Source organism: Drosophila tropicalis, unplaced genomic scaffold (assembly GCF_018151085.1).
Source record: "Drosophila tropicalis isolate 14030-0801.00 unplaced genomic scaffold, ASM1815108v1 contig_443, whole genome shotgun sequence".
Classification (NCBI taxonomy): Eukaryota; Metazoa; Arthropoda; class Insecta; order Diptera; family Drosophilidae; genus Drosophila; species Drosophila tropicalis.
Genome location: NW_027172907.1, coordinates 4,893,177 through 5,028,539, shown reverse-complemented (window position 1 = coordinate 5,028,539; position 135,363 = coordinate 4,893,177). Strand labels below are relative to the sequence as shown.

General features: G+C 37.3%; 25 protein-coding genes and 1 long non-coding RNA gene across 37 annotated transcripts in view; 15 read left to right on the top strand and 11 right to left on the bottom strand.

Annotated features, from left to right (window-relative positions):
- Positions 1 to 741, top strand: part of LOC137574101 (outer dynein arm-docking complex subunit 4) — a 2,649-nt gene extending 1,908 nt beyond the window's left edge. Inside the window, exons 8-9 of the mRNA XM_068286219.1 lie at positions 52 to 197; positions 258 to 741. Of these exons, the coding sequence (XP_068142320.1) occupies positions 52 to 197; positions 258 to 550 (439 nt within the window). The 3' untranslated portion in view covers positions 551 to 741. The remainder of the gene's footprint in view (positions 1 to 51; positions 198 to 257) is intronic.
- Positions 742 to 9,927: 9,186 nt separating this feature from the next.
- On the top strand, positions 9,928 to 15,298 carry CapaR (Capability receptor). Its single transcript, XM_068286343.1, has 10 exons — positions 9,928 to 10,219; positions 11,414 to 11,564; positions 11,617 to 11,707; positions 11,766 to 11,965; positions 12,036 to 12,209; positions 12,279 to 12,353; positions 12,437 to 12,581; positions 12,639 to 12,825; positions 12,991 to 13,095; positions 14,951 to 15,298. The coding sequence occupies exons 1-10, from the start codon at positions 10,022 to 10,024 to the stop codon at positions 15,080 to 15,082; spliced, it is 1,458 nt and encodes a 485-aa protein (XP_068142444.1). The 5' UTR covers positions 9,928 to 10,021; the 3' UTR covers positions 15,083 to 15,298.
- Positions 15,299 to 18,571: 3,273 nt separating this feature from the next.
- On the top strand, positions 18,572 to 20,671 carry LOC137574175 (ataxin-2 homolog). The gene is made up of 3 exons (XM_068286333.1): positions 18,572 to 20,228; positions 20,294 to 20,471; positions 20,571 to 20,671. Exons 1-3 carry the CDS (start codon positions 18,594 to 18,596, stop codon positions 20,603 to 20,605), a joined length of 1,848 nt encoding a protein of 615 aa, XP_068142434.1. The 5' UTR covers positions 18,572 to 18,593; the 3' UTR covers positions 20,606 to 20,671.
- Positions 20,672 to 22,300: 1,629 nt separating this feature from the next.
- Positions 22,301 to 33,648, bottom strand: Wnk (Wnk kinase). Of its 4 annotated transcripts, none has more exons than XM_068286577.1 (11): positions 32,124 to 33,648; positions 31,892 to 32,064; positions 28,679 to 31,589; positions 28,474 to 28,605; positions 27,583 to 27,645; positions 25,794 to 26,693; positions 24,315 to 24,767; positions 23,120 to 24,146; positions 22,995 to 23,059; positions 22,759 to 22,930; positions 22,301 to 22,684 (listed from the first exon to the last, which is right to left on the bottom strand). In XM_068286577.1, the coding sequence occupies exons 1-11, from the start codon at positions 33,108 to 33,110 to the stop codon at positions 22,548 to 22,550; spliced, it is 7,020 nt and encodes a 2,339-aa protein (XP_068142678.1). In that variant the 5' UTR covers positions 33,111 to 33,648; the 3' UTR covers positions 22,301 to 22,547. The 4 variants fall into 4 exon arrangements, with proteins under 4 accessions (XP_068142678.1, XP_068142681.1, XP_068142679.1 ...); XM_068286580.1 differs by having other exon boundaries at positions 24,468 to 24,767; XM_068286579.1 differs by having other exon boundaries at positions 22,545 to 22,684; positions 22,754 to 22,930.
- Positions 33,649 to 39,083: 5,435 nt separating this feature from the next.
- On the bottom strand, positions 39,084 to 39,965 carry VhaM9.7-b (Vacuolar H[+] ATPase M9.7 subunit b). The gene is made up of 3 exons (XM_068286088.1): positions 39,749 to 39,965; positions 39,623 to 39,670; positions 39,084 to 39,339 (listed from the first exon to the last, which is right to left on the bottom strand). The coding sequence occupies exons 1-3, from the start codon at positions 39,841 to 39,843 to the stop codon at positions 39,213 to 39,215; spliced, it is 270 nt and encodes an 89-aa protein (XP_068142189.1). The 5' UTR covers positions 39,844 to 39,965; the 3' UTR covers positions 39,084 to 39,212.
- Positions 39,966 to 40,313: 348 nt separating this feature from the next.
- Positions 40,314 to 40,783, top strand: COX8 (Cytochrome c oxidase subunit 8). Its single transcript, XM_068286245.1, has 2 exons — positions 40,314 to 40,501; positions 40,602 to 40,783. Exons 1-2 carry the CDS (start codon positions 40,391 to 40,393, stop codon positions 40,695 to 40,697), a joined length of 207 nt encoding a protein of 68 aa, XP_068142346.1. The 5' UTR covers positions 40,314 to 40,390; the 3' UTR covers positions 40,698 to 40,783.
- A 445-nt stretch (positions 40,784 to 41,228) lies between these two features.
- On the bottom strand, positions 41,229 to 42,830 carry Rpn10 (regulatory particle non-ATPase 10). The gene is made up of 3 exons (XM_068286244.1): positions 42,691 to 42,830; positions 42,475 to 42,615; positions 41,229 to 42,382 (listed from the first exon to the last, which is right to left on the bottom strand). The coding sequence occupies exons 1-3, from the start codon at positions 42,714 to 42,716 to the stop codon at positions 41,365 to 41,367; spliced, it is 1,185 nt and encodes a 394-aa protein (XP_068142345.1). The 5' UTR covers positions 42,717 to 42,830; the 3' UTR covers positions 41,229 to 41,364.
- A 439-nt stretch (positions 42,831 to 43,269) lies between these two features.
- Mkrn1 (Makorin 1) lies at positions 43,270 to 46,358 on the top strand. The gene is made up of 4 exons (XM_068286303.1): positions 43,270 to 43,389; positions 43,715 to 44,581; positions 44,656 to 44,929; positions 45,093 to 46,358. Exons 2-4 carry the CDS (start codon positions 43,776 to 43,778, stop codon positions 45,189 to 45,191), a joined length of 1,179 nt encoding a protein of 392 aa, XP_068142404.1. The 5' UTR covers positions 43,270 to 43,389; positions 43,715 to 43,775; the 3' UTR covers positions 45,192 to 46,358.
- Positions 46,359 to 47,939: 1,581 nt separating this feature from the next.
- Positions 47,940 to 50,366, top strand: LOC137574267 (transmembrane protein 104 homolog). The gene is made up of 4 exons (XM_068286481.1): positions 47,940 to 48,093; positions 48,362 to 48,873; positions 49,118 to 49,344; positions 49,408 to 50,366. Exons 1-4 carry the CDS (start codon positions 48,013 to 48,015, stop codon positions 50,169 to 50,171), a joined length of 1,584 nt encoding a protein of 527 aa, XP_068142582.1. The 5' UTR covers positions 47,940 to 48,012; the 3' UTR covers positions 50,172 to 50,366.
- A 243-nt stretch (positions 50,367 to 50,609) lies between these two features.
- Las (lipoyl synthase, mitochondrial) lies at positions 50,610 to 52,247 on the bottom strand. Its single transcript, XM_068286482.1, has 4 exons — positions 51,766 to 52,247; positions 51,536 to 51,692; positions 51,421 to 51,478; positions 50,610 to 51,363 (listed from the first exon to the last, which is right to left on the bottom strand). Exons 1-4 carry the CDS (start codon positions 52,147 to 52,149, stop codon positions 50,844 to 50,846), a joined length of 1,119 nt encoding a protein of 372 aa, XP_068142583.1. The 5' UTR covers positions 52,150 to 52,247; the 3' UTR covers positions 50,610 to 50,843.
- Positions 52,248 to 52,489: 242 nt separating this feature from the next.
- M6 (neuronal membrane glycoprotein M6) lies at positions 52,490 to 59,741 on the top strand. Of its 2 annotated transcripts, none has more exons than XM_068286484.1 (4): positions 52,490 to 52,960; positions 57,813 to 57,972; positions 58,034 to 58,338; positions 58,411 to 59,741. In XM_068286484.1, the coding sequence occupies exons 1-4, from the start codon at positions 52,957 to 52,959 to the stop codon at positions 58,686 to 58,688; spliced, it is 747 nt and encodes a 248-aa protein (XP_068142585.1). In that variant the 5' UTR covers positions 52,490 to 52,956; the 3' UTR covers positions 58,689 to 59,741. The 2 variants fall into 2 exon arrangements, with proteins under 2 accessions (XP_068142585.1, XP_068142584.1); XM_068286483.1 differs by lacking the exon at positions 52,490 to 52,960 and adding an exon at positions 56,501 to 56,981.
- Positions 59,742 to 59,875: 134 nt separating this feature from the next.
- Positions 59,876 to 62,972, bottom strand: SAK (Sak kinase). Its single transcript, XM_068286480.1, has 6 exons — positions 62,729 to 62,972; positions 62,560 to 62,655; positions 61,660 to 62,461; positions 60,640 to 61,607; positions 60,393 to 60,554; positions 59,876 to 60,331 (listed from the first exon to the last, which is right to left on the bottom strand). The coding sequence occupies exons 1-6, from the start codon at positions 62,762 to 62,764 to the stop codon at positions 60,035 to 60,037; spliced, it is 2,361 nt and encodes a 786-aa protein (XP_068142581.1). The 5' UTR covers positions 62,765 to 62,972; the 3' UTR covers positions 59,876 to 60,034.
- A 454-nt stretch (positions 62,973 to 63,426) lies between these two features.
- Positions 63,427 to 69,754, top strand: Cdk12 (Cyclin-dependent kinase 12). Of its 4 annotated transcripts, XM_068286479.1 has the most exons (8): positions 63,427 to 63,569; positions 64,100 to 64,559; positions 64,631 to 65,201; positions 65,268 to 65,451; positions 65,520 to 66,952; positions 67,016 to 67,404; positions 67,550 to 68,023; positions 68,101 to 69,754. In XM_068286479.1, the coding sequence occupies exons 2-8, from the start codon at positions 64,339 to 64,341 to the stop codon at positions 68,264 to 68,266; spliced, it is 3,438 nt and encodes a 1,145-aa protein (XP_068142580.1). In that variant the 5' UTR covers positions 63,427 to 63,569; positions 64,100 to 64,338; the 3' UTR covers positions 68,267 to 69,754. The 4 variants fall into 4 exon arrangements, with proteins under 4 accessions (XP_068142580.1, XP_068142579.1, XP_068142577.1 ...); XM_068286478.1 differs by having other exon boundaries at positions 64,634 to 65,451; XM_068286476.1 differs by having other exon boundaries at positions 64,631 to 65,451.
- Positions 69,755 to 70,379: 625 nt separating this feature from the next.
- On the top strand, positions 70,380 to 76,194 carry LOC137573856 (WD repeat-containing protein 26 homolog). Its single transcript, XM_068285917.1, has 4 exons — positions 70,380 to 70,457; positions 72,530 to 73,810; positions 73,869 to 74,821; positions 74,887 to 76,194. Exons 2-4 carry the CDS (start codon positions 73,274 to 73,276, stop codon positions 75,365 to 75,367), a joined length of 1,971 nt encoding a protein of 656 aa, XP_068142018.1. The 5' UTR covers positions 70,380 to 70,457; positions 72,530 to 73,273; the 3' UTR covers positions 75,368 to 76,194.
- A 30-nt stretch (positions 76,195 to 76,224) lies between these two features.
- On the bottom strand, positions 76,225 to 77,516 carry Arv1 (ACAT-related protein required for viability 1). Of its 2 annotated transcripts, none has more exons than XM_068285918.1 (4): positions 77,374 to 77,516; positions 77,170 to 77,289; positions 76,969 to 77,107; positions 76,225 to 76,910 (listed from the first exon to the last, which is right to left on the bottom strand). In XM_068285918.1, exons 1-4 carry the CDS (start codon positions 77,473 to 77,475, stop codon positions 76,549 to 76,551), a joined length of 723 nt encoding a protein of 240 aa, XP_068142019.1. In that variant the 5' UTR covers positions 77,476 to 77,516; the 3' UTR covers positions 76,225 to 76,548. The 2 variants fall into 2 exon arrangements, with proteins under 2 accessions (XP_068142019.1, XP_068142020.1); XM_068285919.1 differs by having other exon boundaries at positions 76,715 to 76,851.
- Positions 77,517 to 77,804: 288 nt separating this feature from the next.
- LOC137573920 (integrator complex subunit 15) lies at positions 77,805 to 79,368 on the top strand. Its single transcript, XM_068286003.1, has 2 exons — positions 77,805 to 77,921; positions 78,006 to 79,368. Exons 1-2 carry the CDS (start codon positions 77,843 to 77,845, stop codon positions 79,022 to 79,024), a joined length of 1,098 nt encoding a protein of 365 aa, XP_068142104.1. The 5' UTR covers positions 77,805 to 77,842; the 3' UTR covers positions 79,025 to 79,368.
- Positions 79,369 to 79,514: 146 nt separating this feature from the next.
- LOC137574110 (dipeptidase 3) lies at positions 79,515 to 81,169 on the bottom strand. The gene is made up of 3 exons (XM_068286230.1): positions 80,260 to 81,169; positions 80,024 to 80,199; positions 79,515 to 79,968 (listed from the first exon to the last, which is right to left on the bottom strand). The coding sequence occupies exons 1-3, from the start codon at positions 81,091 to 81,093 to the stop codon at positions 79,623 to 79,625; spliced, it is 1,356 nt and encodes a 451-aa protein (XP_068142331.1). The 5' UTR covers positions 81,094 to 81,169; the 3' UTR covers positions 79,515 to 79,622.
- Positions 81,170 to 81,765: 596 nt separating this feature from the next.
- NijA (Ninjurin A) lies at positions 81,766 to 84,170 on the bottom strand. 2 transcript variants are annotated; one of them, XM_068286168.1, is made up of 4 exons: positions 83,802 to 84,170; positions 82,834 to 82,888; positions 82,156 to 82,547; positions 81,766 to 82,076 (listed from the first exon to the last, which is right to left on the bottom strand). In XM_068286168.1, exons 1-4 carry the CDS (start codon positions 83,853 to 83,855, stop codon positions 81,897 to 81,899), a joined length of 681 nt encoding a protein of 226 aa, XP_068142269.1. In that variant the 5' UTR covers positions 83,856 to 84,170; the 3' UTR covers positions 81,766 to 81,896. The 2 variants fall into 2 exon arrangements, with proteins under 2 accessions (XP_068142269.1, XP_068142270.1); XM_068286169.1 differs by having other exon boundaries at positions 82,156 to 82,526.
- A 1,236-nt stretch (positions 84,171 to 85,406) lies between these two features.
- On the top strand, positions 85,407 to 108,855 carry LOC137573693 (pneumococcal serine-rich repeat protein). Its single transcript, XM_068285688.1, has 5 exons — positions 85,407 to 85,788; positions 101,008 to 104,266; positions 104,414 to 106,152; positions 106,220 to 107,009; positions 107,079 to 108,855. The coding sequence occupies exons 2-5, from the start codon at positions 101,716 to 101,718 to the stop codon at positions 108,587 to 108,589; spliced, it is 6,591 nt and encodes a 2,196-aa protein (XP_068141789.1). The 5' UTR covers positions 85,407 to 85,788; positions 101,008 to 101,715; the 3' UTR covers positions 108,590 to 108,855.
- Positions 108,856 to 109,766: 911 nt separating this feature from the next.
- LOC137573787 (TOX high mobility group box family member 4-B) lies at positions 109,767 to 111,898 on the bottom strand. 2 transcript variants are annotated; one of them, XM_068285822.1, is made up of 2 exons: positions 111,680 to 111,898; positions 109,767 to 110,929 (listed from the first exon to the last, which is right to left on the bottom strand). In XM_068285822.1, the coding sequence occupies exons 1-2, from the start codon at positions 111,764 to 111,766 to the stop codon at positions 110,093 to 110,095; spliced, it is 924 nt and encodes a 307-aa protein (XP_068141923.1). In that variant the 5' UTR covers positions 111,767 to 111,898; the 3' UTR covers positions 109,767 to 110,092. The 2 variants fall into 2 exon arrangements, with proteins under 2 accessions (XP_068141923.1, XP_068141924.1); XM_068285823.1 differs by lacking the exon at positions 111,680 to 111,898 and adding an exon at positions 111,028 to 111,151.
- A 236-nt stretch (positions 111,899 to 112,134) lies between these two features.
- Positions 112,135 to 112,763, top strand: LOC137574301 (uncharacterized). Its single transcript, XR_011031971.1, has 2 exons — positions 112,135 to 112,453; positions 112,514 to 112,763. It is a non-coding gene; the product is annotated as an uncharacterized lncRNA (long non-coding RNA).
- A 546-nt stretch (positions 112,764 to 113,309) lies between these two features.
- On the top strand, positions 113,310 to 127,492 carry LOC137573719 (2-oxoglutarate dehydrogenase complex component E1-like). Its single transcript, XM_068285726.1, has 8 exons — positions 113,310 to 113,708; positions 113,781 to 114,204; positions 114,263 to 114,335; positions 114,400 to 115,525; positions 115,584 to 115,738; positions 115,812 to 116,709; positions 116,775 to 116,929; positions 126,938 to 127,492. Exons 1-8 carry the CDS (start codon positions 113,466 to 113,468, stop codon positions 127,392 to 127,394), a joined length of 3,531 nt encoding a protein of 1,176 aa, XP_068141827.1. The 5' UTR covers positions 113,310 to 113,465; the 3' UTR covers positions 127,395 to 127,492.
- LOC137574252 (enolase-phosphatase E1) lies at positions 120,208 to 126,003 on the bottom strand. The gene has a single exon (XM_068286446.1). The coding sequence runs from the start codon at positions 125,542 to 125,544 to the stop codon at positions 121,075 to 121,077; it is 4,470 nt and encodes a 1,489-aa protein (XP_068142547.1). The 5' UTR covers positions 125,545 to 126,003; the 3' UTR covers positions 120,208 to 121,074.
- LOC137573723 (protein OPI10 homolog) lies at positions 127,490 to 128,411 on the bottom strand. Its single transcript, XM_068285730.1, has 3 exons — positions 128,252 to 128,411; positions 127,822 to 128,181; positions 127,490 to 127,757 (listed from the first exon to the last, which is right to left on the bottom strand). The coding sequence occupies exons 1-3, from the start codon at positions 128,279 to 128,281 to the stop codon at positions 127,560 to 127,562; spliced, it is 588 nt and encodes a 195-aa protein (XP_068141831.1). The 5' UTR covers positions 128,282 to 128,411; the 3' UTR covers positions 127,490 to 127,559.
- A 426-nt stretch (positions 128,412 to 128,837) lies between these two features.
- Positions 128,838 to 130,732, top strand: LOC137573722 (SET domain-containing protein 4). Its single transcript, XM_068285729.1, has 2 exons — positions 128,838 to 128,980; positions 129,236 to 130,732. The coding sequence occupies exon 2, from the start codon at positions 129,335 to 129,337 to the stop codon at positions 130,715 to 130,717; it is 1,383 nt and encodes a 460-aa protein (XP_068141830.1). The 5' UTR covers positions 128,838 to 128,980; positions 129,236 to 129,334; the 3' UTR covers positions 130,718 to 130,732.
- ABCB7 (ATP binding cassette subfamily B member 7) lies at positions 128,844 to 134,248 on the top strand. Of its 2 annotated transcripts, none has more exons than XM_068285728.1 (6): positions 128,844 to 128,980; positions 130,816 to 130,939; positions 131,843 to 131,969; positions 132,036 to 132,190; positions 132,256 to 133,604; positions 133,675 to 134,248. In XM_068285728.1, exons 1-6 carry the CDS (start codon positions 128,861 to 128,863, stop codon positions 133,930 to 133,932), a joined length of 2,133 nt encoding a protein of 710 aa, XP_068141829.1. In that variant the 5' UTR covers positions 128,844 to 128,860; the 3' UTR covers positions 133,933 to 134,248. The 2 variants fall into 2 exon arrangements, with proteins under 2 accessions (XP_068141829.1, XP_068141828.1); XM_068285727.1 differs by having other exon boundaries at positions 131,741 to 131,969.
- Positions 134,249 to 135,363: the final 1,115 nt, after the last annotated feature.

Below are 135,363 nucleotides of genomic sequence, written 5' to 3'. Positions count from 1 at the left end.
ACTTTTCTAATTTTCATATTGAATTGATAAATTATTGATTACATTTTATAGACGTTTAATATCAAGATTAGAGAAGCGTATGCTCTTTGCCAAGTATTCGATAGAGAAGTGCTATTTGTTACATCAAATTGGCGACAGCCATTTGCAATCGAACCGCTTTGATGAATGTTGTTTCTCTGCTCGCAAGGCGATAGAAGGTAATTCCTCAATGTGTCCATATGTTCGTTATTACGATTTCGTTCTTTATCCATTTACAGAAACTAAAAATTGCAATAGTAATGTATGGAAATTCTTAAGTACAATGCTAATAGTTAAATCACATGCTGCTCTTCATAAAATTGAACGTACTAAGGAGGCACTGGATAATGCATATCAAATTGCTGGAAGTCTGGGTAATCCTTCGATTATCCGATTCGTTGAAGTTTGCATTCTCTGCAATGAAGAAGAATTTTTACAAAAGAAGACGAGCCTTAGTATAAATGCAAGTCGACGCGAGAGTAAAGTATCTGTCCCCAGTTCAGTCTTCGTTAGTAACGATAATATTCTTTGATCATTCAAAACAAACTCACACCATGGTGTTAATATCAACAATTTAGTAACTTCAAAATTTTTTCTCTGCAAATTCTTAGTTTAATTAAAGAATACTCTACGATTCTTGAACACATTATGTAAAATATGCGAGACAATTGTATATAAACAACAAAATGACATTAAGTAAAAAATATAGATTCTTACAAATTCTTTCATTGGTTCTAACAACTATTATAATCGTGGTAAAACTGTTCCTCTTCCATCCTAACTTTAAAAGTTTGAAATCGCCTTTAAAAGGTGTCTGATATAAAATATTTTAAACTTTTTCCCAATAATTATCCAGTTTTTCAATATTCACAATCATTTAGACCATTCAAATGTTTATATTAAGAGAAGTAAAGTCTATTATTATAAATTTTAAAACATATTTAATGTGATTTTCATTGGTTAAAATGCCGTTAGTTTTGTTGATCAAAAAGGATTATTTACGATCAGAAATGAAAATATTCTTACGAAGACTCGACTTTTAGCAAGAATATTAAGTGTTAACTTAATAACAATTGTACCGATGGCCAAAAAAGTGTTTGTCTTGAAATCCCTTTGGCATGATGGTGTGTGTGTGTGCGTGTGTGCAAGTTAAAAGGGTAAACACGCATGGTGGATGCTGGAATGCACTCGATTCACTCAACAATTGCAATAAATGCCACAAGTATTAACACCCATATGGGAAAGTACAGACCGGCTACAACGCCTGCGCATATGCTTCTCGAGCTCTCGAGTCTCGATTCCTGTCATATGGTAAAATGGTTAAAGCCTTCGAATGTGCCGAAACAGTTGTTTTGCATCGCTCGATGGGTAATCATGTTGCGCGCATCATATAAGGTTCATTCACTACTTTAGTCAAATAGTTTGAAAAAGCAGTTTATTACGAACTTTTGTGAGAGAAAGTAGTCCTGCCAATTATGTAGTGCGTGTTAAACGAATGGGTTGATTGGGCTGCTTGCTGTTGGTATACATTCTCATATGTAAGGATCGAATGTGTAATAATTGTGGCTGTGTATTGACAGTGAAAAGAAACTTTATACCCACTTGAGTACGATAAATGCATATTTCTGTTTACAGATTTCACCATAATTAATATAATTATTATTACATTAAACTATATGCACACATATACATATATATAGAGGTACACTATATTCAAGTATGTATATTCATTCCATTTTCCTCTCCTAATGCTGTATGCGACACATATCATAGGTATATAATGTGTGTACCTATGTATATGGAAGATATTTCTATATATATTCGATTTCTATACTTGCTTTGCCATTGATTCGACATTTTAGAATCCTATTAGAAACGAAAACTCCTTCCGACCTAACTAATAGATTCTGCTTAAACTACAATGTAGCTCAACATTTGAAAACATTCTCTTCCTTCGGGTATTCGAGTCACTAATATTTCTAATTAATTGTTGCTAATTTCCTAAGCCGCAAAGGTAATACATACAAAGGAAACCTCTCTCACACCCACATGAAGAAAAGTGCGTGGAAAATGCGTTCTCTTATTTCGTGACAAATTATTCTTATTGAGTATCCTTAGAGTAAAGTCCTTCAAACATATGTTCTCAAAGGTATTATGTTGCAATTTAACACTGTATAGACACTTGAGACAATCAGCAATGACAATTTAATTCAATTAGTAGTTGGCAATTCACTTTAGGGTAATTAAATGATTATAAACACTTGAGGCTTATTACATTTTTATAATTCAATCTCAGGCAACCAAAAAAATAGGCAATACATTTTTACTCAGATTTGTTATAAGACGCAGCTGAAATTTTTACAGTCATCCTGTTGATGCATTCAAAAATATACGAAATGAGCAAGCATTCAAATAAATATAAGTGAATCATCTCTTTTAAAAGAGATCTAACTAAATATTTCACTAGTTGTGAGAAAATCTACATGGAAATTATTCAAAGAGAAAAGAATTTTGACATCGTTTTTATTAAATCCTTACTGATATATGTCTTTTTCTGTTTTTGTTTATTTATTATTAAATTATTTCGTGATTATTTCAATTTAGCTCATAATATTGGTGGGGAAATCCTTTTAGGGGTAAAATCTAGGTTTACATTTGTATATATTTCAATTCAAAACCATGAGGCTTCCGTTTTGAAATTAGGAATTAATATTGAAACGATTTGATAACAAATAACCTGGACTAATTTATTTGAAACCAAATTTCAATTCCGACCACTTTATTTGCAAACGATTATAAAAGTTTAGAATTTCGGGTTTCATGCTTTCAAATCAGGGTTTAGGTCGGCATACTTACATATATATGTATGTATGTATATAAGTAGCAAAGTGCAGTAAAGCCTGCCCTTAATGGATGCCTCTCTTGGGCAGATACCCCTCTTAGCCTAGATACTTTGCCCTGCAACCATCATTTGATTTGCGGCTTTTTAAGAGAGAGTTTTCGCTTTATGCATGTACTTACATACATACAGATGCATACATACATGTACATACATACATATGTATATTTAGCAGGGACCCCTGACTATGTATGGCAGCTCAAGGTCATTTAATAAACTAAAATTTTCAAACACATCAACTGCTAAACTAATTGAAATTTTGCTGAAAATGGAATGATATTAAAATGTTGACCAACATGGAAGCACAAAAAGCACGCCTCCGCATCTGCCTTTGCGCCTCATTGCCGCACACATACACTCTCGCATCTTTCTGTCATCTATGTAGCTTTTAATTAACAACTACTTATAAATTATTTATTTCGAAAGCTAACAAGCACATCGGACTTATTTTAAATGAATAAATATTTTTGTTTCCCCCAAAAAAGTATGCAATAAAAATAAAATTCGCTAGAAAACTTACCTTATGATGATATGGAGAATGTCTTGTCATTAAAAAAATATATTCTTGTTGGAAGGTAAGTTCTTTGACTGCCAATTGCATACTTTATGGGGCAACTGTCCCCTATGTTGCATCCCTAGACCTTCCACTTTTGGTCTTTATTAAAAACTACCGACTGAAGACTCTAACTCTATGCATATGCTTTTTTTTTATGTAATTCATTCATTTGTGAGAGTTGTAAGTATTTTTGCCTTTTTTTCAAGTGTATCACAACTTATTGCGTGCTGCTGTCGAAGCGTTTTCACCCATTAATTCCACAGGAACTCAAGACAATTTTATTATTTCCGAATCGTTGACCAAAATCTTGTGGACAGTTGATGGCACTCATACATACATATACATGTAAATAATAAAGAAGTCTGTGCACAAAGAGTTCTTCGAAACTTCACTAGGTTATTGCCATTGCCGTTGTTGCTGTTGTTGTTGCTGCTGTTTTTGCTGACCCAATGAGCGGGAACTGATTCTCATGGGAAAACTGAAATGTTACCTTGAACTGCCATTTATTCGAGAACAAAAAGACAAAAAAAGAGCAAACAAGAACAAAAGGAATTAATCAACCTGTAAACCAGGGGACTTTAACAAATAATTTGCCAAATATTTCATGTTACTTTGTGAAAGACAGAAAAAGAATGAAACCATTTACACAAATCACTGCAGCACAACAACAACAAATAACACCTTTTAGAAAAATTGCTCACAAGTTAGTAATTTAGGAGACGTTCTCGAAATAGCTGGATCTGGGGGGAAGGGGGGGGAAACTCAAAGCCCCTTAAAGTATGCTATATGCTGGAAAAGCTTTCATTGTTTTCAACAAATTACTTCATACGAAGATTATTATTTATCCACAGTGCGTTCAAAAATTGTATTAGTGCATTGTTCTCTCTTAAATCTAAAAATATTGGAATGAAACTTGATATATAAGCTTTCCATTGCCAAGGGTAGATTAAGATTATGGGGTTTTCCGAAACGATAGGTCGTAAAACAACTCTTAGTGAGATAAACTTGTTGGTTTCACAGGTACACCAAGTATTGTTACTGACCGCTCAGCTCAAAGTTCTTTTGAAACAAAGTGTCTATATTAATTTTTTTAATTTTTATATTCCCAAGTTTCATGTACATAGATTGAATAAATATTAGTCAATACAAATCGGCAAATAATTACCGCGTAATTGCTGCACACATGAATGAAGCATGACAAACGTTCTATTGTTACACACACCCACACACAGAGACACAAAAGCCACCTTAACTATGATTGCATGCAGGCCAATAATCATTGAACATGAATCAAGGGAATCATAGGCACAAAGGGGAAGGGTCATAACCTAAAGTAAAACAAATTGAGGGCCTAGTGAAATAGAAAGAGATAAACTGATGGGAAATGTCAAAGGATATAGATTCATCAAAAATAATGATTACAAACTGCAAGCCAAAGTTGGCTTTTTTCATTTCAATTAAATTTGGATTAGAAACTGTGTGAAAAAGTTTAGCCAAAAATATGAATTTTAAAAAGGAACCACAGAAAGAAAGTTTTATCATTGGATATGTGAACAGAAAGAAGTCCAAGCATTTTCAATTAGCCATTAAAACTTTTATTTACTTAGTAAGACCATAAATCATTGGATTATTGTGCAGTTGTGATTGAAATTGTGTTTCAATTAACAAGTTTTACATATATACGGTTATTTTTATTCTAAATTAGAGAAATACCTTTTCAAGATGAAAGAGTTCAAGGCATTGTTATCAATTGGCAGACTCTAATCCCTTATTTATATGACATTCCGTGACTGTGATTAAAATTCCGCATCCATGGGGTCACATCAAAGACTTGGAAAATGGCAAAACATCTGATAATTTCTTATGTCGAGTGCTCGACTTGTACATACAATACATACATACATACACACGTACATACATAAACGAACCCACGACGAACCCACAACGTGACGATTCTTGTTTTGTCATAAACGTGGCATAATCTATTAACGCACCAATACACACGGGCGTAGTTGTCATGACAAAAATCTCCGAATTAATCTGCGAGTTTTGTCCCCTGTGACTCTATAATATTTTCTCAAACTTTAATAACTTGCTGGGATAGAGAGAGAGAGCGAAGATTTCATTTGATGCGATGGCATGTCATCTGTCAGACGAATGTCCATGGCTGAGGACATTAAGGGACCAAAACCATTTCACGATGAAGACATCAAAGCAATCGATGACCATTCTAATTCCAACCTTTTACATTTTTCTCCATAGTATTTGCTACTCCCTAGAGTAAAGATTTTCAAAAGATGCACACAAGTTATTATTATTAGTCATTTATGTTATTTATTTACATCATTTATTAAAGAAAGAGTTACTCATGCAAAGTCAGGAAACATTCGCGCCATAAAGTATGCAATGTTTTATTGTTTTCAAGGAATATAGAACTCTTGGTATGATCTATTTCTGTAAAATCGTCTGTGAAGAAAGTCTAGGATCATATTTGATGATTTGTTGCAAAAATCAAATTCTCTAACTGTCTGTTGCATACTTTAGGGATAAAATTTCACAATTTTTGTACATAACATGACTATTTTTGAACTTGATTGAACATTGTACATACTAGCCGAGAGTAGTTCTACATGGCTTTTACACTTGAATATTAAAACTGACCAAGAATATGGGATCGAAAAGCTCTTCCTTCCTTTCTAAACACATCTGTTGGTACTTAAGCTTTCCTTCCCCTTTGTATTCATATGAACGTGTTTTAAGCTCATATGATTTCCGAAACGAAATGGTCTATGCATTATTATTAAATATTAAATACAAGAACAAGTCTAACCAATAATTTGTTTAGCTGCCTATCTATGTGTGTATCTTTATTTTATTTTTATTTTTATTATTATTTTTTTTTTCTTCTTGTTTTTGGGTACACATGTTACTCGTAATTGCAAGTTATGTTGTTCAAGCAACGATAAGTGAATGGGGGGTGGGCAAATTTTTGGAGGCACTCTAATATTAAACAGGTTGCATGCTCATATGCTGCTAGATAATACTTATAACAACTCATATGTTAATAACACCACATGTCTTGCAGGAACATTAAATTAAGCTTCTCTAATGAAAGATACTGTCACGCTAGCCTCAACACGTGCAGATGCTCGAATCTCCATCCCAATACACTTGGAAGTGGGTACATAGATAGATACATACATAGACACACACACACATATGTATAGTATGTGACGTTAAAGGAATTTATGTGTTGAGGACTTGACGATTACCTTCTCCCCACAAAAAAAAAAAAAAAAAAAAAGAATATATATATATATATATATTTTATATACTCTTAAATTGTGCACATGGCCCACATACTTTTGCATATAGTACCCACGAACACAAACACAAACTCACCTTATTTGACAGGGTTTTAGTGTAGGTACTTGTCTAGCACTAATTTCAGTGGTCAAAGGGTATATCAAACTATATACATACACATTTGAATGTTGTATATGTTAGCCAAACATTGTAATACATTTCTAATAGATTTCATTATTCACAATTGGTTTGATGGCTTTACTAAGAAATTCAATTTACAAATGTACTTAAACCTAATATACCTTTTTGGCCCAAATCAAATAGGCAAATGAAGTAACTATGTGGAATATTTCGACGTTTCCAAGGAACATTATTAAGTACGTGACAAATTGGCCACACCACAAGATACCTGTCGACTAAATTAATATCAACATTTATTTATTTGACATGAGTGGTACACACTGACACGCATGCCTTAAATGTGGCCAAGGCAATCGGAGATATTTAAGATTTATTCCCTTAACCACTCTTGCATACCACACATCGATGTAGGTATGTATGTATGTATGTAAGTATGTAAGTCGGTCTGCTTGTCTATATAAATAGCTCAAAGCAATATTTCTGCACATGCTATTTTCATATTAACTAAGTATTTTAGTGTAGATCGTTCCAATTAATCAACTTGAAGCCTTTGTATCGCAATTTAACAGTATTTGACTTGTCGTTAACCAGACTAACTCACGAGTTGCTTTTCTAACTCAAATATTTAAAGTGTGTTTTGACTTTGATTTCGTACATTTCATTTTCTTTTGTTTATACTAGTGGGAACTACTTTCAAAAACTTTGTTTCACGTTTTGGGGAAAGCATTCAGTAGCTTATCCATACATATGTATATGCAAATATACACATACATATCTAACTGTGAGTGTGTGCCTGCGTGTGGGTATAATATATTGTCTGTATTTTGTACATGGCTAATAGTATCAAGCCAGAGTAAAGTCAAACATTTAATGAGATAAGATTTTTCAAATATATGTATACATACCAGCAAAAAGATAAGTAATTTAATTTAATAATAAAAGCAAAAGAATGAAAGAAATAATATCAAGAACACCTTGATGAAGTTTGTATACTCTATATTATGTTTCTAAAGTTTAATACTTAGACATAAAATTAAATATTAAAACAAAAAGTTTCCCACAAACTAAATCCATCCGATGGCAACGACATTTCACTTGAAAAATCTCTTTATACGACAGCTATATAATACATATAGTCATCAGATCTGTTAATAAACACAATTTCTTTAACCAAAATGTTTATAAAATAGGTAGTATTATCTTTCTTAAACTTACAGTCACTTAAATTAAATGGATGTTATTGATCTAATTAGTTTCGAACGATTGTTCTTACAGGAGCTAAATGATATATTAGTCCAAACTTGATGATACTAGGCATGAAGACAGAAGAACACAAGGGCAATATAAGAAGGAGTTCTACATAGTTAAAGATAATATCTTTTAGCAGGTATACCAAATTGAATATACCCTTTTGGCTAGGGTATACTGCTGTACCATAGTCTTTATGCCTGTGTGAACTTTAAGCCAACTTTAAGATACCCTCTACCACATGAATTCTTAATTAAATTAAAATCTGACACTCTCATGGGATAACTTTTCATTTGTATACGTTTTCGCAGCTGACTTTTTGTTTTGCATCCATGGAATTCAATGGCACAAGGGGCGGGGTCGTGATAATAATAAATGAAAACCAACTACATTTGTGTACAAACTTTTTACATACATACATATGTATGCTCATATGTATGTATGTATATATGTTCTATCACAACTAATTATATATACTAAAAAGAATTTCTGGGTATCCATTTGTCGTGTAAGTACAGGGTATATATGTATGTACATCCAAAGAGAGTAAAACAATTGTCTTGTAAGCCTTTGAATATGTACTTTTAACGAATTAATATTCTATTGGTTTACCCAAAAGAACTCAACTCTTTGATGCTTTTGGGGTTTTCCAGGTGCCTGTCTAGATCATCGCATGAGATATCAGATACGCGAATTTTAATAAACTCTAGATAAACATTGCTCATCACACATATCATTAGCTTTTATCGCATTTTGAATACTCTAGTGGACTCATTAGTGGGTCTACTGTATATATTTTTAACATTTTTCAAGAGCCAAGTCTTTATTTGCGAATTGAGATTGTATCTCTTAATGATCATATATTTACTACACATTTAATTTGGTTATAGGAAAAAACAGTTGAACAAGAACCTATTTAATATGTACATGAATTCAAAAGAATATTGAGTTCTTGTTTAGTTTTCGATATCAAAATTCTTCGAAATCGATCTGATTGATATCTGCTCGAGGATTCAAACCACACAAGACCTAAAGTGAAGAAAAATCTTGAAGGAAACTTTCCTTTTTGAAAGAAATCTTTACAAATCGATTTTTGAAAAAGAAAGCAAGTATATTAAATATTATAAATGTTAATAAGGATGAAAACGCAGAAACAATGTTTGGTTTGGGCTAATAGAATTTGTGCGTTTTCCGAACAAACTAAATCTAAATCGATATTAGACACAATTAATGAGAAGTGAAGAGTAAATTGGCAGTTGAACAATTAAGCGTGTCGATTAGTTCTTTTGGATTAGAGTTTGCTAATTTTTCCCATTTTGTTTGTTACCTTTTATTTTCTTTGTGTTTTTTTTTTTTTAATTTATTGTTTTTGTATCTTCTGACGTAAAATAATTACTCACGCTGCGGCAGAAACTTTTCATATATGAGTACATAGATACAAACATATAGTAGGTGGATATACATACATATACATACATACTATCCAACACACACACACACACCTGAGTAAGTATATGTACATTAGCAAATTAGCTGAACTGATTTGATACTTTTTTTTTTTTTATCTGTATATGGTTTTGGCTTCGTTGCGCAGTAATCTACGGACATCTCAAAGATTCAGTTGCGGTATAATTAAGTTAGCCATAACCGCATCCGATAACAACTGATCCAACGTTTCAGGTTATCCACAAAATAAATGAAACTACAAATAATATGTGCATTAAACATCAATGTTTTAGTTAAATTTGCATAATTGCAGTGCATAGTGTCAAAAGGAATGTGTAATTTAAGTAAATAACTTAAATTCTTCTAGATTGTGTAAAGTGTAAGACAAAAAGGGAAAAAATATCAGAATGATGGCATCATGGACAAACGATAGCATCATTCATAATGAAACATTATACATGAATATCACATTCGAATCGACATCCGATGCGACCATATCACAGATTCTGGATTTCGATGACTGCGCCCATTATAATTGTTCAACAACTGGCTATACGGAATATATTCTTGGACCACAGACCTTGCCACTCTATAAGGCAATATTGGTATGTAAACTTTAATATATATACAACTGCACATTGTCTTTGTTGACGTTAAAATGTATAGCAGATTGTTTTGATTAACGATAAAGTGATTTGCTCTAAATGAACTATCATGCCAACCAGATTATCTCTCCGCGCCTTATCATCTATGTATGTGCCAAAATGACCTAGATTTCCAGCTCTATATGCCCTCTGGGGAAAGTTTGACAGTATTAATTGACAAAGGCAATGTAATAAATGTCAAATTTCTTCTAATATGAATTAAACATTTTTGCACGACTTTAACTTTCATTTTCATACACCTTCAGACAACTGATTAGGGCATCCTATTTACTCCTTTATCTTAATGCTGAATATCTTATCATAAATATCAATATTATTAGAAACAAATTTAGTCATTTCCATATTTGACAATTGTCTAGGCCAAGAAGAACATTTTGTTTGTTTGCAGAGATAACTCAACCAGCATTTTGTCGGCAAAGAGTAAAGAATTTGTTTAATCTTAAGAATTTGGCCCTTTAATGTTCCAAAATGTCTGTTTGCTGACCAGTTTCATATACAACTAAACTAAAGTAAGGGCTTAAGTGCTTGAATCCCTTTTTCCTTTCTTTGCCTTTTGAATGAAACTTTTTGTATATACGCTTCTTGTGAATATAAACCAGATAACTCACAATAAAAACATATACAAATACATATACCCACAAGTGGCATGAGCGTGAGAAAGATGGATTTCGTTTGCTACAAACTGAAAGAAGAGCTCCATGGGTATGATATATATTCAAATGAAAGCTTCTTCGAAATTACGGTCTATAATTGGATCGACTAGTTACATACAGTTAGTGGTATAAAAGATCCTGCCAATGCTGTCAGTTTAAACTCTTTTCACGTCAAGAGCCATAGGACTAGATTCAGAAAGTCAAATTAATTTAATAGTCAGCTACTTCTGTAAAAATTTATATAATTTTCGATCTTCAAGGAAATGAACTTCACTCAAAAATCAAAGGACATTTAGACTGGTAGGAAAACCCAAAACAAACTTTTCCCCATAACAAAGAGATTAACCCATCTCCCCATAAAAAGGAACGAAAGTGAACATCTTTGACAATTCTTTTGTTATCGTATCATTTTTGTACATAAATATTTCATTTCCATTTAAGATTTGAATAACTGACCATGCAATTGAAATTTTTTTCCCAGATCAGCATCATATTTGGTGGAATTTTCATAACCGGAGTCATAGGTAATTTGCTTGTGTGCATAGTGATAATCCGACACTCGACAATGCACACGGCAACTAATTACTATCTCTTCAGTCTGGCTGTTTCTGATTTACTCTACCTGCTGTTCGGTTGGTATTTGAAACAAATTTACCATTCCCATGACTCAAATATTATCTGCAGGTCTACCAGCCGAAGTTTTCTTGTATTGGCATCAGTATCCATATCTTTTTGGTCTACCATTTTGCAAGATACGAGCATTTATATCCGAGGCGTTAGTATTTCGATTTATTATTATTTTCATTGATAGTAAGTGAAGTTTTCCATTGTAGATGTACATATGTATCAGTGTTGACGATAGTGGCATTCTCTATGGAACGATTTTTGGCCATTTGCCATCCTCTACACCTGTACACAATGGTTGGCTTTAAGCGAGCCTTGCGGATTATAACGATGCTATGGATTGCAAGTTTCCTAAGTGCCATACCATTTGGCATATACTCGAACATGCAGTATTTATATTATCCGCCAGGTACTGATACTGACAATACTGGAACAGACGATCTTTAAATACAATGTGAAACACCTTTCTCCATGTCCAGATAACACTTCCATAATGGAATCCGCATTTTGCTCAATGTCACCAGAGATAACCAAAGAAATTCCATTATTCGAAGCATCGTTCTGTATATTCTTTGTCATTCCGATGTTTCTAATCATATTGCTATATGGACGCATGGGATTCAAGATCCGTTCGAGAACCACACAAAAATTGGGTAAGCAATTGATCAACAAATAAAAATCTTTCAGTGTAATTCAAATTCCTTTGTGATTTCTCTCTCAAGGGGTTCAGCATGGTTCCCTCCATCGCGAATCTCGAAATTCTCAGATGAAAAAGAAAGCTGTTATACGAATGTTGGGTAAATATATCTATCTAATTGTAAGATCTATCATATAAAATCAAATAATATACTTTTTGTCTTCTGCATTTTGTTTTTCTTAGCCGCTGTGGTTATTACATTTTTTGTCTGCTGGTTTCCATTTCATATGCAAAGGCTATGGATACTTTATGCCACGAATAATGCAAATTTTCAGGATATCAATGAATGGCTCTTTTCTATTGCAGGATTTGCTTACTATGTTTCATGGTATTAAACATAAAAAATAGATTTTCCAACAAATGTATATCTATGTCTATTCCATAGTACTATAAATCCAATTGTATACAGTGTAATGTCACATCGATATCGTGTTGCATTCAAAGAAATCCTCTGTGGAAGGCGTATGGGTGCATATTATAACAATGGATTCCTGCGAGATCATTCAAGTTTTCGAGAAACGACAATTGCCACCAGTTTGGGTGCCCATATTAATTATGATCGAGTGCATTCAGTAAGTAATTAATTAAATACTCAATTACATGCATTCGATACGATTTCCAAACATTTTCTAAGATCTTTCATATAGAACTTCAAAGTGTTGTAATGTTGAATACAATTTAGTATATTTGGCAATCGATAAAGTCTATATAAAATGTATTTATTATATATTTTGTAGGTTCATATTCGATCAAGTCGTCAATTGAACAATTGCAAGGAAACTGAATCCATTACTTCAAATAAGGTGTCCATTAAAAATACTTATAGTCTTCCCTCAAGAAAGGTAAGTAGAACTATTCAAATTTCTTTAGGGTCCCTCAATTCATCTTAAATAACGATACTTAAGATTTACCTTATGGAAATCTTCAAAAATTAAACACATGGAAAATGTTTCCATCAAAGAGGGGGAGAGTTCACTATTATCCTGTTGAATTTATCATTTTTGCAGATTTCCAAGAATACGGAACGTGAAACTAAAGTTTCTGTTGATTTAACAAAGTCTCAAAAGTCTCATTTACATAAATAAAAATATGCAAATTTTAGTTCAACGTGAAAAATCCATACCTGAATGTATATACATATATACCTATTTGTATGTATGTATGTAGGTACTCTCTTTACATGGCGTATGAAAATATCTTAAATTCTCACCTGCAAATTTTCTAACAACTCTCAATGGTATTTGCAAATGCTTTGAACTTTCCTTTTCTTTTCCTTTTTTTTCTTTTTGTTTGGCTTTAAGTGGCGGATTAAAAAGGTGGAAAAAGGGAAACAAGCTGTAAAATACTTAAGAGCAAATGTTTACATGACGTTGACGCATTTTATTGATTAAGCTGTTGGCAGGCAATATCTTCAAGCGTATTCAACCGAACATCCGTGATACAGCACATTTCGAACTGTTCTTGCAATTAATTGTTTCATTCGTTTTGTACATACATAGGTACATACATATGTACATACATATGTACTTATGTAAGTTCAATCAGTGTGCATTAGAGAGGACAAAGTATTTCTAGAAATTATTTCTGATCAACATGTTTAGTCTCTGGATCTGCCATTTCTTACGGAAATATTTAAGCTACTTCAAAGAGAACGAAACGAACTCACTCACATAAGATACTCAGCATTAATCAGTATTAACTAAATCACAAGGTCTTTTGGCTTATTGGATTTCCCTTTTAGCTGGTAAATTAGAAGTGAAAATACTTTACAATCAACCAACAATGCATACTAACATACAAACAGGAAAAGGCGAAAATAAGTGAAATTCAAATTTGTTTTTCCTATACCGTGTATGTAAATGTATAAATGGGGTATATCTGCACTCTTTTAAATGCATGTAACAGGTGGATGAGTTGTAAAAATGTAGAACCCTGTCGGAAAAATCTCAAATATTTTTCCATCCATCTTTGGTTTGGCATCCATTTGTAAATAGTCCTGTTCGTATTTAAAGAATAAAAATTTTAAAAGGAGTTAAGTCGATTCGTTCGATTTAAATCTAGTTAAACACTTCAACCCCTAGGAAATATACATATATTCTCCGTCCACATATTTAAAACAGATTCATGATAGATGATAAAATTTATAAATTTATGAATTAATTTGTTTCGCAAACCTCAGAAAAGGTATGGTACATTTTGAAAAAGTCAAAATCTAGCTAGATATATGAGTAGACATAACTGTGCCACTTCTTTTTCCGCCTTTGTAATTCAGAATAAGTAATTACCTAACTAATACATCACACTCTAGTTAGTAAGTACAGGATATCTGAAAGTCGTAGACTCCAAGAACTGTTGCTAACGAAATTCAATTCATTTTGTTTTGTTCATACACAAAGTGAATGACTCGTTACAGAAAAGTAGGAATACACGCATACATATGTAAGTAGGTATACATATACATATATATTTTATGGTATTGGAAATGCTTTCTTCTGCCTCACTCTCTCTCTCTCTCGTTCTACTGTTACATAAGTTTGCCAAAGTGTCAAGAAAAATGACGAGTACATAACTTAACAACAAACTGACTAAGCATCATCCACACAACCAAACAACGAACCACTAATGGAATAAGAGATTCAATTTATTTACATACATACATTAATTTAATTTATATTTATCATATCTCCATTCATATAGAATACGGATTCCCCAGTTGTCAGCACCACTGACATAGTCATTGTCCTGGAGAATAATTCAAATGATCATCGTAGTCCAGAGAACAAAGTTAAAGAAGATTTTTGGATTAAGAACGATGAAACCTGCATATAAGTCCTCGTATTAAGTATGACTAGTTGATCAATCTAATTGATTATAAATACATCACTATAATGCACTAACTTTTCGGATCTCTTTCCCAAAAATGGAGCAAAAATTGTGTCGAAATTATGTATACATATATAGAATCATATCAAATACATATACTATTGCAAAATGACACCGAAAACACACACACACCAAATAAATATACAATTAATATTACAAAACTCTAAATTTGTTTGGTGTTCTTTTTTGTATACAATTAAATTGGTTTAAAAATATTGTACTTGGCATATCTATCGAAACACTCTCTTAATATTGGAATATTTTCTAAAGTATTTGAAAAATAGTTTTCCAATTTGTTACCAATAAGTTTCCTTTCATTCTGTGTGAAATATATATGGGCAGTCCTCGGTAGATAAGTTGTCTAAGTGGCCAAGTCATTAAGGCAACTGAACAAAGAGGATCCGGGTTCGAATCCCAGGCTAGTGTTGGGATGCGGTTTTCATCTAAACCGAAGGCCATGGTTGCCAGTGCTTCTAAAATATAGTTATGTTTAATACTTCACAACCATATCCTATAGTTATGATTACAATAACAATACATCAATGGTAAGTACATACAAGTACATAAGGTGATCAAAAAGCGTCTTTTTTCATACGCTTATCTAAAAGTGTAATGTAAGCATTAGTAATGGAAAATTTGCTAATCCTCTTGTTTATAGAACTTCGTCGAGAATAAACACAGACCGTTTGTCCAAACCAATTGTTTACTTAAATATACTTTATTCTGTGTATATCCATTTGCAATTATTTACCTTTTGCATCTCACATATCTGACTCTGTTAGTTTCAGATTCAATAAAGACTAGAATGTCCAATAAAGTGATGATTCAGAAGAAAAAAAAATTCAAAGAAAAGCTCATATGTATGTATACATATATAAATCAATGATGCTTAGTTTACATAACAATGAATAAATGAAATGTTTGCTTTCGGGGCTTGTTCTTTTTCAAAATCAAATAATAATATCAACAGCAACAACAAATACAAAAAAGTTACAAACCTCAGCGAAAGTTGTCCCCATTATGGCCACTTTTCTGAATGTAATAAAACCAAAAATTTCACTTTAAAACATAAGGCCTGTTAACTTTGTGATTGGGGCGAATCAATCAGATTATTTTAGACCCTCTAATCAATACCGTGTAAAACTGACAAAATATCAAAAATAACTAAACAGAAAGCATTAACTATTTATATATTCAAAATCGTCAGCTTTAAACACCTTCTGAGCTAGGAAATTGTTTAAGTGTATCATCCAATTGCAGTGCATTCCATTGCAGGGTATTTTCATATTCGGCACTCTAATCTTGCCTAACGGAAATACTTTTCTATGAACTGAAATTGATCCTTTTCAATCAACTGTTAGAAATCATTAATTATGCAGATAAGCTTTATGACATTAATTAAGCAATTGACTGGCATTTAAAAATTTTTGTTTTTTAATTTATATTCACCATCTTCTGCATCTCCATAAAATCAGTCAAATTAGTCGCATAGTCTAAAAAACGAAGATACATAAGTTTCACTATCGTTTTCATCAAGGTTTTTGTTTTGTTTTTGTTTTTCTTTTTGCTGATGTTTAAGAACTCATTTTTTTTTTTAACTCAAAACTTTCCTTTTCTATAAGAGCTTGAGTAGCGATTTTTGATTTCACATTAACAAGGTTAGAAAAACTCATTTTCGATTGCAGCTTTCAATAATTTTGAACTCGGCACTTGCACTTCTTTTTACAGAGCCTCTTTTTAATGGCAATTATAGCGCACATTTGAAAAATAAATTTCGCAAAGATCTAAAAAAAAAAAAGAAAAAAGTACGCTCTAAAATAAACAACACGCATTAAACAACTTTTGTATAAAATATTAGATACATTTGCACTAGGATCAGATCAAAGGGCTCAAGGCGATGAACTAGTTCTGGTTGTCATTTTTAAGGAAGTGAACAAGTTCACGAGTAAGTAAACTCATGCAAATAGTGGCTTGTGCAGTTGCTCTAACGGTGAATCCTTTAAATTTCACGATTTTGTTGTTATAATTTTTCCTCTGTGATTACTGTTAATTTTGAAAATGAAAACAAAGTCATGTGAAGAATGAATACATTGATGCAAATGAAGTAACAGGTTATAGATCTTTAATCTTTAATAATCTTGCCATTTAACAACCAATTTTTGACTAGACTTATTCAAATCAGTTTGCATAAAACATTAATAATCTAGACCTAGATTCTAGAATCAAAGGGTTCAAGTGTAATAACCATTCTTTGACCAATAAAACAAGTCTAAATATATTGAAATCGGGTTAACACAATTATGATTTTGATTATTAAAAGTTGAAAATGTTTGATTCTTAAAATTGGCTCAGACTATGTGTATGTAAGCTGTTAAGAGCGAGAAAGAGAAAGAGAGATAGAGAGACAAACTAGTCCAGACTAACCAACGAGCCCCGATTGTCAGCATCTTTAACATAGCGATGCATCTTTAACTACTGATGGTATGTACATATGTACATACATACGTCTAAATACATATAAGTGTTGGGGGATCAAAACCCCCAACATGCTGACACACTGTGCTGGTGAAATTTTTGTAAACCGGTTCAAATACATAAATGGGATATTGGCTGCCACTGCCACTGCCACTGCCATTGCCACAGATGCTATTGCGGCTATTGCGGCTGCTGCTGTTGGCAAGAAAAAGTGCGACTGGTTCAGAAGTGTTCCAAGTGGAAACTTAGTAACGTCCACAACGTTCACGCAGACGCCAAGCAGAAGAAAAAAAAAGAGAGAGAAGAAAGTGATCAGTCTGTGATGATTAGATTGGAATGATTAACTTTTTATTTTTCGGCCATTCGGCTAGCTAGTCAGAGCTCGTCTGTCTGTTGCGGTCGAATCGATTAGCGGTTGTTTTGTTTTTTTTTGAATAACGAGCCCCGCGAATTGCATTTACTTTTTGTGCTCATGGGTGAGGAGACTATATAGACGCCGCCAGAAGCCACTTTTTGGGCTCCACATCTTCACATCGCAAGTAGCGGCATTTTCTTTAGAGACAATTTGGTTTATAAATAATGATAAAAAAGAAAAAGAGAGATCAACCGCACTGAACACAACCGGTTCGAAACAAAAGAAGCTTAGCCGAAAGTTGTATGCATGTATATTTGAAAGAAATACAAAGTTTTTTTTTTTGTTGTATATTGGTTTATAATCACGAAGAAATTTGGCAGAACGGCCGACTGTTAAATCGCTTAAGACAGCCGTGGAATTCAGACACGCGTGCTGCAACAAAAAAAATTAAATAAAAAATAAATAAAGAAAAAAATAATTTTCACGCAATAAATTCAAACTAGAAAAATCCCGACGAAAATGTTGAAAAGTGCCATTCTTTTAAATGTTATGTTCCTAGTTGGTTATGCGCGCTATCAGGTGCAATGTGAGCATGAAGATGTCGATACGAATCGTGTGGCACGGTTAATGCAGCTTTTGGGTGAGCCAAAAGTTCATCAATTTGGCCAGCATAAAACGAGAATCGGACCGAATCCTGTCCACCTGCCGCCTGGGCTACGCGCTCGTAATGACAATTCGCCATTGCCACATTTAATTGCCCACAAGGAATACGGACATGAGGCAGGTTTGAGACCTCCACCACCCCCACAAGGAGTAGGAGCAGTAGCAGGAGCAGGCCCTAATCCAGGAGCTGGACCACATATTATGCGACGAGAGTTTAATACAGCACCGCTACAGCATCAAGCAAATGGTTATCATTATGATTTTAGTAAGCTAACAAGATTTGCCCATGCCAAGGATACACCAGTATTGGATGTGGCCAAAAATCAATTCTTTCGACCCGAAAGTAATCAACATCAACATCAGCAGCATAATAATGTCTATAAATATCCATCTGAGCAGTATATACAGAATTTCAAGGCATCTCCACAATTCAATGGCAATGTTATACACAAGGATCAACAGTTTCCAGTTGGAGGTTCTGCACCTCCACATTATACCCCAATCCAACAGCATGCAATTCCTGTGCAGGCCTCACAGTATACACAAGTTCCTAAATTCTATGGCGAGGGCAATAGCTACAGTATAGTTCCATCCAAGCAGACACAAAAGGGTTCAGATAGTTTTGGTTATTCTGTTCATGAATCGGAATCGGATAATGCATCGAAAGAGAATGGTCTGTTGCAGACGAAAAATTATCATCAACAGCAACAACAACAACAACAACATGTACAACAACATCCACCACAACAGCAGCAACAACAACAACATCATCATCATCAAATACCACCACCAAATTCAGTTCCAGTCTCTAAAGAAGCTCAGGATTATTTACATTTCATGAGTACAAATGAATATTTCCTACCAAAACATGAACCCAATTATAAACAATTGGATGCTGAGCAAAATCAGCAAAAGCTATATCAACAACAAAAACAAACCGTTACCCACAGCGTGGAGCACTATAAACAATTGGATGCTGAGCAGACAAAGCAAAAATTTTATCAACCACAGAAACAGCAAACTATTCATGGTCTGGAACAACAAAGGCCAACCCATCATTTTCCAGGCACTGCAACAAATCTGAGACTTCAGTTGGACAATAGTGTCTCATCGACATATAATAAACCGATTCAAGTTCAAGATCTATTCTATCAACAAGATCCGAATCCATCATCAAATGCTGCCGTAGTTCGTGGCAGCTATCAGACAGGTCAGGATGTATTTGTAGTAAAATCAGATGGCAATAAGGCAGTAAAACATGTGGTTTCCACACCATTGGCCAGCAAACCTTCAACACAGACAGCAGCAGCAGCAGTTACAGCAGCCTCCTACAATCAAGATCGTCGCAATAGATATCAAACGAATACACCAGAGCCTTTGAGATTTGAATTTACCGAAAAGGATGCCATTAGCGGTGGTGGTGCCTCAACAAGCTATACTCATTCACCGCAAGGACAAAAATTCTATTATGAAACATCGACCATAACGTCAACCCCACGTCCAACAACATTAAGTGATGCTACCATTGCAGAGGTAGCCAAGCCCATTAAGGAATACACCGATGAGGCTGATGCCGAGGACAGTGCGGACATTAGTCAGGTATTATCCATTAGATAAATAATTGAACTATTCTTTGTCAGTACTTTCAACTTGCATTTCTGCAGCGGCCCAATGAGGATTCATCATCATTATCGAATGGCAATGCAAAAGACACAGAAAGCTATTGTGAGAAAATCTGCGCCAATGTGTATGATGAGAATGACGAAATAGTCTGTGGCTCCGATGGTTATATGTACACTGGAGAACCTCAACTTGAGTGCTATTCATCATGCTTAAACATAAGTGAGTAGCATGCATTTGTATAATCTACATACTACATAGTCAACTGGCCTAAGAAAACTTAAATCTAAACCATTTTATTTTGTTTTTTTTTTTTTTTAGGTGTGACCATCAAGAGCAAGGGCTCATGTGTATAAGTCCTACACAAGTTGAAAGGAAATAATCCTTTGAAAAATATATATATACATATATATATCCTTGTGCTTTAAAATAGACTAACTTCTCCTTAAGTTATAAATTATAAATGTGTTATTTGCAATGACTTGACTGGTTGCAAAAGGATTAATTATTACTCTAATTCTGCAAGCATATAAAATTTAATTTGGGGTTTTTTTTTTAGCATTACCTTCTGAACAAAATAGTTTCAGTTTGTAAACAAAGCTAAAATTTTTATATATATATATATATATATTTTTTTTTTTTTTTGCTATAGTATTTAATTAAGTTTAAGAATTATTTATTATGCAAGCAAACTGTTTGAATATATTTATTTATTTATTTATTTATGATTTATAGCTAAATGCAACTAGCCAAACAAATTGGCACAGGTAATGGTGAGCAAATAATCCTTTTGATGAATCGATGTACATATGAAATTCATATTCAAGGTGTGTTAAGATGGAAATTATATTAAAATTAATATGAATTATCACTTGGGCAAATGTTTTTTTTTTTTAAATGTGTTGTTTTTTAAAAACTAAATAAAAAAATATAAAGATTTGGATAAATATTAAATGAATAGCATTTTATTATTCCCCAATACTCAAGACACACATTTTGCATATAATACATGCAATAGACCATTTATATTTATGAATATTTTTACTATTTGATTTTTTTTTTTGCTGATAATCATCTTTATTTTTAATTACACTATTTATCCAACAATATGGCTCAAATTATCCATTATAGTAGTGACACATAAATCATATATAATGTCGAGTGTATAGTGCCGAGTCTTTTGTAGAAATATATTTCAAATTTTTCACCTATGGTGGCACAATTTGTATATCCAAAAGGTTAAATTTGATAGATGTAGTTTTTAACGCACAGAGGAAGACATCTTGGACTTACAGTTATGAAATTTGAATATTTTGCATCGCAAGATGATTTGAGAAAAGAAATTTAATTGCTATTCTCAGTAATGAGAGAAGCTTTATGTATATTTTAAATTGGTAGAAAACTTCAGATCATTGTATCATTAATTCGAATAGGAAAAGTGGTTTTTGTTGAATCGCAAAAAGAAAATTGATAAAAAAGGAGTAGCCTTTGATGTTATTATTCTTCTGTGCGTTAGAAACATATTTGTAGAAATTATAATATCCTATTGCCAGGATTGAAAGCTCTATTCGGTTAATGCAATGCCTCCAAATTAGAAAATTTGCCAACAATTCTAATTAATAGTTTGTTTTTTTTTTTTTTTTTTTTTTTTACACAAAAGTTCAATAATAAGTTATTTATTTAGTAACTACGCATTTTGCATAAATCACTTCAATTAAATAATGAATATTAATACATTAGAAGCATTATGCATTGTTATATTATTACATTATTGAAATGTTTTTTTTTTTTTTTTGTTTTATTTACATTTTAAGACTAACAAAATGTACAATTTTCTTATGTAAAATTCAAAAATGTTTTTTTTTTCTTGCTGTTTTTTTTTTTTGTTTTTTGATTTGACTTGATTTTAAACAAATCAACGAAAGCCCATATATATTCAAGGAAAAAGAATAAATTAATGAAAACAAAAGCAAAACAAAAAAAAAATTATATATATATATATATATATCCTTGTATATATATATATATATATATATTTAAATATATATATATATGTATGTATAAATAGGATAGGATGGGGGCGTTGGGAAACAAACCATGGCAAATCATATAGAACCGTGTGACTAATATTTACAGGCACTCCCCCTAACACTCGACAACTTAGCTTAAGAACTAACTCTCCAGGATCGAACCCACAAAACAACTCAGGCCAATTATATTGCCGACGCAAACACTTGCTTTTTAAATGTCTATTAATATGGGTTGTCAAGATTATGAGGGTCGAATGTTAGAACAGAGCTATGTGTTTGCAGAGCTTGTGGATGTTGGATTTGATGACGGCTGTGGTGCTGCTGCTACTGGTGCTGTCAAAGTAGTCGGAAGCTGGGCAGCAGTAGGATAATATGCGGTAGGCGCTGGAACGTTTGTGCTTATTGCTGCAAAAGTTAGTTTAAAAAAAACACATTTTAGCTAAATTCTCACACACATCATGTAGTGAATGCAACCTTACATTGGCGTAGAGCTTTTTGAAACTTTTCGTATTCAACGTAATGTTTCAAGCGCAGCTCATCCTCTTCAATGAGCTGTCTTTGACGCAAAAGAAGCAGACGCTGATGTTGATTTGTACCCAAGCGAGTATTGCACAATTGATTCACCAACGAGTCTAGATTATGTTTTATATCCTGTGAATGGCAAATGAGATGGATAGAATCAACACATTGTTGTCAAGTGAAGCCTTTTACTTACAGATTGAATATCGCTGGGTAGCAAGTGCGGATGTGTAGCTGCCAAAGATACAGGTTCCTCTGCAACTGCAATTAATATTCATTATTGAATTACATAGTTTTGCGTCATAATATTAGTTAGATTACCTTCATTACCGCCTGTATTGAAAAGCGGTTGGAGGACATGCTGCATTTGCTGCGGCTGCTGCTGTTGCTGCTGTGTACCAATCAATGGCGCCTGTTGCAATAGCTGAGTCGGTACAGCGCTCTGGAAGGTTTGGGGTGTGGGTATTGGCTGCTGATTATATATGGCAGTTACTGTTTGCTGAGGTTGCATATGCAATTGCTGTTGTTGCTGCTGCTGTTGTTGTTGTTGCTGTTGTTGTTGTTGTGCGACCATCTGATGGGTAGCCGTCATTTGAGTTTGCATTGGAGCTAATTGCGGCTGTTGTTGCATTCCTTGGGATACGCTTACAACCTGCGGCGGTAGCTGATGCATTTGACTAGGCTGTGGTCCTGCCATATATTGTTGTTGTGATGTTGGTAACGTGAATTGTTGTGTGGCCTGTTGTTGCATAATAATTTGCTGCTGCTGTTGTTGTTGTTGTTGTTGAGGTATAAGCGACGGATTAGACTGTAGTGGAATTTGTTGTTGCTGCTGCTGATGTTGCTGTTGCTGCTGCTGCTGTTGCTGAAGTGCATTAACTAATTGTGGATGACCATTCAAAGGCGGCTGCTGTTGCTGCTGGATGTTTGGATTTATCACTTGCTGCTGCTGAGGATGACACTGCGTCTGTAGATTGGACAACGTTGCTTGAGTTCCATTTGGCATCATTTGTGTCGGCTGCTGCTGCTGCTGTTGATACATCAATTGTATGCCATTAATGGCCAACGGAACACCTTGGATGGGAGAGTTGATTGGATCAGTGGGAGTGCTGATCAGACTGCCGTTTTGCACATTGGTATTCGCAGTATTATTCTGCACATGCCCAGCATAACCTGTCGCATGCAAATCGATTTTAAGCTGATGTTGCAAACCGTCATCTGTCCCAGTGGAAATTTTTTGTTCCTGTACGCGACTCACACTGAATCGTGAAATTTTACGAGCGCTCGGATTTGTCGCAGGATGCTCATCAGGTGCTCTAGCCAATGCAGGCAAAGCAACTGCCGGTGGCTAAAACAAATTAACGAACATGTGTCTTAGTCAAACAATCCATATAAAATACTTAAGCAAAATGGAGACACATAAAATATGAAATCCACATCAATTATTTTTACAACATCAATGGGTGCATATTCTATCCTTTTTTTTTGCATTTAATTTCAATTAATAATTTATTACCTCTTCATAATTATCTGTATTACGTAATGCTGCCAATTTTTTCTCCAAATCTGCTATAGAACTTTGATTTATCGACCCATTACTGGGTGCTTTCTGTGCATTATCAGAGCTATTGCCAATAACCGATGTGGTCGAAGATTTATCGAGACTCGCCTGTTTCGAGAGATGTTTCTCTTTGGCCGCTGTTGCCGCCCCAGATGAACTAATGCCAGTTGCCATCTCGGTTGGTGTATTCTCAGTACTTGCGACAGGATGTCCACCCTCAAAATTCGGTGGCATAGCATGATGCAAGTGCATATCAGAGCCCAAACTATTGTCGATGGAAGTGCGCCGAGAATTGTAAACAGATGAGCCCGAGCCACGTGCCGATGTCAACATTGCAGTTGGTGTATTTTGTCCCAATGAGGCAACTGTGCCAGTGCCTGCCACCACATAGTTGCCTGACTTGTTTATCTAAACATATAAAAAAAAATAAAAAAAAAAAAAAAAACAAAACAAAAACGAAAAACAACAAATTACATCAATAAATTTAAGATTACATTGAGAGAGACAAAAAATATACACAATTCTAAAGAAAATTATAATAATTAGAGAAAGAGATGAAAACGTTATTCGCACAAGCACAACATAAATGCATTTAAGTTAACAGAAAAAAAAAAAACAAACAATGAAAAATTAAAAGCGTTAGTATATAACACGTAAAAAAGATGGTAAAAACAACAAAACAAAAAACTTCCATAACCTAAGAAACTTTACATTCCCGTTTTACGTAGAAGCTATTGATTCGTTTTTTTTTTTTTTTTTTTTGTTAGTTAGCACAAATGTGTCTTCGGGAAGCGATTAAGATTAACAACAGAATATGATAAGCAACAACATTTAAAAAACAAAATTACTGGATTAATACTAAAATACCAAAAACCAAAGTGAACTAAAGGCAAATCAACTCTAAATTACAAAATTAAACACACCCACACACTCAAACACACACACCCACACATCAATGGCATCTATGAGAAAATTTGGTGGTAGTCGATTGTGATCAAAAGGTGATCTTGACGTATGTAAGCGATTACGAGGCGTTGTCTACTTATATTTGCGGGCCTCGATAATCTTCGTTTAATGAAAAACTATTTAGAATTATTATGGCGTTTAACACAACAGCCATTATATTTAGTTAACTACTTTATTTAAGGCGCAAATATCAAGTAGCAATCCTCGAGCTTACTTCTTTTATAGAGTGTTATTTAATTTGCCATTTCATCTACAAAAACATACAATTTAACAGTTAAAGTATTAGCCAACACAATTAAAAATGTAGTAAAGTGTGTATAATTTAAAAAGTAAGCGAACACATAAGCAAAATAATATAAAAGCCCAGCTAAATGAGACTGTAAGCGCCTTTTTGGCAGCTACCATTACATATGCAAAAAAAAAAAAAAATATACAAATATAGGCGAAGAGTTGTCTATCAATCACTACCTCTTGGGGATGCTGCTGACCAAGACCAGGACCAGGACCAGGCGTCGACGAGGACTTTATCGATGTAATTGACGGCGATGCCTGATGGGGAATACGACTATTAATGGAAGCCACCACTGCAGTGGCAAATGCATGGGCATGCGTTATATTTTCCAGCTCAATTTTCAATTGTTCGAGCGTATTGGCCGAATTGGTTGCCGCCTGCGCCACGTCTTTGGGTTTCTCTGCCACTGTTCCTGCAGCTATGCCAACTGTCGTTTGATCGCGATCATTGACTTGCTTAGCCGTCTTGCTGGTAGGCATTTCAAATGTGATCTTCACTTCACTCAAATCATCAAGGCTTCTGGTGTGCTTTAGATCCTCTTCAATTTTCAGATGACGATTCAATGGTAAGTTCAGGCTACGAGGAGTGGCACCCCGTACCGACGATTCAAGGAGCATTTGAACCCGGCTTATAACGTGGCCACTGGACAGGGGCGCCTTCTCCATTGTGCCGCCATCCAGAGTGGGAAGTTGTTCATTGCCACCTGTCGGTGTTATATTGCTATCGGGCATACAGTCAATCGATAACGATGTGTATTCAGATGCTGTGCTCGTCTTGCGTGAAACGGAACCTGATCCAATGGTCACATCATTACTATTATTGGCCGCATCCCTCGATGCTGTTGAAGATGACGACATTGTTGAATTGGTTGTTGGTGGCGTGGCAACATTTTTGTGTTCCGGAAGAGACGACTGCGATCTGGCGGCATCCGGACAACGGGATTGGGTTTCCGAATTGGTGGCGGCGGCAGCGGCAGCGGCAACGGCTGCAGATTCTGTGCCGCCTGAGGCTAAAGCTTCCACGCTATGTATGGTGGGCTCAAACATCTTAGTGATATCGCTGGCGGTTTCATCCCGCTAAAAGAATTGGTTCGTCGAAAATATATATATATATATATATATATATTTATATATATGTATGTATGCAGAGAAATTAATCAAAATATGGTTGGAGTTAAAATGCACGGCTAAAATTAACACAAGTTTTAAACAATTTTTCCAAATTTAATACGAAAAATTAAACGAATCCAGTCCACACATCGTTGAAAACATAATAAATATAAAAGTCGGGGTTACTATATATATATATATATATTTGTAACTAACTGATACTCTACTATCAATCATTCTACTAAATGCCCAAAATGTGTTATGTTAAGTCATTCGATGTAACATGTAAGTATAAATAGTAGTTGAGTGAGTAGTAAAAAGGGTTCCTAAAAAGTTCCTTAATTTGTATGCATACCGAATTTTTTTAATAAGAGTTGACCAGCCAAAATTGAAACTAGTTATACAAGGAGATGTTCTGTAGTCAAAAGATTGTCAATATACAATATCTGGATGAGAGCTGTTTCAAGGACACGGACAGCGACACTTTAGGAAAGACTTTACCAGTTATTTGAAGATTTATGTATTTGTTTCGTTTCATCTATTTACGATTCATGATCATGATTAGCTATAGTATATATGTATATATCGGATTTGTTATTGAGTAAAAGACCGTGTATATGTCCGTCGTTCAGTGTCGTATGTATAAGTCGTGCATTAAACTATATTGAACACAATATGGAAATGTATTCATATTAAAAATCATAATCATGTTTGTACTATCAATTTGTTTTTTCTCGAGTCTTCTTAATGTATATATATTTTGTTGTATATATGGTAGATAAACTTAAACCCTATTATATTTAGGTAGGTAAAGAAACAAGCAATTTTACATAAGCCCAGTGCACTTAACACTTACAGATCTATGTCTTTGATGTGTTCTAAATGTGGAACGCTGTCGAGTTAGAGACGCGTGACGAACCTGTTTTATTATGGTAAGGAGATAAACAATTATAGAGTTAGGTGTTGAGCAAGATTTACGTGAAATTTGAAATTTAGAAACTTATTCTTTACTTAAATTCCGGAAAAAAGAATACGAAAACTAAAAACAATAATAGAATAGATAGTTGCAAACATATTTAGGTTACACAAAGAAAGAAGAGAACAACAGATAAACCCCCGAGAAGATGATGGTTGTATAATTGAAATTTATATATGTATGTATATAACTTATAGTGAGTACTTTTAAATCCGGAACAATAATCGAAAAGAATTATAAGAAGCAACACCTCATATAATCTCTTGATGAAGGTTTTGGTGAGCTGCTTTCTGTAATCGTAAATATTGATATTTAGAATTTTTTTTGATATTTTTGAAAAGGAATAATTGGAATGCCATAATTTTTGAAAGTCCGTGCCTTCTTAGATTTTACGTAAGAACTGACAGATCCAACAATACTCTACGAGTATCTTGTTTATGTATGCCATAAAATTGGGAGTGCGCAAGTAAGTAAGTAAAGTAAGAATAATATGACTGACAAAAATTACCTGATAAGAAGGGAAATATCTTTGTATAGGTATATATGAGAGCACAATCAACAGGATGAAGACTAAATCGTATAATCTGGCTTTGTGTATACTGTGTTAGAATTATTCATATATGTATGTATTTTTAATCATATAAATTATAGACCCCGAAGAGAGGCTATGTCTGTCTGACAGACCTTACCCTATATATATATATGTACATATCGACGTAGTTACAAAAATTAAGCGTAAACAAAAAATGAGACAGGGTAATAAAATAGTACCTTTTCAATATTGCGGCGATAGCTGCTTGGAATTGGAATTTGGTTAGGATTCTGTTTGACCTGTTCGACAATTTCGTTAATCATTTCCACAAACACCGTGCTTTGGCAATTTGAAAGCAGATCCTGAGCGATCTAAAATACAAAGTTCAAAAGATTAATTGTTTGCATCAAATGTACACGTATATATATGGTATTAAACACTTACCAATTTATTGGCAATCTCAACGGGATTAACATCACCGATGTCAAATTTAAATGTTATTGTTTTCAATTTGTTTTCCATGTGACAGTTGATAACGCTTCCCTCGTCGACGCTAGTAACACTCAATTTGGGAATGCGTTCGTTGCCGCTACGATTGGAGCGACGTGGCTTTTGGGAACGTGAAGTTGTTGCACCACCAGCACCACTTTGCTTATGTTGTTTTTCCGCATCAATTGTTGCTGCTGCGGCCGGCTGTTGATCTACAACTGAAGGAGCAGCAGCAGCATCAATATTCTTCGGAATGGAATTGATCGGAACAGTTGAAGAGGAAATGGCAAGCGTGGCAGTTGGTTCTTGTCCAATTGCCGTAGGTGGTTGTTGGTGATTTACTGCCGATTGAATGGAAATTTTATGCTGCTGCTGATGGTGCTGCTCTAGTTGTTGTTTTTGTTGTGGTTGTTGCTGTTGAACGATCGGAAGACCAATATGTGTCTGTGGCTGACTATGGAGTAACTGCTGCAACTGTTGTTCTAATGGCAAAGTCATTTGCTGTTGTTGTTGTAACGTTTGCAACGGTTGCTGCTGCTGCTGTTGTTGTTGTTGTTGTTGCAAAAACTGTTGCTGCTGCTGCAGGGCCGTATAATTTGCATGTTGTTGCTCAACAGCTCCCATTGGCGGTGCCATTTGCTGAACTGTTGTTGGTGGGTTAGAAGTATAAGATTGCTGCTGCTGTACAGATGATGGTGGCATTTGCATCTGTATATGCATTTGAACTGGTGTTGCTTGTGGCGGCTGTTGCTGCTGCTGCTGCGGTGCAGCAATCACTTGACCACCAGCTACGAGTGGTTGCATATTCAATTGTGGATTGTGCGACGATATAGATAGTTGATGTTGCTGCTGTGCCAATTGATGTTGATGATATTGCTGCTGCACGTATTGTTGTTGTTGCTGCTGCTGTAGTTGTTGCTGCTGTTGCAGCTGCTGTAAATGATGTTGCTGAACGATTTGTTGTTGAATCAACGCTGCCGTAGGTTGTTGCTGTTGTTGATATTGCGGCTGTTGATGACTTTGGATTTGTTGCTGAATTTGCTGTTGTTGTTGCTGCTGCTGCTGCTGTTGAATTTGTTGTTGTTGTTGAATTTGTTGTTGTTGTTGAATTTGTTGCTGCTGCTGCTGAATTTGTTGTTGTTGCTGTTGAATTTGCTGCTGTTGTTGCTGCTGAATTTGTTGTTGTTGTTGTTGCTGCTGCTGAGCTTGTTGCTGGACTGGATATAATTGCTGTGGCATCATAGGCAACTGTTGCGCCTGTGTATAATATTGTTGTTGTTGCTGCTGACCCAAGTCCGACGTCTGCGCATTCGTTTGCATCAGTTGCTGCAGTTGCTGCTGCAAAGGTATTTGCTGCTGACTCTTTTGCTGATCCATCAATTGTTGCTCGAGGGGCTGGGTTGACATTACCGCATGAATCGAAGGTACAAGATGTTGTTGCTGCTGCTGCTGGGCTACTACTGTTGGTAGTATCTGTTGAGGTGGCGGACCAGATTGCTGCTGTTGATTCACCTGCTGCTGTTGTTGTGGCTGCGGTTGCTGCTGTTGGTGGTGCTGCTGTTGTTGACTACCCGTAGGTGAGATCACTTGGCTATTCGATATATCCTGCATTGGGTTGGGCGAATTTTGATAGGACGCCATCTGAGGATTCTGTATGTAATGGACTGTGGACTGCTGTTGCATCGATATGGCAGGTGATGCAATCACTTGTGGTTGCACTGAGATTAACTGGGGAATGGCAACACCAACTGGTCCTCCTTGAACTGTCTGTGGTTGTTGTTGTTGCTGCTGGTGTGTTCCACCATTTTGCATAGATGTTGTTGATCTTGTTGCCAAAGTTTGGGGATCAGCGCTATTTGTTGATAGTGCCAGACTTGTCTCCGAGTCTGTATTCAATAAATCATACTTTAACTGTAGACGTTGATTCCATTTAACACCATCCTCTTCATCCTCCGATTCATCGTCTTCCTCCTCCTCCTCCTCAACATTTGCTGGTAAGCATTCTCTTTGCTTCTGCAGAGCCAATTTCTCTAAGCGTGATTTTTCATTTTGCAACTTCATTTGGGTTTGCCTTTGGGCACGCTCCTTTAGCAGTGAAACCACCTGCACCTTCAATAGACGCGCCACTGCTCGAGAATCATCTTCCGAGATGATATTCTCTTTCATCATTTCCTGTGCAATTATCTCATATTCGTCATGCTTGATATTATATTCAAATTGTATAGCTTCATTTTCCTTATGCCTGGATGAACGTTTCTTTGGATCCATGAAACGTAATCTAAACTCAATGATACTGATATTTGGATCGGAAAGGAACTGTTCTGATGCCGTCGGCTCCACACGTATGCCAATGTCTTCGTCAAAGAATTCAGATTCCAACAGCTCATTACAACTGGGGCGATCCTCTTTTTTGAGTTCGATACATCGTTCGATAATATCACGTACATTGGGGTCTTCGACCTTTGATAATGCAGCGGGTTTTATACCCGATATTACCTTTTTATATATTTGCGCTGGCCCTTTACATTCACTGTATGGATATTCAGATATTGCCATCTCCAACATACACATTCCAAATGCATAAACATCGACTGACTCATCATAATGCTCCTCGTACATTTCGGGGGCCATAAATTCAGGTGTACCAATCACAGATTTTGCATGGGAGCGATTTTTTAGAGTTGCCAGTCCCAAGTCACCGATTTTAACACTACCAGTGGTGCCAGTTATAAAAATATTATCACATTTCAAATCACGATGAATTATAGGAAATTGACGAGTATGCAGAAAATTGAGGCCCTTTAAAATTTGACGACACCATGACTTCAATACCTTTGGGTGTATCTTCTTGAATCGTTTTAAATACCTAATAATAAAAATTATATTATTAAAAATTTATTGCCATCAAAGGAGACTTCATTATTATTATTTATTTTTTTTTTTGTTTGCTCTACAAGTAAGTTTTTACGTGCAATTAAATATAATTCCGCATATTTCGAAGAGAAGTAATAGCGGACCAACTTGCAACTGGACATTTTCGACTCTAATAATAAGGAAATGACAACACAATTCTTATTTAAGTAACGGTAGGACAATAAAAAAGCACTATGAAAACATACTTGTAATACAAAAAATGAATAAAAAAGAAAACGGGAAATCATTGCTTACGATTTTAAAGTTCCAGATAACATTAGCTCTGTGACTAGTACAATATTCTTTTTACGGCCAATCGGAAACTCCCAATATGTATAAAAACGTACAATATTAGGATGTTGTAATTTCTTTAACATATCTGCCTCCTCGCGGAATCTAGTGCGCTCGCTCTTTTTGACTTGCTTATCCTTGAATTGAATATAATAAATAATTAGTTTCAATTCAATTATTTCGTATTGTTACTTACCAATAATTCGCACCACGCCACTGGAACACCTGTTAGGGTGTCCAGACCACGATAAACAGTTTTAAATGAACCCCGTCCGACTTCTTTATCGTATTTGAAAAAGCGTCCACACGGTGACATAGCCACGGGATCATCATCTTCATCGCTCTTGCTCTTTGTTATGGATGTGACCGATGATGTTGCCGATACGGCTGACGTTGCAGGCAACAGAGTTACGGATGTCTCCGTAGATGTTCCAACAGTGTGTGCATCACTTGAGCTAACCTCGACAGTCTCTGATTTCTTTGAGAGGTCGTCAATGCTTTTGGGTTGTTTCTCATGCTGCTCGTCCTCGGGTAGTTCTTTTTCCTCGACCTGAAAGCCAACACGCTTAACGCCACTATTTTGCTTATTTAAAGTTCTTAATGGCACATCATCGTCAACCGTTTCAATTGTTAGACTTCGCGAGGCCTCTGAAATTATGTTCTCAATAATTCCAGCTACTTGATGGGAATTAGAGTCCGTTGTGTTGGAGCGAGTTGGTGTACGAAATTGTTCCTCCAAATGCTCTGCCTCACGTGATAACATCTCAATGTTGACATCGTAGTCGCGTGGAAATTCCGTTTCAAGTTCCACAAATTGCAACGGGTTGGCATTTCGGGTCGATTGCTCAACATTTTTACGCACAAAACGCATATTTTGTACAAAATTTGCCGTCACTTTATTTTGTGGCGCCTTCATGTTGGGTGGTGTTGCATTTTTGGACGACTGAGATGAAGCATGCTGGTGGTGGTGCTGCTGCTGTTGGTGCTGCTGCTTAAGCAGAGGCTCTATCACCGTATCAGATGATGATTTTTTGGCTTCCATTTTCTTTGATTTGGAGGACATCGCTGCAGCAGCTTGTTCCTTATTATCCTTTGATGCTGGCTGATGGTCTTTTCTGCATTTATCTTTTGTTACTCCAACTTTTTGGTTAACGTCTGAAGATGGCTCCATTTTACCATCCATTTTTCCTTCATTGTTGTGTTTTGTGACCTCAGTAGACTGAGGGCACAGTAGTTCTACTGCACTTGTGTCTTCGATCGGCCGCCGTTTGTCTAGATTGCAATTATTATTTTCCCCTTCGTTCTGGATTGCTGCTGCCGCTGCTGCTGGTGGTGTTGGATTGTGTCCGCTGCCGCCACCGTTCTTTGTGTTAAGCGAGGCTCGTGAGATTAATGCGTTATTTGAAAATTGACGCAGAACCCGAGTTAATAAATTATTTTTACTGCTTGAAGCTGGTGCATGAATTGTTGGCAATTGATCAATAGATGATGCTTCTTTTGGTGCCAATTGAGGTGGTGAGTTACTGCGCTGTATATTGTGCTCCGGTGATAATTCTTTCTTTCGATGCGATTTTCTAGGTGATGTTGTAAGTTTCAGTTTTGTTGATGGACTAGTGATGTTGTGCCGTGCGGTGGCAGATTTATTAAGCGAACGCTGTCCCGACTTTTGTGTTTTAGCTCCTTGAACAGTTTGTTCCTCACTAGAAATATCTGAGTTATTCCTGTAAAGTACAAATAATAAGAGATTGTTTATAGTATTTCACTTGAAATGGTTCACTTTTTAGAAGTTTCAGTTATCATATTCTTGAAAACTTTAGCCCAGACACATTAATGCCATGCGAGTATGGCTAAAGCCACTTCATAATTCATGGAAAAGTAAATAGTAAATTACATATAAACTTCGATAAGGTGTGATGTGAAATTCTAGAAACTTACTTGTGTTTCAAACGAGAAAAAAAAATAGAGAGAGAAAAAAACTTAGAACCAACAAAATCCTGGCCTTCATGAATGATATTAAGTTACTAGAGCAGTTATTTGAGTGCCTATTAGTTTTTTTCTATCGCGGTCTACGTTCGTTGCTAATCATAACAAAACTGTAATAAAAAACTAATGCTCATTTTATACATATATAAGTGTATATAAGTGTATATACATACATATGTACATACATATGTATATACATACATACAAGTTATGTATACTTATAGTGTTCGTTTTGTATGATATTTCTCGGTAATGATAAATGATTAATAAATAATACCTTTGAGGCTGCGTGGTGCAAGAAATAATACCATCTTCGCTGATGGTGCTTTCCTTCCGAGCCCTGTTTGTCGGTACGACCTCTCGTTGTCGTACAAAGTCGCAAAGGGTTTGTCCAATTTTGCAAACTTTTTAGAAACCAAAAACCACGTTTAATCTGCAAGTGATGCAAAAATAAATTATTAGTAAAAATCAAATCGAAACGATACCTAGGAATATTTCAACATTCGACAATATATTATCAGAGATAGTCAGAAAGAAAGAGGAGTGTGCCAGCGGGCGGTGCGACCAATGAATTTTTGCAATTACATAAGGGTTTCTTTTTGTTGTTGTTGCCGTTGAGCTATTTTAACCTAAAAGTGCACTAAAAGGCCAAGATTCAATTTTTAGCAGAGCAAATTTTGATTTAATTGATTAATTAGTTGACCGTTTTAGAAGCTGCTGTCAAAAGAATCTCTATTTACTTTATGTATTCATCGAAGAATCGAAAAGTAGTAGTAGGTAGTGGGGCGAGAATTCAAACGAAGGGGAAAATTGGGGAAAAATCATTTGACTGCAAATGCCAAATGCCTATTTTATTTTGAGTCATACTTAAAAGCATCTTTGGCGACTGCTTCCACATCTCTCATTGAACTGCTTCTTCTCCACGTCCTGTTGGTGTCGTCCTAAAATATACATATACATATATATATATAAACATATGAAAATTGTAAATCATACCACTAATACATTTCATTCTAATAAAACTTTCATTCTAATACTACGTACAAGTCTGTCTATGAAAATAAAAAGAAAAAACCTGTTAATGGGGACCCCGGGTTGTAAAACAGCTGTGAGGCAAGTGTTTCCGCTGTTTTTTAGTTGTTTTGTCTCCTTCGTGACTCATAAATTTCAATTTTACAGCGGCTTCTGCAATTCCTACTTGGCATTAATTTTATTGGACTTACAAAAAAAACACTATACACTTATGTATGTATACAAAACCATACTGACACTTACACACACACATACACACATTTGTATTTATTTCTACACAACAGAGTCCTCCAATTATTTATGTTTACAATTGAATACAATAGTTTTTGGGGGGTCTTTAAATGTTAATCTTGCAAAAATATGTTTACTCTGCTAAAGACATTCATTCATATGTATATATGTATGTGTGTGTGTGTATGTGCATATGTGCATTTCGGTACACAAGGTTTTAAATTAACAATACGTATGTATGTATGTATATATGTATAAACATTGACGTACATACATATGCATATATGTATGTACATACTTATGCCTGTGTATGAATCAATACAAAAGCACACAACATGGTATATATGTACATACATACATATATATACGTATGTACCTGTATATACGGATATATATGTATATATAAATATATGTACATATATGTATATGCAACGCAATGGTTATGATGTCATGCCTATTGTATGGATGTACATGCATACATACATAAATACATATGTACATATGTCTGTGGGTGATCACCACCACCCAACCCCAAGCCTCGCGACTGTTGACAACTCATTTAAAATAGTTACTCTCCACTGTTTTCATTAAACATATGTACGTACATACATACATAAAAGCACTTGGTTCACACACTATCATGCACACAAATCGATTTGCCTTGTTGTATTTATATGTTATCTTTATTTGCAGTGGGCGGACGTCGGTGATAACCGATGGAAAATGAAATCAAGCAATTTAATAATACATCTCTTCACGAAGTTTTTGCAAGTGCCAATTGTCCCGTCCCCGTCCCGATACATCGATGTTTTTCATTTAATTTCAGACATCGATGGTTTCATTTTTGATGCGAAAGTTATCGGTTTTTCTCGTCACCATGAACGGTGTTGGGAAATGCGTTATTGTTTTCATATGTTTGTACCATCTACGGGCGGGAATTTAAAAGTGTTTATCAATTGTTTTGTTGATTATGATTGAGGTGCGTTTAAGTTCAAACTCTATCGGGATGATGACCATCAAACGTTTCTTCCGCAATAAGTATTTTGGCGGTGATATTAATCGTATTGATGGTGGTTTTTATTTTAGCCAAACGGCGCATGGTTTATACTTTATGTATGTATGTACATACATATGTACATATTCACATTGCTTTGTATGTATGCGTAGATTTGCATTTTACTCACGAATCACATTTGTTTGCCGTTAGGCTTAGCACATGTAATAGTAGGTTTGCCGATTATATATATATATATATATATATATATATATGTATATATATATAAATATACAATTTTTTTCTCTCTTTGTTACACAATTGTCAGGTCAGACTGCCACAAACAGCTGTTCGAATTTCGTTTAAAAAGTGTTGATAAACATTGTACTTGAGCGAATGTGTGCTGAAAAACGAGAAAAGAATTACAAAAACGAACAAATGAATCGGCCATTTAAACAGCGTCCACACACCAATTTATTTTGCAATATTATGTACGCTTTTATCAATGAAATAAAGAAGTATTCGAAATAATGAAGTATTCGAATAATATTCAAAGCTCTTTGCGTCCAATAGAAAGTATCTTACCTGACCAATTTCGAGTCAAGTTCTATAAGCATTTTTATATACATACATACATATGCATAAAAAGGAGTTATGAATGCAAAAATGTCGCAAGAAACCGAGCTCAATACTCCTGCATCCAGTTCATTTATTAGATTTGGTATAGTTTGACCTTAATGTCCATGTTTTTAATTAAAAAACACTCAAGACTCCTAAGCAAAAGACGTGCATGTCTAATGTCCTTAAGGTCAATTAATTCATGTCTCCCTTAATTCATTTGTAATTACATATGTAACGTTCATTTAATTCTGTTTTTAATCGAAATAAAATATACTACCTCTTAGTTAGTTAAGAAGCCTCAAGAAAATGACACTTCTCCATTGGTTAAAAGTTAAATTTTGGAATAATGGAAAGACTGTCAAAGAATTTCTACAAAATACCTCTTTGCAAGGTACTTACAACATTTCATTTGTTTTCCCAAAGTTATTTTTGTTATCTCATTCTTCACAAGGTCTTAAATATGTTTGGCAAACCGATTTACCCAGTTGGATAAGATTATTTTTTGGACTTATATTTCTTGTGGTTGTGAATGTGGCCATTAATTTGTCTGTAAACATTTTTAAAAAATGGCAAAATACTCCAGTCATAATTGGCATTAGTTCGGCTATGATACCAATAAGTGAAATTCCATTTCCAGCCATCACCGTATGTAATATGAATCAGGGAAAACACTCAAAAGTAAATAACTTTCAACCGTAAGTTAAATTTTTCCCAAAAGATTTCAATATTTCAAGATGTTTATTGTTTTTTAAGAGGATCTTTGGACCATGCCATGTTACAGAAAAGTTGCTTTATGGAAATGAACTATACAAGTTTTAAAAACTCTAAACGACGTTTTAAGAATGATACTTTTCCCAATTTCATAATAAATATATCGGAGAAATGCTCAGAAATGATTGTATCATGCACTTTTCAAAGAAAAAAACTACCATGCAGTGACATTTTTCGTGAAATTTTCATAGATGAGGGCTTGTGCTGTGTATTTAATCTCTTACATCCATATTATCTATACAAGTTCAAGTGAGTGTTTTATTCAACTAAATTATTTCCAAAGTAAAAGAATTATTTTATAGATCGCCTTTCGTTCGTGATTATACGTCAACGAATAACTTTGCTGATATAGCAGTCGATTGGAATCCAATGACGGGTTATCCAAAAACTATGCCAACAGGATTTTATCCAAGAGCAGCGGTTGATGTTGGCATAACTATGGGACTGCAAATAGTATTAGATGGTCATATAAATGATTATTACTGTTCCTCTACCAACGGAGAAGGATTTAAGGTTTAAATATCCGATATTTTAGCTGATCGTGCAAATTAGTAAATGCTGGAAAATCATTTTTAGGTTCTTTTGTATAATCCAATTGACCAGCCAAATATTAAGGAATCGGGACTACCTGTGATGCTTGGTCGCCAGACATCGTTTCGCATTATTGCAAGAAGTTTTGAAGCTGTACCCAATATTCGGGGCATACATCGAACAAAGCGTCAATGTATATTCAGTGATGAACAGGAATTATTATTTTATCGTTACTATACACGTCGTAATTGTGAATCTGAATGCGATGCTCTATATTATCTAAGGCACTGCGAATGTATTCCATATCATTTACCATTCATTTACACAAATGCTACATTATGCAATGTATCGCATTTTGATTGCTTAAATAGAGCGGAAATGACTATTTTTGATTCGAAGAGTGTTAAATGCAAAGAGTCCTGTCTTACCAGCTGTCATGATTTACAATTTTTCCCCGATACATTTTCAGCTCCGTTTAGTCAAGCCGAAATAAGAGCTCAAAATGAATATTTGAAAAACTTGTCACCCGAATACATGCGTGAGAATTTGGCAGTAGTGAATTTTTATCACTCAGAAAACCATTTTCGAAGTAATGTGAAGACATCGTATACTGGTACGACTGAATACATGTGTAAGTATTTCATTAATGAAATATATTCTAATTTCTAAAAAAAGAAAATGTCGATTTTATTCTACAGCTTTAACTGGTGGAATTATGAGTTTAATGGTCGGCTTTAGCGTTGTGTTTTTAGCCGAAGTATTGTATTATTCATTTTTACGAATTTTTCTGGAGCACATAAGAGTGTATAATTAATTAATAAATGTAAACCAAGATAAAAAAAAAATGTATTTGCAGTTTTTGGCAAAGCTTCTCCCAAAGAATCATGTGAGGAGAAACAATAAAATTAATTAGAAATCACCGGATGACTCAGATAAACTGTAAAAATAAAGATACAAACTTTTACTTTTAAATAACCCAAAGTGAAATATATATTTCCTTTATAAAGGCGCTTTTAATTAGTTCCAGGTGTGGGCATTTAAGTATGCAAATTGAAAAGAATATATGTATATTTTACAGTTTAAAAACAAAAAACAATAATTAGATAACAAAACAAATTTGCATTACACAGTTACATCCATTGTGTCTTTGATTTCGTTTCCCCATTCACGGGCCATGATCATTATTTCGTTCATGGATAGTGTGGGTCCAATCAGTGGGTTCATTTGTGTCATGTAGCAACACAACCAACTGCAAAGAGAGATGAAATTTATTGATCACATGCAGTAAACACTTATGCTTCTGATCGCATGAAATTAATTAACAAATAAGTCTGAAGAATTTAATATACTTGGATCAAAATTATAATTTATATAAGTATTTCTGTATGTGTATGCATACTTGTATATTTGTGTCTTTTACATACAAGTACAAAATGTTTATGTACATATCAGCAAGGGTCACGCGGACCCTGAAAATATTCCTACATACAAAACGTATGCAAGTGTCGGTGCGTTATTTATTTTATACTCACAATAGCCAACAGGTGGATGCAGTTAGCATCAGGCAGCATTGGGTTACACTGTAAAAGGAGAAGATGTGTTTTTAAATCTCAATGTTTGGTTTATCTCTACGATTTTAAGAAAACAACACAACATACCCTTTGTTTGGGCCACGGGCAAAGAACGGGCAAATAATGCCAATGAATGCCCAAATGCAGGTAATAATCAGAGGAGGTACATATGCTTCAACCATTTTGACAAAGTAATACTGAAAGATGGACTGAAAATTAAAAACACGTCCAACTGAGAATACTAAAAAAAAATGATCACGAAAGTTTTCTCGCCCAATGAAATGAATATCAATCACATGACAGCCCCAACATGAGACATTCGATATTCGAGCGTATCGACTATGAACAATATCGATACAGGGTCAAATTAATCGACTACTTGGCGGACAGTCGATCTATTTTGATTAATTAAACACAAAATTCAACTTAATGTATATATTTAAATGCATTTAACAACATTTAATTTAAAACATTTGTTTTCGGCTTTTGACAAGCATTTGGCAATAAAAACAATTAAAACAATACAACAAAGCATTATTTAAATCACAATAGGTGTGCCCACATAAGGGTTAAGCTAAATAAACCGTTGAGCAAATTTTATCGAGCATTAAATTTATCGATATTCGAATACGATAAGTAAAGGTGCAACTGTGAGTGGCAGCAAGAAGAAGAAGCATTATAACCTTACAGCGTTAACATTGATTTTCTCCCGAAATTAAGATTGTAAAGATGTTCCAAAATAGCGCTGCTCGCCTCTTGGTTCCAGCCATCCGCAATGCGATGCAAAGTCGGTGCCAATCCGTTGTTTCCGGACCACCAACAAAGCATGTTTCCACCGCCGTACGTATTTTTCAACTATAGCAAATTACATAACAAATCTAACTTTGTATGTCTCATCCAGAGGGTAAACTTAATATTTTATATATTTTATCATTTTCAGGAGAAAGTAATTCTTGGTGGCGGTATGTGCGCTGCATCCTTGTTTATTCCGGCCTGGGTATTGTACCATATCCGTGACTACAAGGGAGACAAGTAAATGGAAATGAGTGAATGTAGTTAATGTTGCTTATAAATGTAAAAATATAGTAACGATTATACATTAAACTAAGCCACAAAACTGTATTAATACATTCATTGTATAACTCTTAAACGCGGAATTGCTGCAATGCACATACCTTCCTGCTATCAATTTAAATTGTTCAATTATGTCACCAAAGAGATTAACATACATACATATGTGTTCGTGCAACTGAGTTTTAGTTAGTCTGTTTATAAACCTAAGGGGCTTAAGGCATCGACATGTCACACTTTTTCTGATGTTTGTTTCAACTTAAAGTGATCTTGCGGAGAGTTCTACTCATAAACTAGCATCCTAAAGTAGGTTGAAATGGAAGGCGGACAGTATATTTGTATGTAGGTAATTTTATGCCGAATTCAATCAAGGATAAAATATATTGTTTCATTTCTACCGAATAGGTGAAAACCGACTTCAAGACAACCATATTGTTGACTATTTGAGGACATATCTTATTTAATCTCATTAGAAGTATTATTTAGAACACAAAAATTTAATCTTCGCTTTCATTTGAGTTGGACAATTTTCCAAACGTTCACAAATGATTTTTAATGAATATAATGCGGATACAATGATTTAATCAAGCTTATTAGATATAGTAAGAGATGAATTTTTTTTTTTATTATTATTATTTCTTTTGGCTGTCCTTATCATCGTTCTTTTTGTCCTTATCTTTGTTGAGCGATCCTACAGCATCCCGCACAGCTTCAGACTGTGGATCAACACCAGGAAGATTTTCTAGAACGCTCTGCAAAAATGCTGGGTCACCAATCACCTCTGAGTAATCCTCATCTACATCCATTGGAGCATTAGCATCGTCAGTCTTTGGACGCTTAGCCTGCTGGGTAACGTTATCATCGGCAGCATCTTGCATGGACATCTGCATAGCAAAAGCGATTTGTTCCTCTTCGGTCATGTTGGCAAAATCTGGCAAATTATCTTCGGGAATTTCAGTGGACAGTGCTAGGGCCCTTTGTAGCATAGCTTCCTCCGAGTTTGACTCTGGAATAGCGATTCCTGTTGTGCCGCCTCGTTCCCCTGCGCTTGCTGCTGGTGGTGCAACATCGGCACTGGCTGACCCGGAGTTATCCGCACCTGCGCGGCGTTGTTCGCTTTCTTGACGATGGCGTTGTTCTTCCATTGAGACTCGCAAAGCGAGTGCAAGCTCCGGATCTTCGTTGGGGTCGACACCAAACTCAAACACATTACCACCTAGACCAGCGCCACCCAGGCCATCCTCACCCTGGATAATTGGCGAAGACAGCAAAGCCTCGCATAATACAGATCCACGGGGAACGCTAACCAGATGGGAGCCGGTCCCATCTTTACCGTTAAGAGCGTTGATAAATGCAGTCAGTGTCTCGTTGTTATTAACATGATCGCCAAAGCTGACAATATCTACATTGACCTTCTCCTTTTTAAGACGTTTTGCTTGCTTAACCAATTCCCCTTCCTCGTTTTTCAAAGGCGAGCCTACAAAAACAACAATGCGCATTTTATGGTTCTTGCCTTGACGATGCTTTAACACTAAATGGGCAATCCGTATTCCAGTTAGAAGGTTTATATCTCCTTTTGGTTGAATTAGATGCAGCTTGGAAAATATGCGACCCACATCAGTTGTCAGGGTAGCCAGCACTTCTACGGTACTAGGGACAGGGTAGAATACAAATTTGCAACAAGATAAACGGGAAAACTTAGAATGAATCGCATATATGTATGTCGATTTACATATACTTACTTGGACAGAGTCATAAGTCCAACATTGTTTTCTGGATTCGCCCTTAACTTGGTAAGACAGAGAAGATTAATGCCGTCTTTCTGGACGCTAAGACGAGTTGGAAAGTAATCTCCATTTCTTTGGAAATCGCTGTTGTCAAAACTGCAGAAGATGTCAAGCCGAAGCCCAAGTCACATAAAACAAAAGCTATTCACATTTTTTTTTAAGAATATTTACCATATCATTGTACTTTCGAGGACCATTTTCGTATTTTTGTATTTTTGCTTGTCACTTTGCCACTGAACTGTAACTATTACACAGGGTTGCTTTTAAGTAATATAAAATCGTTATCGGTGCGTAAAAGCAATAACGATAACATTTCTAAAGATGACTGAAATGTGAAGGGTACTATGATGTTCGGTATTATATGAGCGCTTAACTGAACGATCACTGCACATATGTATACATATCTGTGAGATTAAGACGAAGTTGGGAATAAATGGAAAATGTACTCCATAATATTTAATCAGTCGACTCCAGTTAACTTATTTTCCTATATTAAAATATTATTTAACATCGCAATTGCTTTTCTTTAATTTTATATTAATATTTATTTTAAAATATTAGAAAGCAAATGAGTCTGGATTTTACTTAGGGAATTACTAGCCCAATTTCACTATTGAAGCGCATTTGGTAAACCCCTTCTCAGCATACAAATGTATGTGGATTTATCTAGTAGGCTTATTCATGCTTTTCACTTATTTGTTTTGCTAATTTTTCAGGCCTATTTCATTAGAGTCGCCTCATTCGTTGACAATCGATGTAGGCTATCGGTATCGAGTGGTTGGCTTTGTGGATATTTTGCTTCTGGCAACGCTGTGCTGTCATGAAAATCTGATTGTGATTGAAGTGACGAAATAAGTAAAACAATTCTGAGTAAGTTTGGCAAAAGTTTAATTATTTACGCACATATGTAAATGTGGTTATGCATAGCTTAAGTTGCAAATTAATGATTGCTTATACATGCATACGTGAACAAGCATCAAAGTCATGGTCATGAGTGGATATGAACATGCTTTTACATATGTATGCATGTACTTCTAAGTATTTGTACACACACATGTATATATATTTATATATGTATATGTATGTGTCTAAATGCGTCAGTTACATTTACAAACAAGCACAAGCAGGATAGAACTGAAAGTTTATTATATTTGTTACATATGTACATATATTCACTTTTCATTCTATATTTTAGGTCAGCAACAAGAATTGACAACTATAGCAAAATTCAAACCTTTTGCAATTCTACTAGCAAAATGAGTGCCGAAATCGCCAGTTGCAGCAGCGATCCAGCCATTTCAAATGTTGCTCTTGGTCTTGGTCGAAGCCAGCCACTTTGCCGATACTATTTGCGGGGAATATGTCGTTTTGGGGAGCTGTGCCGCTTCTCCCATGATCTAAGTCGTGGTCGCCCCGAAACTGAATGTGAGCAACAACAACAACGAGCTTCAGCCGATGAAAATGACGCTAATCATGTTAAACCAAGCACAAGCCATGGCCACCGAAACTGGGCAAATGCACCGATATTTGTTCCTGGCCAGAAGAGTTACGACTCCTATCAACAGATCGAGAACGAGGTATCCGAGGTAGATGCAGATACTGCCTCTGCTGGTGTCGCTATTCAAAGTGGGATCTCATGGGCCGAAGTCGTCGGCGGGCCATCATCATCAGATGATGTAGGAACAATTAAATACGGGGAAGCTGGATCTTTAGAAGATATTTGTCCATACGAAAGTCCCTGTGCCTATGGCGAATATTGTCCATATCGCATTCACATGGAGCTATGCGAAATGTGCGATCAGTATTGCCTGCACCCCACAGATCAGGCACAGCGTAAAAAACATAATCGTGAGTGCCTGCAACAACACGAGCAGGCTATGGAGCTCTCTTTTGCAATTGCTCGCTCCAAAGATAAAACATGTGGTATATGCTTTGACACCATCATGGAAAAAGCGGGCAGGGAGAAAAGATTTGGTATATTGCCCAACTGCAATCATATATTTTGCTTGGAGTGCATTCGTACATGGCGCCAGGCCAAACAGTTTGAGCACAAAATTACGCGGTAAATACAAAGTCAAAAACAGCCCTACAGCTCTCAATACCGATTACTTCTATAATGCATATTTCATATTTCAGAGCTTGCCCAGAATGTCGCGTATGCTCGGACTTTGTCTGTCCCAGCGCCTTTTGGGTGGAAACTAAAGAAGAGAAAGACAAGCTCCTTAACGATTACCGTGCCGCGTTGGGTGCCAAGGATTGTAAATACTTCAAAAAGGGCGAAGGAAAATGTCCATTTGGTAATAAATGTTTCTATAAGCACGCTCTTCCCAATGGCGATATTGTCGATGTTGGTTTACCAGTTCGTGCTCGAAAGTTGCATAGAGAAAATGAAATAATCGATTTATTGGATGTAAGTATACATTTTCTGTACAAATTTATTATAGCTATGACGATAATAAGACGTATGCGAATATACATATGTGATTCCCCGAATTTATTTTTAGCAGTTGTATATTTAATAATCATAAACCGAAATACAAACTTTTACATATATTTTTTATTTCATTATTTAGATTTATCTATGGGAATATGTTGATCGACGTGATTATCATTGGCTAGAGCTGTTTTCAAGTGATATAAGCGAAAGTTCCGATTTTTCGGACGAAGAGTAAGTCTTGCAAATGAAGCGGAAACAGAATTGTAGCAACCAAACCCTCAAAGCAAACAGAAGTTGGACACACAACCGCATATATAACGCAAAAAGTATGCTATCGAGATATACATATATATATATATATAAAAAAAAGAAAAGATACAAAACAAACAAACACTAAACCAAATATGAAATGTGAAATTTAAAAACAAAACAAAAAAAACTTGTATTTGGGTACCAAATTTAGGTTTATACATATATATATTTATTCCCAACTTAACGCAACGAAATTTACAGCAACTTTTCCGTACTTGCATTAAATTATATATGATACCGTTAAGTGGTCGAAATTATACTTAAAGAAACATGAATCTTAAAATCATCTATTATCTATGCATATTTAAAGAAAAAAACAAAAACAAAAACATAAAACAAAAAAATGAAAAAACAAAACAAAAAAAAAAAAAAAAAAAAACAAAAAGAAAAGGGAAACAATTAAAAACATCAAATTATTCGAAATAGGTGATATGAAATGTGTATACACAACTATGCCTTTCAGACTGAATTGTAAACATAACAAATACAAACATTCTTAATCTTTATTATGTTCTCTACACACTATCTTTTGAAGTTGAACTACTCTACTTTAATTATACCTATACCTAAAATACCTTAGAGAAAAGCGCACACACGCAAGAAGCACCAATAATAAGCACGTGTTTATATCTTATAAGGCTGCAATTTGCTGCTGCACCTAAATTAATTTGGCGTTTAGTGCAGACTCAAAAAATCTGTATCTGTATCCATATATAATTGCTTAAATTTGTAATCCATGTACCACCATTTGGTCTATCAATTTAAATTTTGTTATTGTTATCAAATTCCTGTTATACATATATATGAAACGTTAATCACATCAAGATAAAAGTAATCCCGACCCGCCCAATGTCCCCCCCGTTTCATCCCCGCTAACCACTAATCCTTAAAATAATATAATATTTACATACATTTATCATTTATTGTGTACATCGTTTTTAAGTTAATACGTTCTACGTTGGTAATGTAACCTTTGTTTGCATTGCAATCATTGGTTTTTAATTTTAATGAATTAATCATATTTTATTGTCAGCAACAAAATGAATCAATTAAAGAACTAATTATATTATATTATTATTATAATGCAAAATTTGTTCATTTACCATTTGGTTGCGTGTATGTGTGTATAATATACATATGAGAAATTAACATTTGTGGCTCCCAACATTAAGCATATGCTAAACATATGAAAAATAAAGTAAAGTTTAAAGTAACAACTATAAAACTATAGGAAAGCATGTAAACAACAGTATATATATGTATATATATATATATATATATATATATATATATATATATATATATATATATATATATATATATATATATATATATATAGATATATACATAATTTAATGGAAATCTGAATAATATTTTAACATAACCCAAGCTGAGATCCTGTGTCACACAAATTAATGCTGAATACGAATACTTTGTACGTCTATTGTAGCGATTCGCAACACATTGATGCATAAAACGTACAGTAAATAATAAAGATATATGTAAATCGTAAGAATAATTTAACTAATATTAAGAAAAACTAAAAACTAAATCAATGAAACGTAATATTTCGCAGGTAATATAAGAATTTGATTATTTTAAAAATATATACTATACATACGTCTCCCTGCATAAAGAGCATAATATATATACACAAATGTATATACTTTATTATTACTTTGTTTTTGTGAAGTAATTTTTTGTAAATTTAATTTCATATGTTGGTTGCTCTACTAATGCATAAACTAACGACTTGCATCGCTGTTTTATTTTTCTTTTTTGGGGTCAATCAATTATTGAATTTAATACAAATACTTTTGATTTGTAGATTATTCAGATTAGATTTCTAATATGAAAAAAATGTGAAACTAGTTTTTATAGTTTGTTGATTTGACGTCAATTAGAAAGAGAAACATATGATTGTCTCCCTTGTTTTTACCAAGCTCAGAGTCTGTGTTCCTTGTCCTTGATATGTAAGTGGATGAACTTAAAATTGACGCCTCCTTTTTTGGGGCTTAGCAGCACTTTATCCACACAACACCCTGCTTTCAAACGAACAAAAAAAAAAAAAAAAAAAATCAAAAGGTTTTTACTCTTTATATAATCAATGTGCAGATGTCGGCTATTGAAAATGTTGCTTTATAGTGATGTTATTCATATATATGTGTGTATATATATAGAAGGCAATAAAACTATACCGATATCCAGAAGCTGTTTAAAAATTTAAAGTGCTTTTATCAATGCAATTCTAAGACCTATTTAAGAACTTAATTAATTCGTGTATAATTGTAAAGATAAAAAGTTACCATCTGGTATTTTGAATAAAAAAAATGAAAATAGTGTCAATAAGCTCTTGTAATTTCAATCCCATTAAAGTCTGCTCTGAAATGGCGTTTTAACGTAATATGTAGATAGGATCTGCTTAATTCTTTGAAAGTTTTTTTTTTTTTTTTTTTTGTTTTTTTGTTTACCTTGATTATGCCATACATAGTTGATTTTACTGTAAATAAATACATATGTTAGAAATTATGGTATGGATCTGGGGGAACTGTTACATTTCGTTTGAATTTTAAACTATACTTGAAATGTTGTTTGCTGGGCTACGGGTGTCTGAGTGAGCCTACATTATGTATACTGGGTAGCCGTTTTCACATTCATTGTTTGTGTTTGTATTTGTATTGTTACTTGAATTCGTGGGATCGGCATTATTGTAATTATTTTGAAAACATTAACTATTGCTAGAAATGCCTGTAAATCGGCACCCGCATAGTCGACGGCTTGTGGATGGTGAAGCCTCTACAACTGCGTCTACTTACTCAAATTTGGTAAGAATTTAAACAAAATAACCTACATTAACAAATCTCTTTGAAAGATACATATGTTTGGTCTTTGTTGTTGTCCATTGTTAACCAAATATATCCGCACATACATATGTACATACATATGTACATATGGATGTGGTACAAATATTTTTTCATAAACCTTGTTGGTGATAAATTAATCAGAGGGGGCAGTGGTATAGACACAATTTCTGCCTATTCCCTTCATAAAAATATTTAAAATAATATGTACATATGTATGTCTTCTATGCAGGTTGGTGTCATCTTCATATTCAATCTGATTGTCGGAACGGGTGCATTAACATTACCAGGCGTTTTCGTAAAGGCAGGATGGCTACTTAGTCTCATAGTTATAGTATTGCTAGCTTCAATGAGCTACATGACAGTGACGTTTGTTATAGAGACTATTGCCTGTACCAATGCCATTAATAACTGGCAGAATCTACAGGTCTTAAGGCAACGTCAAAATTCTGAAGAACACAGCGAAGACGATGAAGAAGCTGCATCGACAGCAACTAGGCAAGAGGAGGAAGTTAGTCTGTTGGGTGGTGTCAGTGGTGAACTAGAACGGATCCCGCTGACCATTCAGAGTGCTGAATTTCACTATTATCAGCTTTCAAAGAAATTCGAACTGGGTGAAATGGCAACATTGTTTTTCAACGATATCGGACGAACATTGTTCTATTTGTGTTTCATTGTTTATCTGTATGGAGACTTGAGCATTTACTCTGCTGCCGTAGCAAGAAGTCTACGTGACGTTGTGTGGTAAGTTTTCGAATAATATAATGATTCTTTTAGGTCGATTTCCGTACAAATCAAAAGGAAATTTGCAGTCAGTTCGACTAGTTGTTCAGTTTCCTTCTGAAAAGAAACCGCCCGTATCATTGACTTTTAATTGATGACAATAAAAAGATATATATAAGATATCCTATTATAAACTCGAATAATTTAAAAGTTAATGAGCATTTTATGTCTCAATCAACTAATTTGACACTAAAAATATTCCTAGCGATGCTGTAAATGTCACCAACATTGGTAATTCAAATTTAATGTTTTGGCCGGGTGATTTTAAGAATAACACAAATAGTCCATGCTGGATGGAACACACCATATCAAGGTTAAGCATGTACCGAGTATTCCTAATCGCATTCACTGTAATATTCGGTCCATTTGCTGCATTTAATGTTCAAAAGACAAAATATTTGCAAGTACTCACAGCTTTCTTTCGTTGGACGGGTAAGCATACATATATATTTGTAAATTATTTATAATTATAAACTAGAAATCTGTCTATTTCAGCATTTAGTTTAATGATCAGCTTAGCTGTTAAGATGCTGATCACAAAAGGAGCAAGAGGTCATCCAGTGAGCATTGATTTTACCGGCATCCCATCGTTATTTGGCGCATGTGTATATTCCTTTATGTGTCATCATTCTTTGCCCAGCCTTTTAGCGCCCATCAGACAAAAGAAGATGATTGCCAAAATAATTTCCTTTGACTACATATTTATATGTTCATTTTACATTTTACTAGCTTTGACTGGTATTTTTGCATTCGAGCACGTTAAAATTCTCTATACGTTAAATTTTTTGCCACAAAAAGTACCCCATACGGATTTTGCGTCAGCTGTGCTTATTGGCATTGATTATTTCCTGTCTCTATTTCCGGTATTTACCTTATCGACTAGCTATCCCATTATTGCCATAACATTGAGAAATAATCTGCAGACATTATTCTTAGATATGTCAAGATATGAATCCTATCACTGGTGTATTCGCATCATTTTTCCTCTGTGTGCGATTATCCCACCATTTTGCGTGACATATTTTACTGAGAGTTTGTCCAGTCTGATTGCGTTTACTGGAAGTTATGCTGGGACTGGCATTCAGTACATTATTCCCGTATGCTTAGTTTACTTTGCCAGACGGACTTGTTCCGAACTGTTGGGCAGTGGCGTTGTCAATCAGTTTAAAAGTCCTTTCAAGTCTAATGCATGGCTTCTGTTGGTAATAGTTTGGTCAGTTGTTTGCGTATTTTTGGTTACCATTAATCTAATTCAATAAGCTTTAAATTTATCGATACCAATTATTTATAAAAAACTAAACAAATAGTTGTTAGACAGGAAGTATCTAATTGGCTGTGAAAAAGAAAAGTTTTTATGAGTCTTCCATTTAAATGATTTCCAAAAATAGCGAAACTGCGTGTTTTTAATAAATATATAATATGTTAATATATGTAATAAAAAAGCGAAAATTTAACTCATACTGTATTTGTTTTTGACTTTAACACCAGAAGTATGCAACACTTTATTGGTAACAATATGAGCTTAATTCATAATCTGTCATAATTTTAATTGAAAATTTTCCAAAATTCGTGTTATCTCTACACGTCAGAGGCATCTGTTTATTTTACAGACAAAACAGAATATCTGGTCCGCATCATCTTATATAGAAAGTATTTAAAAGGGTCGCAGTTTTCCATAATTCAACAACAATAAACTATTTTTTCGTAGTCACTTTTTCTGGTTTTAATTTAAAATTTACAACAATTGAATCGTTTTTTGTTAGCTGGCTGCAAAGTGTACGGTAATGATAAATATCATATTGCATGATGTTTCATGTATACATAAATTATATACAAAAATATATAGATACATAGGGCATTTACTATTCCGCAACAAAAATTTACAAATGTGGTTATATAACGTAAACCTAATTAACGAATTCATTAACTATTTACTTAGGCGGATCAGCATGCTTTTTACGATTTGCTAAAATGCTCGTAATGAAGAATTCACCAGCTTTATATGAGGATCGGACAAGTGGACCACTGGCGGTATATAGGAATCCTAGCTGATTGCCACGCTCCTCCCAGTGCTTGAATTTTTCTGGTGTTACATATTCAATAACCTTCAGATGTTTCTTAGTGGGCTGCATGTATTGACCCAAAGTAAGACACTCCACACCAACTTCTCGTAGATCCAGCATAGTTTGTTCCACCTCCGCATCGGTTTCGCCAAGACCCAGCATTATGGAGCTCTTTGTGATAAGATTGGGATTGTAGCGCTTTGCTTCGCTGAGTACTTTTAGAGTTTGTCTGTAGTGGGCACGTCTGTCTCGAACAAACGGTGTCAATTTCTCAACCGTTTCAATATTGTGTGCATAGACATCAAGGCCGCAGTTGGCGATCGTTTTCACACAGTCCAAATCGCCGCGAAAATCCGGCACCAGACACTCGACGAATATATTTTGATTACTATAAAAATTCAGATATATACGATGATACCGATTTCCTTTCGTCTACATCCCTTACCGTGCTTTGATCTCTTTAACAGTTTGTGCAATATGTTTAGAGCCTCCATCCGACAAATCTGTAAAATAAGAACCACTCTTAAATAACATGTCCTTTCATAATTGAGTGTACATACCATCTCGATCCACTGATGTCAGCACGATGTAGTCCAAACCCCAAGATGCCACCGCTTTGGCTGTATTTACGGGCTCGTTCTCGTCCAGTGGTGGCGGTGCTCGGGCTGTTTTTACCGAGCAAAAGCGACAACCGCGTGTACAAGTATCACCCATGAGCTGTCATCAGAAAAAAACAACAATACGGCGTTTGTATTCATATCAACATAAATGTCACACAGGTCATGCGTACCATAATTGTTGCTGTTTGAGTCCCGTGCTCGCCACCACCCCAACATTCACCTATGTTGGGACAACGTGCCTCTTCGCAAACTGTGGAAAGCTTTAGTTCCCTCAATTGATCCTTTATCTTGGCATAATTCTTTCCCATAGGAATGGTTGTCTTTAGCCATGGAGGAAGACGAAGGCGTTGCTCTTCTCCCTTCTCACGGCGTAATTTACCATCGTAGTTATCCCATTCATTCTTTGTATTATTCGGATTCTGGATGAAATCCTGGAAACTTGGTCCCTTTGCCAACCGTTCCCGAATCTCATCCAGTTTTTCTGCATTTGCAGATGCCGATGCTGAGGCCGGACGCACAATAACTTTGATTGGAGACTTAATTGTTCGCAACATATTGCTTATAAATTTAACATAACAAAAAAAATACACCTACAACGAATTCTTTGGCTAAATAATCTTACGAAATTGATGATAGAGATGTGCAGTATGCGAGATGGTCACACTGTCAAGTAGTCTAATCGATGTATCGATAGTGCAATTGATGTTTTTCCACGATCTAATTCACTCTTTTGTTCGATGTTGGCATCCAATGTTCGATGACGGCATCCAATGTTGGCCTCATCGGTTGCGGTTCGACTCTGATGTTCGAGTTTGACTTCTTTGCTTGATGTTGGTACTCATTGCATGTTGCATCGATAGTGCTGGCGAAAACATCGATGTTATCGTTATCGGTAGTATTTTGTACAAATTTTGTTTGAAGCTCTATGGCAGTGTTTTTTGTTTTCGTCGCATATGTTTTTTTATGGAACAAGAGCTACAACGCGTTAAAGTCGTGCCTCCGTCTGTGTTCGTTTCGGGCTTTTTGTTCTGCAATCCCAGCTTAAAACATTTAAGTTTAATTAAAACGAAAATCATCAAACTAAAATATGTTATTTCGGTTGTCGACAAGTGAATAAGTGAAAAGTTGTAATATGCAAAAGAAAATTTGAGCGCGAGTTTCTTTATTATTATTTTCTTTCATTTCACGTACATACATACATATACATATACTTACTCAAGAAAACTTGTTTTGTTTGTGACGACTTCACTTATACACACAAACAACACAAACACACTCACACACCAACAGTCGCGTTACACGACCGCATAAATGTTGTAAATTGAAAGCTGCATTCAATCTCACGAACAAGAATCTCGAAAATGGGTACGTCTAAAGTGTTGGATTAATCCAAAATTTTTAATACACATACATGTATGTACGTGTATGTATGTTTGTAAATGTAAACGGTTGTATGGTAAATCAGATAGAATTACATACATGTACATATATAAAAGGCTAAATTTTGGTTACATTGGATTTTCTTAAGGCTTCTTTGATTCCTCTAAAAATCCTGTTCAATAAATATAAGTGTTTCCCATTAAACATAATCCCATAGCATGATCCTTCTTTGTTTATAGGAATTTGTGCCAAATATGTATTGTTATTTTGTCGTGTCTAGAATGCAGAAACAGTTTATGAACCATTCACTCCCCCCATATAAGCAGTTCAAGGCTCTGACTTCAATTGAATTGGCCCCCCTAAAAGTAATTTACGGAATTTTTGATTGAGCTACATTTAGACTGTGAATGTGGTTTTGGCTGAATTGTACAAAAACCGTAGTGGGTTTTTCTCATTCTAAAGTTCATGGTTCCTTTTATTAAATTCCTTTGCTCGTATAGCAAAGTTATTTAGAAATACTAATAAATAACCACATACATACATTTTGACTTATACATACATATCTCGTTAAATGAAAAAAGAGAAATTAAATCTCTAACAATTTAGGTAAAATTTAGTTCAAGAAAAGTATAAAAAACTGCTATATATATTTTCACTTTCACTTTTTTATTCATCTCTGCCTGTTTGCCATTGTCATATCTAAGCTGAAAAGTGGCTTAATCGGGTTCAAAAATTACCTGAGTTGCAGGCTCTGGAACGCTTAGATCTCTTAGTCAGAATACTTGATTTTTCCCATAAGATGGGATGCTCCGTTCACCACTTACTAGTTGTATATTTGGACATATAAAGAATTAGATACTTGTAAATGTTGGCCAGAAAATGATCTCTCATTCTTACAAATCTACTTTAAATATGTTTATTAACAGAGGATTTAATTAATTAAGCGTGTGAGAGCATTTTATTTACGGTAGTTAAGTGGGTGTTTCTTCTTAAATGTTTGCTAAAATTCGATTACCGTAGTTGATTATAGTAAGTATTAGATATTCGATATAGATATTATTAAAGACACAAATGGGTGTCATGTTTATAGCCCAACAAGGCTAAACAATACATTCAGCCGGGTTAGCATAGAAGTACAGAAATGCATGAACAACATTTCATTGAAGATTTTCTTTCTGGTTATCTGCCAAACTCTTTATAAACGTGTTTATACGTTCTTTTGGTTTGTTGTTGAATCGTAATTGCATATTTAGAGAGACTTTAAATATCAACAATAGGTTGTGTCTTCTTGGAGCACTTTGGAGTCATTGCACGCTACCGGAATTAATGTTCCACGCTGATTCCGCGCCTGCGATTCATATCTAACTCAACGCGCCTAACGATTCGCCTCCTCCTCCCTATTCTTTCTCCTCTTGTGTGTGGCTAGTCATTGTCATTTATGGCGGTTAGAATCTTAGATGCGGATGCATTTTATTTTTTCTAGTGAGCGCTGCAAATGGGTTTTTCAGAGGTCATTAGTCCTTTCTGTGCATAGACAATTGTAGAATTGTGGCAATAAGGAATTATAGCGAGTAGTATTTAAAAGTTGGGCGGCCTACAAAATAAATAAACTATTCAAGTATGCATATATGTACATATGTGAGTATGTATGTAAATCCTTGATCTAATTTAAGCCAACCTATGCTTCAAAAATTATAAACTATAATGGTTGGCTGTAAAGAAATATTCAAGCCATCTTATAAATAAATATAGTATATAAATTATATTCATAAGTCCTTTCATTTCTTTCTTCGTCTTCAATATCCTTAATTAAACTAAGTTCTTCTAAAGCCGATCAAATATCAGTAACCAATCTAGAGATATGAGATGAAGGAAATGGGGCCCCTAAAGTACATATGCACCATTTCGTCAACGAAATTTCTTTTTTGAACATTTGGGACATTTGGTAGCCAAAAAAAGTCTCCTTACTAAACGTTGCTTATAGAAACTTTTTCTTGAGTCTCAGTAAGTTATTTTTTCTTGTTTCCTAAGCAATTACATACTTTATAAAATTTTTGAAAGATATATAAAGCGAAAGGAGAAATGCAATCCATTTGAAGTTGCCTTCTGCTTTAATTAGTGGTTGCTATTCGCCTTTTGGTTGCGCAACGTTGTAGGTTGCAACGCACAAACCAACCACCCACACACATTTGGCGACTCCAAAGATGATGATGATGATGATGATGGTACTCCAAAGAGAAGGTTTTAAGGAAGGTATAGAAATGGAGGGGCGGAAAAAACTCTTGTGGTTACGGACGACTTACTTTCAAGTGCACAACACCTCTTTAGTTTAGTTAGTTTGTGTAACCGCAACGTCTTGTTTTACCGAAGCGTAACTAAGCATAAGCATCCTGGCCCAAATCTCTATCCCCTGAGCTAGCATTAGATGTGAACTTATGTGTATTTATGATGATTTTTTTAAAACTCTTTGTCCAGAAAGGGTCAGGAATTTGCAACTTATACTTCGAAATCAAATGAAATTAGGTAATGGAGTTATAGATTCAAAATCTTAAATCTCGAAACACAAATTCCTACACAACAAAACTGTCGACAATCTCAGAACCATTAAAAAATTTGAAGATTTTTCGATCCGTCTAAGGCAAAAAATAATTGATTTTGAGGCTACTAAACCGATCCGTATATAGAACATATATCATTTTCGATCAGCATAGATGAGACACCGTTTAATTCATAAAACCCTTAAGGATATTGCTAAAATTCCCCCTCGCAAAGATACCCTCTCTGCAGCACGGTGTAAAACGTGAATGATTTCGACCCGGCTATAATATGCTTCGATGATCAGCAATCATCCTTATTATGCTAAATCATGAATCATGTACCTACATATGTATAAGGGACAGAAGCTGTAAGTGTCTTTCAATTGAAAGTAACTTTGGTGGTCATATGGATAATTAGTGCACTTAATGATTCATTACCATTGTGACCGATTGACCTAAGCAGAGATCCACAACAGACTTGCTTGTGACCGAAACCAACGCCTCGCCAGTGGAGAGCGAGAGAAGGTTCTCCCCATAAGCTCTTGGACACTATCAATGTAAAGAGAACCCAACCCAAACAAGCAGTGTGGGAGAGCGCACGAACAAACAAGTTAAGAGAAGACTGGCTGCTTATTCTTTCTACTGGCTTTTTATACCATGCACCCATAAGGTGAAATGGTGTATTAAAGTCGCCAAAATGTATGTAACAGACAGAAGGAAGCTTTTCCGACCCCATTAAGTATATATATTCTTGATCAGTAACAACAGCAGAGTCGATCTAGCCATGTCCGTCCGTATGAACGCCTAGATCTCGGAGACCATGGGAGATATTTGTTTCACTGGTGCATGGTATACTTAAGTCGGCGAGACGACTTACTTCATTTGTTATCGATTCGAACTCGAGTTCGAAACTGAAGTTCTCTCTTATGGTGGTTAGGTAGACACCACTGTACCACACACACGTTCAGTTTGATTCTGCTCTCTTCCACGAATGTTTCAGTTCATGTTGGAGCCGATACGATAAGCACCCATTTATATATACATATATGTGCGTGGATACCTGTGGAATCGGTTGTCTTCGATGACGTCGCAGTGTGTCATTCACAGTGTGTGTGTGTGAGCGGGGCATCTTTTTTGATTGAGCAGAGAAGCGCTTTAATTTGAGAACGTTTTCTGCCTTTACATTTATTTCAAATCTTTTATCCACAAAAAAGCATTTGACGTTCCATTGTACAATATGTCGGGGAAAAGTAATAAACGTGATCGCATACGAGATCCACGCGAGGAAATCCTTCTCGAGACGAACTTTGAGGATGATGGAGGAGTCTCGACGCGAGCCTACAACAATAATCCCTATAATGGGAATGGAAATGGTGGCGGTAACGGAGGGGGCAGCATACAGAATCGTCGACGCAGCTCGTATCGTTCAGACCACTCCTTGGATAGATACACAGAGCGAGGTGGTGAAGGTATGGACAGTTAACACACAGAGAGCACAAAGCAGCAGCACCTAAGCCCAAAGCGGAAGCTTATAGGCACTTCCTTCCGTTAGATCCAGGCACTATAATTGTTTCCACCCTTTGTCTACTTTCTTTCCTTTTATATACATATGTGAATCACTTGCTTTTTTTCTTGTATCTCTCATTCACCTCACCTTCTCTTTTCCACCGCTTTACATTGCCGAGCAATGTTTAATCATTATCTTATCTGTATCGTTTCGTCACTTTTCATATGTAATACCTACTCTGAGAAAGTCACGATTCCATGTACATATGTACATATGTATGTATGTATGTATCTACGCAATATTTTTAAGAATTTTGTATTTCACTCATTTATACAATTATTTTGTTCTCAATTCTCCTTTTTCTTTCCTCTCACAAATTCACTGAATGATATGCAAAATCTTTTTCCGCTTTTAGTTTCGAATTTGAAAGTCTTTTTGCTTTTCATTTGCAAAATTGTTTTAAATTTCCTATCATCTCAGAAACGACTTGAAAACTAAATTGATTAAAGTTTGAGAAACGTTTCGGAAACGTGAACAGGCTTTGATCAATCTAGTTCTAGTTCCTTCTCTTCTATTAAACTATTAAAGCACCAAACTGAATCATCATTCGAGTCACTAATTATAAAGTTAATAGCTTTAGTTTGGCTTTTTAAAACCTACATAAACTTTGCTAAAAGAGCAAAGATAGGGATAACCTGTTAAGTACATTTCTCTATAGCTTGATAATTAACTAAACTTCTTTATAATAGAATTAAACAATTCATATGGTATTTACAATGTTAACTTCTTTCAGGTGACTGTTGCCAATCATGCATGGCGCGTATTCCATACGCCACACTAATAGCCACATTAATGTGTCTACTTGGTGTGGGCATTTTCTGTTTTACCATGTACCGTGGAGCCTCACTTACAGTCATAATGGTAGATCAAGTCTTTCACTTGCGCCTGATATGGTAAGTAATCCCATTCACATTATACCTTTTCCTTTTACTAATCCCAATCAATACTTTTCAGGATTGAGGCAGTGCAAATGATATTTGTGATAATTGCAGCTGGGATGGCTGCTCTTGGATTTATGATACTTTTCGTTGGCTTTCTGGCAACTGGCTCAACAAGATATAAAGTGTATAGAGCTTGGCGTTCCCGTGTTGGTGGACGCATCTCTTGTGCGGTTCTAATGGGCATTACATATTTACTGAATTTTGTGTGGAGTTTGATTTTATGCTTTTTGGTTGTCATCACCTTCATATACACAATGTTCTGGAATATGTGCTCCAGTGTGGAGCATTCGCTTAGCTGTATCGATTTGACACAATTTCGTAAGTAGAATATATACATACATATGTAGCTAATCGAAAATGAGGATAATAAAATTTGTTGTTCATTTATAGATTTTATGTTCCCACCGAATACCAAACTGGAGGACATGAAAGTATGCGAGAAATATGAAATAAAAGCATTTTGTAAGGATGGTGTTGAGAATGCCGAAGTAATGTTCATCTTGGCTACGTTGTCAACGTTATTGGTTATCCTAAGTTTGGTCCATTATCTGATGTGTTTGTCCGCCAATTATGCGCACATAAGGGATCATGAGAAATTCCAAGAGCTCCAGGAAATACAAAATCTTAACGAAATCGAGTATAGCGCCACATCGAAAGATCGCTTCTAGGATATATTTCAGAAGATTCAATTTGAGCTTAAAGAACAGTGAGGCGCTATTTGACACCCACACGTATACATCTATATACATACATACATGCATTTTGGCACACCGCACACAACGAAACACAATGCAATGAAAAACAACAACAACAACACAATTACAAAAGCTTTTTGATTTTTGTGTGTTTTAGAAACCTATATAGTATATTTTTACTGTGGATTTACAATTTAATTTCATGCATTTTTTTTTATATATTTAATTTAATTTATGGCTAAAACAAACAAAAATATCATTGTAGGCCAGCAGATGCAATTGGCCTCGATTTGCTGTGCACTGTCTCTATTGGCAACGCATCCATTAAGTCTACAAAAGAAGTTAGTAGAAAATTCTCTTCTACTGAGTATTTTCCGTCCATAACTATAACCGTCTAATTGAGATCTAAATCCATTTTTACGATGTGTTTTTTCTTTTTTTGTACTTTTTTTTTTAATTGATATAATCAAAATGGATATATTTTCATTTTTATGTTGAAACACTTAAAAAAAAAAAACGAACAAACAAACACAATAAAAAAACACAATTTTTCAAATAAATTATGCTCAAATTGATTCTTCTGAATTGCTGATAAAAGTTTACATAAATTTATACATGACGAGTACACATTTTTTGATTACGATGCATGCTGTAATATTAATTCATACATATATTATGTATATCGGAAAATTTGTCGCTTGTCTTTCTTATTTCTGTCTATATCTAAACCAAATAGAGAAGCCAGCAATAGGATTTTAATTCAAATGCATATGAGAAACAAAAAAATACAACACTTTTACATGAGTAATTAGTAATTTAATCATTGTAGTTTTATGTTCATATATATATATATATATATTATACATAAATTATATTTTATAATATATAGATTTGCAAAGTTGTAACATACACGTACGTAATCCACCACTATGTATAATCTGACAAAAGAACAACATATACAAACAAATTTTCATATTGACAAGAATTCTAATATAATATTTCATAAATAAAATTTATAAGTTTCCACTTGGCTTTGTCATCAACATTCAAAGATTTTAGGACGAAATCGACAGAATATATCTTAGCTTTCTGCATCTTGTTGATCCTGCAAATATGAACTTATGTATATATAGCCGCTAGAGATCAAGTAATAAGACACATTTCTGTATTTGCCCCAAAAAACAGGACATTTAATTGGGAGTATTTAAACTTACAAAAATATATATTATCCTTAACTTAAAAGAAAAAAAAAAAGAATTTTTCACAAATACTTTCAACTTAATGTTTAGATAATCAGATAAAGTGTTGCCACCTCTACTTTATAATACAATCCGATTGTAGCAGGGCGTTGACGGCGTTGTCGATTTCGGAGTCATTGCGATGTTGTCAACTTTTCGATGATTGCTTAGCAGTGGAGCACACTTCAGTCTCAGCTTTACCTGCGGTATCTGGGCGAGTCGATCTCTAACTGCTAAGGGCAAATCGCCATCGTATTTAGGAAAGTAGGTGGAAACTCCATTACACTGAGTGTAGGTAAGGCCGCCACCCTGAATCTCTGGTATCAATGATATCATTGATCCATCATAGAATTGCACTTGCACAATACCATGGGAGAGCTGAAGGAATCAAGGAAATTTATAGTAAATTGAAGCGAAATTTAAATCTTTTGACACTCACCTCAGTGGCAATGCCTACATCAGGAATATTGATGCGTTTGATAGGCACATTTTGTTGGGAGGCCTGTATCTGGGCCCTCGAAGCATGTGAATGTGTGCTAGGGACACTTTCCGATCCATTCTGTACCGAGGAAATTGTGCTCATGGAGAAGTTAATTGAACCCTGAACAAAACAAAAGCAAATTCTTTATGTTAGATCAACTGGAACAGGGGGCCCCCTATAGGAGTCGACGAAAAATAAAACTCACCTGATGCGACTTGGGTGTGGAGTATGCAATGTTTGTGGTATCCCTCAGACCATCGAAGCGCTGCGAATGTGGAACATCTGTAAGGGGTCTACGGCCAATTGTAACCGGAAAACATGTATTTCGGCTATCGGCTGACTGTTGAGCCAGCTCTAGTGCATTGCAAATATTGATACAATGGGTAAAGCATTCATTCCCGTGATCAATCAATTTTTTGGCCTCTGGGCAGGCCAAATCCGAGAGCAGCATACCATAATTATTGTACAATTTAAGCTCCTCACCAGGTGAAGATTTCACATACTTTGCTCCCGAATAGTAACTCATCTCAAAGTCAATCATATTTTCCATTAAATGACACTTGGCCAATGAACTAAAGTAGGTTATCTTGGGAGTTTTACTTTTCACAAGACCCACAAATCGTGCAGCATAAAGATATTTCTTCCAGTGTTTGCTAGGCAAACTGTCATAGTTATATACACTTTTGTCGCCTGCTATATGGGACTCAGGCGGCGGCGCTTGTTCCCTAATAGGCAATCCTCTTCCAGGATCAGGTTGATAGATTATAATGCGTCGTCCGTCACCCGAAATCCGGCATATATCAGTTACGCGATCTTCATTTAACTTGCTTCGGAATTTAACAAACTCTAAGACGACCTCGCCATGGCGTAAAATACTCATAATGGCATTTTTTGTCTTATATCGCGTTGGCTGTAATCGAATTGTGTTTAAAGGTGGAACCCGTATTTGTTGCTCTTCAGTTAAAACTGAACCTGTGTGCGGCTGTTTTCCTTTGCTTCCGAGTCTCTCCCATTCGGCATTATCGGATGTTAAGGGTATTGGATATTGTTTATGTTCAATCGGTGGCTGCCAATAACCATATTCCTCTTGAATTTGTGGCAATATTTGGGGATTAGATGATAATTGAGCTGACTTTTCTATGGATCGCAAACGTTGTGAATTTCTTGACTCATCTGAAATTTCAAGATATTAACACGCGAAAATAAGATATGAGGTATAACTTACTGCTAGCAAATGTAACGATTCCACTGTCACCGCTGGCTACGCTTTGGCCTTGACCTTCCATATAAAAGTCGCAAGCGCCGGGCTTTGGACTGTTGTATTGTGGTTCATCTGCTGCTACTGATATCTTTGACATAAAAGGATGTCTGAGGACTTGCTCCAACGAAATGCGCTCATGAGGATTCTTTTTCAGCAGTTTCTCGATTAAATCGCACGCCTCAAACGATAAATGTGTTGGCATTATAAATTCCGACATCACCACCTTGTTTAGTGTGGATTGCACGGCGTCTGTATCGAAAGGTGGTCGTCCAACTACAAGTGTATATAATAAGCATCCAACACTCCAGACATCTGCTGCAAGGCCATGGGACAAACGCGAAACAACCTCTGGAGATATGAAATTGGGCGTACCACACATGGTCATATGCTTCTCATCAGGCCGCTTTAGTTGAGTGGCTAGGCCAAAATCAGCAATCTTGACATGCATGTCCTTACTGAGCAGTAGGTTTGACAATGAGATGTCTCGGTGCATAATATTGTGAGAGTGTAAATACAAGAGACCTGCAACCACCTGTTGCAATATGGTTGCAGCATCCGCCTCGGTAAAAGGATGCGACATTTGCTGGTTCATATACCGATGGAGTTCTCCATTGTGAGCCAATTCTAATACCAAATACACATAGTTGGCGTCTTGGAAAAACGTATACAACTGCAGAACAGACGGATGCTTTAGACGAGAATGTATTTCCACCTCCTGTCTAACGCGACTTGATAGCCCAGTGCCATGTATCAGCTTTTTGTCAATCTGATCTCGACAAACGAGATAAAACCAAAAATATAGAAACATTAATATTAAAAAATAGTTCATCCCTATAGAGCACAACGCAATCTGCTGAATCTTACCATTTTGATGGCTACATCTTGGTACGTTCGCCGACATCTGGCTTTGTAGACGCTCGCGAATCCTCCCTTGCCCAGCAAGTGCTGTACTTCATATTCCTTGAGATGGAAAGATCGTATCAGAATAATAAACAAAATAAAATCCAGCACTTGCAGAGAACTAAACACTTACTTCAATTGTTTCGCCATAATTTCGAACAGGTAACATGGTTTCCTTTGTTTATTTCTGATCTTAACTAATGAACAATTTTATTTATTTGATCAACAACATGCCTCCACATAAACAAACAAGCCGATTTTTTTTTTGAATACCAAACGCCATTTAACCAGTGTTGGGAAGTCATACAAAGATAGTGGTACAGCACTATTTTAGATCAGTGCTGTAGTTATTTGTTTAGTGCACATATACATAAATGGACACAATATCATTTAAATTCTCAATTTTGGTAAATTTAAAATTATCATTTGTATATTCCAAATAAAAATATATTAGAAGCCATTGAATTTGACAAAAATCAGTAGGGTACATTTGCATTCCGTTAATATGGATGTGTAATGAAATGTGGATGTGTGTCAAAACAAAATATTTGGGAGGGTCGGAAAAATCATCGGTCATCGGAAAAAATATCGATGGAAAATGTTATCATCGATTTTATTTAGATGTGCTTTCCAGCACTACTGGCCAATAGATGGATGCGGAATGCGATTCCAGAAAGATTCTAATGCCATGAAATGTATAATTTATGCTTGAGCAAATATTTTCATAACATGTAAAACATTTCGCGAGTATTCGGCTAATATCTATATAAATAACAGTAGCAGATTTCAATCGCAATTGAAGGCCGAGAAAACGTGTTACTCAATAATTTGAAAATTAATGGTATGAACCAGCAAGTGAGCTACAGCATTCAATTAAAACAAAAACGTAAACACGTAGCCTATGATGTGCTTATGAAGTATTTTATTAATTGACATTGAAGCGAAGTTTGCATAATTGTTAAACGTGAAATCTGGTAAGTCATGCAAGCAAGAACAATAAAATGACCCATATCCATACATATGTACATATGCACGTACGTATGTGCGTGTGATGGCGCACACACATTAGCAGTAATAAAAATACGTGTGTGGATAGTGCGAAAAGTGTTGGAAAGTGTTTTCAAAATATATTAAATTCAATTTTATGAAAATTATTCTAAATCGGCAATTGAATTTAGATTTTTCAAAGTGAAAAAAAACTATTGCAGTTTGACAAAGAACAGAAACTCTTCAACTGAACGTGGCATTAGTGCGGATTTTCGCTCTTCCCGAAAACTGGCCACACTTGACAGTTATAACCTTAAAAACGATAAGACAAGTGACAAATTTCTTTTTATTTTCGTGACCAAAAAAAAGTAAAATCAATTGCAACTACACAATACCGAAAACTGCCGTGGACCTATTTCGAAAACACTTTCTAGCTTAACGCAATATCCAGAATCTGAAAGCTTACTATGTAAAAATGGGACAAGTTAATTTTCTTCTTTTTGTCTACTTCTCTTAGTACGCGATGTAAATAGCTAAAAACCAACAGCAATAGCGAACGACCAAAAACTGTCGCACGGGCAAGATTTGTCGCAAAAAAAATCCGATGCCGAAACGTTGCCTGTCCAAGAACTAGCCCTGACAATTTCCATAGATCCATGCCATAAAAAATCGAATCAACGAAATTAAAAAATAACATCAACAGCAGCAGTTACGACAACAAAAACAAACAGCACCCGGCGGCTTTTGCTGCTCAGGATGCATGCCTCATCTGCGGCTGCCACCGCTTTAGTGGAGTATTCCGATGTCAGTTCGGAGGATTTCTCCGATCCAGAGGCAGGCGAACTTGATTCGGATGCTAATGCTCTCAACAAAAAACCAAAGCAATCTACAGAATCGTCCATGCGTTTTGCAAAGAACAATTTGGAAAAAGCAAAGGCGTCGGGAGCAGCAGCTAGTGGTTATGATGGCTACAACAGGTAAAATAAAACATAATGAAATTTAAAAAAAAAATAAATCTTAATAATGATCATCAATTCTATTCAAAAAGAAGGCGTGTGGAGGGAACCGGAGAGGAGGATGCGACAAGACATGAAAGCATAAGGCTGGGCATTGAAGCGGAATCGTCGCTATCAAATATTCGGGACAGAGGCGAGATCCACGCTTCGGCATCGAAAAGTAGTTGCTCAAAGGAGGAAATGTGGGGTCGCGAGTTGTACATGTCTAGTGATTCAATTGACACTGACGAACTGGAGGCCGAAATGAAACGGCAGAAGCGGAAGAAGCAGAAAAAGGACAAACACAAACACAAATCGAAGAAGAAATCTAAAAAACGTAAAAAGGAACGAAAACGAGCCAAATCCTATTCAAGCCTAGATTCCATGTTGGAGAACGATATGAATACCTTACGCTACACGCCGCCGACTCCGACGATGGCACGCCTGAATACCACGCGTACGGTTTCCAGTACCCTCAAAGAAAGTAGTCCCATATCGCCGGGCCCAGGTCCGGGCACACCGCCTGCTAGGCGTCCTCCCAATAGTAACAATGCCTCATATTATGCTGAGTCGGCGTCGGTGACACCAAATCCAACGTTGCAGGTAACCGTACCTAATAAGCAGGTAAATAGTCGCCATAGATCGCCGCGTTATGTAGCCACCTCACCGCGCACTCCTCCGCCCACACAGTATAGTGCCGGTAGTGCTCGAGATACGCGAAATTCTCGCTATGTGCAGAGTCCACTCAAGGAGGATCGTCCCAGTCACGTACATGGTCATGGGCATGGTCTAACTCATGGCCATGGCGGCTATCAGCCGCGATATTCAGGACCTGGGCCAGGCGATGCAAGAAAATTAAAACGTCTTTCCCCGGGTGAGTTTTTTTTACACTCAAGGTCTAATTTAATTGTACTAAGCATCGAATTATTTGTGTTTTCTTAGAGTTAGACCGTTATCATCATCAGCCAAGTACACCGCCCCACAAACGGCGAAAGTTCACCGATGGGCGGGATCGTGATCTCTCCGTGTCAGTAAGCTCCTTTGATCATGGCAGCAGTAGTGGGCGACAACATCCAGCTAAATATGATCGCTATAGCCGAGACCGGTATCCGAGGCGTGCGTCAAGGAGCCCCAGTTTACAGCACTCCCGCAATCGACAATCTCCAGTGGGAGGTGGTGCCAATGTATCGGGTAGCAGTAGTTCAAATATGTTCCGGCATAAGCACAAGTATGCTTCCCCATCGCCGCCTTTGCCGTCGAGATCTTCCAAAAGGAGCTCCGGTGGAGGGACTGGTTCTAGTGCGGTTGATTCGCGCTATTCGCGATCTCCTCGAACAAGTTCACGTTCCAGGTACTATGAATCTTCTCCTCCAACGCCACCAGGCGGAGCCCCGGGATCACAGCATCATCATCATCATCGACGTGGTGCTGGTTCTAGTCCCAAGCTGCGTCATCGCACCAATAGCCGTAAACGATCGCCAAGCTCAAGTAGCAGCCGCAGCTCAACCTCACGATCACCTGCTTCACGGGAATTGAAAAATAAACGCGAGGAGTACATTAAAAAGATTAGCGAGACAAGCCTCTTCGCTGAGCTGGTAAAAGATCGACATAAACGACAGAAGGCACTCAAAGAGATCATTGAACGGCAAGAAGAGAATAGCAATAGCAACGGGGCACTTACCATTAATGAAAACAGCTCCTCCGTGGAGGTTGAAGTCGCTAACACGCCGCAAACAACAGATATACGATCGTGCTCCGGTTCGGTTACGACCGCCACACCCAACGGAGTTCTCAGTACCGGCAAATCGGATTTGGATATTAACAACATTCCAATGCCCAATAAAGAGAATGATCCAGGTGCAAATTCTGATGTGCCAGATACTTCAATGATAACGACGACAATAACGCCTATCAAGAATAACCAAAAACCTAAGAGTCTGACGGCGTTGCCCATGCCGCCTGGTATGAATGCTGCCGATCTAGTGAGGGCCACGGCAACGCCATCACCACAGGATATATCCATGACGACCAGCACTATCATCACCAGTAGTAGCAGCATTGGCAAAGCCAAACCCGAACAGGAAAAGACTATTAGCAGCAATGCTAACAAAAGCCTTCTCAATCTACCAATGCCTCCAGTAATACCGGGCAGCGAGGAACTCAGTGGAGACGATGATGTTATCGACAGTCCTGAAGACTTTGACACGCCCAGTGGCAATGTGAATGCATCTGGCACTGCCACAGGCGGTGCAACTCGTCGGCGTCCAGTGATACTCAATAGGCGGGATTCTCGTAACAATGTTCGAGATTGGGGTGAGCGGTGTGTGGATGTATTTGAGGTGATTGCCCAGATTGGCGAGGGTACCTATGGACAGGTATGTTTAATTCACAGTTTCTTTAAACTTTTCCGAATGATGTTTTGGTTTCGTTTTGTTTAGGTATATAAAGCTCGAGATCATCACACAAACGACATGGTCGCTTTGAAAAAGGTGCGACTGGAGCACGAAAAAGAGGGCTTTCCAATTACGGCTGTGCGTGAAATTAAAATCCTGAGGCAATTGAATCATCGCAATATAGTCAACCTGCATGAAATCGTAACGGACAAACAAGACGCTGTCGAGTTTCGCAAAGATAAGGGCTCCTTTTATCTGGTATTCGAATACATGGATCACGATCTAATGGGACTCCTTGAGTCCGGCATGGTCGATTTCAATGAGGAAAATAATGCTAGTATCATGAAGCAGCTATTAGATGGTCTTAATTACTGCCACAAAAAGAACTTTTTACATCGCGACATAAAATGTTCCAATATTTTAATGAACAACAGGTAAGCAACTACCTTCAATTAAAACTACAGCAGTCATCATCATCGAGCAAAGAAAAGAAGAAACAGTTTTATTGGTTTCTTAACTGATAGATTTTGATTATGTGGGCCTAATGCAGAAATTTTTCTTCCTTCTTTTTTCTTATAGGGGCAAAGTGAAACTGGCTGATTTTGGTTTGGCACGTCTTTATAATGCCGACGACCGTGAAAGGCCCTATACGAACAAAGTAATTACACTGTGGTATCGGCCGCCGGAGCTTTTGTTGGGTGAAGAGCGTTACGGTCCGTCAATAGATGTCTGGTCATGCGGCTGCATTTTGGGTGAATTATTCTTGAAACGTCCGCTTTTTCAAGCCAATGCTGAGATGGCTCAATTGGAGACAATTTCAAAAATCTGCGGTTCACCCATTCCGGCGGTGTGGCCAAATGTTATCAAATTGCCGCTCTTTCATACACTCAAACAGAAGAAAACGCATCGTCGGCGCCTTCGTGAGGATTTCGAGTTTATGCCAGCTTCGGCGCTTGACCTGCTTGATAAAATGTTGGACCTGGATCCGGATAAGCGTATCACAGCCGAGGACGCGCTTCGTTCGCCTTGGCTGAAAAAAATCAATCCTGATGAGTGAGTAGTGTAGTATGACAATAATTATTCGGTATCAATGTTAGAGATTCCCCCTATTATTTTGCCCATTTTTCCAGAATGCCAACGCCTCAATTGCCTACGTGGCAAGACTGCCATGAGCTCTGGAGCAAGAAACGACGCCGTCAGCTACGAGAGCAACAGGAATCCTTGCCACCAGCTGTGATAACTTCAACAAAGTATCAACACCAACATCACGGTGCAGCTATGGTGGGAGATGCCTAGCACTTGCTTTATACTTCATTTATCAATGATGTAGAAGAGGAAGAGGAAGTGGGAAAGTGTTCCTGGTGGGATTACTAAAAATGCATGTGGTAAATCTTAACTAGTGGAGTTACTTGCTCAATGGTGTGGCATTGTTGCGTTGTGCACTCTTAATAAGCTTTAACGAAAACCCGTTGGCTATATATAAAACAAAAAAAAACATTAAAAAACTTAAATATTTGAGCTGCCTATATATATAAATATATATATATATATATATATATATCTGTATATATGTATGTATATGTGTGTGGGCATTTCAAATGATCCGCTGTAAAAAAGTGTAACATATATTCACATAAATTAAATCCGAATGATGTGTGGTTATTATTTCCCATTTTCCTTTTTTTTAAACAATTTTTTTCAAGTATCTTCACGAATTAATATATATATATATATATTCGCTTAAAATAATTAAAATGCAATAAACTTATTGATTATTTGTGCTTTGTTTAACACATTGGTCAATAAAATTATACAGCGTTTCTTCGTTTATATAAAACAAGAGCGTACAATTGTAAAGCAGTTAAAGTTTTGCATTTTAACATTAAATAAAATTGTTAAATAGATAAGTTTACGCAATAAGATAGAGTTAATGGTATTAAATAATTTATCTATTCTTATTGTCCGGATAAAGCTATAAAAAATGATTATATTTGTTAAGTAAACTAAAGTAAATTGTAAAGTATAAATGAATTTAACGATTAAAATATCTACTAAATTACCGTAATCCCTACTACCCATCCCCTTGAACCCCAAAGTCCCCCAACCCCGACCTGGCCCCTATCATACAGACATTTTTAAAGTTTATATTTTTTATGCAAGTGTATATATGTATGTATGTATGTATATCTACATATGTATGTATGCATGTATGTGTATATATGTCTGTTTTGTACGTATGCGTCGGATGTTGCATATGTATTTCCACATTATAATATATATACACGCACATATGTGCATATATATTTGTTGCTTGTTGCAATGCAAGGAAATGTGGATGTTGTATGTAACATCTGGATATGTATATAAACTGCATTACAATACAAGAGATGTGCGTGAGACTGAAAACAATAAGACCGAAATTATGTTGTAGATCAGAAAACACATATTTGTAAAATCGTATGAATAACTCAAAAACGATCAACTAAAAAAAAAAAACAAACAAACAAAAACCAATATCTCAAAATGCAAATCAAATTCAGTGTTTGAGTTTCAAAACACATAAGCAGAGCATGTCGAAACTCAAAAACTTTATGCATAAGGTAAATATACGAAGTATGTATTTTCAAAAATATTACACTCTTGTAATACATTTTTATTTAACTTATTGTTTTTGGGTTAAAAGTGGCTCGTCCATATTAAACATGGAGTATATATGCTGTAGTCGTCATTATCAAGAATGGTATTATTATTTTGTCTTATTATTAAAGTATTTATTTGAATGGAGTGGTAATGATTTTATGCTGTTTTGGCCGTTGTTTGGGCAGATGGGAAGCATAAATAACTTTGGTAGCATGTTACAATAACAAATCTGGTTTGAATACAAATTATATGGCCATATGGTAGATAGATATGTATTTGTTTGCAGTATTCTGAACTGTTCACTTACTTTCTCTCCATCCTTGTCGGCGTTTATCTCCCTCACTTTCAAAATAGTCTCCTAACATTCCCATATAAGAATTAAGAACGCAGTCAGAAATGGTAATAATTGTTGTATATAATCAACATTATAAAATAACCAGAATTTATACTTTGGCGTTTGCAAATGAAGTTTTATTAATGTACTGTCCCCACATTGCTTAAAATATTAATAAAATGGAAATTCATAATCTGAATTCCGATAAATTATCGATTATTCAGAGCGCTAAAATTGAGTGAAAATCTATTTTCGATAGGTTTTGCTCCGAAATGTCGATTAATCGATACATTTTGCTCCGATAATGTCGATTAACCGATAGATTTGCTCCGATAAAATCGATAAATAATGGGAAAATAGACAAATGGAATAAAAATTTAAGAATAATGGGATAATGAGAAGAAAGAAAAATGGGAAAAAACACAGAAAGAGAAGAAAAGAAAAACAAAAAAACCTCAGTGTTGCCGTGCTGAGAGGCGTTTTTGCTGCTGCTACTGCTGTGTTGTGTGTAAAGTGAGTGAACAAAAAAACAATACGTCATTTCATTGTTTTATTTAATTGCAAGTAGAAAGACAAGTACACATATTGAAAATACGCACTGTTTTTATTTTAGATTAGACAATTATTAAGTTTTAACAAACTGCAGTTGTGTGGGATTTATCGGAAAGAGTAAATTACAAAAGATTGTATTGGTATATACATATATGCACCCACACACACACACATATCTATATGCACATATATGACGAGTGCATATATATATATACATATATACATTGATAAACGAATATACATACATACATATATGTATGTATTCACATGTTTTAGTGCATTTCGAAGGCCCCTAAAGAGAAATAAAGTGAAAAGCTGAAAAGAAATTTGAAACTGCATTTGTGTGCAATGTGTGTATATGTATGTGTTTCAATGCATACGTACATACATACATATGTATGTATTTATGTAGTATGTAGATTAGTGGCTCAGTTTACACAATTTTTTTTTGCTAGATTTATATTAGCTTACAAAAGATTGAGAGATATTTTTATATGTATTTGTGCTAGTTTTGCATTTGTACATTATATGCCTAAATGTATAAGTGAACAGTTCATTCATATTTTCATCAAACATCTGATCCTTCAAAGCAATCTAAGAAAGTAAATGCAAATAATGTGACTGTTTGTATGTATGTAAATACATTACATGCATAATGCACACACATACAAATAAGTGCACGCACACGCACGTATGTATATGCATACATCTGTATGTATGTATGCATATATGTACCTAGGAAGACAACAAAAGACTTTGTTTTTAACACCCCTTCGCTATTGCAAGGCATATCCACCACAAACACATCTACACACATACATGCATAGATAGATAGATATAGCTATGTATATATGTATGTATGTACATACGAATGTACATGCATATACACTGCAAGTCATACATATGTATATAATTTTTTCGGTTAGTTTTTTCTTTTTGTTTTGTTCCTATACCTGCAATTTATTGAAACAATAATTGGTTCCTATGTGTTGCTCTCTCAAAGCAATTATGATCATACAAAGATCGGAAGTTAAGAATAATGAAATAGCCTTAAAACTGAAAGATAACATTTGATTTAGATAAGCACTTTCCAAAATTAGGTTAATTGAGCTGATCGCTTATTATTTCATACATTTGTATGTACATACATATGTATTTACATATGCTTTTATTCTAAAAAAATTACACTTTTTCTAGTTATTTGCGTGTGTCAAGTATTTACTGCTTTGTTTATCATTTAAAAACAAAAAAAGCTGCAAGTAAATATACGCAGTATTTATAAAAACAATTACCTGTCCTTTATCAGTATTACATAGAGTAAAGCTCTAGTCACGGATAGCTCCCGCAGGCGGCCAACTCTCGTAGCTGGACGAATTACGCACATATGTACACATATTGTTCAAAGAGTATTAGCATGATTTTCGTACAGAATCCGTTCCCGTGTTGGTTCACTTTGAATGGAATATAATGGGAATGCACGTAGATTTTCAATTGTATAACTTTTTTTTTTGTGTCTTATGCTATGTTGGTTTGTTTGTTGCTTTTAATTGTTGAATTGAAATAATTAACGCCAATGAGAAAGAAAAACATTCAGTACGAAAAATAGCAGAAACGTAAAGGATCAAAATTTAAATTCAATTTTAATTTCACAAGCTGAGACAATTTTGGAAAATAAAGAATGGCTTATATTGCAATAGCAATCGGGAAGCAACATGAAAAGAGTTGCCTTACTCCTCAAGGATCACAAGTGGACAAGCAGGAACAATCCCATTTCTGCCCATGGTCAAGGCCAAGTCAATGGAAGTAGCCCGCCAAGTGTGATATACATATGTACATTCAAATATTACGTTTTATTTGAAAATAACAAGATAAAGTATTTAGATGCCCAAAAGATCATAAAGTTAAGAGTTCATGTAGGATCATCTTCTTTTTTATTATATGTATAGGCAATCTAATATTTATTATCTTTGTTTTATGAATTCCCATATTTTATATAATTAACACTATCATTATTATTCGATTTTTACTTGCAGTTATACATTTTTGAAATAACGTGTTATCAACTATTAAAATCGGCTGAGTAAATGCGAATTTTATTGCAATACCAAGCAAAAAAGCTAGGAAAACGAAGCAAAATAGATACCCCTTACCAACTATACCCAAAGTCGCTTTGGCCTGACCATATCAGGCAACGTCGTCAATATACGCCAAAGTTCGTTGGATGCATTGGAAGCGTGCTCTATGTTAGGCCCAATAGTTAGCTGATTGGTGTGTGTTCGGGCGGCTGAAGAGCAAGAGCAAAAGCTAGAGAAACGGCAAAGCAAATCAGCGATTGCCGCGAGTGATAGGAGAGAGAGAGAGGAGAGGGAAGAGGCCTGCTTGTTGCCGTGCGGTTATCAAAAATACTCAAAATTGATAGAAACAACAAAAAGGCTGCTGCAACTGGTGCCTCAGCCGAGGACCAGCCGCCGCGCAAAAAGGGACGTCGTTCAGGTGGACCAACTAGCAGCACCAGTACCGCCAGTACCAGTCAAGAGAGTGATAGTTTCAGCGCCGCAATAGTGGCAATTGAGGCTGCATCAACTTCAAAAGCGGCACAAATAATAAACGAATTACAATTACAGCTAAATAACAATCATTCAAACCCTGCCGCTTCCACAAGTTCATCGTCAAGTAGCAGCGGACAGGACAAATTCTCTACGAACAATAGCAACGCCGGAGGGAAACGGCTTAATTGTAGCAATACTAATAATAATAGCTTTGATACTGGAGTAAATATGCAGAATACTGCCTCCTCGACATCGGCTGGATCGGTTTCCGGTTCTGCAAGTTCCGGGTCCGGATCAAGATCTCTAGAGGTATCCGTCGCAGTGGATTCAGCTGGCAGTGGAGATAGTGCTGCAGTTAGCCATGAAGGCACCGGCAGCGGCAGTGGTGGTGGTGGTGGTGCTGTGTCTGAAATTGGAATCGAAGCAGATCAGCCATCCGGAAGTAGTAGCAACAATAGTAATGCCACAAACGGACACGACTCGAAACACAATGGGTTCATTGTGAATAATAATGGCAGCAGTAGCTGCCCACTTGACAGCGAAAATAATCGAGAGAATAACACCGTATATAGCAATGTCCACTTGGACAAATCGAATCAGGAAATCATTCGACTTATTGGACAATATCTGCACGATGTCGGTCTTGATAAATCGGTGAAGACACTTATGGTTGAATCGGGTTGCTATTTGGAGCATCCATCGGCAACCAAATTTCGGGAACATGTTTTAAAAGGTGATTGGCCTCGTGCGGATGCTGATCTTAAGGTAAGTCCTCTCTTCACTCATCTCGTTTGCAATGCATTCAAACATTTTCATTTTTTAGGAACTGGAGCCACTAATTGATAATGGAAAGACAACAACAATAACTGAAATGAAATTCATATTACTTGAACAAAAGTATTTGGAACATTTGGATGATGGTAATCCTTTGGATGCATTACAAGTGTTGCGCAGTGAACTGACCCCGCTGCAACATAATATATCACGAGTGCATCAGTTGTCTTCATACATGATGTGCTCCACTAATCATGATCTTTATCAGCGAGCCAAATGGGAGGGCAAGGGTATATTGTCGCGTGCCCTTGTGATGGAACGTCTGCAGACATTTATGCCGCCATCGGTGATGATGTCACCACGCCGGCTGCGCACTCTGCTGCAGCAGGCAGTAGAACTGCAAAGCCAACACTGCCCCTGTCACGATATGGCCTGGGAAACCAATTTGCAGACAGTGTCACTGCTCACAGATCACTGTTGCACCACAGATGGTTTTCCCATGCAGACCATACAAATACTCACCGATCATTGCGATGAGGTCTGGTCCTGCAAGTTCTCTCCTGATGGCCTTAAATTAGCCACGGGCAGCAAGGACTCTACTGTGATTATCTGGGATGTTGATCCATATAAGCTGACATTAAAACACCGCCGTGTGCTTGATGGCCCGGCACAGGTTAGTGTTAGCTTTGTCAGTTGGAGCCCAGACTCAAAGCTTATCCTTGTGGGTGGCACCGAGGACTCGCATGAGCTCTATATATGGAATGTGGACGATGGCAAGCTTGTTGTGAAGTTTTCGCAATCATTGGAGGATAGTTTAGCTTGCGGTGCTATCAGTCGTGATGGATCTCGTTTCGTATGTGGTGGACAGAAGGGGCAGCTATATCTGTGCGATCTAAATGGGACTATAGTTGACTCATGGGAGGGTGTACGGGTAAATAGTATAGCTTTTCGGGCGGATAACAAAACGATTCTTGCAGCCGATAATCATTATCGCATAAGAGGGTGAGTAAGCAGTTGAAATTCCCCAGGTTTCATTTTCATCTTATTTCCACTGAATTACATTTTAGCTATAATTTTGATAATCCACGCTCTGACTTTGATATCCTGAGAGAGCCGCATCCCATTATGACGTTCAGCATTAATTCGGCGGATCGCTTAGCCCTGCTTAATGTATCAAATCAGGGCCTTCATTTGTGGGACATCGAGGACAAGTGTTTGGTGCGACGTTTTCAAGGAATACGACAAACTAATTTTGCCATACATTCTTGCTTTGGTGGCGTCAACGAAAGCTTTGTGGCCAGCGGTAGCGAAGATAAGGTTGTCTACATTTGGCATATTAAGCGTGAAGAGCCGTTGGCTAAACTGGCTGGTCACACCAAAACGGTTAACTGTGTGTCCTGGAACCCAGTCTTTCCGTCCTTACTGGCCAGTGCCAGTGATGATGCCACAGTACGCATTTGGGGACCGAAGCCGAATGGGAGTAGCGCAACAACTGAAAGCGATGACTGCTCCTCAAGTTCTTCGTCGTCCTCGTGGAATATGACTTAGATGCCCCCCTCCCCACTCCCCATCCTGATCCCATCATGCCATTAAATCGATGTGCGTGAAAAAACCAAGTAGATCTATATATTAAACGGATTCTGATTTAGTTCTAGTAACTCCCCCCTTAATGTCGATGGACAATGTATGATGATGATAATGATGATGTAAACTGCCATTACAACACAATGTATGAGCAGCATGACTTTACAATTAGCAATTACTTAAGTACATTCACACTATTTTCCGCGGAATGGAGAAAACAAAAACAAAAAAAGAAACGAAAAAAAAAAACATGCATTCATTTGTATATTTAAAACATTTAACTCGTTCGTTCGTTCGTTTGTCCAGTCAGTCCATTTATGTATGCATGTGATAAATACATTATCTTCACACTACTTATACTTACATATGAACATGCCTACTATGTAATGAATCTTTGGACTGCACTTTGATGCTTAGGATCAAAATTTCCCTCTTTCTGCGTCATAACCCTGAAAGTGCATCATAGTGCATATGCATATTGTAGGTGATAGGTGTTTGATCAGCTATATGCAAAAACAATAAAAGCCTAAACATGTATTTTATATGTGCGCACATTAGAATTTATGTGCAGTGAGAGAAACACAACGACGGTGCACCTTCAGAGTTACTCAAATTGTAGAGTTCGCCACAATTTTCTTTTAAATAGGTGTTCATTGCCATTTCAATTTATTTTTTTTATGCGGACCGCAACATTTAGTATACATATATCTATTTTAAATATTTCATAATCAATACATGCAATAAAAATAAAATAAATATGTTTATAAATTTTTTACAAATTTTCTACCCCAGATTTTGGTTGTATACAAAATTTGAGTTACTTTTTGGTTCACAAAAGTTTATTCTTATCAGTCGACTTTATATTTTGTTTGACATAATTTATTATTGGAATGTTCCAGTACATTAAGAGTTTATATTTCAAAAGATTTCGGTACTGGAATACAGATGTTTCTTATTATTAAATTGGACAAAGCTACTAGGACTACGTAGATACTATAGCACAGCCGAATTAGCAGGGGAGCTTTACATTAAGGACATTCTTCCTGTGTTATCATAATCATTTAATTGGACATCATTAATAGTTCTCATCAGCTCCAATTGAATTAAAGGAGCCTATACATAATTAAGACATTTGAAATTCCTATTTATATAAAAAATGACTCTATTTGTAACGCTGTAAAATATCTAAAGTATTCTTTTAAGGCAAATGCACTTATTACGAATATGGTGGAAATCCAACGAAGATTCTTAGCTCTGGTAGCTTCATAGGCCAGCACCAGAGAGCATAAATGATGGCTGGTAACTAGCATATAATGTAGATTCCGGCCAAAATCAGTGGTATTATTGCGCCAAACCAATATTGGTAGAAGGAAGAATTTGGACAAATTGGAAATAGCCACCACTTTGAGTATAATTGAGGTGAAATTTAGCAAGCCAAATTTAAGCATCTGTTTCAGTTCAAGAAACGCAGTAATAAGTAAAAGCATAAGAGAGATCAAGAGGTACTCTGAAAAAGAGTTATTGCAGAGTTATTACATTAAGTTGAAAATTTATATTAGTATTACCTCCTATATTTTGTATGGTGCACATATAGAATCCTCTTTCATGTAAGTGAGACGAAGCTATTCGCCCAGAATCATGCTTATATCGGCAAAGTGCAAACGATTCCAATAGTAATACTACAAAAAACACCTTCCAATGAATCTGAGAGAAAAAAGGCCGATAAATAAATTTAGTTAGTGGACAGTCGTATAGAATCCACCTACCTTGAAGTTGCCATTGTATATAATATGGCGAAAGGCACAAGAATCTAAAAGAAGCGCATCTATCAGTATAATGAACTCTTCGAATTCAATGTATTTATCTGTTATCTGATGGCATTTGTCCTGTTAAAAATATTTTAAATAATAACGTTATCTTTCATATACCATAATGAAATATTCTAAATACATATGTATATATTTACTTACACAATGTGTTGTTTTGAGGGTGTTGCTGTACTTTTTGTACAATTCACGCACACGATGTCCGCAATTAATGCAAACAAATGGTTTAATTGCATTTATACTCATAATAATACCGGAGATATCGGTGTTCCTTGTTTGGTGTTCACCAGTAGTTCTACTCTAATTGTAACAAGTTCATTAACTGGTTCGTTGGAACTATTAAAGGAACTAGTAATTGTACAGGAAGTAAAATAATTTTAAATACATATATTAATAAATATTTTGTTACACAATGAGTTCAATAGCTTAAAGGGAAAATTTCAGAATTAATTTTTGTTTTTTTGTTTAATCTATCAGGATTATTGGTTATGCCAAATGAAGGGTAGTCACATTTGATAACCCTCGCTTGCAATTGTTTCCTAAGGTTAACATAAAGTAACTAGTTCCAAGGGCTACATACATTAATGGCAATGTTTTTGTTTTGTTGTTCAAGATGTCCTCTTCAGTGGAAGGCAGCAATATCAGCATCCGAAATTATCCAACATGTGCGGTCGACGCATTAACAAGACTAGGTTGTTCTATATTAAAAGCGTTTTAGTTATATTTTGATACTAACATGTAAGTGCCCTTTTTTTTTTTATATATGTATATTGCAGAAAGTCTTATAGCCACCAGAAACAAACAGAATTTGGCAATGCAAATTATATCGGAAGTCATATTCCTGGAGCAGAGCGATGGAGACGCGCGAAAATCACAAGGCTTGCCCACCAGCCAGATGAATCTGTTCCAAGAGTTTCAATTGATTATTGCGTTAATTGAATACTTCTCTAGGCCAGGGCGGGATGCCACCCGGAACGCAATATTTCTTTCACTCTTTGGTAGTCACCTGACGCCACAGCGTTCAAAGCTTTTGTCTAGACTTATCAGCACTGCAGTCTCCGGATCAGTTGCACCTCTACTTTCATCGGCGGGCACATGGATGCAGCAAGTGGGATGTAAAACACCACCAAGTCTTGAAGTTGCCCAGAACATTGTCAGCGACTTCATACTCTTCTCAAAGAAAACACCAGAGCAATTGAAACAACTGCCATTGGTGGGACCTCAATTTGCAGCGAATTTCATGGTCGCTGTGGCTGATCTCTATCTGAATGAGCAACGTGACGGCGCATTGATACCTCCACCAGATGCCTTGTTGGACGCTATAACCGAATGGATTACGGAGAATCCCACACTCTGTCAGGCTTCACAGCAGCCACTTGTGCTACCGGCTGGTGCAATTGCCATGCCATTTGCCACACCCATTTCGGGCCTATTGCGATGGGCTGTGCTAGCCCCATTAATCTCACAGAGGTCTGCGTATAGCAATTTGCATCTCTCGCTTTTGCAAACCCTCCAACAGCTGGTCTGCAGTGGCGAGGCTGCTGCCTTGCATGCCCAGGATCTTATGCAAATTGTAAAGTCATTGCAAAATCATTGCTCCCGATTGGCTGAGGCTAATCTCTCACCTGATGCCGATGCTGCATATCAAAAGTGTATGGAACGATTCGCACAAGCTGTCCAGATAGCCCTCAACTCCAATTGCATTACGAATCCAATTCAGTTGCTTTGCATGCTTGAAGCTCTCCCGCCCCATGCGCTTATGAAAATTGTCCTTGCGGCACGCAAAAAGCTTTGATACGATTTCTAAACGTATGTACTTTTAAACATAATATACATATGTAGATAAATAGAGTACAATAATATCTAATTTGTGTGTTTGTAAGTAATGCCAGCAGGGGACAATAGGGAACACTTTGTTTGGACAGATTCTTGTGTATTTCAATGTTTATTTTGTCACAAAAATAAAGTTGTAAAGTATTATACTTAACTAAAGAAAGGGGAAAAAAATGATTAACTTAAAACATGTTAGCCTAATTTTTATACACAGTTGCCCTTGTTCTTCTGACAAAATTTTACTGTGACAGTAGTTAAAAATATTTTTAATCAAAAAAATATAAAGTTTATTGTTTGAATAAATAATTTTATATGGTTTCAACTAAATAATGAAATGAAATTCTACTCACTCTCTTGAGTTCCTTCCTAAAGAGACATTAATCCTAATACTATTTCATAGCCATTTTTAGGTCCTTAAAAAAAATTATTGATTTTTGCAATTAAAGTTTATTTCTTTGTTTTTTTATTTTAACATATTGATTAAATGTGTAATTATAAATCTTAGAACAAAAACCATTTATGCAAGCTACCAAATACTAAAATATTATATGATTGACTACTTAAGACTCTGGATAGCGGCAATACGAATTGGTTTCAATGGACTCGTGTGGTATCCATTCCTCGTACAGGGGCATACGGTTTTTTAAGGTCTCAATTTCGCGTAAGATACGCATTACGTTGCCGCCAACTAGTTTCTTGATGGCCGCATTGCCCCACACCCGATCTCTGGCTAGTTCGGCCAGTAGGAGAGCATAACTTTTTGGCGCTCCACCGAGTCCAATGTGATCCACCCCAGCCACTTTTCGCACATAGTTAATCGTATTGATGGCCTCACGAAGACTCAGCGAACGCTCTCCGCAGCGTTCCAGATTCAGTAAAATAACACCACCATTCTCCGGAAGTAGACTGCAAAATGAATTTGTTAGAAATGGTTTTGCTTATTATGCTGCATTCCATTTACCTGAGCACATGATCTGGTATGGATGCCACACTTGTGCTATTGCACATGGAAAGTGGTGTAGCATTCATTAATAAGACTGGAGCCTTGGCCGAATGTAAGGCGCTCATCATTGCCGGTTCGCTAAGTTGAGAGATTTCCACAAGCATTCCCAAGCGATTCATTTCATGAAGCATTGTCTGCAATCGAGTCCAGGGATGATGACTTTGGGAAAAGAAGGGTATCTTTTTTTTACTTACCTTTCCAAAATCGGTAAGGGAATTCGTCACATTCTCCTCTATGAGGTAATCACGTCTGCGTATAGCTGCAGCAGCCCATGGTGTGGTGCATTCTAGACTTGTTACCGAAACGAAGCGAGCACCAAGTAGATAAACTGAGCGTAAAATGGCCAAACTAGTGCCCAACGCGTGACCACCGCTGATGCCGATCAATACGGCAACTTCACCACGAATGTGGGTTTGCTCCATCTCATCGGCGGACTCGACAATATGCATGGAATCAGTGGTAGCCGTAATTCGTTTAGCCTCATCAATACCCTCGAGGGCCAGCTGGACAGCGTCCAGATATTGTGCCCCACATGCCACAGTGATTGGCCATAAAACGGCACCAATATGATTTTGCCGTATTTCCGTAATGCTGCTCTTGTTAACAACCACTTCGCTTGGTGGCTTCCATGAACCCTCTATAAGAGGTGACTCTGTCAGAAGGCGTCGAATGAACGCTAAGCGCGCCTCGAGCAGCGAAGAGGATCGGAGCTGCAATGCCAACGGTATTCCACCAGCCATGGCAATGCATATTAGAACTAGGCCAGCTCCCAGGAGAATTTTTCGGCCACGCGATTGTCCAGGACGTTCCTCCGATGATTCGCTGCATGAATCCTTTTTACAATTGAACGTTGGAATGCCCCCATTGGAGCAACGTAGTTTCTCGTTTCCGCCACCGAATTTGGTGATTTCCGCGGGCAGCTCGATATCCGCGATTTCTGTGAACACAAAGCATTGCTGCTTGCAATGTGGCTGATGTTGGTGCAGTGGATGCACCTCTAGGAAGTCGCGACTGGGCACTGGATTCATTGCATTATATTCTTAAATTAAATGTTTTTTCCCCCAACAAGTGAGCTGCTCTCTGTGCAGAGTCTATGGTAGTTGATTGCTTGGAGGATTATTGATTATTTTTTTTGGTATTTTCTTGAGTACCCTTTAAGGCCAAAATATAAACGAGTACTTTACATATTTTAATATAATATGTGACAATTATTCGAGTCTTTTCAAATACATCTAAAGGCGCTGATTCGAAAATCTAAGCTGTGTCCCTGGAATATGAATTCCTTCTTAAGTTTCCCACAATAAACGGTTCGGTTGGAAGTAAATTGTTGAAGAAAATATATGCTGTTTATCAATTTAGCAAACGAGTCCTGAATCAAAGGGTATTACAAAGTTGACTGAATGAAATATCACCAGGATATTTTCAAAGGAGCATGCGCCTAATGAACAATTTTAGACATCCGGCAACGTTTCACAAAAACGATTTGCAATCTAAATTTGAATTACAATGACCAACAAAGGATGCTTAAGTTGACAAAAGATTTCCACAGCTTTAATACAAATTGCAAAATGGCACAGAAATCGTTGCATACTTTTAGGGATGAACCGTTAATTTCAAATTCAGTAGATTGAGTTACGCCCATGAGTTGTTCCCCTGCCTCTTAAAAGAAGCTTTTCCATTTAAAAAGGAAATAAAGTAAATTATTTATGGATACTAATTTAATATTCTATCACAATTAAAAATAATACAAGTTTACATGTAAGAAGTAAAGGACTTTTATGTGTATGTGTGATACAATTTGAATGAACTAAACGATAGTGTGTAATGTGTTTTATGTTGTTGTAACCGCCGGACTTGGTGTCACACCAAATGCTGAGATTAATACATTCACAACGGTTACAATGAAAACACCAATAACCGTGTAGTTGTTGATCTTATTTGCCCGACAAATCTCTTGCTCATTCTTGATATTGTACCGACCGTTCCATATAAGGCCAACACCGACTGCAACCTGAATATGAATAAGTAAATGAAATTTCTCCAAAAAAGTTAACAAAGCGCAAATGCCACTCCTTCTATATGGTACTCACTTGAAATATGATGCTTAATGATATGAACAAAAGACTGGGATAAAAGTATGGATTCGTTTGTTGACTTGTCTCCAGCACATAACGCAATTGATTGGCATTTGCCGAGAGCAGGGCCAAATCCATCATGCCCTGTGCCAATGTCTTCTTATGCTGATAGGCGTTCACATCTGGTATGGGTGTCTCTACCCCATTGATATTGACAAAACCGGGACCATTGTATCCGGGAAATGCATAACTGGGACGTCGACCATTGTTCCCAGCAACACCACCGTTGGGTACATTGCCACCGTTGCCTCTAGAATCACCTGTACCCAATAAGCCATCGTCAACGCCAGGATTTCCATTTTTTACCAATGGACGATCGTCGAATTCTTCATCATCCAATTCGGGCACTATTTACGAGAAATGAGCTAACTAAGTTAAAAGTCTTTTAGGCAAATATTCGACTTACATGAATTTGGTTTATTATACATATACATATATGGTGAGATATATAGGCAGTTGATGTTGAAGAAGTCATTGATGGATGCGACAATTGGTTAGTGAAAGAAACACACACACACACACAGAAATTGAAGTTGAAGAATAAAAGTAAGTAGAAGCCAAATATGAGTATATACATATATACATAGATTCCTGAACAGTTAATCATATAAAATTATGTATGAATTTACTAACCTGCACGAGGTATGCGTAGATGATTCCTTACGTCAAGTGCATCATTTTCATTTGCCTAGAAAAAATATTTGAACACAAGGTTTATAATATGTATATGAATACAAAAAATTTGCAATTTATTAACATTTCCCCAACACAATTTCATTTTGATTTCCTCTTTCTCATACCAAACAAACAAAAAAATCGCATGCTAATAAATATGCATATCACTCTATTCACTATCTCACTATACGTAATGCGGAATAGAAATTTTCTATATGCATGTACAGTGGGTCATTCCCCTGAAATCAATCGCAAAAATCTATAACTTTTTGACCGTTCAACAGATGTATGAAGAATTGTGCAAAAAGGTTGGTAAATTAATGGCTTAAAGGCAAAATATTTTTCATAGCTTAAAAACCTGTCTGTTTTTTCTTCTTCTCTATTATTTAAAGCTTTAGAATACATTTATACATACAAAAGAGAAAAAAAAGTAATAAAAATTCCTTTGTGATCCATTTGGCACGAAAATGAGCCATTGTACTAGAAGTTCCAATGTTTATTTAATGAGAAAAGCATCTCTCTCTTTCTATCTCTTTCTCTCTCTCCGTATCTCCTAAACTTTGACAGACATTTTGGGTTTGTGATTTTTGTTTTGTTTACTCGGTAATTATAGAAACTTATTCTATACACATATTCGAGTACCCACAAATGGATAGATGCTTTATTTCAGATTAAAACTCAACCATTTTATTACACAACTTTTAGAAACTCTAACAAGTTAATTTCTAGCTTTCTTTTGGCAAAAAATTAGTTTCCATCTTATGGAAGAAAATCACACAAACTAAATGATTTATGTCAACAAATATTAGACAGAAGCTGAATCACTTTGAAAAAAAAACATTGGCTTCTATGTACACATGTAATTCACGCTAGGCCAGTTGTGTTTGGGGTTTTACCCACCGATTGGGAAAGGCTTTGAAACTCACTTGATTAGGCGGTAGTTTATCCATTTGTAACGTAATATGTTCTAGGTCACTCATCTTTTCTTGCTGAAGATTAATATCGTTCAATTAAGAAAATGCAATTAAAAGCTGCAGAAAGTGTCTTCTCTTGCCGCTGAACGTATTCCTTTGTTTATTATCTGTGCTACGCAGATGAACGCGTATGAGTAATATGCTTCGATATGATTTGGCTTTTCCACTTGATTTGGGAATTAATTATAAATATATGTGTGTATGTATGTATATATGTGGGTATGTTTCTTTACAATCAATTTTTTGAAAAAAAAAAAATGAAGAAATTTTATTTAATACTCGTGCGCAGTTAAACAACCACTCGGCACGCTATTTGTCCACCAACTGAACTGACCAGCAACAAATTCAAAATGTTTTGGCTTTGGCTCTGGTGCTTTGACGTCGACGTTGGCTTCTCTCAACTTGTTTGGCTGAGTGGCCGGCAACGTTGGGAAAATTTTTAGCGAGTTCTCAACTTGATAGGATTGGGTGGATTACAACAAGTTTCTCGGAGTCTAGTAGTGTACTAGAGTTTCCTCTCTCTCTCTTTCTCTTTCCATACATGTTTCCGTATTAGTGAAAGGTTAGCGTGCTAAGGTTCCGCATTTAATTTTGCTCGTTTTCCCTGAGTTCTCATCTAGATTAACGAGGGAGAAAATATGTTTACAATTTACTTGGAAAATGCCCAAAACACAAAATGTCGCAGAAAAATAATCGACTCTCGGTGCATTCGCCTTAAACAGGATTAGTCATCAACATTATCATCATCAACATCATCATCATCAGCAACATCATTTAAAAGTGGGAAAAGTTTGCACTTTCGAGATGGTTATGTTTTTTGGGTATCTATACAATTAATGTGTTCTGTTCTTGTTCTGGGCTTTTTTAAAGTTAAGAAGAAACCGGTTGCTTGTTCCATTCCATGGGCGTAGCAAAAGGGTGCAACAGCAAAATATTGGCCATAACATAAATTTTGATTTATTTAACAGCTTGTAATAGTTACTCGGGTTTGGCGTAGGTTATTTAAATTAGGGTATTCAAATGATGGGGACATGAGGAAAAAAGGTTTTATCCGCACGTAGAATATAACGTTTTGAAAGTGTTTATAAAAATTTTTAAGCATCAAGCTCAATCGGTTGTATTGGTTTCGAAAGTACATGGAGTGTTTGCCAATTTTCACTTTTTTAAATTTTATGATTGGCGGTCATTTAATCTTGCCAGACCATCAAAAATACTAAAAATGCAGAAAATACTGGGAATGTTAGAATACTGGGAGCAGGTGTACTTATGCCGTGAGCAGGTGCCACAATAATAGTGCTGCAAATTGGGCAGTTTTCCATAAATTTGGCTTTTTTAAAGACGCAGCTAAAATTTTAGCATTTATAAAATTTATGTGTTGATGAGAATTTGTTATTTTAAACCAGTGAATCTGTTACAATATTACTGCATTTTTCATATCGTTTTGTATCAGAGATATCGATATTTTAGTTTGCACAACCACATCGATGACAGCAACGTTGTTATCGATATTTTGCGACTCTCGTTTTTGAGTCAAGTTGGCAACGCTGGCAAACAGCAAAGAATTTTGTTTTTGTTTTCTCGTTGAATCTACGTTGTGCTGGTCGCTCGTGCGTCAATATATTTTTTTTCTCTGATTAATTCAAAATTAATACAATAAAAATTCGACTGTGCAAAGTTGATGAATAAGAATGTTGAAAGTGAAAAAAATGCAATAAATTTAAGATTAGCGATTGTTTTTTAGTACAAGTGTCAGTGAAATAAAAAAAAAATACGCCCCAAAATTGTGAAGTTTGATTTCAAACCTGCCCAAATTAATCGAGTTTCTATGATAACCAGCAACATCTTCATATACGTCCCAGATTAATAATAATTTAACGTGAAAATTTTCCATTTGACCGATTCGGCTGCTGCTTTTCTATAAAATTCTTGCAAAACAAAAGTAAGTACATACTTCAAAGTATACACAAAAATGCAGTTGTGTGGGTTTTTGGCGTCTCCTCTCTCTCGCTCTCACTGTGTGTATGCGTGTGGGCTTGTATGTGCAAATATGGAACAATAACAACAACGAAAAGAAGAAAAGAGGCAGGTAGATATAACCAGAGACCGCAGACAGACTACTACTACTCAAGGGCAGCTAGAAATTATTGTTGGATGTCCATTACTAACTGCAGGTGTGTCCCTGCCACTAATTATGTAGCCGCACTTTGATTTCGTCCTTGTCTGCTTCCTACTACTCCTACTTTATGTAATTGCCACAAAAAACCCTTTGTATTTGAATGAGTGAAAAATCGATAAATCAGCGCCGCTGCAGCTGCATGTGTGTGTGTGTTGGCCAAACATATGCATATGTATGTATGCGTAGGGACTCGTAATTTTTTTTTTGTACGCAAAATGAGTGAAGCCGGAGTTTAGCTCTCTCTTGCTTAGCCGCATACAACAAATAACTATGAATACTGTTACGTATTTAATCGGTTCTCTTTCGCACTCTCTCTGCATTGTCCTCTCTCTCTCCCTTGGTCTTTCTGTGTCGTACTCTCTCCTTCGCTCTTATTGTCAGAGACTACACAAATAAGAAAAATCAATAACAGAATGAAGGAAAAACAGCAGCGAAAGCGAAAAGTCAGTCATCTAATGCCAAAAGCAAACATTGAAATATGTTATTAACCCAATTTGCATATGGGTAGATGGAAAAGTATCAAACAAAAAAGTGCATAAATCAACAGCAACAGGAAATTCCCTAGAAGAGTGAAGACTAAGTTAATGAAAGTGTGAGTCATATGTATATTTTTCAAAACGACTGCCAAATTTTTTTTGCTTGTTTTTTTTTTTTATATTTAGTTTTGAAATTTAATCAATTTATCAAACATTTTGCGGCAATGACGCAGCTCGTCTAAGAATAGGAACCTCCATTGGCGAAACCAGTCATTAAGCTTCTAACCCACAAATGGCCAAAATATTAGACAGCTGTAAGAGATTACAGAGAATATACCAAATAAAGCCATTATACACTTTTCTTAGTTCTTGCTTGGCCAATCCAAAATCCTTCTTTGCGGTCAATTTACCTTAAAGTATACACTGACTTTTGCGGGCAACTGTTTAATTCTTATCCTTATCTTTTACGACAATGACGACTGCGACTGGAGGGCAGCAGAGAACCAGTAGCAAAACGAAAAGCCAGCTGGAATCACATAAGACAATTAGACCCTTTGATAGACCGGCCAAAACTGAATTCAACGAATTTTCCTAGATTATCATATACGAAATTTGTTTGGCTAAATGGAAAAAAGGCAGACTAAAATTCGATGTTTTGGTCATTGTTTTAAATAATTGTTTAATGTGAAAATTGTCTTAATGTTAGTTTTTTTTTTTTTTTGTTATCAATACTCATTCTTGTTTTTCGTTGGAAAAATCAATATATGATCAATCACATTTAATGGCATGTGGGATTTTCTTTTAAATCGTGGCCCCCTTATCGAGCTTATAAACATAAAAATTGACCCAAAAAACAAAGAAATGTAAGCAATGTAAATTTAACTCTAAGCAAGTCAAGTAATGACGTCCATTTGACGATTTAAAATGATAGCGGGCAGGGGCATTAGGGCAAACGACGTCTTCTGTCTTGTCTTGGCCAACTTGCCGTGTATGTGAACCCAAAGCTTAAATGCCAAAGACATTAAGAGTAAAATAAAATATATATGTACATAAATATTATAGTGAAGAAGATGAAAATGCGGAAGAGCCACCACCAAACCACCAGCTGACACTTGACTGACTCCGCGAGCAGAAATTTCATTTGTTAACTTTTCCTAACACCCGTTTTGTAAAATTTCACTTGAGTTTGAATGATGAAGATGAATCTGAAAATGCATCAAAGAAAAAAATGGTTTAGGGAATTTTGGGATTATTTTGAAGGAAAATCTGTCTTTTTAGTTAAAATATTATATTTAGGAGGGAATCTAAATGTTATTCTCTGTTTCCTCTCTTTAAGGATGCGCCACTACCAGTTAGTTTCGAAACTCTTTAGCTTTTTTCCCTATTTTTACTCTTCTGGGTAAAAAATAAAAGTCTTCATGATAAAGACGGTGTCGGTGGTGAAAGAAAGAGAGAGAGAAAGGGAGAAAGAGTGAAGTGATCGATCCAAAATCAGATACTACTGCCATAAATAAATAAATAAAAGAAAACAGAAAGATAGATAGAAAGAGATACAATCATGTTGCAAATCAATTATATATACTCTCATATAAAAATATCTATATGTATGTTTATAAATGTATATACATATATTAAAGCGCGCAGTGAAATAAAATTGTTTAGAGATTAGTTCTGGGTGTGGCCCCCCACCCCAAGGCGACTTTGTCGACGTTTCGGTTTGGCGGGTGTGAACAATTAGCCAGGTTTTCATTGCGTTGTCCCCCCGCGAGAAATTGATCTTCTCCACCATCACCACACCGTTTCCAATCTCCTCCTCTACTGCTCTTCTCTAAAATTTGTATACATTTGGCTTTTGGCAAAATTGTCACGCAACGCATCACGTTCCGTTGTTTGTCTCGCCCCTGGCCTCCCTCTTTTGAATGCCAATGAGGCCAGGGCTTACGCTATTTCTGATTACGTTTACATTGTGGCATTTTAAGCACCCTTTACTCTCCCCTTAGACGGGAGGAGCATCTGTATAATTTCCTTGTCAAATGTTTTGTCCCTCATTTCCACATGTGCCCAACGCATCAATCAAAATAGCTACCAATTGACTCGACCAAATAATTCACACTTACATATATCTATGTATTTCGAAATGTTACTTAATAACTTTGATTTTTGTTTAGAATAATTGACCAATTGCCCCACAATCGATCCTTTCTGAATTGCGAAGATTCGAATGTCAGATATAGTTGAGAAACCCATTAAAACATGTTCTTTGAAGTATTCTAATCCGTTTAGTCCCAACAAATGGACAAACATCGTTAAGAAGCTTATATAGGCCGAAAAAAAACCGATTCGATATGATCACAGTCAGCTGTTTCGCATTTAAGAGCAACAAATTTAACGAAACTAATTATATAAATGAATTAATTATTAGAATTAAATAGAATTACCCAAACACAAAACAGAGAAACAGATGCAGTGACAAATAAATGACGCCATCCATCCCATTGCCCATCGCCAAATCTACGAGGGAGGAGTGGAGCAAAATGGGGAAAAAAAACCCTAGCTTAGAAATAGAAATAAATGTAATATTACCCAACGGCAATGTTTAAAACCAACAACAACCACTACAGTCCTACACTCAAAAGTAACAAAAACAAAAGCAAAAGTCAATGAACTCAACTCTACCACTCATTCACTCAATTGCTGGGGCTCTCTGACTGACTGACTGACTGACTATATATTGCGCGGCTCAGTGGCCAATTTTTGTTTTCAGCTGGCTTTCAATTTAATTTCAGTTAAACGAAGCGTTGAATTGAAAGCAAGCCCCAGAGTAGTAGTAGAAGTGGATCGGTATAGACTCCATGTCCATGTTCATGTCCATGTCTATAATTTGCTAATCACATTTGGCAAATTATGTTGTAAGCTGCCTTCGCCGCCGCGTTCACAATTGTACAATAACAATGATGATAATAATAATAAAAAGGCGGCACAAGCAGATACACCGCTTTGGGGCAATTCCCCCTCCCCTATCACACCGAACGCTTAAAGTTGACAAAAAGTTGACAAATTTCCATGTCCAAATGATGCATGATGGGGTAAAATTTAATGAAAAGAAAGCTGACAGAAACTATCACCTGAGCTAAACTGAACTGAACAGACCCAAATCAGTGTGTGTGTGTGTCGTTGTCTGTGGCGAGGAGAGTGAAACTATCAACATACATACATGGGCGGGGCTTCAAAAAGATTGTGGGATAATGCCATCAATTCGCAGACAATTGCAAAAAGAAAATGATACGGCTAACAGTACTTCAAACAAAACGCCAACGCTTCATCAAATGACCAAATCCGAATCGGGGGAGAAGGCAATAATGATTAAATGACCAAGAAAAAAAAAGCCAAACACACACAAAACAGACATTTCTGTGTCGTCGTCGTCGTCCGTTTGGAGAGAAATGTATTAATTGGGAGTATCTTTTTATTGATGACCATACAACCGACCGATCACTCGACCACCCGCCAAAGCAACAACACATAGATTGATTTTGTTTGTTTTTTTGGGACATTGACCAGCATCAGCAGAGTAAAGTCAACTGAAATTTGATTAGCTTGGGATATACATACATATATATAGAAATTTTTTGATCATTAGGTGCGCCTGCTGAAATGTAGATAAGTTGTACCTTAGCCATAACTTGGGTATCATTTTGTATTTTATTTTGAAGAAATATTTGTGTGAAAACTAGTTGTCATTATTTGCTATTTGGAAAGTTAATTACGAACCACTTTGCCAAAATGGCAACTAGATCTGCACCAAGAAACACAAATCATTCATTTTTTCATTCAAAGGCGTCTGACATAAAGGAAAACTTGACATTGGAATGGTTATGGGGTAATTTTATTGCCTCTTTAAAGGGGAATTTTGGCAAAGAACGAAAAAGATTACTTTTAATTATTATTTTTGATTTTTTTTTTTAAGATTTTTAAGTATTGTTTATCTACTATTGAAGATTTATTGATCCTAATTAAAGTAATCGAAAAAAAGTGCAATATAATAATTACCATGTAATTTGTTTACAATTGCTGTGAAAAACTATTACTTAAAAACCATGCGATTGTCGGGATTAATATTCCCTTTCATTAGAAAAACTGCTTGTCGTATGCGTGATGCATTACGCATACGACAAGTTGTTCCGATTTGCACTTTTTTTTAAATTTTGTTTCTTGTTTGATCTCTTGGTATTCTATAATGGAATAATTGCACTTAATTGGCAAAACCCTAATTGATTTTGGCCAAGTTTGGTTGAACGAAAAAACCCAAACCAAGAAAAAATAAGTTGAAAATGTAATCAAGAACATAAAATAAAAGTAATAAAGCAAAATAACGAATAAAAATAAATTGAATGCACTTCCAAAATAAAATTGTGTGAATTTGAGATAAGATATTCGCATGATTGCTCTTGAGTATGGAGATAATGGTCTGAGTCTTAGCAACTATTTAATTTAGTTTAGTTAATTCATGAAAAGTCTAAACAAACGAGGATGAACTCATCGTGGAAAGCAAAAGTAGGAAACCAAAAGGAATATACCCATAATGACAAAGGGTATAACAAATTATGAATGCAAATTATAAATTACAATTTTACATAAAGAGGAGAGTAGGGGAGAGAGAGACAAACAAATATCTTAGCCAATTATAATACAAGTTGTCTATATGTAGTTAGTGCCATTTTTTTTGCGCAACAAAAGTTTATTAACATTTTACACAGAAACAGCAATAATAATAATAAAAATAATAACCTTAAGAGTTATTTATGTTAATGTAAATTGTTTGTGTGTGTGTGTGTGTGTATGTTTTGAGTCTGTGTGTGTGTGTGTATTAGTACTTGGAGTTAAATAATGATGACTCCTCGCAAAAGTGAAAAGCAAGATTAAACAAATGCAAGCAAAAACAATGTTTTCTATGTCAATCCATATTAGGCCACGCCCATTGTCTATTGAAATTTTCTTTTTTGTCATCATTTTGTTCTTTCTATAATTTATTACACTTGCCTATTGTGTTCTGCCTGGGTCATAATTAACAATTTCTAAAGTACAAACAAAATGAATAGTCAGAGTTTCCAAACTAACAATTGATTTCTATATCTATGAACTGTGATTTGCTATTTAGGTGGACATTTAGATGTGCGATTAATTTTAAATTTTATGCAAAACCAAGTTGAGATAGTTAATCTTAAAGTTGAAAAACTTATCTGCACTTTCACTGATCTCTTTAATATATTGTCGTCAAAGTCTGTCCAAGAAATAAGAGAAAGAGAGAGAGAGAGAGATGTTCCTTAACTGCAAAAGGAAAATACAGAGACAGAGAGAGAAAAAATTGTATGAGTCACAGGGCGAATGCTTTTTGTAGCAACTGTTGCCGCTTATCTGCGCATTTGCATCTATGTTGGTATGGTGGCTACCACCCTGCATATGTGTGTGTGTGTAACTAAACTACAACTATTTTTACAACAACAACAACAGAAAAAAACCATACCCCATAACTTTAATCACAAACAATGGAAAATTTACAATATGGAAAGTTCGAGCTAGCAAACTGACAGCGGAGGCGGTGGGGGGAAGAGGGAGGCGGCGGGAGTTGGAGTTTCAATTTGAATTTCGTTTGAAAGAGTGTACATACAGATATATATACATATATGACGGGCTCTGATCCCCCGATACACATCCGAACATCCGCACATTGGGGTGCTAAAGAGAAGTAGAAGAAGAGGCAAAAAAAAAAGCAGCAGACAAAAGCAAAACAATAGCCACAAAAAAAACTTGCTGCCTGCCACTGCGCTCTAATAATTATTATATTTTATACACTACACACACAAATACATATATATATCCAAGTATATTATATATATATGTACATATGTATGTACATATACCTATACATTTGTATGTATAGAGCAGTTTGGACATTGACTTTTGTTTCTGGTTTTCGCTTGGCATCGACGTTTTGCCAATACAACACCACATTAAGACAAAAATATCTTTAATCTCTACCTCGTTTCTCCCTTTGCCTGCCCTAACACGTTTGATTAATCGTTTATTTGACTAGCTATCTCTTTACACCCTGTCCCCTTGCCTCCCCAAATATCATATGTGGGTAGATTACTAAAGTCACCAACCCTTCAACTAAGCAACATGATCTATGGAGTATGTATCTAGAGATTCTCATTAAAGAAATGAAATAAAAATACTTTAAGATCAATATTATGGCAAAAGAACTTTTTCGCAGGGGGAAGGGGATTGCCACAACTAACATATCAATTATAAAAAAAAAAACGACAACTTTAGGATAAGGACAACATAAGGATACCAAAAAAATCAACAAAAAACGCTCACCTTAGGGTATTTCAAAGCATTGCCTTTAGCCATAAAACATAAATCCGTCTGTAAATATTTTGGCAAATGAACAAAAATGAGTCAATGAAACAATTTCTGTATATAAAAACCTTTTATTAGTTATATTTGTAAATGAAATTTATCTAGATTAACTTAGTCTCAATGCTATTTATTTATATTCTGCCAATTGCAGATTGCACTCGGTGAGTGCAACGTGTTTTTTTGCTTTTTCCGTTTTTCTTGACAATATTTTAGACATATTTTGGCGCCTGCCAATGTCTGACGCCTCGAGGTCGTTTAAATTTAATGTATTACATTTTATTCTCTCTGAAAAATCAAAAAAAGAATACATCAACAAAAGCGGTAATAAAAGCCAAAGCAAGCAAAAAAGAAATCTCGAACTTTTGGGTTGTCATTTGTTGGTTGTTTATTTGCCCGTCTTCTTAACTCTGAGGTTACATATATTCGTTTTGACCACACGTTTTAAGTTGTAGTTTAGCTTCTTTTTTGGCACGTATATGAATCAAGCAAGGGTATAAAAACTTCGTGTTTACAAAAAGTTAGTCGAACCGTGTCTTGATCTAGGCTAAATTTACATATCAAAAAACAAAATTTTATGTGTCAATTCTTTGACATTAAAAACTCTTGACACAACAAACAACTACAACAACAGCAACAATAACCACAAATGCTTCATCAATGGAAATATACTATTCAACTGTAAATGGAATTGTGTTTCGATTTGGATTTGGATACAACTTATGCCAAATGCTGATGTCAGCAAAAGGTGCTATACCCTTACTTAGCGACGGGATGGAGGGAATATTTTATTTTATTCTAGACAACTTTGAAAATTATTGGCATAAACTTGTATAAAACAAAACGAGACTCCTTCTGTAAGCTGAAAATCAAAAAAGTTATAAATAGAAAACCTTTATTAGTCCGATTATTCGAAAGTTTATTAACAAAGACACATAAACTTATTGATTTATATCGGATTATTTCCACTGATAATCAGTTTTTACTGTATTACTACATTTTTTTTTTTTTTTTTAAAGACGACAACCTCTCCAGTAGCGTGACGAAAAGAGCAAGAGTACGATTCCAACATCGTTTATATACATATGTATATATTTATATATAATCGTATGTAGATGTAATAGTCTGGAGGAACTGTAAGGGTTAATAAACTTTTGAATTGCTTCCGAGATCTTTGTTTAATTCACACATTGTGAAATACATTTTCTCTTGGGAATCGCTTTACATTAACAAAGAAAATTTTCAATGTCAGGGCTATGCGTATTTCATGGATATTAAATTGTAAGATGTAATAATTTAAGTCGGTATGGTTTTATTTCATAGCTTTTATAGACAATAATTACCAATTCAATTGAAATGCTCGATTTTTTTAATGTTTTAAGCTTTTTTAACGATCTATCGATATTTGGAAAGTTTCTGCTCGTGCTCTTATTCTTATTATACATAGTTGTAAATAAGTTATTGTGATCTCATCACTCTTGTCCATGTTAATCGAAATGAGACAATAATCATACTCATACTATCTCAATTGCTTGCACTGACTGCACTCTCCCACATATATAGCTCTGTCTGGTGCCCTCCCTCTCACTCTCTCTCTCTCTCTCAGGCAGTTGGGGTGGCGCTGCTCTCTATGGTTTTTGGGGGGCTGGCTGGCTCCTGGCTGTGCCTCTCCTTCCTCTGTCAGTCAGTATGTGTTTGTGTGTGCGTGTGTGCACATTATCTGTGTGCTGTGCTTACTGTTTTTGTTTTGTATTATTTTTCTCGCTGAAGAAATATCGTCAATAATAATTCTGTACGCTACGCATGAATCTAATATATAATCTTCTTGTCGATTAGTGCCACGCTTTGTGTCTCACTCCCTCTCTCTCTCTCTCTCTCACTTTAATTGTTTAGTTTCTATAGACCCACAGACATACATATGTATACAAATACATAAACAACTCTCTTGTTTCCATCCAAAATTCGCTAGAAAGCAGACACAAAACAAAAAACACGAAATTGAAACACGGGCGCTGAAATTTGATTAGCAGCTATCAAAATACACCAAGAAATAAATGATAATAATAAAAAAAAACCAGAGGGCCGGGGCTAACTTTGACCGCGTCAAAGTTTGTATACCCTTGCAACTTTTTTGGTAACTCTTTCCTTACCTATTAGCCATCAATGTGGAAGAACGTTTTATCTAAAAAGGCTTATGTTTGCGAAAGAATGGCCTACAATCATAGGAAATAACGAAGATATTGATCAAAGTCACTGTTTTCCACCGATCGTTCCTATGGGAGCTATATGATATAGTCACCCGATCTTTATCAAATTCGGCACAGTCATTAACATATATATTAAATTAAGAAATGTTTAATTTAAAAGCAATCGCGTTAAAAGTAACGAAGTTATTTACAAAAGTCACTGTTTTCGACCAATCGTTCCTATGGGAGATATATGATATTGTCACCCGATCTTGATCAAATTTGGCATAGTCGCTTATAGGCGTAGTAAACTCTCTAATATTAAGTTTCACGACAATAGCTCAGAAAATAACGAAGTTATTGAGAAAGTCACTGTTCGTGACTTGGCCGTTTGTATGGGAGCTATATGATATAGTCACCCGATCTTGATCAAATTTGGCATAGTCGCTTATAGGCGTAGTAAACTCTCTAATATTAAGTTTCACGATAATAGCATAGAAAATAACGAAGTTATTGAGAAAAGTCACTGTTCGTGACTTTGGGGTTTGTATGGGAGCTATATAATATAGTGGTCCGATCCGGCTGAATCCGAGATATACAACGCCTGCAGTATATACAAGCCTACGTGCAAAATTTCAGCTCTGTAGCTCTTACGGTCTAGGAGGAGTTTGCGTTGATCCAGACGGACGGACGGACGGACGGACGGACATGGCTAGTTGAACTCGTCTCGTCGTGCTGATCAAGAATATATATACTTTGTATGGTCGGAGATGCTTCGTTCTATGCGTTGCACACTTCTGACCAAAATTAATATACCCTTTTTGCAAGGGTATAAAAAACCAAACATTGCTGTTGGCTGGCAATTTAATCAGCAGTCTAAATTTCCAAATGTTGGCAATAATTTGTCACACAAGTTTAATAATAAAATTGAAATAGTTTTTAAACTTAATAACTTCCGCAAATTCTCTTATTATTATGGTCAGAAAATATTTTAAACTTGATTTCATTCAGCTACATACACATATGCAAATCAATATTTTTTTTTATTGTAATATTGTGCAGTAATGGAATATATTGTAAATACAATCATATTTGTAAACAATTTGTGTATATATGCTGACATTTCAATACCCTTTTGTGTGTTTTCTTCACAGAGTTATATGATATTACGGCATTCAATTTCAAAGTATTAACAAAAATTTTAAGACAAACAACAAATTGATGATTCAGCTTAGCTTAATGCATAAAAGTTGTCGCCTTGTCGTATATTGCCAGCTTTGGAAGTGTATAAAAAAAAGTATGTGGGCCGTAACTCATCGCATACCAAGCACAATTGGATTCCACATACGAAGAAAGAGAGTGATAGAGAGGGGGAGACACAGAGAGGGGCAAGAACAGCTGAGCTTATGTTTTTACAGTTGGTTTGGTCTTAACTTTTGGGCCGCTTGAGTTGAGTCGAATGAGTTAGTGGTGGGTGGGGTTCTGGGGACAGGGCAGGGGTGCTGCTCCTCAGTTGACTGAGACGCGAGGGCGTCTGCGCGACTTGGTTTCATTTTTTTCGGTTGCGTGTCATTTGATTTCAAGGGCGGTCAACATACACACACACACACACACACACGTACACACAATTTGATGCCCGATGATTGAGTTACAAAGGTGTCATATAGAAAAAAAACCGTGTAAAAGAATCAACAAACGAGGGGTACTACAAACATTTGCGGTTTTCTTATAACTTCATTCAAATCTGTTTATAAATATCATTCTTTACGTATTATTTTCAAGTTTTATATGGAAATATGCTATAAAAGAAAATATATATGTTATGTAGTCATGTTAAAGCTTGGGAAAATGTTATTCATAAGATTCGTGGCACGACCAAGCCTAGTCCTTTTTATTTAGAATTTTTGTATTTATTTATAAGTTCTTTTTCTAAACTTTCATCGTTTTGATTAAGCCTTGAGTCGTTTGTCGTGCAAACCTATGTTAGCTGTCGATTGCCAGCTGTGCGGCAAAGTTTCTTAACTAAGGTCATCGAATTCGAGATACCCTTTAGCAATAGATTACCAACAATCTCTCTGTGCATTTAGAAGAGAGGTGAGTGCTTGTTAGCAGTTTTAAAAATCACCTTTTAGCCTAATTAAGAGTATGTGGTTTAAAGTGTTTGGTGGTTTTTTTTTTTTTTTTAGTTCTGAAAAATTTGTGGCTTTTATATTTAAAGTGTACAGGGTATATAAACTCTTGCCACATCAATGTTCCCCCATTTTATTGTTAATTATGAATGAAGCACAAGTCTATCGGCAATTATATCATCCATTTGCATGATGTGGTGATTCGCAATGGTTGGATACATTCATATATGTATACACAAACATTCAAACATACACATGTACATATTGTGTTCGTTATTCATTTCCTTGGTTCGTTGGTTATGAGCAAAGGTCAAGCTAAAGTCAATGCCAGTTCCAGTTTCATACCAAGTCTGTAACTTGCTAATTAAGACTGCATTATTGTACATAGTAGTAGTCGCGTCAATCATAATCATATGTACATTTACTCACTTACATACATTTTGGTTCCGCCTGATCGATATCGATTCGAAAATATCTCAGCAGATTGTTAAAGAAACTCCAACTTAAATTAACTTGGCTCTTGCTGATTTCTCTTCACCTTTAAATAAAATGTTCAATGATTTATTATTACACACGTTTTTCTAGATTATATATTCATACAAACACAAAGTTAATAACTTTATACTTATTATAAAAAGCATTTAGAAATGTTAGTATATACGGTAGAAGAAAGATGGGTATCACGATATCGGTGCTCTTAACATGCAAATCACCTATATGTAACGGATCTTTCAGTTGATTGTAGTGAAGGTCATCATCATACCCGCATACCCTGCCCCTAAACTTAACCTAACCAGCTTTCAGCTAATTGAGTTGAGTTGTGGGTGGTAAGGGTGAGGGTGAGGAAGCCTTCAGATCTGTATCGGAAATGTGTTGTGTTAACATTTGCACAAGGACCCTAAGATCCCCGCCCTTGATTGCACCCTTTTATTGTTTTACTCTTTTGCTGCACGCAAAGTTGTTACTGACTTTTTTTTCATTCGTGATTACTGAACCCTGAACTGGGTAAGGGTATAGAAGGATATAGAAAACAACAATTCCCATAATAAAAGTACTTGCATTAACAATTACACCTCTGTACGCACCAGGACGGAGTGATAGATGTAAGGACACTTAATATATAATTATATATAAATAGAATTGTACATTTTCCCTAAGGATTCCATAACGTATCTACCTTGAGTTCTTAAGTTGAGCAGTTCAGTTAATGCCAATTTGACTGAAGACGCAAAGATCGTTGAACCTTTCTTTAGAGTGCATTTTTCCATAAATACACCAATCACTATGATGTTGATTATTATTATTATATACCTCTATACATGTTTGTTTTGATACCATGTAAATTATTGACAACAAAGAGAATGGGTATATTAAAGTTGTCCAAGTTTTCGAAGATACCTATCTTTAAAACCAAATTAATTAAATTATGGATATCTGTTGGACTAACTATCTATTTCGATCATGATGATTATCCTGTGTCATTGACATGGCTTTTCATGGAGAGGGTATTTAGTTATCGGATCTTTAGACAGCTATGTATCTATCATTGCTGTTTCCCCTTGATTTAAGTTTTTCTTGTTTGCAACTGGTTTTTGTTATTATTATTATTTTGTTGTTGTTGTTGCTGGATTGGAGTGGTCTCTATAGTTTGGCCATTGGTATTCAATGCACGTTGCAGTCGTAGTCATTCAACTGTCTTCGACAAACAGATACACTCCTGTACCACATAAGTATATAAAAATGGTGAGGGGGAATAATTATTGATCTTAGATCTAAAAGTGGTTGGGTATACTATATGTAGATACGTTCTATATGTACGCCTACACTTCCTTTCGATTATTTTCAATTTCTATTGTGTCAGTCAGTATGTTTTATTTTTGGTTTTGTTCCGTAATCGAGAGACAAGCATTATGTCGTCGACGTCGACGTCAACGTCAACCTTAACGTCAACTTGTTGTTGATGCCCATATTTGGCAACAAAATTCAAATGATCTGATGATGATTTTATCGATCGTTTTTTATAACTTACATTTATACCTATACACGTACACACACTTTGTGTGTTTGTGTGTGTGTGTGTGTGTGTATAAATCTTCTGACCATGCATTACTCATTTTGTTTGTTTAAATTATATATTATATTCATATTAGCATATTATATATGCAAACAATATAATATTAAAAATTTCTTTATCTATAAACATTATTTTATGTTTGTTTATATAATTGAATATACTTTCAAATGACTAGAATTGAGAGAAATAGGCAATATAATTTTTGATCTCACAAATTTCCCACATGGAAATCCTTTTTACCATAACCATAACGTAAACGCACTGTGTGAGGGCTTTAGTGATAATAACTTTAATATAAATATAAATACTAATATTAAATATTCTTTCCCACTTGACATGAATTGTCTCTTCAGGGGAAAGGGGAAGGAATATCTGATTTCAATTTAACCTTTTATAAAAGTATTTATTGCAATTCACATAACTTTGAATGAACTTAAAGTTGAGTTTGTCGGCAATATATTTATGTGCAAACAGAGACGCCTCTTTAAGGTTGTTGTCTTGGCTTTTAGGTGACAAATTTGCCCCGTCCGCCAGTCCCGTCCATCTGTCGGCACTCCTCAGCATATTATTTCCATTTCCCTCCGTATTTAATTTCAAACAAAGCAGCGCGCTAAACAATTTTACCATTTGCATTGCACTTGCCTTGTCGCTACTGCCATGTATATTTCCGAGATAACAAATTGAAATTGAAATTCTATACATTTGTTTATTTTTCCTGCTGCCTTTGGAAGAACACACACACACACCAAAGAGGAAGCGTCGTAGCCTTTAGTTAGAAGGGTCAAGCGAAATTGCTGCGGTTTATGAATAGGTGTGGTGGGTGGGTGGATGAGTGGTGCGCTGTGTGTGGTTGGGCGTTTTCTATTAATGATTGGGATATGGGTTCTGGCACAGTTTGTTTTTGTTTCAGTAGTAGGTAGCCGGATTAGCGTCAACTGTCCGTTCTGTTCCGCTAATTGGTGTTTAGTCATTAGGTTAAATTGAAAAAAAAAAAAACAATAGTAATTATTTTACGTAAATTTCATCCATTTTACCCGTAAGTGTGAGGATGTATTGACAAAGTGTAGCTTAAAAAAAAGCATGAGAGGTCTTAATACATGGATTACCTGCTAAATTGTAGTCCTTATTGATTGCTATCCTTCAGGGAACTCGGATTAAAAGACTTCTTTACTAAAAAAAAACATAGCAATGAAAGTGAAAGTGTTTAATTAAGGACCATCAACTGCATAAAGGACATTCAATTAAACCTCCAGGAAGCACATATTTCAATAATGAAATTTGATCGAAATCTTTTAATTCAATGTCAATGCAATGCCTGATAATTTAGACAGAATATGTAAACTTAGTAACGCTCTCAAGCAACTTATTAACATGACTTTTTGTGTAAAGGATTTACGATTTAATTACAAACTGATTAATTTGTTTTTGCCTCTGTGTGTGTGTGTGTGTGTGTGTGTGTGTGTGTAATGATTTAAAAATGAGTTTCGTGGGGGTTGAGTCAACTTTAGTTTTAAAAAATAATACTTACCTGAGAAAAAAAAACATACAATACTTGTATGAAATTATTACAAATTAAGTATAAACATTTATAAAAAAAAAAAACAACAACAAAAATGCATTTAATAATTGCACACTGAATTAATTCATGCATGTAATAATAATTAATTTTTTATTGTTGTTATTTTGTATTTTTACAGATAAATTGTGCAACAAGAATAACAACAACAACAACAACTAAACCAAACTGAACTGACGAAAAGGCAACCAATTGGCACAATTGGCAATAAATCAGCAAAGTTGAGACTGTGTGAACTTTGAGAAGAAAACAAAAAAGAAACACAGAAATCGTTACCGAAACTAAGAGAAAGAGAGGGAAACACGATAAACGAACTTAACGAAACGCAAAGGAAGGAACACACGGCATGGGAATAGCAGAGGACGAGGCAGCTGTGTAGTACATCATTAGCAAAGGAAGGGAAAAGACGAGACTATTTGGTATAGATTTTGCTTATCTATTTTTGTCAGACACATAGAAGGCAAGACGAGAGGAGGGAAGTGTGGCAACATCAAGTGGTGGCCATGTAGGCAGAGCCAATCCAACTCCCAACCCCCTAGTCTAAGGCAGACGATCGAAAACCAAAGTCTACACTTCTTCTTCTTGTCATCCAAGTGGTGCCCACTTGTGTCAAGTCACTTGGTATTCAGTCATCGAAGCAGAACCAGAAACAGAAACTAGCAAACAGAAACAGCAACAGAGGCAGACCGGAAAAGTGTCGAGTCGAGTCGATGAGTTGAGTTGAGGCAGCGGCGGCAGCAGCTCTGGTTATTGGAGACTTTTGGTGGCTAAGCACCTTACCCCACCTGCCCTTCCCTCACCAGTCGGTTAGCCAGTCAGTGTCAGCACAATGGATGCCTCACCCACTTCGCCAGCATCGGCAGCTCCTGCGTCATACACTGGAAGGTCGTTGGACCAGCAGGTAGATGCGGCAGTCTCGCCAAACCACTCGAACTACTCGAATCTCACCAATACCAGTAATAGCAGTGATGGGAGCAGCAGTAAAAGCAGCACAAATACCAGCAGTGCTAGCAGTCCGGGCAGCTCTTCGGTCTCATCAATTCCTCAATATAGTGAAGATATACAAAGAACAACAAATGCTGCAGTGCATCAAAATCAACATCATCAGCAGCAGCGGAGTCAGCAAACCGGCTCTGGGTCGGGATCCGGCTCAGGTTCGAGCTCTGGTTCTACAAAAACCTGTGAACTGGATGTTGGTGAAGAGGAGCGAGATACCTTTTCGCCCATAGCCAGTCCAAGTGGACATCGAACACAGGCATCAGCTGTAGCAAATTCTTTGGCCTCTGACAATGGTAGTGTGGACAATAAAGCTTATGACTATGATGATGGCTTGGGTAGTAGCAGCAGTAGATTGCAGCAGCAACAGCAGCAACAACAACAACAGCAGCAGCCACCATCAAAAGAGGAGAAGCAGCGACAAAATGAGGAAATAGTGTGCATGGAAACGTCGACAGTATCAACAGAGACTGGTTCTTGGGAATCGGTATATCCGGGGGCTACTATAGAAGCTACACCACCAACGCTACCACCTAAGGAGGCGGCTAAGCCGGATGAACCACTCCTCTTTAAGGGGCTAAGTGATAAAATTCTATTGCGTGATTTGGAGAATCGAGATCAGCCCTTGTCGACATCTGGAACAAGTGCTTGTTTTATAGATGCCTCCTCATTGCGTGACGAGGATGAAGTGTTGTCTTTGCCTAGTCTAAAGGCAGAAACTACAGATACAGCAGCTGAAGATGAAGAGGAGCAGGCGGAGGCGGAAGTGGGAATAGCAGCAGAAGAAGAAGATCCTTCACCCACCCAACAATTGGAACAATTTCACAAGGCATTTGCCAAATGCAAAGCTGTGACGCAGGAACGTCCCATAAATCCAATAAATAATGAATCCCTCGACGCTGCTGACTCATCTGCATCCGAGCATGAGCAAGAACGTCGACCCACTGCTATGCCAGTGCCCTATAGCTTCCAACATAATGCTCAGCACTTTAGTGTGCATCCACTGGGCAGTAGTCCCAAATTTGCCACCCATCATCATCAACACCAGCATCACCAGCAACAGCAGGCAACATCAGCGCAGCATGGCCATCCTGATCTCAGCTATACCACCGACTATTCCTCGAGTAGCCCGGCTCCCAGTTTGGTATGGTCAGAGCAGAGTCAGGGCCGGCATGCGCATGTCCCATCTTCCGCTTCGGCTTCGGCATCTGCATCCACTCCACACAATTCCATGGTACACATTGAGCACACTTCGGTGAGCAATAACAGCTCCATACACAGAGATTACATTCTATCCTCATCATTGTCCCATCATCGTGACTCTGGTGCGTATTGCAGTGATGCCACTGACTCGCCATTGCCTCTGCCGCGAACACCCAAGAGATCTTCCAAATTTGATGAGGCCAATCCGATAGTGTCGGGTGGTGCCTCCATCGAAGATTTCCAGCAGAAGCAATGCGAGAGTCCAAGTATCAAGCGACGCACCGATAGCTGTCCCATAGTTTCGGGTGGTTTCGTATCGCTTGACTTTGCACCCACTCGACCGTTGCAAGATGACGATGACGATGATGATCTCAACGAGAATCACCATGCCTATGATGACGATGATGCCGAATTAGCTGGTGTGGAGCTAAGGGTAAAGTCGTCGCATCAGCAGCATCAATTGCGTAAGCAAGCACCCGGCATAGCATCTTGGGTGGTGGACATGAGCGATTGTCGTCCGGAAAGACGTCGCAGCACAAGTAGCACTACATCCAGTTTTCGCGAACGATCCGACTCGAATAGTTCACACAAGAGTGGCTGTGGCTTCTATGTCTCCTTGGATTCCATGGACCGTAAGCCCAGTAACGAAACTCAACCACCTCAACCACCTTCAGCTCCCGCAGCAGCAGCTGCAGCACATCTAAGCAAATCGTATACGGGACCCAAATCCGCGGGATTCTTCGTAAATCTATCACAGAGTGAAGGGGATGAAGGCCGAAGGGAATCTAACAATAGATCGGCAACAGCAATAGCCAAAAAGGATGAGAAACCCCAGGAGCAGAAAAATATCTTCAGCATGTTTATTGACATTGGGGAACCCAAATCCGCACGTATTAATGGACGCAAAGAGCCCTTCAGTTTGGCTCAGCGTTTGTCCAACTCATTGAGTACAACGTCATCGGGAACACCAAGACGCGGCGATGATGTCATGAAATCCAGTGCCAGCTCAACAGAGACTCTTATGGCCAAGAGTTCAACCCAACTGGCCCCCAGTGGTGGTCCTGGTGTTGGAGGCGAAAGCAAATCTTTGGACCTATATAGATCCAAAAACGAGGAGCAGGAACAACCCCACAACAAGTTGGCATTGAAACACAGGCAACCGATGAAAAATGACAAATTGGGTAAGATTTTGTTCAGTTCAGTTTCATTTGTATTTCACAGAGTCTACACTTCAGTTTTTTTAGTTTTCTCTCATTAACAAAAATTTCTTTAGTATTTTCTCAGAAAATTGTATTTATTATACGATTATATTTTGCTCATTTTTCTAGTTATGCGGTGGTGCGAAAATATGACGATCGAGAAAGAAGAACAACACCTGGAGCCCAATAAGCGTCACAGTTGGGGCAGCAATGCCCTGAATGCACAGGCTAGCGGAGATTGCCCGAAGAATGATTGCAAACGTTCAATTAGTTTGACTGCGAATGTAGCCACCAATGGAGAATCATCGTCAAATGGCGGCGGTCTAATGAGCATCATTGATAAATTGCCAATTATATCGAAGGCCTCTTCCTTTTCCATAGATAGTTCGATTTCGCCCTACGATGAATATAGCGGTGGTTCTAATGCAGCTCTAAGCAGTTGCTCGGATGAGGAGCAACAACAACAGCAGCAGCAGACGGCGGCAACGACAGCAGCAGCCCATCACAAGAAACGGCGTCGTGATGTCCAATTGAATGAGACATATGATAAAAGTAGCAGCATGGCCTCTGTAACCGAGGGTATACTTTCCAAGGATGCTTCACCGGCATCCAATACGGAAACCGATGATCTCACCTTTCAGCAGGACGAACAATTGGCTCAACAGCAGGCTGATATCCAGCAACCAGTTGCGTCTCTTCAATTGAGCAGCAGTTCGAATCGCATGGAAACCATTATCGAAGCAAAAGAGACCTGGTCACCCAAGAAGCAGCAGCAGCAACAGCAACAGCAGCAGCAATTACCCCTAACCAATGGCCATACCATGGAAACGCTACATGCGACAATTGAGAAACAGAAACAACTGCTAGAGACAGTCATTGAGAATGCCGAGCAACAACAGGCGCCTTCAAGCTTTGTCAAGTTATCCGATATGGATAAACCGATGGCCAAGCATGATCTTCAGTCGCCGGATTCGATGAGCAAGAGTGTGGGCGGCAGTGGTAATAACCAGCGCAGCTCACAGCTGGGTCAGCGTTTCTACAGAGATGAGAATAGGCCACGACCCCTCTCCTGGGCTATGACTCGATCCACGGGTAATAGTTTCCATAACTTTACCAATTCGGTGGATAATCTACGCAGTTTGTCACGTCTCTTTCCCAATTTTACCAAAGAGTTCTCGAACTCGTTGCCCAACGATATGGCCTCGGAGCAGCAACAACAGCAGGTGGATTATATTCAAACCGATCTAAGTGCTGACTCCAGTCTGGCATCAAGTTTCAGTAGATCTGGCATGGATGAATCTTCCATTAGTTGTCGGCAGCCGCGTCGTTTAGGTGAGGATTTGCTGAAGATGTTTCTGCAAGAGATTGCCACCGATATGCTAGTGGAAGTGCATGGTCGTCGCATTCGTGCCCATAAATGCATACTGAGATCGCGTTGCCAATACTTTGCCGCCATGTTAGCGGGTCATGGAGCCCAGAGTGTGGTCTCTCTACAGGGCTACTCCTATGCGGCGGTTCATTTTGCTCTGTGCCACATTTATTCTGGTGCTTCCCATCCGCCGGATGGCATAAGTCTCATGGAATTGGCTGCTCTGGCTGATCTTCTGGGACTCGAGGGACTCAAGGAGGTCACTTCTCATGCCCTCAAGACCAACTACTGCCACAATTTCCATAAACCCTGCTCGGGCTGTATCGATGGCATTCTGCAGGTGCTGCCAGTGGCTCTAAATCATGCTTTAGATGATCTCTATCGGAAATGTCTACGTTGGACTTGTCGCCATTATCTCAAGGTGTGGCCAACACGACAATTTGCTCAGCTGCCGCCAGACATTCTTGGCCGATGTCGTCAACAGATAGTGGCCTATTTGGTAACAAACTATTACCTATTATCCACACACATTATGCTTAACTATGATGCTTTTGTTTCTTTTGTAGACATCGGAAACGGTGCTGGACACAGTGCTCGATTGTGATCATCTGTTGGCTCAATTGTCGGCCTATCGCTGGGGTCATGTGTGCGAGCAATTGGTCCGAGATATTATGGATGCAGCCTATAATTATGTAGGCGACCATTTTGCAAGTCTCATAGCCAGCGATGCCTTTCTATCGCTCGGACACGATCGCAGCCGTCATATACCACGTTTGGAGTCAATTCTACTGCAGACGGCTTCAGCTTTAACAGCCGAACAGGCTTGTCGCAGCTATCAACGGGTCACCCGTTTGAATACTGTCCTTCAGGCAAAGCTCATCCAGATGCCGGTTAATTTGGGAGAGCTATCAAAAGAGTTGCAGGGCTTGCAAGAAGAACAGCTGGACTGGAAGCCCGAGTATATACGTTTGGTCAGCGCCCTGGTATATGCTGTCGAACAGTGTCTAATCCGCCAGTGCTCACGAGCCATGCGTGTGACAGCATGGCAACGCATGGACTTGGAGTTACGCAAAAAAATACAAAATCTAGCGAGGCTGACCGAGCCACTCGATCTCAAACGCAATGCGGCAAGCAGCAAACCGGTGGGCAAGGCATTCTCATTTGGCGGCAGTACTAGAAGTCAGGAGCTGGTACAAATTAAATTGGCCATACAAGCGCAATCAAAGCGGGTGCAATCCCAGGAAACCCATGTCTACAAGGCAACCCAGACGCAACACGAAGTGGCCAATCATCATGTGCAGACAGCTGAACGCGGTGTGCAGGCGCAAGCCCATCATGACTTAAAGGAGGGTAGCAGTAAGTCCATGAATATTAATGTACATAATTTACAAGATCGCCTTATAATGTTCTATTGTTTCTCTTTAGGCAAGCTACAAAAGTCTAATTCACGTGCCTATGTGCCACAGCGTGCCAGCTCGCAGGTTGCATCCGAACGGCATAGCCTGAATTTGCATCGGCGCAGTCAGTCCGAAGCACCACCAGTTGCCCAAAAGAAACAACAGTCTACTACTGTTGCTTCATCGGTAGTTACCAAGAATACAGTGCAAACAAAGACCACTGCTCCTGCGACGGCGACGACGGGAACCAAATCGGCGACGTCGACGACATCGACTCATGGCGAAGTTCGCGCACGTTACTTGGAGCCGCGTAAACCTCGTGCTCCTGTTGCGAATGGAAATGGCACAGGACCAGTTCGTAGTGTCTGGTCCTCATCCAATATACCAGCCACGAATGGTGGCAGAAAGCCTCAGGCCAAAAATTTACACATCTCATCTAGCGATAGCTCAAGAAACTCCAGCCCAGCGGCGGCTAGGCGTATGCATAATGGAAATTCATCAACTACCCGATTGGGCAACAAGTCCAGCAATCTCTCCATGGACAGTCTTTCTCAATCGCATTCGCCAACGAGGCGAGCTAAAAGCAGTACGCGATCTACGAATGTTAAATACTCATCCGACATGAATGTGGACTCGCTTCCAGAGAGCATGAAGAGTTCGGTCATTACCAACAAGACGATCTCACACGAATCCCTAACGGGCAGTGGCAAAATGTCACATCCTGGCCAGCAGCAGCATATCAATGGCCATCACCAACAGCAAAACGGAGGAGGAGCAGTAATGATGACTAAACTGAAGCCAACTCAGCGCACCACAACGGTGGGCAATAGATCAACTCGGCAGCTAAAACAACAGCACAATGCGGCCACAAATGCCTCAAACGGCTCCAGCCCCAGTTCGGTGCACACAACCAAATCAACCACTAGTCGGCTTTCCTCCGTCAGCAGTACTCTATCCACACGTGAGCTCTTCAAACAGCGTTCGATATCGGTGCCAGCGGGAGGAGCTGATGCTCCTGGAGGTGCAAATAAAGGACGCCATAGCTTCCTTTCGGCCAAGTCTCGTGAAATCCTAGCCAAGCGAGCCGAGAAAAATAAACTGCAGCAGCAACAACAACAACAACAGCAGCACTCGCAGGGTGCCATCACTCATAGTTCTGGCGATGATCGCGGTTCTCAGCAGCATCTTCGCACCTCGACTGGCCCACTGCGATCTTCCTCACATTCCGCTGTCACCACACTACTGCAGCAACAGAATCTGCGAAATAGCCTGCCCTCAAGTATACCCACTCGTCGACCGAATACCCTGCATTTGAAAAGGACCACAGCAAATAATTTTAATGGCGCTGTCGGTACCATATACAGGGTATCAGGACCCCAGGTAATCAAGCAAAAGCTAGATCAATTAGTTACTGCCCAAATAATGGCAAGCCCGCCACCGACCATTCAACAGCGAGTTGAATCCAAATTGGAAAGGTCAAGTACATTTTGCAAAGATAGCGCCGATTTGGATATAAGTGAACTGCAGATTGTCGAGTAAATAAATAGCGAGAGTGAGTGGTAAGTGGTGAGTTGGCGATAATTTGGATGGAGAGCATCCTCTGTATTTTGGTAGTCGGCTCTGATATGTGCTGTCTATGCCAGGTTGTATGAAATACGACCTAATGTTAACCAGCCCAACCCAATCCAACCCAACCCAATTTAAAACCGAATACGTCCCATATGGCAACACTAGTCAATAAAGGAAAATCATTTAAATAATAATAATAATAAACTGAAGAAAAACAGAACAAAAGAAATCCAAAACGCCCACTAACTATATACTTACATATACAATATAATACAACAAAAAAAGAAAGTTATTCCCAAAATATAATTATTGTAATGAGTTTAGAATCTATATATATATATATATATATAAATATATATATATTTACAACTACAACCTACATATATATATATATATATATATATATATATATATATATATATATATATATATATTTATATGTATATTGTACTAGCAAAGCGAAGCAATGTCAAAACAGAAAGTGGAAAGAGAAAACAAACGAAACGAAACAACTTTTAGTGATATTATTTAGAGTGCGCTTTATGTTTATGTTTAATGCTTATACATACATATATCCTGTGTCTACATACATATAAACAAAACAACAAACAAGTGCTTATAATCCAAATTGTCTACTCAAAGTATAAAACATGCATACCTATTTGTGTGAGCAACTAAAGGCAGCAGAGAACCAAAATGTACATAGACTTACCTATACACATTGTCCTCGATTCGGATTTATAATTCGTATTATATAGACTAGTTAAGTTGAAGATTGTTCTAAATGAGACATGAAATGAAAATAACATCCACATGAATGATGATTTTTTAAAATTATAAAACCCAAGAAAGCACTGAAATTGAGAAGATCCAACCGAATGACTTATAAGACAAATTATTATTATGCTTTACGCGCTTAGCCAGCAGCTGCATTTAAAAACTAATGAACAGCAAAATGTCAAATAATTAGTCTTCTCGCTCTCTCCTCTGCTTCCACTGTTAAATATGAATGAAAGAAAAGAACAACTTTTTAAATAACGAATACCCTGTTTTTCTCCCTCATGTATCATTTTCATGAAATCTTTAATGGCTTATTACTTTAACACAAAAAAAAAGTTGCGTTGTTTTTATTATTATATTTTTTCTATTTTTTTTTTTAATATTTGATAATATTTTATTTATCTTTTAGTTATTTGATATTTTATATGATACAACAAAAGAAAAAAAAAAAAAACGAAATGGAATAGAATACAAAATTATATGAATGAAATTTTGTAAGCCACCAAACCGGCATTGATAATTATGAAGAATTATGCAGTGCAAGAGCAGTAATAATAAATGTGTGTATTTATTAAAAGTTACTTGGCGACCGAATGAATTGATTATTTCTTTTTTTTATAAATTAATGTCTATGTATGTGTACATATTATTAGGCCTATATATGTTATGTCTATGAGATGGTGTTATAGCTCTCTACCACGTGGGGTTTGGCGTTTTTAAGGATAAGGCCCATTCGTTGAATACATTCCGACAATGTATGACGACGCATTCGTTGCTGCAGTACTCATCCTCCCAGTCTGGGTTAATTATGGCTGGTTTATTACATTGCTCACGCGTACATTTGGTTACACTTGCCGCTTCTGAGAGCAATGGTATCTGTTCAGGCGGCTGAGGAGGAGCTATAACAGCCAATTGTTGTTGGTCTTGTTGTTGTTGGTGGTGTTGTTGTTGTTGTTGCAGCTGATGGTGGTCTTGTTGTGTTTGATGATGATGTTGTAACTGTTCCCCTCCACTGACAATCACTGATTCGGCAGGCATTGAAACTGAAACTGGCGTTGTCGACTCAGTTGTGACCATGGTTGTAGAAGTGTTCTCTGGCTTTGTTGTTTCCGATAAGTGCTGTTGGTAATCGCGCATTAAACGCAAATATTCTCGCTTCTCTAGCTCATGTCGTTGATTGTATATTGACTTTTGGGACACATCCAGGGCATCCCACATATTCTGAGCAATAAGCGTGATTTCCTCAAATGAGCTGTTTGGGTTCTGTTGTTTGATAGCCGTCACAGTATCGCGAAAGAAAAGTGCAAAAGGAGCCATTGGCTTCGGTGGCGTCTGTATATTTGCAGTAGCCCCTTGGACAACTGAATCTGTAGGCAGATGTGGCAATATCTGCTGCTGCGGCTGTGCCGCCTGTTGCTGAGTCATCATTGCGTGGTTGTGGTGCTGCTGTTGCCCACCATTATATGTGTCATAGTCCATGTCATCGTCATCATTTAACGTGGAATGATCCAGGCTAAGCATTCTTCGAGACTACAACGAAAAACAAACAAAGGAAAAAAAGGCAGAAAGGGATGGGTGATTAGTTTAGCTTTTTTATTATTGCCTAACAAATATAGACTTATGCTCACTAGTAACTTCTTCATCTGGACAAGAACTAAAAGCGATATTATTATAATTTAAATCACAGTATAAGCAACTAAACTAATTTGCTCAGTGGGCGCCGCCAAGCGCAGCTACATGTGCTCTGCACCCATAAGGGGGAGAGATGCAGAGGCATATGTGGTAACGACAACGACGTTGCGTCGACCCGCCGTAGTACATATGTATGTATGTACATATTGTTCTATGTACGTATATATGTACATATACGTGTTGTTTGTTGATAAGCGGCTAAAGCGTTGCCTGTGCTTTTGTATTCGTATCGATAACCCCTACTATGCCGGCTCTCTAGATGGAGCTGGGGACCATGTGTACGTTTTTTTGGGTGTATATATACATAAATAGTTGAGCATGTATGTGTTCTGTTGTATTGTATGTGCGTCCAGCTGGGCAAGAATATAAAAACAGCCCATGGGTAATGATGACGATGATGAGCACAGGGGATTTCGATTCCAATCAGTTCTGCCTCGTGCTCATTATAAAAACATTATGGCCATCGATGCTCCGATTTTGCCAATTAATCCAAGTGCTCAGCTGGAAAAACTGTCCCCGACCACCTCCACCACCACCAATTAGTCAATTTGTAGCCTCTACAGAATTCTCTTCCAGCGGTGGACTTACAGCTAGGTTCGATGGCAGCGATTCCGTTGGCATTTCATTCATCTCGAACACTTCGTCCCCGAACGAGGGAGTGTGAAATTGATCCATGGCCACCGTCTACAGAACTCTTTAACAAGTCTAAAGATTTAATTTGGCGTAAATTATTATAGAGTATTTGATTAAATATTATATTTTAATACACAGATTTACTTCTGGTATTTTTTCTATAGTGTGACCAGCTGCCAGTAGCGGCAAAAGGACAAATGAAGCGTTTTTCAGCACCGTTTGTGAACTGTGTTCAATTTGCATGTGACCGTTACATTAGGTAAAAACCTAAATTCGAAAATTGATGAATTAAAATAATGTAGTCGAAATAGAAGATCGGTTACGAAATATTAAATTAAAATAGATTGAACACGATTACGTGCAGATTTGCTCTTGGAATCTCAGAAAATCGTTATCTAGCAGGCTTTTGTTTTTAAATACAGAAAATCTAAAAAATTAACACAAACATACACTTTATTTAGTATATAAAAAACTCTTTGGCTCATAATAATGAACAGTTGTACTAAATTTAAAGTCTCCAAGCTGTTGTCAAACTGGGCCCAGCATGTTGATCGGCTGAAAAGTACCAGCAAGGAAACTAATAATGGTGGGTCATCAAAATTTACTGATGATGTAAATAAATATTCCACAGATGATTTGAATATGAATTGCTTTGCCTGTGGCGCCAATGCAAAATATATGGAGTATTTATTTTCAAAATGGATACAAGATGAAACTTCTGTTCACGTGGTAAGCAGTAAAGAACAATTTTTTCCCAATTTGCTGGGCATTTTACCGATTTTCTTGTAGTCGTGGCACAAATACTTTGCAGGCCTTTCCCCTAAGAGCAATGAAGAAGATAATCGGGCTAAAGCAATTCCTGGAGCTCTATCAGATCTTTTTAAACTGGAGGAAGACAAAAAATAACACTCATCCCACATGACTTTACATTCTGCAAAAAATGCGATCTTCGAAGATTTAAGGGAAAAGGTTAAGGTTCATAAAATTGTTGCGAAAAGAAATCAAATAAAATTTAGAAACAATTAATTGTTTACATTAATTTTTATTCAGTTATTCGGTGTTATGAAAACGCAATAGCATTTTTGTTAAATTAGAATTTTAATTTATGCTACATTTTTATTAAGTGTTGATAAACGTCAAATACTACCCCTTCGAAACTGGTCACTCTGGTGAATTTGGCGCCATTACATTAGTGTCTAGTGCGAATAAAAGGGACGTCTATACTCTTGCAGCATATTTCCGGCTCTCTCTGTGAGAACTGGCGATCTTACTAACTTTTATTCAGGTAAGCTTAAATCAATTTTTACCTAAAATAACTTGATTATTTATTAAATACCGTTATTTTTTAATCCCACAGATTATTAAATTTTAAAAAAATCAAAACACTTGAAGCATCCTAACTCGCGGCATCCAAATGTTTGAAACACATATAACTTTCATAAGAACCGGCGACAAAGAATTCAAATATGAAGCTTTGGGATCCCAGCAGCAGTGCAAGTGCTGTCAGAAAGTTGGCTCCTGAATGACATCTGTCAAACAAATGGTGCAACAAGCTGAATCCCAGCAGCCTTGTGTAAGTGTGTAATCATTTTAATCAAAACGTCAAGTTGTTCATTAGTTTTAAAACACACAACATTCAACTAAATATTTTTATACTGCCTATTTCCACACACTCAATCTCCATCTAAATTCGAAATTCACTGTTATTCGGTAATAGACTTTAAACGCAAAATTCTATGCCATGAACCAGGGCCGCGTTAAGCATCTAATGTTGGTGGTAAATTTTTCAAAAATTGATGTTGCTCCCAGGTTTTTAAGGGAGTATATACGTTACAATTATCGAAAACTGCAAACGTCCAGTTCAGTCTGCAAGAGTAGCCAGGATAATACCAAGGACACAGATAGTTTTGCGAATGGCAGCAGTGCCGTCTATATAGAAAGTCTATATACCAAATGGTCAAAAAATCCAGGATCAGTGGATTCGGTAACTTAACGAAATCAGTCTTAATCTTCAAGTTAGTGGTTAAGCTACGTTTCTTTCCTTTTTTACCCTCAGTCATGGGATGCCTATTTTAGTGGGAAGCCACGTAGTATATCCACTACACCGTCACTGCACAAGCAATCCCAAGTGGGTGCAGATTTGTCACGAAATATGTCATCTAAAAAAACAAAAGATGCAGCAGCAGCTGCACCAGCAGCTGGCCCGGCACCTGCATCAGCGGGTGGAGCAGCAGGGGCACCCGCAGCAGGAGCACCAGCAGCAGGAGCACCCGCAGCAGGAGCACCGGCAGCCGACTGGAAATACATAGATGATCATCTCACAGTGCAGGCTATTATACGAGCGTATCAGGTGCGAGGACATTTAGCTGCCGATCTGGATCCTCTGGGTATTGTTGGACCACCAGGCATTACCTCGGTAGACGGCAAAAAACGACATGCCGCTCAAGCGGTACTGCGGCAGCATTATACCTATGTATTTAGTAAGCATCCAAATATTTCTCTTGGTTTCATGTGCTTCTAAATTCTTCGTTTCCTTAGATGATCTCAATGCCACATTTAAACTGCCGTCTTCTACCATGATCGGCGGTGATGAGCAGTTTCTGCCTTTGAAGTAGGTAAACCCCACGAGAAAGTAATGACATCTACTAAGAATTGCTTCCTTAATGTCTTGACAGGGAAATTTTAGATCGTCTGGAGCGAGTGTATTGTGGTCACATTGGAGTGGAGTACATGCAAATTACGTCTTTGACAAAAACCAACTGGATACGCGAACGATTCGAGAAGCCTGGTGCTATAAGGTTTAATCCTGATGAGAAGAAGCTAATTCTAGAGCGTCTCACACGTTCTACGGGATTCGAAAACTTTTTGGCCAAGAAGTTTACGTCGGAGAAACGTTTCGGTTTAGAAGGGTGCGACATAATGATACCCATCATGAAGGAGATCATCGATAGATCTACCGAATCAGGTGTGGAGTCCTTTTTTATAGGCATGGCGCATCGCGGCCGTCTTAATGTTCTGGCTAATATCTGTCGTAAGCCTATTGCTGATATTTTGTCACAATTCCATGGCCTAAAGGCTACCGATTCGGGATCTGGCGATGTGAAATACCATCTTGGTCTATTTACGGAACGTCTTAATCGAGTAACAAATAAGAATGTGCGCATCACGGTGGTCGCCAATCCGTCACATTTGGAGCATGTGAATCCGGTGGTGCTGGGCAAGGCACGCGCTGAAATGTATCAACGTGGTGATAGCAATGGTAGTAAGGTTCTCCCCATTATCATACACGGCGACGCTTCCTTCTGCGGCCAGGGTGTGGTGTACGAGTCGATGCATCTATCGGATTTGCCATGTTACACAACTTTTGGCACCATTCATATAGTGGCAAACAACCAGGTGGGTTTCACTACAGATCCACGTTTCTCGCGCTCCTCACGTTACTGCACGGATGTCGCCCGTGTGGTCAATGCTCCAATCTTTCATGTAAACGCCGATGATCCTGAGGCATGCATACACTGTGCTCGTGTCTCTACCGACTATCGGGCCAAATTCCACAAAGACGTTGTCATTGACATTGTGGGCTATCGTCGTAATGGTCATAATGAAGCGGATGAGCCCATGTTCACTCAACCCCTCATGTATCAACGCATTCGCAAGCTGCAACCTGTAATGCAAAAATATGCCGAGCAGCTAATCAAGGAGGGGGTCGTTCAGGAGAAAGACTATAAGAACATGATCGCAAAATATGAGAAAATATGCGACGACGCCTTCATCGAGTCAAAGAAAGTGGAGTCCATTAAGGTTTGTGTTATTTATACAAAGTTAATTACGCTAGTTTTCAATCCATAATATCGTGTAGTATTCTACGTGGATTGATTCGCCATGGTCGGGCTTTTTTGAAGGACGAAACCGTTTGAAAGTTTGTCCCACTGGTGTTCGCTTGGAAACCCTTAATAAAATTGGCGAGACATTCTCGAATCCGCCGCCTGCCGAGCACAAGTTTGAGGTGCACAAGTAAGTAGTCGCAAGAAAACAGGCGAAAGAACTGAAAATGAACATCAGCCTTCTTAATCCTTTCGGTTTTAAGGGGAGTCCTTCGTATATTAGCCTTGCGGAAGCAAATGGTAAAATCGCAAATGGCTGACTGGTCTCTGGGTGAGGCTTTCGCCATTGGCTCTTTATTAAAGGATGGCATTCATGTTCGACTCTCTGGCCAGGATGTGGAGCGGGGAACCTTCTCTCATCGACATCATGTCTTCCATCATCAAACTCAGGATAAGGGTCGCTATAACTCCATTGAGCATCTATATCCCGATCAGTCACCTTATGTTGTTTGCAATAGCTCTTTATCGGAGTGCGCCATCATGGGCTTCGAGCACGGCTACTCGATGGCCCATCCCAATACCCTGGTCATATGGGAGGCGCAATTTGGTGATTTTGCCAATACAGCCCAAACGATTATCGATACCTTTATAGCCAGTGGTGAAACGAAGTGGGTTCGCCAATCTGGGCTTGTCCTTCTGCTGCCGCATTCTATGGAGGGTATGGGACCAGAGCACTCCTCCGGTCGCATCGAACGCTTTTTGCAGCTAAGCGATGACGATCCAGATATCTATCCCGATACTTGTGATTGTGATTTCGTAGCTCGCCAACTAATGGACACAAATTGGATTGTGACAAATCTATCGACGCCTGCCAATCTCTTTCATGCGTTGCGTCGGCAAGTGGCCTTAGGTTTTCGCAAACCGTTAATTAACTTTTCACCAAAATCTGTTTTGCGTCACCCATTGGCCCGGAGTCCATTCAGTGATTTTACCGAATGCAGCGAATTCCTGCGAATAATACCCGATACTGGCATAGCAAGCTGTAAACCTGATTGTGTGCAAAAGGTTGTCTTTTGTTCAGGAAAGGTCTACTACGATTTGGTCAAGGAGCGTGAGGAGCACGAGCAAGACGACACTGTGGCCATTATTCGCATAGAACAGGTGATGAAATCTAAAACATATTTGCCCTTGGCCAAGTAATATTCGACAATTGTTTATGCTTTTAGGTCTGTCCATTTCCATATGATATGATAACCAAACAAATTGAACTATATAAGAATGCCGAATTGATTTGGTGCCAGGAGGAGCATAAGAATCAAGGATCTTGGTCCTATGTCCAGCAACGTTTCGAGACCACGTTAATCAAAATGGAAGACGAAACGTGAGTACATTTAATCGATTCATTTAATGATTGCTGAAATCGTTTTCTCATTTTAAACACATTCTAAATGCCAAGGCGCAATCCCAGGCCATGGCCACGCCCACCTGATAAATGTGTGACTTTTTAATTAGTTAGGCGCATTCATTTATGTCTGACAAACTATGCCCAAGGTATTGAGCAAATGATTGGTTTAGTTTTAAATTGTTTTAAATTATTGAATAGCCGAAAATTTACCTTTACTCTCACATACCTAATGAAGATCTTTTAATGTGACACTTGCTACGATATTTCTTAGATGTTGGTAATTGAAAATCAACTGCTACATATCCCTCCATTCACAATGCTGCAAAGTATTTGTCTTTTTTGATTCAATTTGCTTTTGCGTTGTCAGTAATTGGCCTGATTTGTGGCCTCGTTGCCAGATTTGCACTTTGAACAAATTGCGAGACACACAACCATGTCTGTCGATGAGGTGGTAAGCAAAAACTAGCGCAAGGAACTTGGCACAGTTTTTCGGTTGAACGTCCCATTGCCATTTCTTCTATGCAAATATGTATATAACATATACATACATATGTATGTACATATAAATGTATGTACATATAAATGTATGTAGCCAATATATTTTTCTTGTATGCATCTCGCACAATAAACATGAAATGCAACAACTGCATCTGTGAATGATTTATTAAAATAGACCCCCCTCCATCCAGAAATCCAAACTAAATAGACAAATTCATAAGGTTTTAATGAGAGACAAAATCATGGAACAAATTTAAAGGCACTTACTTTAATACAAGGCAACACTTTCGGGTTCCATGTCTGAAATTTTAATTAGAAGTGTATTGGCGGCCTGTTTAGTTCCTTCTCCATCATGGTTGTCTTTTTCTTTCATTGCTTTTTTTTTGGCTACAGCTTCAAGGGAATCATTTGTGTTGGTTGTTAGTTTCAATGGCAAAGTTTTATGTTAGAAAAAATAAATGGCGCAAGGGGCAAACTCAAGAACGACTCGTGCATTTCATGTGCATTCATTGCCATAAACATAAATTTTCAATAAAAATTACCACGCAAATTTAGTTAAATTAGTCACAGCCTTTTAAAAAGAACACCAATTGTAAAGAAGTAGATTTAAATCGATTTATAATTGATTATATACTTATATAATTTAAATGCAATGAATTTTGGCTTGAATCAAAAGGCCAACAGAATGACCATGTGTGTGTGGGGGGTTCAATGAATGGATTGGTATGTGATTATTGGCCATATTGGTTAAGGGGCAAGAAATTCCATTGGGATTTTGCAAATTCATCTTGCATATAAGATATGTATGTACATATGTATCTACCGTATTTGAATTTTCTTCTAACATTATTCATTTTGTTTTGATTTTGTTGTTTTTGTTTCTTTCTTTCTTTCTTTGCTATGTGCTAGTGCACTTGGCCCCAACGGCCTCAAATCTTTTGAATGAAAAATCCCACACATTTATAATATTTAATATCGCAAATTTTGCATTATAAGTACATACATAAATACATACATATCTCTTATGCCTCATCTCTATGTATAAAACATATGCATAAGCTGAATATTTTTTACTCCCTCTTCTTCCCCTTGTATCCCTCAAATAACATTTTTTCTTTGTTGTTTTTCTTAACGCAAATTTAATTTTCTTGTACGAGTAAGCAAGGCGATAATTATTTAAGATTTATCTTAGCTATATTCCGTATATACACAAAATTGAACTGAAAAAAAACTAATCCCCAAAGTCCAGGGAGCCGTTTACTGAATACCCTCAGCCACAGACAGAAGGGCAGACAGAGAGGGAGTGGAAATTTACATAAAACTTTACAGTACTTGATAAGAAATGCGTAACAAAGTTAAGGCCATTTAGAACTTTATGCCATTTGGGTTTTTTAGTATACCCTTTGAAAATGTAGTGTACGAGCAGCTACTAACAAAAAAGAGAACAAATTGCTTAAAGCCTTAGCAATCAATTATGAAAATTGCGCAAACAAATTCTTTGGGTGGTTTTCCTACAAATTCGGTGCATCAGAATGGTCGGTCAATCTTCTCTAGACTCGCACCATGTATGTATGAAGGCCAAGACGACACTAACAAACATTGTCCAGCAGTCCACATTGGGCTATTTGTTTCTGCCCATCATTAAAATATTTATGGCGTGGCTTTGAGGAATGTCAAATTTCTATTTCAAAATCATGGAATTTAGCAAGGTCGTTCAGTCAGTGTGGTGGTCCGAATTTCACATACTCTGGAACAAATATATTTGAAAAATTTTGACACGCAAAAAAACAATTTCCAATTTTAATGAAATGTATGGAGGGATACATACATATGTATTTTTGTTTGCCTTTATATAAATAGCTGTGGGTTATTCATTTATGAGTCACGAGACCGGAAGGGAGAACGGCTATGCATATATTGATAAATGGTTATGTCCAGATCGAAGCAGCAATTTGGTTTGTCTGTACAATTTATAGTGGCGGAAATCATTTACTTTGTCCGATTTGTCTTATTTTGGCGATATTTTGGCTTAGCTTATATTAATTTCTGTCATTTATGATTGAAACAGTATAACGATGGAAATTTTTAGGAAATGGTTATGGATTGTATATATGTAGATATTTTTATTTCAAGCCCAGGAACCTCATTTTCTTGACACCCGCCCGGATAGATCAAAGTTTCATTTCTTTATTTTTTATTTTTTTGATGGACTGAGTGGAAAAAGGCATTTTATGATGTTGATGATGATATGTGTCAGTGTTTCGATTGAGACCAGAAACGAACCAGAAGAGTGTAGAATAGAATAAAACAGCATAGAACCGAACCGAACAGAACAGAACAGAACAGAACAGCCGAGAATAGGACTAGGTAGAGAGAGGTACTAGGCACCATCACCGTTCAAATACCTAGACCTATTTATAAAAATTAGTTTAGGAATTTCTAAGAGACGGAGACCAGAACCCCATCATGGCTAACAAAATGTTTTTGCTTTTGAGGAGGAGAAGAAAAAAAGGAGGTGGCATTGATTCAGGGCCAGGGCAAAGAAGAAAAAACAATAATTCGTTTGTGTTTTGTTATTTTGATTTTTTCATTCAGTTTTTTTCTATAAATAAATTGGCGCAAAGGAAAAAGAAAAACAAAAAACCGCAGGGGCGTGTCAAGAAGTGAGGAGGCGGCCGGGTGGTTGGTTCATTGGGTTGGTGGAGAAGCGCTTTTTATACAGGAGAAACTTTTTGAAAATATGTAAACAAAGTAAATAGATTTTATGAGTAATTTTTATTGGTTTTGCTTATAATACATATTGCTTGTTGTTGTTGTTGATGGCGGCGTCAACGAGTCAAAAGGAAAAATTAATAAATAAAAATTTTATAAACGGGAAAAACCATTCGCATAACTGAAATATTTTCTATTATATCTTTATTAAACAATTGAATATATATATTTTTTTTGCTTGTTTTTGGTTTTGTTTATAATTACAGTTTGCTTAATATTTAAGGTGGTGTTGTTGTTGTTGTTTTTGGCAAACATTTAAATTGAAAATAGGTTTATTTGCATTAAATTTAATACGTCACTTAGCAGCGACTAATTTTTACATTTTAGATATACAATTTTATATATATGTATATGTTTTTGTCGTACACATTTGGAATATAAGTTTACATGCAAAATTGGATTTCTATTGTACAAATTACAATTATACAGCTCTCTAAAAACATTAGTAATAACAATTAACTAAGCTCTAAACGTATTTACAAAAAAAAAAAAAAAAAAAAAACCATATACTAACTATTGTGTGTGTGTGTGTAAAATAGTTTACAAATATACATAGGATATATAGACGAACGATACACACTACATGCATATAATTTAAATTGCTGAATGTCGAGTTGAGATCGTTAAAAAAAAAAAAAAAAAAAAAACATTTTTTTCTTTCTTTAATTCCACTCAAAATGATGGCTACACATAGAGGAGAGTGCAACGGGTTAACAAATCACAAATGGTTGAAAGGAGCAGGAAGGGCAAGGGGAAGTGGCCCATTTGTGTAGCTATTTGCCCGAGCTGGAGGTGGTTGGCGGGAGGGGGAAAATGGGAAAGGGAAATGGGGAGCGGGAACTGGACTTAACTTACACCATATTCCATATGCTGTAACTTCGTGCTCGTCGCTCCTCTTCGGCAACCTGTTCATAGTCAATTTCCAAATACTCCTTGCCACCAAATCGTACCTTACGACCCGTATATTTCTTGATATAGCTTATATGGGCGGGCACCTCTTTACCCTCGATTTCGAGCTTATAAGAAATGCTGGTAATTCGCTCCAATACCCGACCACGTTTCCAGCGCACCTGGGTCTTGCGATAACGCTCCGCATAGAGCACAAGATCTCCGATTTTGTATTCTCGCACATGGAGGCAGGACTTCAATGGTTTGGCTGTGTCTGTCTCATCTGGATCCACGTTATCCACCTCGTCGTCTGTCACATAGGCGATGGCCTTCTCAATGGTTTCAATTTCTGGCACTTTGGGCTCCTCCGTTTCGGGTTGTATGAAAAAGGAATCGCTAATGGAGAGTCGTCGTTTTTGTCGTTTAATAATTACTTTCTTTTTGATTTTACGTTGCTTAGGCGCTGGAGTAGGCTCTGGCTGTGGCTCGGGTTCTGGATCTGTCAGAGGTGACAACTCCTCCTCCACCTCTGTTCCGGTTTGTTGGCCATCATCGATGACTTCGGCATTAATTTCACTTTCACCATTTTCTTTCTGCTCCTTAACAGTGGTCACCACTTGTTGGGCCTCTTGACTTGGCTTGGCTATTTTCTTAGGTGGCGTCAGTTTGTTGAGCCTCGATGATAGCTCAGTGATTTTATTCTTATTCCTTAATATGCTTTTCAGCTTATCATCATTATTAGTTGGCTCATCCTTCTCTTTCTCCTTATCCTTATCTTTATCTTTGTCAATGCTGTTTTTTCGCACCAACTTTTTCAGATGCGGAGTTTTCTTCTTTGCCACAGATATCTGCTGCTGGTTGCCGTTTTTCGTCTCATCGTTTGTTTGGTCGACAACAGTTTCAATCTTCACCGGCTGTACGGGACCGGAAAGTACTTTCAGCTCTGGCATGGCGGCTAGACTGTCGCTGGTATCCGTATGTGTCTTATCTTTTGTATCAGCGACCGATTCCGATTGCTGTTGCTGCTGCTGTTGCTGTTGTGACTGCGGCGGCTGTTGTTGTAACGATGACTCTTCGTGCGACACTTCGCTCAATGTTGCAGCTATTTGTGGCGGCGCTGACTTCTCGGCGGCGGCGGCTTCAATGTCATCAGCGATGGCCACCAGATGATCGGGCGTTGGTGGTGCCTCGAACGATGAAGCATCTGACTGATTAATGGGTTTTTTGGACTCGCTTAATGAGCTACTAATTACAGGCGACGACGATATGTGCGAAGAATCTTCCGCAGCGCTGTTGCTACTGCCAGCGGGGGGAGGCACCACCACCACCACAACGACCGGTGGCTCGGCAATCACCAGTTCAGCTACTTTCTCAGTATGATTGTGACTAGTTCGATCGATGGTTTGCACTTGATTAGTATCGACCCCAACGATATTTATCTGTTCTGGCTGCGTGGATGCTGCTCCTTCTGTTGTGGATGCTGCTGGTGTTGATTTGTCGGTTACCCCTGTATTTGCTGGTATTGATGCGGTCGTAGCTTCGTCTCCTTTGTCGCTTTTGGCAAGCGATTTGGTTTTGATTTTGGCAGGGATTGCATCTGCATTATTGACCTTTGGCGTTGACAATTGTTCATTTGTTGGTGTCGTCGTTGTCGCCGGTTTTTGCTGCAGTTTTGGCTGCAGTTTTGTCGTCTCCTTTGCAATGCCGGAAGATATTGTTGTTGTTGTCGCCCTGGCGCCCATTAATTTCTCCTTTTTACGCTTTACAATCGCCTCCGAATCGGATGGTCGTCTTTGTGTATGAAGTGCATCGATCTGTGCTACCAAAGGCTCAATTTTAATCTTGGACGGTTCCACGGCAGCAATTGATGCACGTCGCGGATTCTTTGCCTTTACAATGATTTTCTTCTTGATCTTGTCTCTTACAGGTGCCGCCACAGCCGCTACCGTATCCAATGTGATTGATTCACTGGGCAGTGCTGTTGGTGGTGTTGGCGTCATTGTTGTTGTTGACGGCGCCTCTGTTGTTGCGGTCGCTGTTTCAGTTGTTTTGTTTTCTTCATTTGCCGGTTTCCCCTTGAGTTCACTACAGACTTTCTTCAGAAAGTCAATTTTCGTCTGCACAGAAGGTGTAGTTGTACGGGGAGATACATGTCCTGGTGCAGGTACAGGTGGCGGCGGAGGTTCGGAAGGAGTGGGAACAGCACTCTTTTGTGTTTCACTAATGTGATTCTCTGTTGTCAGCGCTTTGAATTTCTCAGCAGAATTCTCCCCTATGTGATTCTGTTTTGTGTTCAACTTGTCTTTTACTTTGGCTTCTGCCGTGTCTAAAGCTGATAATTTTCTTATTTGCTCTTCTTTTTCATCGACATCCTTGTTCTCCTCTTGTTTTTGCTCATGGAGTGGCGCACTTTGGTTTGTTTTTGATTCTTGCTCCTCCTCCGCCTCATCAAAGCAACTTCGCCGCCTCACCTTTTTAACAAAACGAAATGCTACTGCTGGTGGTGCTGGAGCTGCGGATGCTGATGATGTGGCTGTTGCTGGATCTGTTGCTTTGACAACGGCTGTCTGAATTGGTGTCTCTGTTTCGCTTTCGGTGCTATATTGCTTTAGAACACCTTTCACTTCACTTAGGGCCCCAGAGATGCGCGCTTTCAATTTGTTTAGACGCTCAATCACATCTTCGGGTTTTTCTTCAACCGAATCCTGGCTGCGCATGCGACGTTGTCGCCGTAATCGTGTACGTTCCGGTAGTACAGATTCGGATACATCATCGCGGCTCGAAGAAGTACGTTTGAGATCGCTTAGAAGCAATGGTGTTGGTCGAACTGCTGTTGTTGTCTCTAAATTGTTGCGTATACGACTTGTTGGCGGTGCTTCCGATGTGGATGGATGAACACTGTTGGCATGGCGGTTACTACTCGCTAGTGGCAGTGTTGTTGTTGCAACTGAGGGCTTAAGTTCATACTTCATGTCGTTAATTTGTTGATTATCGTTGCGGACTTTGATGATGCTGTTACTGCTGATGTTGTTGTCTTCCACCTCCGAAGGTGAATCGATTTGATCGGGATAAACGTCTCCAACAGCAGCAGCAACAACAATGGCGGCGGCTTCGCTATCCTGCTCTTCGCTAACTTTGCTCACAGTCATGTCCGCACATTCACAGCTGGTGGCAACCTGTTTAGTTTGTCCCACCGCACCCACAGAAGAAAAAAGCACTTCGATTATATCGCTCAAAAAATCAATCAATTCAAGATCGAATTGTTTTCGCGCCAACGGAAATGGGCAGTCGCATTCCCCGGCCGCAAGAAACGTGTGTACGGCACTCTTAAATATTTCTATATTTGGACGCGTTACTATCGAACCGTTAGATTTGACGTGTGGTTGGTATTGGTGGTGCTGATGCTGCTGATGATGATGGTGGTGGTGGCGGAGCTGCTGCTGCTGCTCGTCCACTTGCTCTGACGACGTTTCGCGCGTGTCTGAGAGATCGACGGCCAGCAGCTGGTGGTTGGAAGCAGTGCCATATTCATCTATTGTTTGCTCCCTACTTGCTAAGCATATTGACTTCACCCGCTGCCGCTGGCACTCCCGTGACCATTCATTATGCTCTTCATTTGCTAAAATTTTACTCGCCGCCTTATTCATATTTAGCTCATCTCGAGATTCCTTTTGCTGATTTCTCTCTAATTTGCTTTGCTCGTATAATTCGTGTTTATTTTTGGCCACATCCATGGCGTCGACGCTGTAGTCGTAGCGATGATCATCGTCGTATCTCTGCTGCCGCCCGAAGGCGTCATTAAAATTTTCCGCCTGTTGATGCTCAATTTCCATTTTTTGCTCGCCAACACCTTTGGCTAGCGCTTCCTTCTCCTTCTGTCCCTGCTGCTGCTCCTCCACCTTCTCATCCTCTTGCTGTACTTTTACGTTCAAGTTGAATGTTTTTATTTGCTCAAGAGCATTGGGTTCATTATCAAACGTCCTACAATGTGTCTCCTTCTCATCCATGTCTATTTCTGTGATTTCGTCGTGCTGGCTCGTCGATGCCGTCATCGATGCCGTGGTTGTTGTTGTTTTTGGTGAGGGCACCAAAACCGTAAGATCCGTGGGCGGCGTCGTTGGCGTCGGCTGGCTGCTTTGATTTCCATGCCCAGCAACATTGGCATTTACCCATTTACCATATAGATTATTGAGTAGGTTAACAAATTGGTATTTAATTGTTGGAGATTCCATGTGCACCACCACCTCATTAGACCTGATAGAGGCTGGTGTCAGCTGCTGTTGCTGCTGCTTCTGCTTCTGCTGGTTTATGCTCGTCACGCTGCTGATTCGACTTGGAAAACTTAGATCATTTTTTGGCATTCGAGTGTGTTGAATGTGGGGGAAGCAAAACTGTTGCTGATTAAAGTAAACATGTGAAATTTTTGGTGTCATATGCAGCTGCTCTCGATGTTCTTGGTCTATTGGTTCTTCTTCTAAAGGAAATCTATTCTTGTGGCACTCGGTATTTGGTATTTTTTCATAGGAAAGTGGCCCAATGTCTTTCTCTTATAGTATAATTCGTTGTTTCTTACAGTTTGTAGTTGTTGCCAATCACCATGCTGTTGCCTTCCATGGTGATGATGCCGATGCTCCTGCTGCTGCTGATGATGATGTGATGGAAACCGCTGAGGCGCATTTGGCGTTGTTTGTATTAACGGAAATGGCACTTCCTTTTGAACATCATTTATTTCCGAATTATGAATATTTTTAGACATTGTATTAATGATGCTCTTCGTCTCCTTTGCCCATTTGTAAAAAGCGTCTATAGATTATGTTTGTTATAATGTTGTTGTTGGCCTATATATGTACCTATGTGTATATATATTTTTTTTCTGTTTTGTATTCTTGTTGGTGTTGCCTTCAAGTGTTGCACTCAACACGTTGCAAGTGAAACTGAGGCAACGCCGTGCAATTATTCAACGGCCAATCAAGAGAGCAATAAAACAAAGAAGAAATACAAACAAGAGTTTCCTTGTTGCTCGACAAAAGATGCCAAATCAATGATCATTCAACAGTCTTAGGTTATTTGAAATTAGAATTTAATTTAAATGTGGCGCGTGGGAAATAAGAGGAGTCGTCCAAATACCCTAAATTCGAATTTGAACAAATCTCTGTAAGAAATTTTACATAAGCTTCTTCAAATGGGGCGGCAGACGATTCAATGTTGACTCATTTCTACATGCATAACCCCCCATTAATTTGTTGGTTATCTACCTTGAACTCGGCACCATCCGGAGGCCAAATTATCTCTCTTTGTAATTTTCCCCCAGGTTGTGTGCCTGCCTTCTCGAAAAAAGAGCATAAACAAGTTTTCACATCATTTTCGAAACAATGCTGTCAATAGAGGTCGCGCGTGGTTTTATACACAAGATCTAAATATATACATACATACATGTACATACATATATACATATGTATAAAGAAATCCGACTATATAGACTAGATAAATGTGTCAGCTTGCCAAAATGCTTTTTTGCAGGCTACCAGCGACAAAAAAAAAGGCAACACCACAAAAAGAACGAACAATACGCCAAAGAAATTAAATAGAAATCGGCCAGCGCCAAAATACTATTGTTCAAATAGACCTCTACCATATATATCGTAGCTAGCTATAGCATGTCTGATGATAGTTGTAGTATTGGTTATTTTGGCAGCAACATCTTCTGCTAAATCGTGCCGGCTGCTGTGCAGCATGCGGAATATAAATTACAAATATATAATGGGTGTCCAAGAGTTCTAATATCTTTTCTTAATTTTTCTGATACGCCTACTCACTCTTACACAGCCGGTGTATATCCTATCATGGACGTCCGCCAAATTCGGCGCCATCTACTGGCAATAAGGTCCGGCATTATAATGAATACAGGGCTTTCATGACCAGCATTTTTGGTGAGCTCACCGAGGATAATAAGCAGCGGCTTGAGCGGATTGTCAAAGAACAGCAGTTGCGGGCTAAGAAGGCCAGTAGTAGCAGTAATGGAAAGACTGCTAGCCAAGGCGAAGACAAACCGAAAGCCAAATCTAGTAAAGACGACAAGAAGGACGACAAGAAGGATGACAAAAAGGGTAAACCTGGAGCAACGACTGCTCCTCCTCCTCCACCATCACCACCGAAACAAGATAATAAATCTACAACAGCGTCGGCGCCCAAAGGTGACATGAATCAAGCTGATAAAAATAAAGGCAAGATGGACACCAAACAAGAAAATTCTAAAAAAAGCCCCTACAGGCGGAAGCAATAATAATAACGAGAACCTCAAGAAACCGACTAAGTAGTAGCGACGTGACGTCTAATTGTTAATTAACGTATCACCCTAAATATAAACGAAAATGCAAATAATGTTTTCATTTCTTGTTTATTCCTAGTTGTAATTTGTAATTAAAAACCCTGATGTCCCTTCCCTTGCTTAATACTTCCAAAAATTTGGATTCTGTTCCATCCTTCGCTGAAAATTGATGTACCAATTTTGAACGACAGAAAAAGGCACATATGATGTACTGCTGGCGGGTGAAATGTCTTGAGCTCCTACACAAAAGCTTGAGGCATAATTGAAGAAGTTTTCCAGCATGCGCTGTCCAAACTGTTTGTTGTCATTGACGCTTGACTGAAATATAATATAAGTTCAGAGATTAACAAAGGACGCTGTTGAGGTTAAAGCAAATAGTTACCACAGCTGGTGTTTGTTGGGCCACTGTTATTTCTGGCTCTATTGAAACTCCTATTTGGGCAATGGTTGATATCTCCTGTGCTCCAAAGACCATCCCATGAGAATGTGCTTCTAGTTCGTGGCTCTTTTTAAGTTGCGCTATCTTAAAAATTGCTGAAGGTTTGTTGTTGTTTATGTGGCCCAGGTACTGCCAAGTCGGCGCTGCATTCGCATCTGGCCAACTGAAGTATATAGCTGCTGCTGTTCCCACAGGAAGCGGTGTCATGCCCGTTAAAAAGACCACTATATAATTAACCGATTCAATGTCAGGCACATTTATGAGCAATTTGTTTTCGTCGACAGCGGCGAAGTCAGTTTGAGGCTGCAAGGGCAACGATTCAAATAGTTAATGAATTTGTACAAACAATAAGATTTATAATTAATGAACTCACCAAACGTCCTGATATTATAAGGCCAAACATTTTTTAATATCGGTTGGAGAATACTCTAGAAATGATGTAAAGTTGCTGGAGTCTTTTGCTTTAAATGGGAACTAGATTCAATGAACTGGTTCTGGTTCTCGGAAAAAGGAACCACGGCCGAAAAATATAAACAAACGAAAATAAATTTTTAAAATATATGAAAAAATATTTAAGTGATGTGACAGGGATGATATTTATAACTACTTTTAACACATTTACAAAATATACAGCAGGCATTTGATTAACTCGTTACTACTTAGTGAACTGTGATTTTTACGAATGTGATTGTGACTGACAACATCTGTAATTTTAAATAGAAGAGGCGGCAATTTAAATGTTTTTATTGATGTTAAATATTTATTGTTTTTTATATAACCTAATATTTTTTTTAAACAAAAGTTGCAACTTTTTTTTTCCATTTAGTTAGTGACAAGTTGTCAAACTCATTTGTGAGTAGTCACAGTTGTACACAGATCTTGCGACTAGTGACTGCGAATGTTAGACCGAACAGCATTAGAAATAAAACAAAACAAAGCGTAGAGACGGCGCAAGCGATTTTTTTTTTTTGGTGTTAAAATAATGGCCGGGCTCTTACACCTAACAAAATTGTGCAGCAAAAACGCCCAATTGGCCCACATCTGCCGCAGCACATACACCACAATTGGCAAGGGAGGCCACAACCACGTGCAACCAAGAGTTGTAAGTTCTTTTTTTTGCGCTTAGTTTATTTAATTTCTGCTCGTGCCCTGATTCAAGGCCACCAAAAAGAAAAAAAATACCAAAAATAAATTATCTTGACTAGACCAAACAGATTATTTAATAATGACGTGCAAAACTTTAAAAAGTGCGTCGTTAATCTAATAGAATAGTAGGTCAGGCAACAGTTTGCGTGTGTGTTGTTTTGGCCCTTAACAAGACTTTGAGACTTTAACAAGTTGCTTCCTTTCGTTGCAGCAAGTATAAAAACATAAATAATAGAGCCAAAACAGAACACACGCAGGCCAAAGAGGTCTGACCAAATCTCTGCCGGACCCACACAAGCCCGAGCTCAAGATGGGACGCACTGAGCGCCACCGCCAACGCCGTGGTCACTCCTTGACCTCTATCGAATCGTCACCAGCAATAAACCAATCTTTCCATGCTCTCTGCGTAGAATTGAATAAGCAGGGATGGCTTAATCAAACACAGTTATCTGCCCGAATATATGATTCAACCGGACGGGGGCTCTGTTCCAAGCGCCGTTCATTTCACCCAGGCGATGAGTTGATACGGCTGCCCGTCCAATGCCTAATTAGTATAGCCACTCTACAGACAGATGAACAATTTAAGAATTTATTTAACAAAGACCTCTTCGACAAGGATTCGCGCATGTCATTTCAGAGCCTCATGGCCTGTTATCTAATGTACCACACACACTTGAATGAATCTACGTCATCGGGATGCTCGGAATTAAGTGCCTATGGAAAAACACTTCCACGGACCTACTCGACGCCATATTTCTGTTCCATGTCCGAATTGCAATGCTTGCCGGAAGCATTGCTGGAACGAACTGTGGCCCAGAATCGCCAAATACGCGATGACTATCAAATACTGAAGACTCTGGTGGGAGCTGCAGCCTGTGATTGCTGTAACCAGACATATTGCCAGGACATTTGGAGTTTGAGTGACTTTCGTCTTGCCTATTTTGCAGTCAACTCGCGCAGTGTTTACGTTAATGCCAGCCAGCTTATGCTGCAAATGAAACTGAAGTCCGAGCATAATCACTTTCGGGATCTAATAAAGGGAGACACGAATTTGGCATTGGCTCCATTTCTAGACCTCTTTAATCACTGCGATGCAGTAGAGACATCAGCAAGGTTAGAAGGCAAGGAATATTGTATAACTCTTCACGAAGCATCTAAAGTCATTGATCCTTATAGTCAAATATTTATTAGCTATGGGGCTCTGCCAAATTTTAAATTACTGACGGAGTATGGATTTTGGCTAGAACATAATTCCCATGATTACTTTGAATTTAAATTGTTAGACATAGAGCAATTGATCCGCTATTCAAAATCACTTTGTTCGCAGAGCTATCACAGAAATATCTTTAAGTTTATACGCGAACATAATTTGGACGATCAAATGTTTGTCCATCTTGATGACGGCTGCTCTCACAATCTTCGTGTGGTATTGCATATTATCTTTCACCAAGATTCGTATTTTCCAAATGTACTTAATCAGATTGCTTTTGGCGACGCCAATCAGTTTGATAATGTTCAGCCGGAGTTGGATTATTTGGTGACTTACAAAATAAAGGAATATCAGGAATTTGCGACAGCTCTGGAAAGATTGCCACAGCTTACGGAAAGTGGAATTGTGGCTCGCACATATTTATTGGAGTGTGTGCGATACCTTGGCGACTTTATGGCGAAACACTGTCCCCCAATACAATAAGATTAGTTTAGAGATAAACTCGATTAGAAATATGTTTAGTTTGTTCTAATACATAGTTGTATATAGTTGTATTTCATTTGTAAATTGTAATTTTTCAGTTGTACTCTACGCTTGTAAAGGGAGAAGATGATGGTGGTGATGCCAAATCAAAGAAGATTACTCCATTTACACCTACACCAGGAAGCAAACTCCTGGGTGGCGTATTCGGTAAAAAAGCTAAAGGTAAGAACTTAGTGGAGAACAAAACAAAAATATGGCATACAACGAAATTCTACATAGGCATTTAAAAACTACAAATCATGTTTAAATACACACTATTAGATTTTAATTATTAAATATGTTTAAACTATTCTATTAACTCGAGTTTAACTCTTCAATGTTCTTAGGCAGTATGATCGCCCTTTTTTTATATTTTGAATATAGATTGTTTGTAAAAACAAAAAAATACAACAACTTGTGTTCCAATTACTTTCGTCAACAACAATCCGTAATGTCGAGTAGAAATCGCATTATCCGATAGAACCGAGAAAATCAAGACAATGACATAAAGTCCATAGATGGAGACCCAAATTTATTAACAAATAAAATGCAAAACTCAGAATAAAAGAAGAATCATGGAAATTACTTAAAATTATCGGAGTTCTTTTTCGAAATAACCAACCATTTCAGTCCTTCCGAGAATATCCTGTTCGAAAAATGAAATGTCTGCTATAATTACTAAATATAAATAATTTAATATCTTAGCTTTTTCAAGGACTTTTCAAAAAATAATTGTCAGATTTCTCCTTGTGACAAACCCGTTTCTCCTGAATCTATTATTTGTTTTTTTTTTTTTTGTTGCTTGTAACCTTGTTTGCGTATTAATTAATCAATTTGAACTAACCAAATTGATTGTTTTTGTGTAACTACACTGAGATCGATCTAATTTGTAACAAAAGTCGCCCAAAATGCTCGTTTGCTTGTTCGTTTTGTTGTGTTGAGCACCTGTTTGGATTTTGCTGCATTTAAGTGAATTCAATCCAGGTGCAACATCAGCCCCGGCAGTAGCAACAACGCTTCGACAACAACAACAGCATCGACGACAACAACAACTACAACAATCACGACAATGTCACGTTCATATAGGAGGTAGCGGCACTGATGGCGGCACAGCACTTGGTAAATTGGATGCACCAGAGGTAACCTCACAGGATATGCTTAGGGCTATGATGGCATACATCTGGCCCAAAGAGGATCCCCTAGTTCGCAAGCGGTAATAAACAATTCGCAAATGCATATATACTATACCTAAAAACATTATTGAATTCCTTCATGTTAGGGTGGGAATATCCCTGGGTCTACTGGCTGGATCAAAACTGTTAACTGTCTGTGTACCATTTTTGTTCAAAGGCGCCGTGGATACCATGACCACACTGAATATGGATACTGCCCCCGATGCAGTGCTCTCAACGGCCACAGCTCTACTTTTGGGATGTAAGTAGACTACAATTCATACATTTTAATTGGCTCTAATGATTTGTATTGCTTGCCTTTTGCAGATGGTATTGCACGAGCAAGTGCAGCCGGTTTTAATGAGCTACGCAATGCAGTTTTCGCTAAAGTAGCCCACCATTCCATACGTAAAATAGCCAGCAATGTGTTCCTTCATTTGCATAATTTGGATTTGGCGTTCCATTTGAATAAACAGACCGGCGCCTTGTCAAAGACAATTGATAGGGGATCGCGTGGAATTAATTTTGTACTCTCCGCCATGGTGTTCAATATTGTGCCGACAATATTCGAATTGGCCCTCGTTTCCAGTATCCTGGGAATCAAATGTGGCCTAGCATTCGCCGGCGTTAGCATGGGCTGTGTGGGCATTTATGCTGTATATACGCTGAGCGTCACCCAATGGCGAACACGTTTCCGTGTGTACATGAATCAGGCAGAAAATGAGGCGGGCAACAAGGCGGTAGACTCACTTATCAACTACGAGACCGTAAAGTACTTCAACAATGAGAAATACGAGGCCGGTTGCTATAACGAAGTGCTTAAAAAATACGAGGCAGCTAGTCTAAAGACATCTTCCAGTCTGGCATTGCTTAACTTTGGACAAAATGCCATCTTCAGCAGTGCCCTCAGCTTGATTATGGTTTTGGCGGCGAAAGAGATTGCCCAAGGCAACATGACAGTTGGCGATTTGGTCATGGTCAATGGGCTTCTCTTCCAGTTGTCGATTCCACTAGGTTTCCTGGGCAGCGTCTATCGTGAGGTCCGTCAGGCTTTACTTGACATGCAAGCCATGTTCACCCTAATGAATGTAGACAGTCGCATCCAAACGAAGGCCAATGCCCAGCCGCTTTTTGTGGACAATAACAACTCGTCAATTGAATTCCGTAATGTGAGCTTTGAGTATGAGCCGGGTAAGCCCATCTTTAGAGATTTGTCCTTTACCATACCTGCCGGTAAGAACGTGGCCATTGTGGGAGGCTCGGGGTCTGGCAAATCTTCAATGGTACGCCTTCTTTATCGTTTCTTTGAGCCCAACTCGGGCCAAGTGCTTATTGGTGGTCAGGATATCAACAGCGTTGATTTAGACAGTCTGCGCAAAACTATTGCTGTAGTGCCACAGGATTCCGTACTGTTCCATAACACCATCGAGCACAATATTCATTATGGCAACTTAAGTAAAACACATCAAGATGTAGAGAATGCGGCTCGTATGGCTGATCTTCATGATTCCATCATGAGCTGGCCGGCACAGTACAACACCGCTGTTGGTGAGCGAGGACTAAAGCTTTCTGGCGGCGAAAAACAGCGAGTGGCCATTGCTAGGGCTATACTCAAGAATACACCCATTCTTATTTTCGATGAGGCCACCAGCAGTCTGGACTCGATAACCGAACATGTAAGCTTTATTTTTCCTGAAAATAATTCTCAATCGATTTGAACCATTGTCTTTGTTGCCAAATTTACAGAATATTCTACAGGCTCTAAGTCGGGCGACATCGGGTCGCACTAGCATTTGCATTGCCCATCGGCTGTCCACAGTAAAAGATGCTGATGAGATATTGGTTTTGGAAAATGGTCGTGTAGGTGAGCGGGGAACACATTTTGAACTGTTACGACAAAATGGACTCTATGCACGCCTGTGGGAGACGCAGACTCAGCAATTTGACCCAAGTCGTTTGACAGAAGACGTCGATGGCCCAAAGGAAGCAGCCAAGGCGCTTTAATGAAATATTCAAACAATTGTAATGTTGAGGCTATAGTGATGGTCATGTGTTTTAGATTTAACATTCAGACATATAAATATATATACTTGCATATATGTATGTATATATATATATATGTATATGTATATAACCAAATTAAGCAATCAATTTCACAACCCAATGCGCTAAATTTATGGTAGAGTTTTGTTCACATTTTGCGCCCAAAGTCATATTGTGTCGTTTGTAAATATAGTTTTATGTATATGTAAAACAAAATTATGTATATATATATTGGTACTGCACAGTAAAATATGCCTGCCTGCGGCGTAATATAGTACATTTTTATAAGGTATAAGCAAATTTTAAAGCGACATTTGCTTGTGTTCCATGCGGACAATTGCCAAGTTCTATCACAAAATTTACATATTTAGCATAGCTGACATCATCATGATCGATAAGCCTCATCCTGAAGACATTGCAGGACATGTCTGCCGACGCGGATGGGCAAAAACATTAACCTATCCAAAGGACAACCGAATCGTCCTTAAAGTTATTAGCATATTTCGGTTTTTTCGTTGATATCTACAGAATGAGATCATCAAAATTTCGGGTCATCTAAAGGATGCAGGGCGTAAAGTTTTCGAAAAAGGTTCCTTTTTCATGCTATCCGAAGGACATTTCAGGACATATTGAAGTCAGTGGACGCCCATGAACAAGGACTTCCATCTGGCCCAAGGATGCCCATCCATCCTTTTTTTTTGCCTTGTAATTTTTTCCAAGTCCCATATTGAAGCAAATGATAAAAAAATCTGAAGATCGGTAGAACCTTTGTACTATTTATGTATAGACCTAAATAATTGGAACTTGTTTGCAACACTTTCGTCCTGATCCTTTAAAGGAATCGCGAAATATTTAACCTTTTGTCAAAAACAGAAAAGTCCTTGTATCTCAGCTTCATGAAGTACGTCACAGGATCTTCATCGAGGACTACCACCAGACAAATGGTCGTCCTGAACGTCCCTGAAATGGCTGAGTTTCCTGCGCCTTTTTGGAAATTTTTCTGACGTTTTTCGTCTTTTCGTTCTGCAACAGGATATGCGGATTTTAGAGCTTAAAAACGATAAAGCGATAATTTTCTCGAGGCAATATTTCCGCGAGACATTCATTCCTTTTTGGAGTCTCCAGTATCAGGACTTTCAATCTGCATTTAGGGATTTTCAATATCCTTTTAAATGTGTAACATACTTTTGGGCATTTGAATTTTAGAATTTAACCGCCAGGCTGTTTTTTTGAATTCGGCGGGCAACGAAATTTGAAGTTTAAATGACGAAATTCGCACTGGGGAAAATATGAAATACCAGGCCAACAGAATTACTTAGTAGGTGACTGCTTTAAAATTTTTATGAAATGTGTAACGGACTTTTAGGCATTTGAATTTTTAAATTTATCCGC

Bases quoted from the DNA above. Each gene is read 5' to 3' on its own strand.
- CapaR (XM_068286343.1), top strand. From the start codon at position 10,022: ATGATGGCATCATGGACAAACGATAGCATCATTCATAATGAAACATTA. The intron at 10,220-11,413 runs GTATGTAAACTT...TTTTTTTCCCAG, and splicing joins CACTCTATAAGGCAATATTG to ATCAGCATCATATTTGGTGG. The intron at 12,582-12,638 runs GTATTAAACATA...TCTATTCCATAG, and splicing joins TTTGCTTACTATGTTTCATG to TACTATAAATCCAATTGTAT.
- LOC137574175 (XM_068286333.1), top strand. From the start codon at position 18,594: ATGCAGCTTTTGGGTGAGCCAAAAGTTCATCAATTTGGCCAGCATAAA. The intron at 20,229-20,293 runs GTATTATCCATT...GCATTTCTGCAG, and splicing joins ACAGTGCGGACATTAGTCAG to CGGCCCAATGAGGATTCATC. The intron at 20,472-20,570 runs GTGAGTAGCATG...TTTTTTTTTTAG, and splicing joins TTCATCATGCTTAAACATAA to GTGTGACCATCAAGAGCAAG.
- Wnk (XM_068286577.1), bottom strand. From the start codon at position 33,110: ATGGATGGTAAAATGGAGCCATCTTCAGACGTTAACCAAAAAGTTGGA. The intron at 23,060-23,119 runs GTAATCTAACTA...TATTAATTGCAG, and splicing joins CAATACAGGCGGTAATGAAG to TTGCAGAGGAACCTGTATCT. The intron at 22,931-22,994 runs GTAAGTAAAAGG...TGCCATTCACAG, and splicing joins TACCCAGCGATATTCAATCT to GATATAAAACATAATCTAGA.
- VhaM9.7-b (XM_068286088.1), bottom strand. From the start codon at position 39,843: ATGGTTGAAGCATATGTACCTCCTCTGATTATTACCTGCATTTGGGCA. The intron at 39,671-39,748 runs GTATGTTGTGTT...CTCCTTTTACAG, and splicing joins GCCCGTGGCCCAAACAAAGG to TGTAACCCAATGCTGCCTGA. The intron at 39,340-39,622 runs GTGAGTATAAAA...CTCTCTTTGCAG, and splicing joins GCATCCACCTGTTGGCTATT to TTGGTTGTGTTGCTACATGA.
- COX8 (XM_068286245.1), top strand. From the start codon at position 40,391: ATGTTCCAAAATAGCGCTGCTCGCCTCTTGGTTCCAGCCATCCGCAAT. The intron at 40,502-40,601 runs GTACGTATTTTT...TATCATTTTCAG, and splicing joins CAAAGCATGTTTCCACCGCC to GAGAAAGTAATTCTTGGTGG.
- Rpn10 (XM_068286244.1), bottom strand. From the start codon at position 42,716: ATGGTCCTCGAAAGTACAATGATATG. The intron at 42,616-42,690 runs GTAAATATTCTT...CATCTTCTGCAG, and splicing joins CTCGAAAGTACAATGATATG to TTTTGACAACAGCGATTTCC. The intron at 42,383-42,474 runs GTAAGTATATGT...CCCTGTCCCTAG, and splicing joins GGACTTATGACTCTGTCCAA to TACCGTAGAAGTGCTGGCTA.
- Mkrn1 (XM_068286303.1), top strand. From the start codon at position 43,776: ATGAGTGCCGAAATCGCCAGTTGCAGCAGCGATCCAGCCATTTCAAAT. The intron at 44,582-44,655 runs GTAAATACAAAG...TTCATATTTCAG, and splicing joins TTTGAGCACAAAATTACGCG to AGCTTGCCCAGAATGTCGCG. The intron at 44,930-45,092 runs GTAAGTATACAT...TTCATTATTTAG, and splicing joins AAATAATCGATTTATTGGAT to ATTTATCTATGGGAATATGT.
- LOC137574267 (XM_068286481.1), top strand. From the start codon at position 48,013: ATGCCTGTAAATCGGCACCCGCATAGTCGACGGCTTGTGGATGGTGAA. The intron at 48,094-48,361 runs GTAAGAATTTAA...TCTTCTATGCAG, and splicing joins CGTCTACTTACTCAAATTTG to GTTGGTGTCATCTTCATATT. The intron at 48,874-49,117 runs GTAAGTTTTCGA...AAATATTCCTAG, and splicing joins AGTCTACGTGACGTTGTGTG to CGATGCTGTAAATGTCACCA.
- Las (XM_068286482.1), bottom strand. From the start codon at position 52,149: ATGTTGCGAACAATTAAGTCTCCAATCAAAGTTATTGTGCGTCCGGCC. The intron at 51,693-51,765 runs GTACGCATGACC...TTCTGATGACAG, and splicing joins CTCAAACAGCAACAATTATG to CTCATGGGTGATACTTGTAC. The intron at 51,479-51,535 runs GTATGTACACTC...CTTATTTTACAG, and splicing joins GACATCAGTGGATCGAGATG to ATTTGTCGGATGGAGGCTCT.
- M6 (XM_068286483.1), top strand. From the start codon at position 56,750: ATGTCGGGGAAAAGTAATAAACGTGATCGCATACGAGATCCACGCGAG. The intron at 57,973-58,033 runs GTAAGTAATCCC...AATACTTTTCAG, and splicing joins TTTCACTTGCGCCTGATATG to GATTGAGGCAGTGCAAATGA. The intron at 58,339-58,410 runs GTAAGTAGAATA...GTTCATTTATAG, and splicing joins TATCGATTTGACACAATTTC to ATTTTATGTTCCCACCGAAT.
- SAK (XM_068286480.1), bottom strand. From the start codon at position 62,764: ATGTTACCTGTTCGAAATTATGGCGAAACAATTGAA. The intron at 62,656-62,728 runs GTAAGTGTTTAG...TTCCATCTCAAG, and splicing joins ATTATGGCGAAACAATTGAA to GAATATGAAGTACAGCACTT. The intron at 61,608-61,659 runs GTAAGTTATACC...TTGAAATTTCAG, and splicing joins AATCGTTACATTTGCTAGCA to ATGAGTCAAGAAATTCACAA.
- Cdk12 (XM_068286476.1), top strand. From the start codon at position 64,339: ATGCATGCCTCATCTGCGGCTGCCACCGCTTTAGTGGAGTATTCCGAT. The intron at 66,953-67,015 runs GTATGTTTAATT...CGTTTTGTTTAG, and splicing joins GCGAGGGTACCTATGGACAG to GTATATAAAGCTCGAGATCA. The intron at 67,405-67,549 runs GTAAGCAACTAC...TTTTTCTTATAG, and splicing joins AATATTTTAATGAACAACAG to GGGCAAAGTGAAACTGGCTG.
- LOC137573856 (XM_068285917.1), top strand. From the start codon at position 73,274: ATGCAGAATACTGCCTCCTCGACATCGGCTGGATCGGTTTCCGGTTCT. The intron at 73,811-73,868 runs GTAAGTCCTCTC...TTCATTTTTTAG, and splicing joins GTGCGGATGCTGATCTTAAG to GAACTGGAGCCACTAATTGA. The intron at 74,822-74,886 runs GTGAGTAAGCAG...ATTACATTTTAG, and splicing joins AATCATTATCGCATAAGAGG to CTATAATTTTGATAATCCAC.
- Arv1 (XM_068285918.1), bottom strand. From the start codon at position 77,475: ATGAGTATAAATGCAATTAAACCATTTGTTTGCATTAATTGCGGACAT. The intron at 77,290-77,373 runs GTAAGTAAATAT...TATTTTTAACAG, and splicing joins CCCTCAAAACAACACATTGT to GACAAATGCCATCAGATAAC. The intron at 76,911-76,968 runs GTAATACTAATA...ACTCTTTTTCAG, and splicing joins CACCATACAAAATATAGGAG to AGTACCTCTTGATCTCTCTT.
- LOC137573920 (XM_068286003.1), top strand. From the start codon at position 77,843: ATGTCCTCTTCAGTGGAAGGCAGCAATATCAGCATCCGAAATTATCCA. The intron at 77,922-78,005 runs GTTGTTCTATAT...TGTATATTGCAG, and splicing joins CGACGCATTAACAAGACTAG to AAAGTCTTATAGCCACCAGA.
- LOC137574110 (XM_068286230.1), bottom strand. From the start codon at position 81,093: ATGAATCCAGTGCCCAGTCGCGACTTCCTAGAGGTGCATCCACTGCAC. The intron at 80,200-80,259 runs GTAAGTAAAAAA...ACTCGATTGCAG, and splicing joins CCCTTACCGATTTTGGAAAG to ACAATGCTTCATGAAATGAA. The intron at 79,969-80,023 runs GTAAATGGAATG...TTCATTTTGCAG, and splicing joins ATACCAGATCATGTGCTCAG to TCTACTTCCGGAGAATGGTG.
- NijA (XM_068286168.1), bottom strand. From the start codon at position 83,855: ATGAGTGACCTAGAACATATTACGTTACAAATGGATAAACTACCGCCT. The intron at 82,548-82,833 runs GTTAGTAAATTC...TCTCGTAAATAG, and splicing joins TCTACGCATACCTCGTGCAG to TGCCCGAATTGGATGATGAA. The intron at 82,077-82,155 runs GTGAGTACCATA...ATTCATATTCAG, and splicing joins CATTAAGCATCATATTTCAA to GTTGCAGTCGGTGTTGGCCT.
- LOC137573693 (XM_068285688.1), top strand. From the start codon at position 101,716: ATGGATGCCTCACCCACTTCGCCAGCATCGGCAGCTCCTGCGTCATAC. The intron at 104,267-104,413 runs GTAAGATTTTGT...TCATTTTTCTAG, and splicing joins GATGAAAAATGACAAATTGG to TTATGCGGTGGTGCGAAAAT. The intron at 107,010-107,078 runs GTAAGTCCATGA...GTTTCTCTTTAG, and splicing joins TGACTTAAAGGAGGGTAGCA to GCAAGCTACAAAAGTCTAAT.
- LOC137573787 (XM_068285822.1), bottom strand. From the start codon at position 111,766: ATGGATCAATTTCACACTCCCTCGTTCGGGGACGAAGTGTTCGAGATG. The intron at 110,930-111,679 runs GTAAGTCCACCG...TTTTCGTTGTAG, and splicing joins CGCTGCCATCGAACCTAGCT to TCTCGAAGAATGCTTAGCCT.
- LOC137573719 (XM_068285726.1), top strand. From the start codon at position 113,466: ATGAACCAGGGCCGCGTTAAGCATCTAATGTTGGTGGTAAATTTTTCA. The intron at 115,526-115,583 runs GTTTGTGTTATT...AATATCGTGTAG, and splicing joins AGAAAGTGGAGTCCATTAAG to TATTCTACGTGGATTGATTC. The intron at 115,739-115,811 runs GTAAGTAGTCGC...TTCGGTTTTAAG, and splicing joins CACAAGTTTGAGGTGCACAA to GGGAGTCCTTCGTATATTAG.
- LOC137574252 (XM_068286446.1), bottom strand. From the start codon at position 125,544: ATGACACCAAAAATTTCACATGTTTACTTTAATCAGCAACAGTTTTGC.
- LOC137573723 (XM_068285730.1), bottom strand. From the start codon at position 128,281: ATGTTTGGCCTTATAATATCAGGACGTTTG. The intron at 128,182-128,251 runs GTGAGTTCATTA...TTGCCCTTGCAG, and splicing joins TTATAATATCAGGACGTTTG to CCTCAAACTGACTTCGCCGC. The intron at 127,758-127,821 runs GTAACTATTTGC...ATTATATTTCAG, and splicing joins CCCAACAAACACCAGCTGTG to TCAAGCGTCAATGACAACAA.
- ABCB7 (XM_068285727.1), top strand. From the start codon at position 128,861: ATGGCCGGGCTCTTACACCTAACAAAATTGTGCAGCAAAAACGCCCAA. The intron at 132,191-132,255 runs GTAAGTAGACTA...TGCCTTTTGCAG, and splicing joins CACAGCTCTACTTTTGGGAT to ATGGTATTGCACGAGCAAGT. The intron at 133,605-133,674 runs GTAAGCTTTATT...CCAAATTTACAG, and splicing joins TGGACTCGATAACCGAACAT to AATATTCTACAGGCTCTAAG.
- LOC137573722 (XM_068285729.1), top strand. From the start codon at position 129,335: ATGGGACGCACTGAGCGCCACCGCCAACGCCGTGGTCACTCCTTGACC.